The sequence below is a fragment of the Schistocerca cancellata genome, chromosome 3, assembly GCF_023864275.1.
Source record: "Schistocerca cancellata isolate TAMUIC-IGC-003103 chromosome 3, iqSchCanc2.1, whole genome shotgun sequence".
Taxonomy (NCBI): domain Eukaryota; kingdom Metazoa; phylum Arthropoda; class Insecta; order Orthoptera; family Acrididae; genus Schistocerca; species Schistocerca cancellata.
The window spans coordinates 360,832,979-360,977,157 of NC_064628.1; positions in this window are offsets into that span (position 1 = coordinate 360,832,979).

Consider the following 144,179-nt stretch of genomic DNA (forward strand, 5'->3'; position numbering starts at 1 on the left):
ATTAACGGCACGTCACTTGAAAAGATTAGAGGAGACTGGGGCGCAGTGAGCAATCGATTATATAAAATATATGACTGTCAGGATACCTTCATAGTTTTACATGTAGCCTACACTCTTTGAGCATTTAGAAGACTGTTAAAAACTGGATGACTGAATGATTTTGGAGTATTGAAATTGTGACTCTTGTGTTTTACTGTCTTCCTCTGCAAAGTTTGCCAAGCCTGCAGCAATGACTTGTACTTGCTCATTTTGTAGAAACCAAATATTGAGAAGGTAAGCAGTTATCATAGGTATTGTCTCTTCATACCATATTAAATATAGAGATATAACATCTGTAAGTGACGCAATAAAGACGTACAGTTGTGGTGATGGCATACGGGGCAGAGTCAGCAACTTTTTTTCTGGGGTACAGTGAGGATAAATACAGGAAACAAAAATGGTTCACTACATAGAGAGAAAAACTACTTTTGGCTTAACATCTGTTGAAGAAATAACGAAGGCTGTGAGTTGTGTAATTCAAGATGGCACAAAATTTCTGACAGCAGCAAAACAATAAAAATTTGCTAGACAGACCCTAGAAAGGTAAGTTACCTTTGTAATGTGACTGTAAAAAAGGTGCAGTAATTGGAAGAGTGTTTAAACCGTTCAAGACACGTGGTATCAAAGGGGAATTTCTATGTTTTCCAAAAGGAACCATCTGTAAGACAACAGCTCACAATGGAAGGAACAGAGAAATGATAAGAATTCTTACTGATACCCCGTAGAAGCAGGAGATTCTAGAATGTGAAAATGGGAAGCAAACGAAGTGGCCAAGCTCTTGAAATCAAACAACCAACAGGCCCATTTATAAAAATGTCAGAAGGCATCTTCAGGCAGAGAGCAGCATATGAAGACTCTGCTATTCTTCTGACAACTGACAGTGATGATAATTCGAGTTTTTACGTTGAAGAAAAATTTAAGAGAGAAGGTGAGCGCGAAGAAAATGACTATGTTATTGTGAAAGTGGGAGCGAAAGGAAAAGAAATACGATTTCGTGGCGTATATTAATTTAGTTAATAAAAATGAAAGCAGTGCCAGTGTGACTTACCCATAGAAGTCGGACAAGTCTGACAGACAAGTTTTGCTTGCTGCAGATGCAGAAACATGTGAAATTAGCTTCACAGATGTCATTTGTAGACTACCAAAGCCTTCCTCAGTCGACGGCACAAATCGACCTGGAGCAGTATTTGTATTTCCTATTGACATGGGTACTTACAATGTCCAGTGATTTTATTGTGTGAAGATTCAATGTATGATACAATGTTTATTAAGAAAAATAAATGTTTCCAGTCTGCCGCTGCACTCTGTGACCCAGGTTAATGCTCAGGGTTCCCCATAATAGGAGTAGAGTGGACATTTTCGCATCACTTTGCTGTCAGTTACTCTGTTTGTAAAGTTTGTATCAGAACAAAACACGTAAATAATATACTGAGTGATCAAAAAGTCAGAATAAATTTGCAAACTTAATAAACCACGGAATAATGTAGATAGAGAGGTAAAAATTGACACACATGGTTGGAATGACATGGTGTTTCATTAGAACAAAAAGAAAAAGCCACCCCATATTGCTAGACGCGTGAAAGATCTCTTGCACGCATCGTTTGGTGATAATCGTGTGCTCTGCCGCCACTTTCGTCATGCTTGGCCTCCCAGGTCCCCAGACCTCAGTCCGTGCGATTATTGGCTTTGGGGTTACCTTAAGTCGCAAATGTATCGTGATCGACCGACATCTCTAGGGATGCTGAAAGACAACATCCGACGCCAATGCCTCAGCATAACTCCGGACATGCTTTACAGTGCTGTTCACAATATTATTCCTCGACTACAGCTATTGTTGAGGAATGATGGAGGACATGTTGAGCATTTCGTGTAAAGAACATCATCTTTGCTTTGTCTTACTTTGTTATGCTAATTATTGCTATTCTGATCAGATGAAGCGCCATCTGTCGGACATTGTTTGAACTTTTGTATTTTTTTGGTTCTAATAAAACCCCATGTCATTCCAAGCATGTGTGTCAATTTGTACCTCTGTATCTACATTATTCCGTGATTTATTGAGTTTTAAAATTTATACTGACTTTTTGATCACCCAGTACATGCGAGATGGTATAGGCCACCCACGTGACACGAAATAATCCGCAAAAATTATCAAATTTCATCACAAAATATTCTAAAACAAAAAATGTGCCCACTGTCTCACAGTTTCCCCTAATTCTATTTACAAAAATGGTTCAAATGGCTCTAAACACTATGGGACTTAACATCTGAGGTCATTAGTCCTCTAGACTTAGAACTACTTAAACCTAAGTAACCTAAGGACATCACACACATCCATGCCAGAGGCACGATTCGAAACTGAGACTGTAACAACAGCGCGGTTCCGGACTGAAGCGCCTGCTACAGCTCGACCACAGCGGCCGGCAATTCTATTTATACTCGCTGGCTATCTCTGATTCACTATGATAGCCAATGGTACAGACCTCTGCCACTCTTAAAAACCCACCACTGAATTATTGGACATCCGCTGTAAGTCCTATTAGATAAGGACTCCAGATAGTCAAAAATTTCTCTGGAACTGGTCGCACTACTATTTCGCACATGCTGTTTCCTTAACATATGTGCTGCACTTATCTGACAGTCCCATTCAGCGAGTCTAATTTGTCTTACTACTGATTTTTCATGTTAACTGGTGTTCGGCACTATGACCTAGGGTGGCAACAGCCAAACTGTTATTCTGGGTTCGCCATACTTCCTGTCTACACTGCTTGTTATCTCTCTGGCAGAGAGAAGGGCCTATCTGCGCGAGCGCACCGCGGAAAGGGAGTGACAGAAGCGCCGAATTGGAATCAGTATCCCGAGTAAGCAGGAAGTTGCCGCTGACTGGGAACGTCGGACACGGACAGACGGTGTGTTTATTGGATGCGCCTAAGCGGAAGGGACTGTCGTCTGTGGATCGGAGGACTGCCACTGTGTATGCTTTTCACGAACGCACTGTGCACTTACCGAATGTGAATAAGCGGGACGCATAAAAATTGTATGTCACGACTACATCAGACACTGATTCTTCAGGTACTGTGTACTGATGGTTCTGTCGCCATTTCATGATTTTCCATTCTTATGGTGTACTGTTATTTACTCACGAAACTTTTCGTATATAAACTGACGGAAAAAAATCGCAGCACCAAGAAGGAATTGTGCGACATAAACGAAAGATCGTAGGCATGTTTCCACATCTGAAAAATGTATATTCAAATTGCGGGTCAGTCACGTAAGAGTGGTGCTAGTAGCGTCTCGCTGAGTTTGAACGAGATCGTGTAATAGGGCTACGAGAAGCTAGATGTCCCTTCTGCGATACTGCAAAAAACTTGGCAGGAATGTAGCCACTGCACATGATTTCTACATCTACATCTACATACATACTCCGCAATCCAACATACGGTGCGTGGCGGAGGGTACCTCGTACCACAAATAGCATCTTCTCTCCCTGTTCCACTCCCAAACAGAACGAGGGAAAAATGACTGCCTATATGTCTCTTATCTTATCTTTGTGGTCTTTCTGCGAAATGTAAGTTGGCGGCAGTAAAACTGTACTGCACTCAGCCTCAAATGCTGGTTCTCTAAATTTCCTCAGTAGCGATTCACGAAAAGAACGCCTCCTTTCTTCCAGAGACTCCCACCCGAGTTCCTGAAGCATTTCCGTAACAGTCGCGTGATGATCAAACCTACCAGTAACAAATCTAGCAGCCCGCCTCTGAATTGCTTCTATGTCCTCCCTCAATCCGATCTGATAGGGATCCCAAACGCTCGATCAGTACTCAAGAATAGGTCGTATTAGTGTTTTATAAGCGGTCTCCTTTACAGATGAACCCCATCTTCCCAAAATTCTATCAATGAACCGAAGACGACTATCCGCCTTCCCCACAACTGCCATGACATGCTTGTCCCACTTCATAACGCTCTGCAATGTTACGCCCAAATATTTAATCGACGTGACTGTGTCAAGTGCTACACTACTAATGGAGTATTCAAACATTACGGGATTCTTTTTCCTATTCATGTGCATTAATTTACATTTATCTATATTTAGAGTTAGCTTCCATTCTTTACACCAATCACAAATCCTGTTCAAGTCATCTTGTATCCTCCTACAGTCACTCAACGACGACACCTTCCCGTACACCACAGCATCATCAGCAAACAGCCGCACATTGCTATCCACCCTATCCAAAAGATCATTTATGTAGATAGAAAACAACAGCGGACCTACCACACTTCCCTGGGGCACTGCAGATGATACCCTCACCTCCGATGAACACTCACCATAGAGGACAACGTACTGGGTTCTATTACTTAAGACGTCTTCGAGCCACTCACATACACTCCTGGAAATTGAAATAAGAACACCGTGAATTCATTGTCCCAGGAAGGGGAAACTTTATTGACACATTCCTGGGGTCAGATACATCACATGATCACACTGACAGAATCACAGGCACATAGACACAGGCAACAGAGCATGCACAATGTCGGCACTAGTACAGTGTATATCCACCTTTCGCAGCAATGCAGGCTGCTATTCTCCCATGGAGACGATCGTAGAGATGCTGGATGTAGTCCTGTGGAACGGCTTGCCATGCCATTTCCACCTGGCGCCTCAGTTGGACCAGCGTTCGTGCTGGTCGTGCAGACCGCGTGAGACGACGCTTCATCCAGTCCCAAACATGCTCAATGGGGGACAGATCCGGAGATCTTGCTGGCCAGGGTAGTTGACTTACACCTTCTAGAACACGTTGGGTGGCACGGGATACATGCGGACGTGCATTGTCCTGTTGGAACAGCAAGTTCCCTTGCCGGTCTAGGAATGGTAGAACGATGGGTTCGATGACGGTTTGGATGTACCGTGCACTATTCAGTGTCCCCTCGACGATCACCAGTGGTGTACGGCCAGTGTAGGAGATCGCTCCCCACACCATGATGCCGGGTGTTGGCCCTGTGTGCCTCGGTCGTATGCAGTCCTGAGTGTGGCGCTCACCTGCACGGCGCCAAACACGCATACGACCATCATTGGCACCAAGGCAGAAGCGACTCTCATCGCTGAAGACGACACGTCTCCATTCGTCCCTCCATTCACGCCTGTCGAGACACCACTGGAGGCGGGCTGCACGATGTTGGGGCGTGAGCGGAAGACGGCCTAACGGTGTGCGGGACCGTAGCCCAGCTTCATGGAGACGGTTGCGAATGGTCCTCGCCGATACCCCAGGAGCAACAGTGTCCCTAATTTGCTGGGAAGTGGCGGTGCGGTCCCCTACGGCACTGCGTAGGATCCTACGGTCTTGGCGTGCATCCGTGCGTCGCTGCGGTCCGGTCCCAGGTCAACGGGCACGTGCACCTTTCGCCGACCACTGGCGACAACATCGATGTACTGTGGAGACCTCACGCCCCACGTGTTGAGCAATTCGGCGGTACGTCCACCCGGCCTCCCGCATGCCCACTATACGCCCTCGCTCAAAGTCCGTGAACTGCACATACGGTTCACGTCCACGCTGTCGCGGCATGCTACCAGTGTTAAAGACTGCGATGGAGCTCCGTATGCCACGGCAAACTGACTGACACTGACGGCGGCGGTGCACAAATGCTGCGCAGCTAGCGCCATTCGACGGCCAACACCGCGGTTCCTGGTGTGTCCGCTGTGCCGTGCGTGTGATCATTGCTTGTACAGCCCTCTCGCAGTGTCCGGAGCAAGTATGGTGGGTCTGGCACACCGGTGTCAATGTGTTCTTTTTTCCATTTCCAGGAGTGTATTTGGGAACCAATCCGATATGCTCGTACCTTAGTTAGGAGTCTGCATTGGGGTACCGAGTTAAACGCTTTCCGGAAGTCAATGAATATGGCATCCGTCTGATACCCTTCGTCCATGGTTCGCAAGATATCATGTGAAAAAAGGGCGAGTTGCGTTTCGCAGGAAAGATGCTTTCTAAAGCCGTGCTGATGCATGGACAGCAACTTCTCTGTCTCAAGGAAATTCATTATATTCGAACTGAGAATATGTTCGAGAATCCTGCAACAAACCGATGTTAAGGATATTGGTCTGTAATTTTGAGGACCCGTCCTCGCCGGCCGAGCGGTTCTAGGCGCTTCAGTCCGGAACCGTACAGCTGCTCCGGTCGCAGGTTCGGATCCTGCCTTGGGCATGGATGTGTGTGATGTAGTTAGGTTTAAGTAGTTCTAAGTCTAGGGGACTGATGCCCTCAGATGTTAGGTCCCATAGTGCTTGGAGCCATTTTTGATCCGTCCTTCTACCATTCTTATATATAGGCGTCACCTGCGCTTTTTTTCCAGTCGCTCGGGACTCTACGTTGGGCAAGAGATTCGCGATAAATGCAAGCTAAGTAAGGAGCCAATGAAGTAGAGTACTCTCTGTAAAACCGAATTGGAATCCCATCAGGACCTAGCGATTTATTTATTTATTTTCAACCCATTCAGCTGCTTCACAAGCCCAGGGATGTCTATCACTATGTCCACCATACGGGAATCTGTACGAGACTCAAGCGGCGGTATGTTTGTACGATCCTCCTGCGTGAAAGATATCTCAAATGCTAAATTTAAAATTTCAGCTTTCGTTTTGCTGTCTTCCGTTGCCAGACCAGACTGATCAGTGAGTGACTGGATGGAAGCCTTCGACCCACTTACCGATTTTACGTAAGACCAGAATTTCCTTGGGTTTTCAGCAAGATCTTTTGCTAAGGTATGACGGTGGTAGTGGTTGAATGCTTCGCACATCGCTCTTTTTACAGCAGCACGAATCTCTACTAACTTTTGCCTGTCCTCATTCTCCCGATCTTTCTTGTACCGCGAGTGCAACTGTCTTCGCTTCATGAGCATTCTCCGAATTGCGCTGTTCAACCACGGTGAGTCTTTTCCGTCCGTAACCCACTTTTTCGGCACATACTTTTCCAATGTGTGATTTACAATGTGTTTAAAATTTGCCCATAATTCTTCCACGTCAATGTTTCTGGCAGAGGTGGTCAGGAGAATGTACGATCGCAGGAAGACCAGACTCCGGACTGCCACGTGGCACTATCGAGATGGAAGACAATCGTGTTCGTCGTTTGGCTCTGGCACATCGTACTATATCCGCAGCAGCAACTCGAACAGCATCTGCCACCATAGTAATACAACGAACTGTTACAAATGGGTTAGTTCAAGGACAGATCCGAGTCATGCCCCCTGTAGAATGTATTCTCATGATCCAAAATCACAACTATTTGCGACTTCAGTTGTCAAGCGAGAGCTCACTGGAGGGCAGGGTGGAGGTCTGGAGTGTTTTCTGATGAAAGCTGGTTTTGCCTCGTTGCCAATGAGGGCCGTGTGTTGGTCAGTAGGAGGTCAGGTGAGCGCCTGCAACCGATCTGTCTGCATGCTAGACACACTGCACCTGCACCTGGAGTTACGATGTGGGATGCGGTTTCGTATGCAACTTGAATGCAGATTTGTACGTCAATCTAGAGTTTCGACCTGTTGTGCTGTCATTCACGAACAGCGTTCCAGGGGTTGTTTTCGAGCAGGATAACGCTCGCCTAAATACCGCTGTTGTAACCGAAGATGCTGTGCAAAGTGTCAATATGTTGCCTTGGCCTACTCGATCACCAGATCTGTCTCCAATCGAGCACGTATGGCACATCATCGGAGCCGCCCGCTGTGGAAGAGCTGTTCTAGGCGCTTCAGTCTGGAACCGCGCGACCACTATGGTTGCAGGTTCGAATCCTGCCTCGGGCATGGATGTGTGTGATGTCCTTAGTTAGGTGTAAGTAGTTCTAAGTTCTAGGGGACCGATGACCTCAGATGTTAAGTCCTATAGTGCTCAGAGCCATTTGATTTGGACCTCATCGGACGACAATTGTAGTGTTCTCCGTCTCTGTATTGAGGGACCTAGTGCAACAGGCATGGAACTCCGTCTCATAAACTGACATCCGGCATCCGTACAACAAAATGCATGAACCTTTGCATGCTTGCATTCAACATGCTAGCGGTTACACCGGTTATAAATGTACCATCATTTCACATTTGCAAGAGCGTATCTCACACGTTCATTAACCTGTGATCTTGGAATGTTGAACATTTAAGTATGTTACGCAGACAAATGAATTCCCGTTTTTTTTTCGTCAGCGTATTTTATGTGCTGCGTGAGCTGCAAAGATTCAACATTTTCGTGTAAACACTTATTACAGAGGCATTTAATGATTAAAACTGTTCAGTGATATCTGCCCTGTGTGTGTGGTATTACAGATGTTGTTGTTGTTGTTGTGGTCTTCAGTCCTGAGACTGCTTTGATGCAGCTCTCCATGCTACTCTATCCTGTGCAAGCCTCTTCATCTCCCAGTACCTACTGCAACCTACATCCTTCTGAATCTGCTTAGTGTATTCATCTCTTGGTCTCCCTCTACGATTTTTACCCTCCACGCTGCCCTCCAGTACTAAATTGGTGATCCCTTGATGCCTCAGAACATGTCCTACCAACCGATCCCTTCTTCTAGTCAAGTTGTGCCACAAACTCCTCTTCTCCCCAATTATATTCAATACCTCCTCATTAGTTATGTGATCTACCCATATTATCTTCAGCATTCTTCTGTAGCACCACATTTCGAAAGCTTCTATTCTCTTCTTGTCTAAACTATTTATCCTCCATGTTTCACTTCCGTACATGGCTACACTCCATACAAATACTTTAAGAAACGACTTCCTGACACTTAAATCAATACTGGATGTTAACAAATTCCTCTTCTTCAGAAACGCTTTCCTTGCCATTGCCAGTCTACATTTTATATCCTCTCTACTTCGACCATCATCCGTTATTTTGCTCCCCAAATAGCAAAACTCCTTTAATACTTTAAGTGTCTCATTTCCTAAACTAATTCCCTCAGCATCACCCGACTTAATTCGACTACATTCCATTATCCTCGTATTGCTTTCGTTGATGTTCATCTTATACCCTCCTTTCAAGACACTATCCATTCCGTTCAACTGCTCTTCCAAGTCCTTTGCTGTCACTGACAGAATTACAATGTCATCGGCGAACCTCAAAGTTTGTATTCCTTCTCGATGGATTTTAATACCTACTCCGAACTTTTCTTTCGTTTCCTTTACTGCTTGCTCAATATACAGATTGAATAGCATCGGGGAGAGGCTACAACCCTGTCTCACTCCCTTCCCAACCACTGCTTCCCTTTCATGTTCCTCGACTCTTATAACTGCCATCTGCTATCGGTACAAATTGCAAATAGCCTCTCGCTCCCTGTATTTTATTCCTACCACCTTTAGAATTTGAAAGAGAGTATTTCAGTCAACATTGTCAAAAGCTTTCTCTAAGTCTACAAATGCTAGAAACGTAGGTTTGCCTTTCCTTAATCTTTCTTCTAAGATAAGTCGTAGGGTCAGTATTGCCTCACGTGTTCCAAAATTTCTACGGAATCCAAACTGATCTTCCCCGAGGTCGGCTTCTACCAGTTTTTCCATTCGTCTGTAAGAATTCGCGTTAGTATTTTGCAGCTGTGAATTCTTAAACTGATAGTTCGGTAATTTTCACATCTGTCAACACCTGCTTTCTTTGGGATTGGAATTATTATATTCTTCTTGAAGTCGGAGGGAATTTCACCTGTCTCATACATCTTGCTCATCAGATGGTAGAGTTTTGTCAGGACTGGCTCTCCCAAGACTGTCAGTAGGTCTAATGGAATGTTGTCTACTCCTGGGGCCTTGTTTCAACTTAGATCTTTCAGTGCTCTGTCAAACTCTTCACGCAGTATCATATCTCCTATTTCATTTTCATCTACATCCTCTTCCATTTCCATAATATTGTCCTCAAGAACATCGCCCCTGTATAGACCCTCTATATACTCCTTCCACCTTTCTGCTTTCCCTTCTTTGCTTAGAACTGAGCTCTTGATATTCATGCAAATGGTTCTCCTTTCTCAAAAGGTCTCTTTAATTTTCCTGTAGACAGTATCTATCTTACCCCTCGTGAGATAAGCCTCTACATCCTTATATTTGTCCTCTAGCCATCCCTGCTTAGCCATTTTACAGTTCCTGTCGATATCATTTTTGAGACGTTTGCATTCATTTTTGCCTGCTTCATTTACTGCATTTTTGTATTTTCTCCTTTCATCAATTAAATTCAGTATCTCTTGTGTTACCCAAGGATTTCTACTAGCCGTGGTCTTTTTACCTACTTGATCTTCTGCTGCCTTCACTATTTCATTCCTCAAAGCTACCCATTCTTCTTCTACTGTATTTCTTTTTCACATTCCTGTCAATTGTTCCCTTATGCTCTCCCTGAGACACTGTACAACCTCTGGTTCTTTCAGTTTATCCAGATCCCATCTCCTTAAATTCCCACCTTTTTGCAGTTTCTTCAGTTTTAATCCACAGTTCATAACCAATAGATTGTGGTCAGAATCCACATCCGCACCTGGAAATGTCTTACAATTTAAAACCTGGTTCCTAAATCTCTATCTTACCATCATATAATCTATCTGAAACGTTTTAGTATCTCCATTGTTCTTCCATGTATACAACCTTCTTTCATGATTCTTGAACCAAGTGTTAGCTATGATTAAGTTATGCTGTGTTCAAAATTCTACCAGGCGGCTTCCTCTTTCATTTCTTAGCCCCAATCCATCTTCACCTACTACGTTTCCTTCTCTTCCTTTTCCTACTGTCGAAATCCAATCACTCATCACTATTAAATTTTCATTTCCCTTCTCTACCTGAATAATTTCTTTTGTCTCATCATACATTGCATCAATTTCTTCATCATCTGCAGAGCTACTTGGCATATAAATTTGTACTACTGTAGTAGACGTGGGCTTCGTGGCTATCTTGGTCACAATAATGTGTTCACTATGTTGTTTGTAGTAGCTTACCCGCACTCCTATTTTTTTATTCATTATAAAACCTGCTCCTGCATTACCCCTATTTGATTTTGTACTTACAACCCTGTATTCACCTGACCATAAGTCTTGTTCCTCCTGCCACCGAAATTCACAAAGTCACATTATATCTAACTTTAACTTATCCATTTCCCTTTTTAAATTTTCTAACCAACCGCCCAATTAAGAGATATGACATTCCACGCTCCGATCCGTAGAACACCAATTTTCTTTCTCCTGATAATGATGTCCTCTTGAGTAGTCCCCGCCCGGAAATCCGAATGGGGGACTATTTTACCTCCAGAATATTTTACCCAAGAGGACGCCATCATCATTTAATCTGAAACGTCCCCTTAGAAAAATTATAAATGACTGTGCTGAAACTGACACACAATATTTTTAGCGCAACGCATTCTGACTCTCAGTAATCCCAACAAAAGAATGGCCCTGACTGACAATAACCTATACCTTTCATGAATTCTTATCTCACAAAAATCTTCGCTACTCGAACTACTGCAATATAGCTAGCGCCAATACTGGCAGCTAAATAAAAGATTCTAACTACTGAAGGCACTAACTATTGATAGGCATAGTTAGCAAATGAAAGATTTTGATAGAGAACAAACAATGTATTTACCTTAATAGTGTTCAAAAGTCATAATATATATCAGTTCATGACATCCAGTCTTACAAATTTACCGTCTCTGATGGACACACGTCCAGATCATCCGCTCTCAAAACTGCGCCATTTCTCTCCCCACATCCACCACTGCTGGTGGCTGACCAACTGCGCAACGCTACGCACTGTTAACAGCCAACTGCCCAACAATACAACAGCAAATTCCAATAATGCCACCCAGCCACAGACTGCACACAGTACAGCCAGTGATTTTCATACAGAGCACTACGTGACGGTGGCGTTACCAATATGAGAACCTAAACAGCCTACTTACATAGCCCCCATGCACCCCACAAAAAATTTTACAAATTGTTTTGGGCAGTGCCCAATACATATTTGTTAAAATTTTTTCACAATTACAATAACAAAGAAATCAAATGCACACACTTATTGATACAATGTTGGTCGAAAGCTAACATTTTCTCACAGTCCATAAAGACCGTCCTGATCGTTCATCACAGTAAAATAGCAGTGTTTTTCTCAAAGTCTGAGCAGTAAAAGAAAATGCACACGGAAGTAGTGGATTTCCATGCAGTCTTGAAGAAGTAGTGTTGTCCTTCCAACGGAAAGACAGTGCTGACTCTTGACATGCAGACAGGTAATGGGCCACAACAGAGAAAGCCCACCGCAGAGTCAGTCGAAGTTTTGAAGAATATTGGTAGGTAGGTCTTCACAGAGCAGATTCACTGTAGTCCTGGTTGAGATTACGGTATTGGTGGGCTACCAGAGGTGCAGAACCACTGCAGTCCTTGTAGAAATAATGGTATTGGTGGGCCATCAAAGATGCAGACCCACTGTAGTCCTTGTAGAGACGGCCAGCAGCCATCCGTTGCGACTGTACAGGTGCACAATCACCATTGAAGAGTCTTGTGGAGAATATAGCAAGTCCATATCCACCACATGTGCCCTCACGAAATGTTTGGAATTGTCCTTAGAACCAGCAATGCTGTTAACCAGTCCCATGCTGAATTATCAACACACATCCAAACACTAACAGTCCCCTTTTTTTCACATATTGTGCATATACTATGGCCAACAGAAATATTTGCAGTGAAATGAATACTTACAAGTTACTTAATTAGATGAAATGGTGTCAATTACAATTTTATAACATGAGAATACAATAACAAAGGTACAAAATACATCATTAAAGAACATAACAATACAGATAACATTTGTAGTAGTACAGGCTTTACAAAAGAATAGAAATAAACAGATACATCAGTGTTACAGGAATATGCCAAAAGTAAATAAATAAAATAATGAGAATATTTTCGAAACATTAATTTCACACTTGAGCATTAAAACAGAACATAATAAATAATGACAACACATCTTTAAAAAGTAAATAACATAGTATTAGAAAAATTCTTCAACATGACTCTCATCAGCTAAACACTTAAAGACAGGAAAAACACAAACACACAAGGGTACACAAACACATAGCGGAACAACACAAAAGGATAGGACAGGGTTTGTTTTACGTCAGTATTTTGAAAACAAAACTTTCTTTACTTCTTGCAGATCTCCTTTCATTCATCATTATTCCCAAAAAGTCCTATCTATACCTGTTGTCCCTAAACCTTACTGTTTTGTTCATATCCTCTTTCTAAATAAGTTTTTCTCATTGTACAATACTCATTTTTGCCCAAAACTTTTTCATATAACTTCTCAATGCATTCTTTCCCTATTCTTCATAGTTAGTTTCTTATATAGTCTACCCCCTCTTAAGCTAAATTAAATCTACTGAGCTCAGATATATATACTAAGGGACGAGGCAATGCAGCAACACACAACAAATTAAGACAAACAGCAATGACAAAAAAATGCAAATTGGCAAAGCAAGCAGCAGTATATCTAAATTAGCAAAGCAAATGCAAGATTACAACTAATATAAGGCAATGTGCAGCAAATGAGAAAAATAAATCAGTAGTAAAACTGGATTAACAGAGTAATACAAAGTGAAATTCAGTAGCACTATGCCTGGCAAACACCAGCAGCAAATGCAATAAGTAATATCTAAACATGACAAAGCTCAAGCAGAAAAAATATCACAGTAAAGATGGCAACGTCTACTACCTATGTCACATCTTAACACAAGAGTGTTGCATCACCTTGACTTACTCTACGAAATAAGTTACCCAGTCATTGACAAAAATAATGTATGCGATTCCTGTGAAGGGAAATGTCTTTTTGTGCTCCCTTGTTTCTTTGGAAGTAGATCATAAAATTATTATTTACTGGATCTGTAGGCATAAAATATCTATATTAGTACATTTATTAATTTTTTTTTGTTGTGCCTCTGAAAGGCATGGCTTTCTTTTTCAGGCGACTGTCACATAGCTTGGCGCCTACAGCGCATTACGTCAAGGCCACTTAGCTTTCTTACCGAAATATTTACGACAGCAGTTTGCGCTACAGCGACAGTCTCATAAAAAAAAAATTTCACAGGTCAAGAATTTGCGTTACAAATGTGTAGAACAATATCCTACCAATATAACAGAGTCCAAAAAATTTTCGGTGGCATTGTGACACATTCACACATTCACACACATTTCATAACTCTTAAAGTACGATTCTTGGTTTACAACATCCTTTTTCACAAACCAGAGTCCCTAACCACTACTCATTATTCTTTAATTTATTACACATATACATATTCGTCGACACTTCTTCAATATTTCATCATAATAAATACGTAGCATAATCAAATTCCTCATATAGCATCAGCTCATTGATCATAAACATACCTCAACAGCATAATACACATCGTCGTCGTAATAATAACATCATAAAACCTCAGTCAAATCTCAAAATCGTCATAGCTTCCTCCAATAATTTCAAAAGCTAAAAAAAAATTCTCTGCTCATTTCAATAGTATCATCTACCTCAAACGTACCTTAAAAATCATGCTCCCATACCAAATATATCATTCAAAGCTCTCACAGTATCACAATGGTTCCAAAAAAATATTAACAGTTCACAAGATACAGACAAAATACAATTTCTTAAGTGTGAAGCTATCCAACTGTGTAATTATGTAAACATGTGTCACTGTCGTAGTAAAAAAACATGTTTGTTTCTCTCAGTTAAATGATGAGATAGCTGTGTAATTTATGTGTTAGAGAAATATCGTACCGATGTGTAAAGTTGATAAGCAAATACAATTGTGCTTGCCAAACACATGGTACACAAGCGTGTACCCCCTTGAGGATTAATGTAATTATACCCTCAGGTGTTACAGATTACAGCAATGGAATGAAATGTATCACAGTAAACCTTTGTATCATTGTAATTCAAAAATCTTTAAACATAAATGTTTTAAGTACAAAATCAATCACTCAGATACGTGTACTGTAGCGCTAAACTGTGCGTCTTGTTGTAAGACAATCTCTGTCATTACTTAAGGGTAACAAATGTGCGAAGTGTCGTAATTATCGTCGTGCGTAAGCAAAGTTCTGTAGAAGTCAATGTACTTACCTCGTAATAAACAAAGTGAATTGCTTGCGTATAGATATCGTAGTTGTTACGCTTATTGCCGTGATGAAGTAAGTACTGAACTGTAACGTATTGTTGTGCTACAGAAAAGGCTGTCTTGTAGCTATACCACAAAAGTTACTACTAAAACATGTTTTCCTTTTCAGAAGAATTCAGAAAAACTGTGCAGATATAAAACAGATACACCGCAAAAGCAACAATGTAAATTGTGTCACACATTAGTAGCGTCGTGATACAGTCGTGTAGCTATCAAAGAAACCATCTTTAATCTCACAGAAAGTACTTTAAATCCAGAATGTATTCTCAAGTAAACCAAAATGTTGCATTAAAATCTCGTTAGCAGTACTGGTATATGCTCTAAGTATGTGAGCCTTATAGTCGTTACATAATCATACATCTAACAAGCAAGAATGTACACACACAATAACACTGTGTCATCTGTTCACTATAACAATCCATTCGTAATTAATGTCTAAATATGTTCCCTAGGTTCTAGACTGGATAGTTAACTTTAAAACATAGTTGCATGTTAACAGTTTCTAAGTCTGACGAAGCGTACTAGTTACGTGAAGTCAAAAATTTTATAGCAAAGACTAAGTTAAAAAGCAGATTATCTTTCAATAAACTGTTTTACGTGTGAAATATGGTGTACACCTTTACTCTTCCTAGTACGCAGAGTTTCAACTTCAACGCAGTTATCATGTGGTATACGTCGGATTCATTAAGGTCCATTGTAAACCAGAAATAATTTGTGACTTAAGTGTTTCCTCTTATGTGACAATGAATGAGCTTTAATGAGAACTTTCTGACCAGTATATAATTTCTTTGCATTTTATTTTCTGTGTAGTTTTCTCGTTTCGTTTGAAGCAGAATTTATATTTTTAATAGCCATATCAATTATGTCTTTGTGTCGAGGTTTAGGTGTATTCGGAAAAGGTACAATCTCTCTGATTCTGTTCGGTGGTTCTTCATTCTTCAGTATAAGAATAGGTAGTAAAGCAGTGGAGTCATGAGGCATTTCATTCAACACGTTTTGAAATAAGTGTAAATATCTGTCCCAATACTGATGCTTTCTGTGACAATAAAGTCTGCAAAGCTTATTGATTTCTTTCATAATTCGTTCAGACGGGTTACAGTGTGGTGAGTACAATGAAATAAAACAGGTTTGATTTTATGACTCCGAAGCATGCGTGACCAAACAGCAGACCTGACTTGCGGTCTGTTATCTGAAATGACGTTACTAACGTGTCCAACTTCACGTAAGAAATTTTTAGCAAAGGCGTTGGATACAGACCGCCCAGTGGCTTTAAGTAACGGAGTGAAAGAAACAAATTTTGAAGTAATTTCAACAGCTACTAGAACGTACTGAAATCCATTCGATGTTCTGACAAGGGATTCCAAGAGATCAACAGCAGCAAATTCTTTTAATTTAGAAGGAATGATAGGAAACTAAGGAGCACGATTTGAGGTAGTAGATGGTTTAGCCTTTAGACAAAGTTTACAAATAGACAAGACTCTTCGAATTCTCTTTTCCACATTGTTAAAATAACAAGTCGTCTGAAGAATATGATAATATTTTCGTGGAACAAAATGTGCGTAGCTGAAATGAATGTACCAAATGAGTTTATTAACAAAATCGTCAGGAATGCAAAGTACCCATAGCTTAGGGTAACCAAACGTCCCGGTTTTCATCCCTGTGTTCCGGTGTCCCGGGATTCAGTTTTTAAATACATTTCGTGAAACTTCGTCAAATTTTTGGGATTTCGCTATATTAAAGGAAATACAACACGCGAAATTAATATATTTTAGTTTATTTGTCTAAAACTTCCATTGTCCCATACTAGTAATCACAGTATTAGTATTGATACACTCAGTCAATAATTTACTTTGAACGGTATTTTGGGCAACAAGTAGTAAGTTGTATTATTGTAACAGAGCTATGAAACCGTCCGATTGTCGCGCCACTTACACACTCATTGTCAGAACAGTGTAGTAGTTGATGTTTTGTCAGACAAACTGCAATAGCTTTTTCCTCATATTAGTGGTATTATTGCTGCAGTACTGTGAAACCCAATGCCGAAACGTGCCTGCAAGTTCAGTGACTGTTATTCCAAGGAATGGAATTTCATTAAGAAAGGTCGTTTTGATTACGAAGCAGAGTGTTCCGTAAGTAACTGTTTTATTAGTATAAGTCTTGGCGGAGGTTCCGACATAGTTGATGACATCAGGTTAAAGAAACACATTAACAGATACAGTGCACCGAGCTGCAGTACAACTCTACAAAATTATTTTGTGAAACATCAGTCAAGTGAAGAGACGAAAGTTCGAGCAGCCGAGCTTACACTAGCCTACCACACGGTAAAACATCACCAAACTTATAGATCTAGTGATTGTACTAATAAGCTTAACAGCATTATGTTTGATGATTCTTACATTGCAAAAAAGTTTAGTTCAGCAAGAACTAAAGTGTCAGCCTTAGTGAAAGGAGTTATTGCTCCCCAGAGCGTAAAGGAAAGCATTGAATACATCAAAAAGTCTTCTTTCTACGGAATATCCACTGATGCCAGCAATCATAAGGTCACTAAAATATTTCCGTTTGTTGTTCAGTTTTTCGATATTAATCAGGGAATTCAGACCAAACTTTTGAAGGTGAGTTCCCTACCTAATGAAACATCTGACGAAATTTCAAGATTTTGTATGAATACTATCGAAATGTTTGATCTTGAGAAAAATAAATGTTTGGCATTTTGTGGAGACAACAGCAACACAAACTTTGATGGTTTAAAAAGACAAGGCAAATGCAACGTATTTACCAAATTAAAGGCAACATTGCATGAAAACATTGAAGGCATAGGGTGCCCTGCACATGTTTTACACAATAGCGTGCACACATCTGCTTACAGTTTAAGCTGTGATGTTGAAACTATCGTCATGAAGGTATACTCACACTTTTACATCATCATCATCAGTTATCTGCTATATTAGCAGGTCCTTTGCCTCTCCATTTTCTGCGATCCATTGCTTCCTTCTTAAGGCTGCTGTATGTTGTACCGTCCATCATGTCATCCAGTATCTGGAATCTCTTCCTTCCTCGCTTCCTTTTCCCTTCTACATAACCTTCTAAAACTGTTTTTGTCAGTCCCTCATTCTTTCTTAATATATGCCCAATCCAGTTTCTTTTTCTTCTCTTTATTACATCTAGTAACTGTCTTTTCTCTCCCACTCTTCTCAGTACCTCTTCATTTTTTACTCTGTCCGTCCAACTTATTCTTTCCATCCTCCGCCATGTCCAGATCTCAAAAGCCTCCAGCCTTTCTGTCTTTTTTCCTCATAGTCCATGTTTCAGCGCCACATAGAAGAACACTCCATACAAGACATTTTATGAGTCTCTTTCTGAGTTCTCTGTCCAGACTGCTGCAGAAGATTCTCCTTTTCTTATAAAACGCCTCTTTTGCCATTGCTATCCTTGTTTTAATTTCTGCGGTGCACTTCCAGTCGGTGTCTATCCTGCTTCCAAGATACTTAAAATTTTGCACCTGTTTTAGTGTTTCTCCATTCAGCACAATTTTTATTTCCTTATTTCCTCCTATTTTTACATATATACTGTTAGAACAGAGAGGCTTAAGGAGTTCTGTGATTATGTGGGAACTGAATATATGAATGTAATATGTCACTCGAAAACTCGCTGGTTATCACTGTTTCCAGCAGTTGAAAGAGTAATCCGCCTGTTTGAACCGTTAAAAGATTTTTTCCTAAATGAAGACAAAGCTCCCAAAATATTGGTGCAGTTTTTGAGTAACCTTTTAAGTGAAGCCTACTTATGGTTCATTCACAGTCAGCTTAGCACTTTGCAGCATGGGATAAATAAAATTGAGGGAAGCACGAAGAGTGTAATAAAGGTAAATGATGTTTTGAAAAATACTCTGGAAACTATCACTAAGAGGCGAGAACAGAAGTTCATTTCTTTTAATGTTAAATCTGTCCTTAAAAGAGCAGGAGTGTCAGAAGCAGGGGAAAGGAGTTTTAGAGAAAAAGTTAACAAGTCTTATGACACTTGTGTAGAAATCCCAGCAAGTGGAGCGCCTCATATTTACCCTCATCGCCGGTGTTTGATTGTATGTTACTCAAGAGAGTGCTAAAATAGGAAAGTGTTGAAGAGACAGTTTCTTATTTGAAGAGTAAAGAGATTGAAATCGATGATTCCATTCTCTTTGATCAGTTCGGCACACTGACAAATTTTGTTGAAGAAAGTCTTCACAAGTGGAATGATGAAAAAAAAAACCACCATTGGAATGTCATGAGAAATGGGTGAGTTTTTTTAAAAGCTGTGACTGTCTTCAGCATTGGTCTGAGTTGGTAATAATTGAAAGGTATTTATTTGCAATCCCAGCCCATAATGCCAATGTGGAAAGATTATTTTCGTTCATGAATATCCAGTGGACTGATGAAAGAAACAGAATGGAGGTGGACTCTCTTGAAGCAATCCTGCAGATCCTGTACAACTACAAAATGGATTGTACAGAGTTTTATCACTGTGTCTCAAAGAACAAAGACATGATCAGAAAGGCTGGAGGCAGTGAAAAATACCCTTTTCTCCAAGGACAGTCAATTCCATCTACAAGTGCTCAGTAATATTGAAGCTCATGTTAATATTAATTGATTAAAAGTTGAATGGCTGTAAAATTTTGTAAAATCGTAATACATTTCTTTATTACTGTATACGTTTATTAAATTTCATTAATTATACAGATAATCTAGATTATATCAATCTTTTGTATCCTCTTATTAGTTATAATAATTGGGTTAACAAAATGTATCAACAAAACATTAATATTTAAAATTAAGAAACCTGGGTACATGTGGAATGAGGTCTCCATTGGCACCCGTGTGAATGTGTCCCGGTTTTTACCGAAAATCATTTGGTCACCCTACGGCATAGCTTGTCATGAACAGTGCAGCGTTTGAAGAGTATGTTGTTTCTAACCAGATAATAATGGCGAATCTGTGTGTGTGTATTTCCATGCCATTTACTTTTGATGTCTTTCCAAATCGGATCTTTATCTTGTTCATGAGCAATGTCCTTTAAAGATGTGGTGATGAAGTTTTCAAAAGCGACTTTCTCAATGTAAAGAATACTGAAATTTTTCTCGAGGTTGCCTTCTGTGTTACTTTTCTCAAGCCTAGCCGGTGCGCGTGACAGTGCGTCCGCAACAATGTTCTCCTTGCCGGGAATGTAGACTATTGTGAAGTAGAATTCTTGCAGAAACAATGCCCAACGTTTTAACCTGTCATGATTTAATTTTGATGACATAAGAAATTGTAATGTACGATGATCACTATACTTTCACGTGCTTACCAGAAAGAAAGAAACGGAATTTGTTAAATGCCTAAACGATAGCTAAAGCTTCTAATTCAGTAACAGAATAATTTTTTTCAGATTTTGTTAGCACTCGGCTAGCAAAAGCAATGGTTTTCTGAACAGTAGCGTAATTTTCTATGGCTTCTTGAAATAAATGGGCACCAAGACCGACTTTAGAAGAATCCGTGCTAAGGCAGAAATCTTGTGACAGATCTGGATGAGCTAATATTGGCGCGTTAAGTAGCGATTCTTTCAAAGAATTGAATTCCAACTGTGGCTGTCATCCCAGTTCCAAATAGTATTTTTTCCCGTGAGAGAACAAAATTTTGGTGTAACTAGAATCTGCATATTCAGAAATCGACGGTAAAAATTTTCGAGACCTAGAAAACTGCAGACTTGTTTTTTTGTGGGTGGAACTGGAATGGCTCTGACTGCTTCTAACTTTTCAGGATCCGGCTGAATGCCTTCAGAAGAAATAATATGTCCCAAAAACCTCACCTTTGACCTACCGAATTCAGACTTTTCCAAGTTAACTGTAATTCCAGATTCTGCAAAAATACGTAACAAACTGTTGAGGATGGGATTGTGTTGTTCCCATGAGGCTTCTGCTATCAGAATATCGTCCACATATAAGGTGATGTGACATTTTAAGAACTCAGGTACTACGGAATTTAGCCCGCGAATGAATGCTGCCGAAGAAATGTTCAAACCAAAAGGAAACGCCGAAACAAAGGAAAGCTGTGTATTTTCTACATTCTGGATGAAGTTCTATCTGATAAAAGCTGGATCTGAGATCAATAGAAGACAACACTATTACACCATTAAAATTTTGAAGAAGTTCTTCCAACGTTTGCGGCCTGTCTGTTTCAGGAATGATGATGGTATTGATTTGTCTCGAATCTAAGACAGTCCTGATCGATCCATCTTTCTTCTCAGCAACATGTAATGGATTGTTGTATGAGCTTACCGCAGGCTCAATAATGCCCTCGTGAAGCATAGATTGTATTTCTGTTCTAACACGGTCCCTATAATGTGCCGGAATTACGTATGGTCTAACACAAAGTTTACTATGCTCGCAAACACGAAATTGGTATTGAAATCCCTTGATTGTTCCTGTTTTGTGAGTAAAAACAGTGGAATGTGCTTGTAAAATCTCAAAAAGGTCCTGCCTATCAGTGTCATTACAATTCTCAATTGTTTGAATTTTATTCTGAATTAACTCATTAGTATCAAATATGCCGTCGATATCACTCCTGTCAGTACTTGCAGAGAGATTGTTAGTGTCTAATCCGTCGAAAATTCCGAACTGTTGTCTAACAGAAGGTAAAGCCGATTAATTTCCTCGTCATGGTTTGAGAGCCAATCTTCAAATTTCAAAGCTATTGACTTACCTTCTTTCTCTAAACTTATTTCAGCATTGTGAAAGTTTAAGATTGCTTTGTATTCATTCAGAAAGTCTACTCCCAATATAATTTCCGTCGACAATAATGGAACAATAAGAAGGTTCATAGGGAACCTGTGGCTTTGACAAAAGAATTCTAAGTTGGTTTGTTGGCGTACTTCTACACTTTTTCCAAAGATTGCACCTTGTAATTTAATATTTCGTAACGGAAGTGTGGGGTAATCGTTCGATTTGTTGCATTTCCTAAAGGCTGTTTCACTAATTACTGAAATGGGACTGCCAGAGTCAAGTACTGCCGTAAATTTTACGTCATTTACTGTAATGTGAATTACAGGGTATGCAATGTTGTTATGTTTTACGTCGTGTTCCTGGAGTAAGATGTCCCTAATGTCTTCCATTTTTACGTAATTACTAGCTACGGTAGCTACGTCGTCAGCTCCATAAGTACGTTTTGTGGCTGCCAGCAGTGTGAGTCATTGCCTATTGTCTCTTTGTTGGCGCGCGTTGTTATTGGAATTTGGAGATCTAACTTCTACAAATTCACCTTGTCGAGAGGGTCCTGCCCTGTTTGAATCCCGCCAGTTCTTATGAAATTCTGGTCTGTCGTTTTGTTGGTAGTTTACATAGTTTCTTTTTTGTCGGTCATGTGGTGGAGAACTTTTCCCTGAATCGTAACTGCGCGATGGACCGATGCATCTGAAGGTATTCTGTCTCCCTTGATAATAATTATTTTGGTTCCCATATTGTCTGTTTCTCTGATTGTCTCTGTGATAATCATTACCACAGAGAGGTGATCTTTCCCTGTAATTATTACTTCTCTGCCAACGGTTGTCATACGGGTGGTGACTGTTTTGGTAATGATTTACGTTGTAAGAATAGCCTTGTCATGTCCAGTTATTATTTCTGTCATCGCAGAATTGTGACGGATGTGACCTGTAATTATTGTGCTCCTGTTTTCGCGTTCCGTGATTGTCAGTGTCAATTTCCAATTCTTGTAACAGTCCCTGAAAAGCTTCAATGTCGTCTTTGCAACGTCCAGCCCAAATATTATGTCGTAAATTTTCAGGCAATTTGATTAAGCAAATGCGGATGAGTTCTGAGGGGCTGTATGGGTTTGAAAGATACTGAGTCTTATGTAACATGTCTTCGAAATATTTGACAAGACTGGAAAATTCAGATTGTTCGACATGTTTCATCATTATGATGCTATGTTTTACTCGGTCTTGTGTAGCTTGAGACCAATATGCTGAGAGGAAGGCATGATAAAATTCTCCTTCACCGATGACCGATCGCATTCTTACAGCTGGTTCATTCTCTAAGTAGCCACACATAAATTCTAACCTCTGCTCCAATGACCAGTTGAGAGGAAAACAATGAGAGAATTGATGGAGCCAAGCTTGTGGGTGAATGTCGTTGCCAGAATTCTTAAATGTTTTGAATTTACGTGTAGTAACGAACAACTTATAGTCAAAATCATCATCTCGGCGAGTCGCATATCGGTCATTGTTACTTCGTTTCGGCGGTTCCATCTCAAAATTCGGTGTACCTTGCCAATTTCTTTCACAATTTCCGAAGTGCCCTGTGTTATTATTTTGTGGCTGTTCCGTATTTCTATGTCCCTCTTCCCGTGTTGGAGTGCGTGTCTCCTCTGAAATATGTAATTCTTGTGTTATTTGTGCCAACTGATCTTGTACTTCCCGGATTTCTCTTTTGTATTAATTTGATTCTGATTTTGTCTGAATTTCCTAATTTGTTCGTATTCTTCTGTGTCATTGAAGGCTATGGGTCTTGTGTCATTCAGATCATCATCTACCTTTGTAGATAAGTTAGTGAACTTAACCGAAAGTTCGGCTACTTTCTCCGATAACGAACTGATTTCCTTAGTGTGTTGTTCAGAACCAAGTTTCAGAGTGTCCATTTGTGTTGAAATCGTATCTACTGTGTCCTTTAAGTTTTCCTGAGTTTTTTGCAAGTTGCGTAACCGAATCGGTAGATGCAACTCAGTCAATTTTGGCTTGCAAGGTGTCGTGATTTTCATGAACGATAGTTTGCAGTTCTTTTATGGCTGCTTCATGATTCTGTAATGCATTTTCATGACGCGAAAAAACAGGTTGAAAATGCTCACAAATTTGTGTTTGTACGTCATGACAGACCTTTTGACATTTAGATTCGATTTTAAGTAACTTGGCAGTTAAACCCCCACGTGTTTGTTCAAGCGTGATGTTTAACTTTTGAAGCTGTTGCTGTGACTGTTTTTGATTTTGTTCCATTGCATCTAACTTTTGAAGATTTTGTTCCATTGTGTCTAACTTTTGAAGATTTTTTTCCATTTGTTTCTGATTTTGTTCAAGTGTTGTCTCTAACTTTTGTAGCCTTTGTCCCATTTGTTGCATTAACTGTAATAACAATGTACTGGTGTCTGAAACATGTTCCTCAGTGCTATTCGGCAGTGCATTTGAACCAGCAATATTCGCATTTTGAAAAGCAGAAAATGTGCCTTGACTTATTTGAGAAAACGGTGAGGACGCAAAACCTGACTCTACAGTATTTGCAAGATTGTGTCCTGTCATTTCGGATTCCTGAGGCGAGCTGTTGCCGACCGATCGATCGATAATGCTTCCCTGTTCACTAATTGTTTCACTGGCCTCACCATTATTTGCCGCCCGCTCCATTTCCTTACGCACAATTACCAAATTACTACTTTGAATGTCTGTTAATTCATTACACTGTGGTGCTGATAAGCTACGCTCGTCATCACAATCATTTCTCAGTTTAATTGGAGCCTAGTGTTACGTTTTTCACACGCCATTATTGTTGCAATATTTCACACGATAACATAGAAAAGCACAATTTGAAGAGCAAAATAAAAAAACACATTAACATAGCACTGAAAATAATATCTCGTTAATTGCTAGTGCAGCTGCGAAATACTTGGTGCAGATCTACATGCATGCCACAACTGTTTTACTGGACAACAATGAAAAGCTACAAAGGAAATTCTCTCTATAATTGCGCACTAGCAATAAACAATAGCTACACTAATTACACAAACTACAAGAAAAATCAGAATATTTCTGGTTCGAATCCTGGCAGGGTCGCCATATGAAACGTCCCCTTAGAAAAATTATAAATGACTGTGCTTAAACTGACACACAATATTTTTAGCGCAACGCATTCTGACTATCAGTAATCCCAATAAAAGAATGGTCCTGACTAACAATAACCTATACCTTTCACAAATCACTTACCTCACAAAAATCTTCGTTACTCTAACTACTGCAATACAACGAGCGCCAATACTGCCAGCTAAATAAAAGATTCTAACTACTGAAGGCACTAACTACTGATAGGCATAGTTAGCAAATGAAAGAATTTGATAGAGAACAAACAATGTATTTACCTTAACAGTGTTCAAAAGTCATAATATATATTAGTTCATGACATCCAGTCTTACAAATTTACCGTCTCTGATGGACACACGTCCAGATCATCCGCTCTCAAAACTCCGCCATTTCACTCCCCACATCCACCACTGCTGGCGGCTCACCTCCAACTGCACAACGCTATGCGCTGTTAACAGCCAACTGCCCAACACTACAATAGCAAATTACAACAATTCCACCCAGCCACTGACTGCACACAGCACAGCCAGTGATTTTCATACAGAGCACTACGTGACGGTGGCGTTACCAATATAAGAACCGAAACAGCCTACTTACAAATCATACAGTAAAGCTGCATGCCCTCGGGAAAAATTATGGTTGTAGTTTCCCCTTGCTTTCAGCCGTTCGCAGTACCAAAACAGCAAGGCCGTTTTGGTTAGTGTTACAGGGCCAGATCAGTCAATCATCCAGACTGTTGCCCCTGCAACTACTGAAAAGTCTGCTGCTCCTCTTCAGGAACCACACGTTTGTCTGTCCTCTCAACAGATACCCCTCCGTTGTGGTTGCACCTACGGTACAGCTATCTGTATCGTTGAGGTACGCAAACCTCCCCACCAACGGCAAGGTCCATGGTTCATATTACAGATATCTCATTGAAACATGTACAGTGTTTTCTTGCTTGTTTCGTAGTTTACAACACGCTTTTGCAGGGCGCATGCATAAGTGAAACTCTGTTTCGCCTATTTATAACACTGGCCTGTTTCAGGGACACTATGAGATATGGTGTAGTATTTTTCATACGAAGGAATTTGAAGGCTGATGATATAAATACTGCATATAGCGGCACAGCGCCTCGAACCCAAGCAAGCTACGCAAAACGAGAGGGCACTGTTGCAAATATTTGTATTCTATGTTCACTATTGGATGCTATGCCAAGCCATTTCGAGTGTTTCTGTGAGTTAAGCAGAGCACAAAGAGCTCTGTACGGCTTACTGTTATCCTTGTAGTGTTTCTCTCAGATACAATCTTGCATAATATATTTTTTTAATTTCTGCGTTTTGGACTTTCAGTAAGGTTACAGGTTTGCACAGACTAAGTTATAAAAAAAAAGTCGGTAGTTTGTGCTAACAGTCTGTAATGCTATTGTAAATATAATACTGTCATTTGTATATTTTAAAACTTTTTGTTCCATAATAATTTTGAAAAATTAAGCAAATGCTATAACGAGAGTAAGCTTTTGTTAAGTGTAGTTTATCTGTTTAAAATAACCTCTTCGACGTAGGTGGAATAAATGTATTAAAAACTTTTGTAAATAATTATGTAATATTTCAAGTACAACTGTAATTAATTATGTCAGTTTTGTATGTATATGCTGTCATGCAATTGTAGATAGTTCATACTTAGGGTTTTTGTAAGCAGAAATGTAGATTGAGAAGGTGTAGGGATCATAGGTAGAACGGAACTCCGTTCTGTGGTGGAATGGAAAAGGTGGTGGGGCGGGCGAGTGAGAATTGGCGCGCAAGTGGCTCAGATAGTCGGTAGCTGCCCTGCAAGTGGTGAACACGCATTACGTTGGTCAAGCACTAGAGGCCCCGAATTTACCTGCAAGACTGGGTTTTGGCCTCGGACGTGTTCTACATGATAGGCGCAGTACGGCAATAAATTAATACCTCAGAAATTTGCAATTTTATCGTCGCCTCCAAGAGGAAGACAGAAAATCAAGAGTCGTATCTGCGCAATGTTACTACGGGGCACCGCCTCACGCCACCTTCGACATCAGTAACAGGCAAAGTACTTTATTTAGAAGTGTATCACACTATGAACCATACATCTTCAATCAGTGGAATATAAGTGTTAAATGTACCTTTGTGTTTAACCGTAATTTTCCTATTTCATTTACCTCAGTAGGGTCCTTACCTAAACGAATTTATTCCGAGTATCCTGATGTTTATTGAAGCTTGAATAATAGTAAGTTACTGGCAATAGTACTGTTTTGGTAGTAAATTCTGAAAATCATTATTAAATACTGCCGGCCGGGGTGGCCGAGCGGTTCTAGGCGCTACAGTCTGGAACCGTACGACCGCTACGGTCCTGCCTCGGGCATGGATGTGTGTGATGTCCTTAGGTTAGTTAGGTTTAAGTAGTTTTAAGTTCTGGGGGACTGATGACCTCAGCAGTTAAGTCCCATAGTGCTCAGAGCCATTTGAACCATTTTATTAAATACTAAAGTTTGCACGTATCAGTTTAAGGGCCACCGCTTTGCTTGACCATGAGGATAAGTTTTAGATAGCATTTCTGAAAGTAAAGTAACATAATTGTTTTACTGCAACAATCTAAACAGTAATTGTTCGTGTTGCTTCTCCATGTCAAAGAAAGCCAGACAAATATTGGTGTTAGTAAAACATTAACAAATAACAGTCCTAAAGATATGAAATTTAGTCGTGTTAAATAATAGTTTTGGTCATATGAATGATAGCTATAAGTTTAATATTTTTTTGTATCCTTGTTGAAACATATGTGTGTCTTCTTTAAATAATTACTGAAGTATAGTGATAAATTCTATAAGTAACAGAAAGTGGAATTAATAGTACTTACTGCCAAGTGACCGTGGTAAATGGAAATTAAGTTGTTGTGTTTAAATTACGTAGTAAGTGAAAGTAGTTATTTATTCAGTGTCGAAAATTGACTTCATCTTTTTGTGTAGACACTGTGGCCGAATTGGGCTGGCGGCCGTTTTATTAAGCGAAACAGTTTATTGTTATAACAGGCTTTGTCTGATAAAAGGTTTCCAAAAGTAATTATTCTCACTGCTTTTCCCACAAACTGTATGATTCGGAGAAAAATAGCTCGATACTTTACCATTAGGTTGAACACGGTTCAAATCCCTCTCCGAGAGTCGATGGTTTGGAGTGTTAGTGCTGCGTAATTTTTTGGTGGTGTTCCTGCCGCTTCTTACTACAGAGTTCTGACATTCCTAATCGCTGATCTTCCGTCTTTACAGTGGTAGAGCTTAAACGTTCTGGTACCGTATTGACGCGAACGCGAGAGTAGCGTTGCAAGTCGTCTCAGGGTTGGCAAGCGCATGACCTGGTGAATAATTCTTGTACCCCTTTAGGTAATTTAAGTCCATTTTACTTTTTGTAGATCTGCTAGGTTCCAGAGTAATTAATTTGCAGGTTTGGTTATTTGAGAAATATTGAAAGTTCGCTTACTTCTGGATTCTTGTACAGAATATTTATCATTGTTCAGCTTTATTAATTGGCTATTTGTTCGTATTTTAAGAGAAATAACTGTACAGACACTGGTTGCGAACTTGTTAAGAATGTGAGAATATTAACAAGTGTGCTATGTGTTAATGTAGCTGTGACACTATCAATTGTTTCTACCCTTTCAACGCTACAATGTGTTTGCTCCATTTCATGTGTTTCGCGTTAGTATTCCTGCTGTATAAACGATGTGGTTTGAACCTGATGTATAGCACTAGTGTTGAAACAAATCAGATAGGACTGAGTTATTGCCTTCATTTGTGGGTATTGGTGCATGGCTGGCAACTGATTCTGATCGTACATACAGGATGTTCCACAATTCCTGTTATATTCGTGTAGGAGTTGTAGAGGGGAAAGAACCCATGTCCATTTGGATGTAAAATAAACTTAAAGATGAGATCACTTTCGCATCTCCCGCTTCACGGTACGCACACAGTGGCGACAATGAGTTTTGAGTTGTGTGCTCTAGAGGAGTTCCCCATGGCGACCTAATGTTCGTCGCTCAGGCTGTATACGCGACGCTTTCTTCCACACGCACTGTCCAAAAACTCTCGCGCGCATCCATGGCGCACCACAGTCAACCCTCCTACAGGGTGGGGGAGCAGTAGTCGCTCCCTAGTTTTAAATGCCCATAAGATTTGTGATTGTAGCTATTTATTAATGAACGTTGTTGTGTTTTGTTACAGAATCCCTGAGAATACCATGACCGTCCATAGCGTCTTCTTAAGCAGGAAACTTGACCTTGCAAGAGCGCGCCCAGGGCGCTGCTCGTTTTTAAGTGTGGTGATCTATAGCCCTTGCTCAGCGGTGGTGGAGGGGTTTCATGGCCATCTCGCCACACTTGATGCTAAAAAGCTAGGAATTGTCACACAAAGGTAGCTAAAACTGCGTCAATTGTAGATAAACGATGAGTAGGACGACCTTCAGCGACGCGATCTCCAGAAAACGTTGCGGCACTAAGGGAAGTCTCAATGTGCAGTCCTGGTAAATCAACACGCCAGGCAACTCGCGAGAGTGGAATCAGTAGACTAACGTTGCATGTTGTGTTAGAGAAAGACCTCATCTGGAAACCATCGAAACCTCATTATGTTCAGGAGTTACCTGTGAAGGACTGTGACAGGCAGATGGAATATGGGAAAACTATGCTGTCATGGGATAACGATTGGCCCGATCTGTTCAACAACATTACTTGGTGCGATGAGGCGGTGTTACACGTGGAGGGATTCGTCAATCGACCCAACTGTCAGGTTTAGGCAGAAAAAAATCCAGGAATAACAACTGAAAAATCTCAAAGTCCACAAAAATTAACAGGTATGAGCACGGATCGTCTCATTGATGACATTCCTATACGTTTACGTCGTTTGGTCGACAACGCAGAAACATATGTAGAATTGTAGTATAGCGCACGTAGTACACATATTCCCATGGTCCTGAGAACCAACTATAGCTTGTTCCGTGTGCAAATATCAATTAAGAAAAAATTTTGGGGCATTTAAAACTAGGGAGCGACTTCTTACGCATTCTGTAGTTGCGAACATACCAGTTCCTCACTATCTTCGTTGTATCCGGACAAAACTGTACGTGACAGACTGAGGTATTCCGGGAAACACTCTCAATACTTACGTCGTGCAGGTCTGCCATTACCTACCGTACCATGATGCGGGAGTTTTTAAAGTGATCCCAACTTCAAGTTTATTTTATATCCAAACGATACATACCCGGACGTGGGTTCCGTATCGTTGCTTTATGTACTAAGTTCCCTCTGCAGCCACGAGAAGCCTGTAACATGAATTATTGTGAAGCAGCCTGTATATGCAACGAGGTTCGCATAAAAAAATGAAGAGATCCTTTAACCTTCGATCACACTATTTGTCAATAATTCGTTGGTGCGCTGAGGTTCACTGAAAGAATCTTGAGGACATGTAATTCATCCAAGAATAAAATTGCTTATGAAACACTCATTCGATCGTTTTTTTAAGTACTGCTAAATTCCCGATTATTTAAAGAATCTAACTTCCATGTATAAAATAGTTGCAAACTTCTGATAACTTTACAAATGAGTCAACCAGTTATATACACTACTGGCCATTAAAACTGCTACACCACGAAGATGACGTGCTACAGACGCGAAATTTATCCGACAGGAAGAACATGCTGTGATATGCAAATGATTAGCTTTTCAGAGCATTCACACAAGTTGGCGCCGGTGGCGACACCTACAACGCGCTGACATGAGGAAAGTTTCCAACCGATTTCTCATACACAAACAGCAATTGACCGGCGTTGCCTGCTGAAACGTTGTTGTGATGCCTCGTGTAAGGAGGAGAAATGCGTACCATCACGTTTCCGACTTTGATAAAGGTCGAATTGTAGCCTATCGCGATTGCAGTTTATCGTATCGCGACATTGCTGCTCGCGTTGGTCGAGATCCAATGACTGTTAGCAGAATACGGAATCGGTGGGTTCAGGAGGGTTATACGAAACGCCGTGCTGGATCCCAACGGCTTCGTATCACTAGCAGTCGAGATGACAAGCATCTTATCCGTATGGCTGTAACGGATCATGCAGCCACGTCTCGATCCCTAAGTCAACAGATGCGGACGTTTGCAAGATAACAATGATCTGCACTAACAGTTCGACGACGTTTGCAGCAGCATGGACTATCAGTTCGGAGACCATGGCTGCGGTTACCCTCGACGCTGCATCACAGACAGGAGCGACTGCGATGGTATACTCAACGACGAACCTGGGTGCACGAACGGCAAAACGTCATTTTTTCGGATGAATCCAGGTTTGGCGACATCGCGGTGAACGCACATTGGAAGCGTGTATTCGTCATTGCCATACTGGCATATCACCCTGCGTGATGGTATGTGGTGCCACTGGCTACACGTCTCTGTCACCTCTTGTTCGCATTGACGGCACTTTGAACAGTGGACGTTACATTTAAGATGTGGTACGACTCGTGGATCTACCCTTCATTCGATCCCTGCGAAACCGTACATTTCAGCAGGATAATGCACGTCCGCATATTGCAGGTCCTGTACGGTCCTTTCTGGATACAGAAAATGTTCGACTGCTGCCATGGCCAGCACATTCTCCTGATCTCTCACCAATTGAAAACGTCTGGTCAATGGTGGCCGAGTCACAATACGCCAGTCACTATTCTTGATGAACTGTGGTATCGTGTTGAAGCTGCATAGGCAGCTGTACCTGTACACGCCATCCAAGCTGTTTGACTCAATGCCCACGCGTATCAAGGCCGTTCTGGGTACTGATTTATCAGGATCTATGCACCCAAATTGCGTGAATATGTAATCACATGTCAGTTCTAGTATAATATATTTGTCCAGTGAATACCCGTTTACAATCTGGATTTCCTCTTGGTGTAGCAATTGTAATGGCTAGTAGTGTATTTGACGTAAACCATGTCACCGAGGAAGAGTTCAGAAAACGTTTGAAATTATGTTTGAAGTTTTTTGGAAGTCGCTAACTGCACTCGTTATCAAACATTGAGTAAGTATATTCAGGTAATATGCGTTCCGTTTGAATAAGAAAGCAGTTTTTCACGCATCTCAATATTTATGACGTCATATCACCTGAACAGTGATGTAATTTTGCAGATATAATCAGTGCCGTATGTGGCCACTGTCTGTAAAATGTGTTGCCAATACAATAGGTAGTAAAGGAAAAAATCAATAAAACGTCATGTCTGATGCGGTGGTTTTAGAGCATGAAGAGCGAAAATGTGGTAAAACATATAATTTTTGATAATTTTATGGGAGATATGAGCGAGAACAAGTTTCGTAATGGTTGGAAGTTATGTGTAAAGTCTGTTGCAAGTCACTAAGTGCTCTCACTCTCAAATGCTGGATGAATTCCAGTCTGGGTAATGTGAACGCGCTGAGTTAAGCTGCCTCAAGACATTGACTTAGATTCATAAAATTTTGACAGAAAGTATATGGTAAGAAATTATCATTATATAGCTTAATATTTTGTAACTCTGCTTTCTACATTTTACAAAGTGAAGTGACTTCCCTAGTTCATAAGTCACCATTACTAAGGAAGCAGTGACTGATTAGAAAATGTTGCTACTAACAGAAATACAAAAGTGGGTGGTAGGTAAAACTGATTGACTACCCTTGGTTTGTTGACATCCTGTAGGTGGTTGCGGTTCCGTGCCTTGAGACGGCAGCCTAGAAGGATACGGCGCCTTCTCGTCGTCAACGTGTGTGCAAGACTTGACTAGAAATGAAAGCGACGGAAGTGAGGGCACCAGATGGCCAAAATTTGGGAAGAATACCGTTTTTGCAGCCCGTCAACCGAGACATGAGCCGTTTATGTGAACATGATATCCAGGAAGCGATTAGTGCAGTGGGAAGAGTAAAGAATGGTAATCTAAGAACTTTGCGATCGAGTCCCTATGCAGAGCCTTCTTTTTAGTTTCACTTTTTGCGTTACTTACACTGTTCATTATGTAAATTGAAGGTGGAGGGGGGAGAAAGGAAAGAAGAGGGAATGAATTATTGATGCCAGCTGCATCGGAATTTTATGCGGTGTCAGCGGTGACGAGTGAAAATGTGTGCCGCAGCGGGACTCGAACCCGGTATCTCCTGCTTACTAGGCAACTGCGTCAACCAGTGCGCCATCCGGACACAGTGTTTATCGGAATTTCGTGGACTATCTTGGCACGTTCCTCGGAGACACAGACTACCACCGAGCGCCAGCTGTCTGCAGTCTACATCCATGTCCTCTATGCTCGCTAGTCTCAGACTGCCGCAGTAGGTCGAACTTCACTGTGTATCCGTACTGAAGGCGGTGGATTCATGGCCCATCGAGGCAAATCAATTATATGAGTGAGTGGTGTCTGTTCTTTCGGACATTTCTGAATGAACAAACACCACGCATTCATATAACTATTTAATACATTGTATTTATTAATATTTTCATACAAGGCATCAAAAGAAAAAGCATACGTAAATTTGGCCGGCCGTGGTGACCGAGCGGTTCTAGGCGCTTTAGTCTGGAACCGTGCGACCACTGCTGTCGCAGGTTCGAATCCTGCATCGGGCATGGATGTGTGTGATGTCCTTAGGTTACTTAGGTTTAAGTAGTTCTAAGTCTAGGGGACTGATGACCTCAGATGTTAAGTCCCATAGTGTTTAGAGCCATTTGAACCATTTTTGTAAATAGAATTAGGGGAGACTGTGAGACAGTGGGCACATTTTTTGTTTTAGAATATTTTGTGATGAAATTTGATAATTTTTTTTGGATTATTTAGCGTCACGTAGGTGGCCTATACCATCTCGCATGTATATTATTTACGTGTTTTGTTCTGATACAAACTTTACAAACAGAATAACTGACAGCAAAGTGATGCGAAAATGCCCACTCTACGCCTATTATGGGGAACCTTGAGCATTACCCTGGGGCACAGAGTGCAGCGGTAAACAAAATCCACTGGCAGACTGGAAACATTTATTTTTCTTAATAAACATTGTATGATACATTGAATCTCCACACAATAAAATCACTGGACATTGTAAGTACCTATGTCAATAGGAAATACAAATATTGCTCCAGGTCGTTTTGTGCCGTCGGCTGAGGAAGGCTTTGGTAGTCTACAAATGACATCTGTGAAGCTAGTTTCACATGTTTCTGCATCTGCGACAAGCAAAACTTGTCTGTCGGACTTGGCCCGACTTCTGTAGGTAAGTCACACTAGCACTGCTTTCATTTTTATTAACTGAATTAATATACCCCACGAAATCGTATTTGTGTTCCTTTCGCTCACACTTTCACAATATCATAATCATTTTCTTTTCGCTCACCTTCTATTTTAAATTTTTCACCTGAACAGTGATGTAATTTTGCAGATATATTCAGTGCTGTATGTGGCCACTGTCTGTAAAATGGGTGCCGGCCGGTGTGGCCGAGGGGTTCTAGGCGCTTCAGTCTGGAACAGCGCGACCGCTACGGTCGCAGGTTTGAATCCTGCCTCGGGCATGGATGTGTGTGATGTCCTTAGGTTAGTTGTTGTTGTTGTTGTGGTCTTCAGTCCTGAGACTGGTTTGATGCAGCTCTCCATGCTACTCTATCCTGTGCAAGCTTCTTCATCTCCCAGTATCTACTGCAACCTACATCCTTCTGAATCTCTTGGTCTCCCTCTACGATTTTTACCCTCCACACTGCCCTCCAATGCTAAATTTGTGATCCCTTGATGCCTCAAAACATGTCCTACCAACCGATCCCTTCTTCTAGTCAAGTTGTGCCACAAACTTGTCTTCTCCCCAATCCTATTCAGTACCTCCTCATTAGTTACGTGATCTACCCACCTTATCTTCAGCATTCTTCTGTAGCACCACATTTCGAAAGCTTCTATTCTCTTCTTGTCCAAACTAGTTATCGTCCATGTTTCACTTCCATACATGGCTACACTCCATACAAATACTTTCAGAAACGACTTCCTGACACTTAAATCTATACTCGATGTTAACAAATTCCTCTTCTTGAGAAACGCTAGGTTAGTTAGGTTTAAGTAAATCTAAGTTCTAGGGGACTGATGACCACAGATGTTTAGTCCCATAGTGCTCAGAGCCATTTGAACCATTTTGAAGGGGAAGCAGTAATTTCCTCTGTGTGCTGCACAGGTTATAAATGTCGTATTCTCGCAATTTCGTGGTTATTTTAAATTTTATATGGGAAAAGAAACTTTGTTTACATTCATGAAAGGTTCACTCTCATCACTTAGTTTGACAGCAAACCACGTGTAACGCGTCATTTCGCCAGGCACTGACGACGTCAGCTGGTGGTGATGTGCAATGGAATGTATTTTGATGCAGTCTTCTCGGGAAGTGATTTCTTTTTCTCTCTAGGTGTGACCTGTTTTGAAGATTTGTCATCAAATTATTTACCTGACGATAAAAATCAGCATCACAGCGTTGCACTAGCGAAGTGATTTTCTTTTTGGGAGGGGGGAATCACTGTAATATTGCACGATTGAAATTATTTTTGACCGTGAGAATCGTCGACATATAATTATGGATTTATTTGTGTTCCCTACGAGTCAGTCAACAGAAGAAACTTTTGCTCCTTCATGTCAGGCTTTACCACGAGAGTAAAAATTTTTTGTATAAGGCTGTTGTAATTTTTTCAGATTTTTTCGAAGTAATGACGGCATTACTATGTTTTATCAAGAATTCATCCACCGTTTTTCGAATCTTCGGTTCAAAAGGGCCATTAGAGTTGTAGGAATACGTAGACGATTGGTAATAACCTTCCAGAAAGGGTTATAACATACTGTGCTGTATAAATGTAAAGTATGTGGTTCATGCCTCATTCGATCCACTTCAAAAATGGTAGTTTTTCTTAATGCTGGGCCATCTTGAGCTCCCACTTAAGTCAATTTCATTTCTCGCCAAGGCCTGCACATAGATACACATTTGGACGAAATCGGTGATGACGACTAGGCCTGGTCCACCTGTTAGCAATATAGCTTGCTCATCTGGCTGGGAGCTTACGGAAAACAGGGAAGAACGCCAGTATAAGACTATACAAGGGAACCGTTGAGCTTCAGGCAGACGCGAGATGATGACATTCCAAGAGCGTGCGTTCCAGGAAAGGTCAGGCAATATATTACTTCCTCCCACGCACGATTCGCGAAGTACTAGTAACGCTCATACGGTGGCTTACTGACTCTCCTTCTTACACACGATTCACGAATGGAACAGGGACAAACGTAGATGTTGATTACCTCTCACGAATTCACTTACGAGAGTGGCTTTTTAAATTTTACCTGCAGCCTCTACATGACGCTATTGAAATTGGCATTACTGAATTTTAAAATTTGCAGTATATTTCTGTTAAAAATGATAGCTCAGATACTTGCCGAGTGGCTAGTTTACAGTGAGCGTTTAAAGAACAGCACTGTGAAAAAATAGAAATTACACGTGAAGATTTTTCGCCGGATGATTTTTTACGATTTTCGTAGAGGAATACTCAATAACAGTGCCTACGATGGCATTGTTCAGCTTTATGTGTCAAGTCATCTTTAGAGAAGACTTATTAAATTTGGTGGTGAGAATTTCGTTGTGGTCGTGCTTCATTTAGACATGAATTACGTCAGGATCGACCAAAGTCAGTTGTTCCTTCCAAAAACATAGATTCTCTGTTCTACATGACTCAAGGTTGGCAGCACTTAACTTACCTTGAGATAGAGACACATCGAAAGCTGCAGTACGTTAGCTTTTGCAACATCGTTTATCTGCGAAAAAAGATCCGTTCCCGATGACTTTTGTGCAGTTTGAATGAATATCGAAATAGGCTCGCTTCAACTGGCGTAAGGGAATGCTTAAAAAATCCGACCGAGGTCATGAAAAATCCCTGTAGAACGCAGTAGCAGGGAACTCTGATACATTCCTTCTGCCGAGCGGTTCTAGGCGCTTCAGTCTGGAACCGCGTTGCTACTACGGTCGCAGGTTCGAATCCTGTCTCGGGCATGGATGTCTGTGATGTCCTTAGGTTAGTTAGGTTTAGGTAGTTCTAAGTCAAGGGGACTGATAACCTCAGATGTTAAGTCCCATAGTGCTTAGAGCCATTTGAATCATTTTATATTCGTTCTAGCCGGAAACTAAGAAGCGCCGATCAACCGTTTGGGTGTTTCATAACGAGGCGAAACCAACAAACGGTTGTTCGCGAGGTACCGGTACGTCCAAGGAACTGATCGCTTGTTTCATTCTTTTCAGTGGATATTATGCTTAGTCGCACACGACAGTTTCTCTGTCAGGAGTTATCGATGAAATGAGGAGAGAAAGCCGAAAATTGGCATCATTCTTCGTCATGATACTGTCAACTGTCACACTGCACATCAAACGACCAGTTACTTGATAGATAAAAACCTCAGATTAATTCACCAACTTTCGTTTAACAACATTTTGTTCTTTGTTTTGAAAAAAATAAAATAATCGGCGGACAGAGATTTTCTTTACGTTAGGAAACGGTTGAGTCGTTCAGATACCATTTGTTTTGAAGTACCAACACCAAAGTGCAATAAATACTTCCAGGACTGGTTCAAACGACAAAACATACTCCGACTGACAAAATGCACAATAGAAAGTACACTGAAACGCCACCATGGTAGAACAAATACACAGAAGCGCGAAACAAACTGGTATCGGCATGCTTATTCCAATACAGGTATGTGTAAACAGGCAGAATACGGCGCTGCGGTCGGCAACGTCTATATAAGACAACAAGTGTCTGGCGCAGTTGTTAGACTGGTTACAGCTACTACAGTGACAGGTTATCAAGATTTAAGTGAGTTTGAACGCGGTGTTACAGTCGGCTCAAGAGCGATGGGATACAGCATCTTCGAGAGAGTGATGAAGTGGGGATTATCTCGTATGAACATTTCACGAGTGTACCTTGAATATCAGGAATACGGCAAAACATCAAATCTCCAACATCACTGCGTCCGGAGAAAGATCCTGAAAGAACTGGACCAACGACGACTGAAGAGAATCGTTCGCCGTAACAGAAGTGCAAGGCTTCCACAAGTTGCTGCATGTTGGCTCACCAACAAGTGTCAGCGTGCGAACCATTCAACGAAACATCAATATAGGTTTTCTGAGTCGAAGGCCCAGTCGTATATTCTTGATGACTGCACGACACAAAGCTTTACGCTTCGCCTACGCCTCGCCTGGGCCCGTCAACAGCGACATTGGACTGTTGATGACAGGAAACATGTTGCCTGGTCGGACGAGTCTCGTTTCAAATTGCATCGAGCGGATGGACATGTACGGGTACCGAGACAACCTAATGAATCCATGGACCCTGCATGTCAGCAGGGGGACTGATCAAGTTGGTGGAGGTTCTGTAATTGTGTCTCGCGAGTGTGCAGGTGGAATAGTATGGGACCCCTGATACCTGTAATTCGACTCTGATCACCTTCATCCATTCATGTCCATTTTGCATTACGACGGACATGGGCAATTCCAGCAGGATAATGCAACACCCGACACATCCAGAATTACTACAAAGTGGCTCCAGGAACACTCTTCCGAGTTTAAACACCTCCGATGGACCCTATCTCCAGACATGAACATTATTGAGCATATGTGGGACGCTTTGCAACATGTTGTTCAGAACAGATCTCCACACCCTCTCACTCCTACGGATTTATGGACAGCCCTGCACGATTCATGGCATCATTTCCCTCTAGCACTATTTCAGACATTAGTCGAGTCCATGCCACGTCGTGTTGCGGTACTTCTGCGTGCTCGCCGTGGCCCTACACGATGTTAGGTAGCTGTACCAGTTTCTTTGGCTCTTCAGTGTATTTCGCAAACGCTGTTTAATTCATATGCGTGAGCCATGTGTGCGGAAAGAAGCATATTAATAATATACAGATATGTAACTAAATAATAATTCGAATGAAGGCGTTACTTACAGTCAGTTGTCCGATCTTAACCCTTCCGTATCTGCAATCGAAGATTTTCGACAAGTTCGTGCGCTACGTCTGTTATTCCTTGTGAGGTGTAGCAATACACAGAGCTACTATAATTGATTCACACGTTTTAAAAAGTTCTATATTTTCCAAAGTATTGCGTACATGTACACACATGGCTGATGCATGAATTGAGTCGTGTACTCACCGACACTGCGTTGTGCCCACCAGTAGCCGCGCAGAGTGCAGTGGCTTGACAAATAGCGACAAAGCAAGTAAAGAGCTTTTGTGAGTTGGAATGTTTATCTCTTACAACAGCGCAGCTTGCATCCAGAAGGAATTGTGGAAAAGAACCGCATAGCAAAAACAACTGTGTGCGTTGCTATTGAAGCTTAGGTACACTAGTTAGCTGTAATAACAGAGAAGTACAAGTCGACCAAGTGTTCCAGACGCATCCCTGGAGAAGATGAGGGGAAGTTTCTATGCGGTGCAAAAAGTCAGCGGTTCGCGTAGGTCACGAACTTTGAATAGCATAGCAAACTGTGCGGAGCTGGGAAGCCATTATCGAGGAAACCTCGAACTTCCGTGAAGAAATGAGGTGGTGCACCGTCTTTCTGATAGTAAACCATCTCATCTCGGCCACCTTCATCGGTCTGTGTAGTTAAAAAGTTTTCAACCTTATCCAGATACACAATAGCAGTGACAGTTTTCTCCATGAAGAAGAAAGAGCCGTACACTATCAATTTGCTAAGAGCACAAAACACGTTACCTTTGGGGCTGTCACGAACGTGTTCCAGGGTTGCATGTGGATTTTCGCTGCCGTGTGTTCTGTATTTGTGGGTGTTCACCATGGCACTGATATGAAATAACGACTCATCGTTAAACATTATTGTCCTCTATCCGATGAACATTTCCGTACAGAATTTCCCCACGGGCAACTCTATCTGCATCACTAATGCGCTGTGACGTTTTGAAATCGTATAGTTTTAAGTGTAAACCACAACGCAGTATTCGCCAGATAGTCTTTTGTGGAATGCCTGTCTCTCGAGACGCACTTCCCCTTGATTTTTGTGGACTGCGAGCAAAGCTCTCCCTAACCTGTTCGACATAATCGTCAACACGCGGTCGATCTGATGATTTATCATGTTGGAGTGAACAACCCGCCTCAACAAAGTTCTTGTGCTAAGAGCAAACTGTAGGCGTGCGTGGTTGCTACAAAATGACACATCTACCGATTCTGTAAGTTATATCAATAAATTTCTAAGTCATTACAAAATTGTAAATTCCTTTTTGACTCGCTCTGCACTTTCGAAAACATAGAGCTTTGAAAACGGATGAATCATTATTGTACATCGCCCGTACTGAATTTGACGGAAGTTTTCTCGCCGCATGCAATGAGTCATGACCGCATATAGAACGGTTTTGCACGCTGAGAGTGTAATACTTCTAACGTGAATCAGCAAAGCCGTTGGCAACTGATGTAATAAATTATATCTAATAAACAGTGTAGTCAGTTTATTACAGAAGTAATTGTTTCGAGAATAATTGCAACTGTAATTAAGAATCAATGTACCGGAAACATCCATGTAGTTTTGGTTACATCGTCATAAATTGATGCTACCATGCGATATATTGCGTGGAAATTGACAGCGATGTTTTTTTTTACGGTGGTCATCATTTCTAACGAAAAGCGGCCTCAGCTACAAATCGTAAGGTGTCTGGCGAAGTATAGGTGTAGATGTACATAACCTCGCATTTATGAACTAGAAAGAGTGCAGTAAATGCTTAGCACAACAAGTACGAACAAGCATCAAAATCTTGCATAGATTTATAATTTTCTTATTGTATACACTTTGTGACCAAAAGTATCCGCTCACCCCCAAAATAATACATTTTTCATATTAGGTGCATTGTGCTGTCACGTACTGCCATGTACTCCATATTAGCGACCTCAGTAGTAATTAGACATTGTGAGAGAACAGAATGGAGGCGCTCCGCGGAACTCATGGATTTCGAACGTGGTCAAGTGATAGGGCGTCACTTGTGTCATACGTCTGTACGCGAGATTTCCACACTCTCCAACATCCCTAGGTCCGCTGTTTCCGATGTGATAGTGAAGTGGAAACGTGAAGGGACACGTACAGCACAAAAGCGTACAGGCTGACCTCGTCTGTTGATTGACAGAGACTGCCGACAGTTGAAGAGGGTCATAATGTCTATCACACAGGAATTCCAAACTGCATCAGGATCCACTGCAAGTACTATGACAGTTAGGCGGGAGGTGAGAAAACTTGGATTTCATGGTCGAGCGGCTGCTCATAAGCAACACATCACGCCGGAAAATGCCAAACGACGCCACGCTTGGTGTAAGGAGCGTAAACATTATACGATTGAACAGTGGAAAAACAGTGAGTGGAGTGACGAATCACGGTACACAATCTGCAGATCCGATGGCAGGGTGTGGGTATGGCGAAAGCCCGTGAACTTCGTCTGCGAGCGTGTGTAGTGTCAACAGTAAAATTCGGAGGCGGTGGTGTCATGGCGTGGTTATGTTTTTCATGGAGGGGGCTTGCACCCCTTGCTGTTTTGCTTGGTACTATCATAGCACAGGCCTACATTGATGTTTTAAGCACCTTCTAGCTTCGCCTTGTTGAAGAGCAATTCGGGGATGGCGATTGCATCTTTCAACACTACCGAGCACCTGTTCATATTTCACGGCCTGTGGCGGAGTGGTTACACGACAATAACATCCCTGTATGGACCGGCCTTCACAGAGTCCTCACCTGCCTCCTAAGAACACCTTTGGGATGTTTTAGAACGTCGACTTCGTGCCGGGCCTCACCGACAGACATCGATACCTCTCCGCAGTGAAGCATTCCGAAAAGAATGGGCTGCCATTCCCCAAGAAACCTTACAGCACCAGATTGAACGTATGCCTGCGAGAGTGGAAGCTGTCATCAAGGCTAAGGGTGGGCCAACACCTTATTGAATTCCAGCATTACCGATGGAGGGCGCCACGAACTTGTAAGTCATTTTCAGCAAAGTGTCCGGATACTTTCGATCACATAGTGTAGTTCAGTCTCAGGTTACACAGATGGTACTACTGGTTGTTAAAACATCGAAAATCGTACCATTTGTGTGACCTGAGGGTGAAATAGAATGTTACTCAATTCAGAACCTTATAAGTGTAATAAAATTACTAAAACTAGTTCTTATCGGCTTGACCGTTAACAGGAATTACCGGTGTGATTCAATAAATGGGAAAGGAAGCTGAATCAGTAAGAAATGGCCACACCATTGTCGACTTGCAACGCTTTTGAGCAGCGATCTATCACACTTTTTTAAGCAGTGAAGCTGCTCAAACGGTGATGCATCGCAGGGTGAAAGCGCAGTACTGTGGTTTGTGTGTGTCCTGCAACAAGTGTGCAAGTGCTCCAGGAAGTTTAAAGGAGGCTTAGCCCGCGCCATCAACACAGCGGATTGACGAACGAAAACAGTGACTTATTCAGAGAGTATGTCAAGGAACTCAGGCTATTCACTGTAAACGAAACAGCCACTGTTTTGGATATTAATGTTGGTTTGGCACAAAAAAATTGTTAATGATGTGCTGCGATTCAGCAAAGTGTCCGAAAGACAAGTGTTACGTCATCTGCTGCTGAACTGAGAGATCGTTTTTTCGATGTCGGTGAGGAACGTTTAAATCATTTCTATCATTGATGGACATATTTGTTACAGTAGATGAAACGTGGGTGCACTATCACCAACCTGAAACGATAGAACAATGAATGGCGCCATAGCTATTCGCATAGGCAAAAAAATTCCACAGTGAACCATCTAGAGAGAGAGCCATTGTAATCCTCTTTTGGGGTGGAAAAAGGGATATCTGAGCATTCGTTACATGAAAATCTGATACGAAAACACTTTCATCTTATAATAGGGAGTGGACGACGAGGACTGCTTGTAAGTAGGCTGTTTATGTTTTCTTATTGGCAACGTTACTTAGCGCTCTGTATAAAAATCACTGGCTGTGCTGTGTGCAGTCTGTGGCTAGTTTGCATTGTTGTCTGCCATTGTAGTGTTGGGCAGCTGGATGTGAACAGCGCATACCGCTGCGCAGTTGGAGGTGAGCCGCCAGCAGTGGTGGATGTGGGGAGAGAGATGGCGGAGTTTTGAAATTTGTAAGACTGGATGTCATGAACTGCTATATACATTATGAAGTTTGAACACTATTGAGGTAAATACATTGTTTGTTCTCTATCAAAATCTTTCATTTGCTAACTATGCCTATTAGTAGTTAGTGCCTTCAGTAGTTTGAATCTTTTATTTAGCTGGCAGTAGTGGCGCTCGCTGTATTGCAGTAGTTCGAGTAACGAAGATTTTTGGTGAGGTAAGTGATTTGTGAAAGGTATAGGTTAATGTTAGTCATGGCCATTCTTTTGTAGGGATTTTTGAAAGTCAGATTGCATTGCGCTAAAAATATTGTGTGTCAGTTTAAACACAGTCATGTATAATTGTTCTAAGGGGACGTTTCATATGTCGACCCTTAGCCGAGGATACCTCACTGGAATCTTCTGATTTTTTCTTGTAGTTTGTGTAATTAGTGTAGCTTTTGTTTATTGCTAGCGCGTAACTGTAGGGAGAATTTCCTTTATAGTTGTAGTTTTTCATTGTTGTACAGTAAAACAGTTGTGGCATGCATGTAGATTTGCACCAAGTATTTCGCAGCTGCGCTTGCAATTGAGATATTATTTTCTGTGCTATGTTAATGTGTTCTCTTATTTTTGCTCTTCAAATTGTGCTTTTCTATGTTATCATGTGAAATATTGTGACAATAATGGCGTGTGAAAAACGTAATGCTAGGCTCCAAAGTAAACTGAAAAATGACAGTAAAGACGAAAGCAGTGTATTAGCGCCACCGAGTAATGAATTAACTAATGTTCAAAGTAGTAATTTGGTAATTGTGCATAGGGAAATGGAGCGGGCTGCAAATAATGGTGTAGACAGTAAAACAATTAGTGAACAGGGAAGCATTATCGATCGATCGGTCGGCAACAGCTCGCCTCAGGATTCCGAAATACCAGGACACAATCTTGCAAATACTGTAGAGTCAGGTTTTGCGTCCTCACTGTTTTGTCAAATAAATCAAGACACATTTTCTGCTTTTCAAAATACGAATATTGCCGGTTCAAATGCACTGCCGAATAGCACTGAGGAACATATTTCAGACGCCAGGGCACTGTTATTACAGCTAATGCAACAAATGGGACAAAGGCTACAAAAGTTAGACACAGCGCTTGAACAAAATCAGAAACAAATGGGACAAAATCTTCAAAAGTTAGACACAATGGAACAACACCAGAGACAAACACAGCAACAGTTATACACAATGGAACAAAATCTTCAAAAGTTAGACACAATGGAACAAAATCTTCGGAAGTTAGACCCACACTTGAACAAATACGTGAAGATTTAACTGCTGAGTTACTTAAAATCGAATCGAAATGTCAAAAAGTCTGTAATGACGTAAAAACACAAATTTGTGAGCATTTCCAACCTATTTTTTCACGTCATGAAAATGTATTACAGAATCACGAAGCAGCCACAAAAGAACTGCAAACTATTGTTCATGAAAATCACGACACCTTGCATGCTAAAATTGACTCAGTTGCATCTACCGATTCGGTTACGCAACTTGCAAAAACTCAGGAAAACTTAAAGGACACAGTAGATACGATTTCAACACAAATGGACACTCTGAAACTTGGTTCAGAAAAACACACAGAGGAAATAATTTCACTATCGGATAAAGTAGCCGAACTTTCAGATCAGTTCACTAACTTATCTACAAAGGTAGATGATGATCTGAATGACAGAAGACCTGTAGCCATCACTGACACTGAGTAGTATGAACAAATTAGAAAATTCAAACAAAATCAAAATCAAATCAATACACTGTACAAAAGAGAAATCCGGGAAGTACAAGATCAGTTGGCACAAGTAATACAATAATTACATATTTCAGAGGACACTCGCGCTTCAGTACGGGAAGAGGGACATAGAAATATGGAACAACCACCAAATAATAACACAGGACACTTCGGAAATTATGAAAGATATGGCAAGGCTTATTGAATTTTGAGATGGAACCGCCGAAACGAAGTAACAATGAACGATGTACGACTCGCCGACACGGTGATTTTGACTATAAGCTGTTCATTACTACACGTAAATTCAAAACATTTAAGAATTTTGGCAACGACATTCATCTACAAGAATGGCTTCATCGATCCTCTCATTGTTTTCCTCCCAACTAGTCATTGGAGCACATGTTAGAATTTATGTGTGGCTACTTAGAGAATGAACCAGCTGAAAGAATGCGATCGGTCATTCACGATTGTCACAGTGAAGGAGAATTTTATCATGCCTTCCTCTCAGCATATTGGTCTCAAGCTACACAAGACCGAGTAAAACATAGCATCATAATGACGAAACATTTCGAACAATCTGAATTTTCCAGTCTTGTGAAATATTTTGAAGACATGTTGCACAAGAACCAGTACCTGTCAAACCCATACAGCCCCTCAGAACTCATCCGCATTTGGTTAATCAAATTACCTGAACATTTACGACATACTATTTTGGCAGGATGTTGCAAAGTCGACATTGAAGCTTTTCATGGACTCTTACAAGAATTAGAAATTGACACTGACAATCACAGAACGCGAAAACAGGAACACAACAATTACAGATCATATCTATCACAATTCCGCCATGAAAGAAATAATAGCTAGACATGACAAGGCTATTCTTACAACGCAAATCGTGAACAAAACAGACACCACCCATATGACAACCACTGGCAGAGTAATAGTTACAGAGAAAGATCGCACTTCCGTAATTATGAATATGACAGAGATAACCATAGAAACAGACAATATGGAAACCAAAACAATTATTATCAAGGGAGACAGAATAACTTCAAACACAACAGTTCAGCGCGCAGTTACGATTCCGGGAGAAATTCTCCAGCACGTGACCGACAAACAAGAAACTATGTAAACTACCGACAAAACGACAGACCTGAATTCCATCAGAACTGGCGGGATTCAAACAGAGCAGGGCACTCTCGATAAGGTGAATTTGTAGAAGTTAGGTCTCCAAATACCAATAACAACGCACGCCAATAAAGAGACAGGCAATGACTCGCAGGCAGCCACGTGCGCCAGCTGGGTCAGGGAAAAATTACATAGACGCTAACCTTGAGAAAAATTCCAGTATTCTTTACCGACGTTTACCACATGATAATTGCGTCGAAGTTGAAACACTGCGTACTAGGAAGAGTACAGGTTTACACCACATTTCACATGTAAAACCGTTTATTGAGAGATAATCTGCTTTTTAATTTTGTCTTTGCCATATAACTTTTCAATTTACATTACTGGTATGCTTTGTCAGACTTAGAATCTGTTAACATGCAACAATGTTTGAAGTTAAATATCCAGTCAAGAACCAAGAGAACTTATTTCAACAGAAATTACGAATGCATTGTTATAGTGAACAGACGACACAGTGTTGTTATTCGTACATTCTTGCTTGTTAGTTGCATGATTACGTAACGACTATAAGGCTCACATACTTAGAACATTTACCAGTACTGCTAATGAGATTTTAATGCAACATTTTGGTTTACTTGAAAATACATTCTGGATTTAAAGTACTTTCTGTGAGATACCAGATGACACAATGGTTAGTTTATGTGACAGCTACACGATTTTATCACGACACTACTAATGAGTGACAATTTACAATGTTGCTTTTGCGGTGTTTCTGTTTTATATCTGCACAGTTTTTCTGAATTCTTCCGGAAAGTAAGACATGTTTTAGTACTAACTTTTGTGGTATAGCTACAATGAGACAGCCTTTTCCGTAGCACAACAATACGTTACAGCACAGTACTTTCTTCATCACGGCAATAAGCGTAATAACCAAGATATCTATACGCAAAGCATTTCACTTTTGTTTATCATGAGGTAAGTATATTGACTTTTGCAGAACTTAGCTTTCGGAGTACGATAACTACGACACTTCCACAGAGATTATCTTACAAGACGCACAGTTTAGCGCTACAGTACACGTATTTGAGTGTATAATTTTGTACTTAAAACATTTATTTTTGAAGATTTTTGAAATACAATGATACAAAGGTTTTCCATGATACATTTCATTCCATTGTTGTAATCTGTAACACCTGAGGGTATAATTACATTAATTCTCAGGGGGTACACGCCTTCTTTGTGTACCATGTGTTTGGCAAGCACAAGGAGCCCTAGCTAATATGGTATTTTCTTATACAACTTTTCACATCGGTACCACATTTCTCTAACGCACAAATTACACAGCTATCTGATTATTTAACACAGAAACAAACATTTTTTTACTACATCAGTGACACATGTTTACACAATTACACAGATGGATAACTTCACACATATGAAATTGTATTTTGTCTGTACTTTGTGAACTGTTCGTATTTTTTCGGAACCATTGTGATACTATGAGAGCTCTGAATAATGTATTTGGTATGGGATCACGATTTTTAAAGTACGTTGGAGGTAGATGACACTGTTGAAATGAGCAGAGAATTTTCTTTTAGGTTTTGACATTATTGCAGAAAGCTACAACGATTTTGAGATTTAACTGAGGTGTTATGATGTTATTATTATGATGATGATATGTATTTTGCTGTTGAGGTATGTTTATCATTAATAAGCTGATGCTATATGAGGAATTTGATTATGCTAAGTATTTATTATGAAGAAATGTTGAAGAAGTGTCGACGAATATTTATATGTGTAATAAGGTAAGGAATAATGAGTAGTGGTTAGGGACTCTGACTTGTGAAAAAGGGTGTTGGAAACCAAGAATCGTACTTAAAGAGTTATGAAATGTGTGTAAATGTGTGAATGTACCAAAATGCCGACGAAAAGTTTTTGGACAGTGTTATATTTACAGGATTTTGTTTCTACACATTTGTAACGCAAATTCTCGACCTGTGAAATTTTTATATGAGACTCTCACTGTAGTGGAAACTGATGTAAATATTTCGGTTTAGGAAGGTAGGTCACCTTGACGTAATGCGTTTTGGGCGCCCAGCTGAGCGATAGTCGTCTGACAAAAGAAAGCCATTAGGTGTAGAAAAAAAAGAGGCCATTATCCTCGCTACTGACATTTCTTTGTCGAAGGCATCGCAAATACGACACGCTCAAACATGAAAACATATTGTAACAACAATAACACTATCCTATTGTACTTATAATAAATTTTTCCCCTGAATTTCAATGAATTAGCCTAATCGATGTTCTGATTTCATTTCTTTTTGTTTCATGCCATTATGTTGAAGAAGCTATAAACAATTTTCGATGTAAATTTTAATATTTATGTCAAATTTCAAGCAATGTTGTAATCAAAGTGAAGTGTAACTAATGTTGGAAATATTGTAAGATGTGAAAGTTGTAATTGTATGCCTGGTCCATACGTAGGCAATGTATTAGAATATGTGGAATGTAAAACCTTTGGTGAATACCCTGTCTGTAGGGGAGCGGTAAAAGGTGGAGGCAGGCGAGTGCGGGAAAACACACACGGGCGTGGTACGGCATAACGGGCTCAGCAGTAGTAGTCAGAGTTGGGCATCGATCTGAGAAACACGTGCTGGATCAAGGAGGCTCTCCTGGAAAAAGTGGTTTCGTTGAGCCTCGGATGCGCTGTTTCCGACGTCTATACAGCATGACAATATTCCATAGGCACTAAGTGGAAAAGCTTTGCGATGCCATGAAGAAGTAAAGTGCCGATATTTCATGAGCCATTGCTGTAATTGCACGTGTGCTTTGTGCCTCGCCGTCTCGCCGCCTGCCAACCGCCTCATTGATACTAACAGGTTGAAACTTTCAGTACTGTATTCGTGTGGACCAGTGTCACTTTTGCTACATACTGTTCAATAACAACTTAAATTTTACCAGAACTGTCCTATCAATTAATTATCCTCACAACTAACCTAGACAGGGTCCTTTCCATATGTTGTGCAATCCGAGTGTCCCATGATGAAGATTTAAAGTTTATGTTCATAATAATTACCTGCAGACCTATCAATGTTAGAATGATGTTTAAAGAACTTTGTTGTTAATGAGATACTGGACGAATAATATAGGTCTGACCAAGTTGGAAGATAATGTTGAAATTGGTTTAGTAATGAAGTTTATTTAAATTGAGACAAAAATAACGGTAGTTAAATGAGCAGGAAATAAGACATAAAGAGCGGTAAATCATATTTTGGAAATCTTGAATGCTTAATGCTCTCAATAATCAAACTTTCACTACAGTGATCATAATAGTTTCAGGGTCCCCCCCCCCTTTTTTCTTTTCTATTCATTTGAATTCTGAAGTGTACTGAACTGGTCTGACCAGCAAAGTTAAAGTCAATATAAAACCTAAATTTATCAGTGTTTTCCCTCCTTACAACTGACTTTGTATGTGTGTTTCAAAGGCGCTATTTCTAGGGTAACCTATGCCCGATTTCAGTTGGATCAATAGACAAAACGCAGGTTGTAGTAAACATTATAGTGTATTGTTGTGTATTTATGGTGTGTCCATTTTAGTACAGAAAGTGAGATTCTTAGTTCAGTAGATTTTTCTGGTTCTGAAATTTACCATATAATGCAGTATTACTACGTGTTGTTATGCTTGAACGTACTTCCTCTTGAACAGGGAAGAAACTCAGTTAATGCCTAATTAGGCTGGCGACCATATTATTAACAATTGGTAGCATCTGCTGTGTATGTTTCTTGTCCGTCCTAACGTTAACGTGCAGTTGCACTTTAGACTTGCTTGACGTATCATTGTTGTTACTGAGTGGGTGTAAGTCTGATTTTGCCTCCATTCAGGTACACACGGTCAACATATTTACTAAAATCCTTTCTTATAAGGTGAAGCCCGTCAACTCACTGTAATACAGGCTTTAAAGAGTTAACGTACGCCCGAGCGTAGGCGTTACAAGTGGCTTCCCGGTGACAGGACATCCAGTTGTTGTCGGTCACAAATTAACGTGAATACCGAACAGTGGATGTTCAGTGGCACGAATTGCAATATTAATTAGTAAAATAAATAACAGCGAACGTCAAGTACGGTAGTGTGGTGTAATTTGCATTCGGTACGGACAGGAAAGTAGACAGGGTAGGTGTGCCGAGTGTAATGGAAAATGTGCATGGCAATAGCAGGAGTTTAAGCGGCCAGATAACAGATGGCGTTAGCGAAAGGCAATTGGCGTATATACAGTATCACGAACATGTTAATGAACAGATTGAAATGTCGAGATTGCCTCGAACACAGCAAGGGATGAAACAAGAAGTAGGGGATGACTTTGTAGACGATAGTGGGTACGTGAACGAATCCACTGACATGTTTGATTCTCCACAGATAAAGAAAGAACCGAAAGAAACTTTTGATGTAAAATCGGAACGCACAGACTCCGTAAAACAAGACAGTGTGAAAATTTTAAGCATGAACGATTTATTTGAACAATTAACCAAACAAATTGTAGGACAGAATGAGCAGCTCTAAACACAGAATGATCAACTTCAAAAACAAGTCAGTAATCAGGTTAGTCAGCTTAAAACACACGTTGACGAGCAGCTCACAACACAGGTTGGTCAGATTAAAGTACAGGTTGAAGAACAAGGAATTAAAATTAGTAAACAAATAGAACAGGTAGAACAACAAGTGGGTAATTTAAGCTCTGTAGTAAATACTATGAAATTTGAAATTGACACAATTAACAAAAATATGGATACTATGCAGGGGGAAATTGACAACATTAACAGTAGGTTTGATGTTGAAATTCTCAACATCCAAGAGAAAGTAGAGCCTTTGGTTGAAACAAAAGTGGACGAAAAAGTTTTCGGTCTTAAAACTGAGATCGTAAACGAATGTCAACACGGAATATCACAGTTGAAAAAGGCAGTTTCAGACACTGAAAGAGATTTAGGCGAAAAATTTACCGGACATGTACAAAAGTGTGAACAAAATACATCGAAAATTCAAGGCAAAATTTTCGATCTTGAGAGTAAAATCAAAGATAGGTCTGGTGTCGTCTGTAATGGCACACCAATTACGAAGCTATTGGAAGGTGAGGAACGCTTCGATCCCGCTAAGAAACATAACGGATGGCATCCATTAGATTTCATCAAAAATTGCGAGAGAATGTTTCCTGAACACTTGTCTGATCAGGACAAGATAAACTTAGTAATTAGCGCCTTAGCAGGTGACGCTAAGCACTGGGGAATTAATTTAAATACCGAACGATTGACGTTCGAAGAATTTAAGCAAAAGTTTACAGAAGAATATTGGTCCGAACAAAAACAGGATCATTTGCGGCGCGAGTTTATCATGGCCAAACTTCATGATAACAGGGGCAGGAATTCTTTGAAAGATTTCTGCGAATATTGGTACCGGAAGTTGACGCATTTAAGAGGAAGGAGATCCAATTCTGAAATCATATGGGAGCTATATAAAAAGCTTCCAGAAGATTCAAAGAGATATGTGGGAAGCAATCATCGCAGCTTCCAAGCGTTTCTCGAGAGGGTCGAAGACGAAGACCACTGGCGCGAAAGTCGTGCCAATTACCAGAATTTTGGCAATAGAAACAATCGTAATAAGGACGAGAGAAATGACGGCGAAGGGTTTCGCGTCAACGTGATACAGAGAGGAAGAGGCAGAGGCAGAGGAAGGGGAAGTTATCTAGGTCGCGGTAGAGGGTATACCGCGTAAGATAATAATGACACGGGAAACTGATTTCTGCGAACGTTGCGGGCCAAACGGAAGCGGACAGTACGTACCGGCCCCGATTTAAGAAATATTACCGGACTGACAGTAAAGTAACGAGACAGGCTAGAGACAGGCGTGGAATGACGCAATGTGTTGTTGCGAAACAAGCGTCAGGTGCGGGCATAAATGAGTCATCGTTGCTGCGCAGAGCGCTACATGTTAACAGGCGAATGGAGCATCAGAGGGCAATGGCCCAGCCTGGCAAAACAGCTGTTCAGAGAGAAACCGATAGCAATGCGGCAGCATTAGATACGAACACTGCCGTAAGAACTGGTGCATACATTGCGAGAGGTAATTTCGTGGCGAAGGAAATAGTAGATGAAACAGTAGATACACAGAGAGGTGCGGTTAGCAGTGTTAGCAATAATGTAAATGGCGAGAAAGAACTAACAGAAATAACGGATTGGTGTGTGCAGATCGACGATCTGTACAAGGGCCTCAAGCAATGTGAGTGGGAAGATTTTAAGAAGGAGTATGAGGCAAGGAGGTTAATTAGTGGAAATGGAGATAGTAGGGACGTCGATAAGGTGACGTGGCCCAAATTGGAAGAGGAGAGATTAAATAGCGCCGCGCAAAGTACGCGTGCTGCCGATGGGACAATGATTAAAGATAGGAAGGAATTGGAGGATGAAATCCTAAGTATTGACGAGGAAGTAACTTCTGTTAACGATCCGCCAACGGTACGAGCTGCTACCGAAAGGCACCGTGAGGAAGAGGCAGGTAATTACCTGGAAGTAATTGAAGTCCACAAGGATTACACTAAGTATGAAGTAACAGTAGATGTGAGTAAAGCTGATAATGAGGACGTATTGCCGAAAGAGGATACTGAGTTAAAATCTAAATCTGACGAAAACGCAGAGGAAGAACTTAGTGCCTGTCTCAGAAAAGCTTTTATGTTAGAACCTGAAAGCGATCCAGAATGGTCGGATTCTGACGATAGTTCAGATGACGAATATTTCTGTAATAGTGGAAATAATGGAAATATAGTTAATTGCGATATTATACCTAATGATGACGAAGTTTCAAAACAAAATCCAGATGTTGAGACTGAACAAAGAAAGAAGGAACCACCTGATGATGCAGTGTTTATTTTGCAACGAGTTCAAGTAAGTAAAGACTTTGAACCCCAGAAACCGAAAAAACCACCAGATATAAATGATTCACAGGTCAGGAACGTATCTTGGGACGATGTCACAGTCGACCAAGATGCGTTGTGGAAAAGAGAGGGAGGGGCATGATTTAGAGTCTGGGGCAGATTTATATCGCACTTTGAGAATGTCATGAACATCTTACATCATGAATCTACTGGGTTCCCACTGGAAGAAATTTTGTTAGGCAGCAGAATTAAAAGTTTAATTGAAGAAAAACTAGAGTTTCCGCCTTGTACAAGCTTGGGATTGAATCAAAAGAAAGAATTAGTCAAAAAAGGGCAAAGAAAAAAGCTGAATCGAGATTTAAAAGACATGATAAAAATCTGAAAGTTTCAAAATTTAAAATTGGAGATTATGTTCTTTTAAAAACCCACGAAAAATCTAGTGAACTGAACCATGAAATTTCCAAATTTAAATATATTTATAATGGACCGTATATAATACAGAACATTCCACACGATAATGCTTACTACCTGATCTACCCAAAATCCAAAAGACCTTTAGGTGTAAGAAATGTTGTGGACCTGAAACTGTATGTTCCTAGAAGTGAGTGAACTAAGTACAATCAGAAAACAATTTACAGTAATTATGCTGTATATTATGCTGAAGCTAATTTATGCCAAATGTAACAAACCTTTGTAACATAGGTAGACCAATATCAGTGTACTAATGTAATTATGTGAGTTTCAGATTACCAATTGTACTATAAATGTAAAGAGATATGGAGAAAAAGGCTGAAAAGAAAGGATGAATGCTGTCAGCCAGATAAAAGATGGGACTGTCAAAAATGAAAATGGGCAGTGTATGAGTCATAATATAAAGGACTGCCAAACACCAAAGAGGACAGATAAACAGTCAAAGGAGAATTGTAAGTGTGATGCAGGAGATGTGACAATATGAGGTGAAAAGGACTGCCCAGTCTGAATAATAGTCAGCAAATGTGTGTAATAATTTTCTAAATATTATTGTGTGTTTTTTTTAGTAAATAAGGAAATGGACTGCCATTCAATCCAAGCAGCAACAAATTGTTTTATAGTGTATATAGATATTTGTATTTGATTTTGTAAATAAGTGTTTGTGTTCCAAATTTGGTTTTTATCTGTCTGAGAAATTGAACAATGATGAGTAGTTTGCTACTTAAATAATGTTGTGATTGGAGGTTGGACACTGTGCCAAAGCCACTTAAGCAAACGATAGGTAAATGTTCTTGATATATTAAAAAATTATAGACTTATGTAAAGTGAGTGAAAGTAATCAGTTGACCGGCGTTGCCTGCTAAACGTTGTTGTGATGCTTCGTGTAAGGAGAAGAAACGCGTACCATCACGTTTACGACTTTGATAAAGGTCGGATTGTAGCCTATCGCGATTGCGGTTTATCGTATCACCACATTGCTGCTCGCGTTGGTCGAGATCCAATGACTGTTAGCAGAATATGGAATCGGTTGGTTCAGGAGGGTAATACGGAACGCCGTGCTGGATCCCAACGGCCTCGTATCACTAGCAGTCGAGATGACAGGCATCATATACGCATGGCTGTAACGGATCGTGCAGCCACGTCTCGATCCCTGAGTCAACAGATGGGAACGTTTGCAAGACAACAACCATCTGTACCAACAGTTCGACGACGTTTGCAGCAGCATGGACTATCAGCTCAGAGACCATGGCTGCAGTTACCCTTGGGATAATCACACAAAGATTCAGAACCACTGTATAAATATAAAGTTCAGTGTTCCCATCAAATTTACACTTAGTGAAATTTACTGGAAACAGGGGCATGTGTAACAACAATAACACTATACTATTGTACTTATAATAAATTTTTCCCCTGAATTTCAATGAATTAGCCTAATCGATGTTCTGATTTCATTTCTTTTTGTTTCATGCCATTATGTTGAAGAAGCTATAAACAATTTTCGATGTAAATTTTAATATTTATGTCAAATTTCAAGCAATGTTGTAATCAAAGTGAAGTGTAACTAATGTTGGAAATATTGTAAGATGTGAAAGTTGTAATTGTATGCCTGGTCCATACGTAGGCAATGTATTAGAATATGTGGAATGTAAAACCTTTGGTGAATACCCTGTCTGTAGGGGAGCGGTAAAAGGTGGAGGCAGGCGAGTGCGGGAAAACACACACGGGCGCGGTACGGCATAACGAGCTCAGCAGTAGTAGTCGGAGTTGGGCATCGATCTGAGAAACATGTGCTGGATCAAGGAGGCTCTCCTGGAAAAAGTGGTTTCGTTGAGCCTCGGATGCGCTGTTTCCGACGTCTATACAGCATGACAATATTCCATAGGCACTAAGTGGAAAAGCATTGCGACGCCATGAAGAAGTAAAGTGCCGATATTTCATGAGCCATTGCTGTAATTACACGTGTGCTTTGTGCCTTGCCGTCTCGCCGCCTGCCGACCGCCTCATCGATACGAACAGGTTGAAACTTTCAGTACTGTATTCGTGTGGACCAGTGTCACTTTTGCTACATACTGTTCAATAACAACTTAAATTTTACCAGAACTGTCCTATCAATTAATTATCCTCACAACTAACCTAGACAGGGTCCTTTCTATATGTTGTGCAATCCGAGTGTCCCATGATGAAGATTTAAAGTTTATGTTCATAATAATTACCTGCAGACCTATCAATGTTAGAATGATGTTTAAAGAACTTTGTTGTTAATGAGATACTGGACGAATAATATAGGTCTGACCAAGTTGGAAGATAATGTTGAAATTGGTTTAGTAATGAAGTTTATTTAAATTGAGACAAAAATAACGGTAGTTAAATGAGCAGGAAATAAGACAAAAAGAATGGTAAATCATATTTTGGAAATCTTGAATGCTTAATGCTCTCAATAATCAAACTTTCACTACAGTGATCATAATAGTTTCAGGGTCCCCCCCCCCCTTTTTTCTTTTCTATTCATTTGAATTCTGAAGTGTACTGAACTGATCTGACCAGCAAAGTTAAAGTCAATATAAAACCTAAATTTATCAGTGTTTTCCCTCCTTACAACTGACTTTGTATGTGTGTTTCAAAAGCGCTATTTCTAGGGTAACCTATGCCCGATTTCAGTTGGATCAATAGACAAAACGCAGGTTGTAGTAAACATTATAGTGTATTGTTGTGTATTTATGGTGTGTCCATTTTAGTACAGAAAGTGAGATTCTTAGTTCAGTAGATTTTTCTGGTTCTGAAATTTACCATATAATGCAGTATTACTACGTGTTGTTATGCTTGAATGTACTTCCTCTTGTACAGGGAAGAAACTCAGTTAATGCCTAATTAGGCTGGCGACCGTATTATTAACAATTGGTAGCATCTGCTGTGTATGTTTCTTGTCCGTCCTAACGTTAACGTGCAGTTGCACTTTAGACTTGCTTGACGTATCATTGTTGTTACTGAGTGGGTGTAAGTCTGATTTTGCCTCCATTCAGGTACACACGGTCAACATATTTACTAAAATCCTTTCTTATAAGGTGAAGCCCGTCAACTTACCATAGTACAGGCTTTAAAGAGTTAACATACGCCCGAGCGTAGACGTTACAATATGATTACACTGTGGAGCTCGTAATTTATGATGTTTACTAAAATGCCTAATGAAATGATGAGAAACGTTTCACATCTATTTAGATTTACTGCTGTTAGCTTTGCCAATTACCATTTTTTTGTCATTGCTGTTTGTGTTAATTGTTTTGTGCTACTGCATTGCCTCGTCCCTAGGTTTAGCATCTGAGCTCAGTAGATTTAAGTTAGCTTAAGATGGGGTAGGCTATATAAGAGAACGAGCTATGATGAATTGGAAGAAATGCATTGAGAAGCTATAAGAAAATGGTTTGGCCAAAAAAAAAAGTATTTTGAAAGAAGATATGAACAAAATAGTAGGGTTACGGACAACAGGTTTAGGTAGGATTTTCTTGGAAATAAATGATGAGGTAAGATAATGGAAAATAAATAATGAGGTAAGAAATGTGTGAACATATAAATACAGAAAGCATGCTAGGATAGAATTTTTTTTGGTGGAAACAAATGTTGAAATAAGAGTAAAGATATATGTAATGAAGTTTTGGGGTGAACTGCAGTACCAAATGTCACACTGAAAACACACCCTGTCCTGTATTTTTATGTTATTACACTATGTGAATTTGTGTTTTTCGTGTCTTAATGTGTTTAGCTAATAAGAGTTATGTTGTAGAATTTCTCTGATAATATGTTATTTTCTTTGTAAAGATGTTTAGACATTATTTATTCTCTTCTGTTTTCATGCTCATTTGTGAAGTTGATGTTTCGAAAGTTATTCTGATCTTTTATGTATGTATTCGTGTCATAATTCCTGTAACACTGATGTATATGTTATTTCCATTCTTTTCTAAAGCCTGTACTACAAATGTTATCTGTATTGTTATGTTCTTTAATGATGTATTTTGTACCTTAGTAATTGTATTCTTACGTTATAAAATTGTAATTGACACCAGTTCATCATATTATTAACTTGTAAGTACCATTTCACTGCACATGTTTCTGTTGGTCATAGTACACTCCTGGAAATTGAAATAAGAACACCGTGAATTCATTGTCCCAGGAAGGGGATACTTTATTGACACATTCCTGGGGTCAGATACATCACGTGATCACACTGACAGAACCACAGGCACATAGACACAGGCAACAGAGCATGCACAATGTCGGCACTAGTACAGTGTATATCTACCTTTCGCAGCAATGCAGGCTGCTATTCTCCCATGGAGACTATCGTAGGGATGCTGGATGTAGTCCTGTGGAACGGCTTGCCATGCCATTTCCACCTGGCGCCTCAGTTGGACCAGCGTTCGTGCTGGACGTGCAGACCGCGTGAGACGACGCTTCATCCAGTCCCAAACATGCTCAATGGGGGACAGATCCGGAGATCTTGCTGGCCAGGGTAGTTGACTTACACCTTCTAGAGCACGTTGGGTGGCACGGGATACATGCGGACGTGCATTGTCCTGTTGGAACAGCAAGTTCCCTTGCCGGTCTAGGAATGGTAGAACGATGGGTTCGATGACGGTTTGGATGTACCGTGCACTATTCAGTGTCCCCTCGACGATCACCAGTGGTGTACGGCCAGTGTAGGAGATCGCTCCCCACACCATGATGCCGGGTGTGGGCCCTGTGTGCCTCGGTCGTATGCAGTCCTGATTGTGGCGCTCACCTGCATGGCGCCAAACTCGCATACGACCATTATTGGCACCAAGGCAGAAGCGACTCTCATCGCTGAAGACGACACGTCTCCATTCGTCCCTCCATTCACGCCTGTCGCGACACCACTGGAGGCGGGCTGCGCGATGTTGGGGCGTGAGCGGAAGACGGCCTAACGGTGTGCGGGACTGTAGCCCAGCTTCATGGAGACGTTTGCGAATGGTCCTCGCCGATACCCCAGGAGCAACAGTGTCCCTAATTTGCTGGGAAGTGGCGGTGCGGTCCCCTACGGCACTGCGTAGGATCCTACGGTCTTGGCGTGCATCCGTGCGTCGCTGCGGTCCGGTCCCAGGTCGACGGGCACGTGCACCTTCCGCCGACCACTGGCGACAACATCGATGTACTGTGGAGACCTCACGCCCCACGTGTTGAGCAATTCGGCGGTACGTCCACCCGGCCTCCCGCATGCCCACTATACGCCCTCGGTCAAAGTCCGTCAACTGCACATACGGTTCACGTCCACGCTGTCGCGGCATGCTACCAGTGTTAAAGACTGCGATGGAGCTCCGTATGTCACGGCAAACTGGCTGACACTGACGGCGGCGGTGCACAAATGCTGCGCAGCTAGCGCCATTCGACGGCCAACACCGCGGTTCCTGGTGTGTCCGCTGTGCCGTGCGTGTGATCATTGCTTGTACAGCCCTCTCGCAGTGTCCGGAGCAAGTATGGTGGGTCTGACACACTGGTGTCAATGTGTTCTTTTTTCCATTTCCAGGAGTGTATATGGACAATATGTGAGAAGTAGGGACTGTTAGTGTTTGCACATGCGTTAATAATTCCGCAAGGGACTGGATAACAGCATTGCTGGTTCTAAGGACAATTCCAAAAACTTTGTGAGTGCACAAGTGGTGGTTATAGACTTGCTATATTATCCGCAAGACTCTTCAATGGTGATTGTGCACCTGCACAGTCACAACAGATGGCTGCTGACCATCTCTACAAGGACTACAGTGGGTCTGCATCTTTGATGACCCACCAATACCATTACTTCTACAAGGACTGCAGTGGATCTACACCTTTGCTGACTCACCAGTACCATTATTTCTACAAAGACTGCAGTGGGTCTGCACCTCTGGTGGCGCACCAATACCACAATCTCTACCAGGACTACAGTGGGTCTACTCTGTGATGACCTACCTACCAATATTCTTCAAAACTTCGAATGTCTCTGCTGTGGGTTTGCTCTGTTGTGGCCCATTACCGTCTGCATGTCGAGAGTCAGCACTGTCTTTCTGTTGGAAGGACAACACTACTTCTTGAAGACTGTATGGAAATCCACTACTTCCGTGTGCATTTTCTTTTACTGCTCAGACTTTGAGAAAAACACTGCAATTTTACTGTGATGAATGATCAGGACTGTATTTATGGACTGTGAGAAAATTTTAGCTTTTGACCAACATTGTATCAATAAGTGTGTGCATTTGATATCTTTGTTATTGTAATTATGAAAAATTTTATCAAATCATTATTGGCCACGGCCCAAAACAATTTGTAAAATTTTTTGTGGGGAGCATGGGGGCTATGTAAGAAGCTGTTTATGTTTTCTTATTGGCAACGTTACGTAGCGCACTGTATGAAAATCACTGGCTGTGCTGTGTGCAGTCTGTGGCTAGTTTGCATTGTTGTCTGCCATTGTAGTGTTGGGCAGCTGGATGTGAACAGCGCATACCGTTGCGCAGTTGGAGGTGAGCCGCCAGTAATGGTGGATGTGGGGAGAGAGATGGCGGAGTTTTGAAATTTGTGAGACTGGATGTCATGAACTGCTGTATACATTATGACTTTTGAACACTATTGAGGTAAATGCATTGTTTGTTCTCTATCAAAATCTTTCATTTGCTAACTATGCCTATTAGTAGTTAGTGCCTTCAGTAGTTTGAATCTTTTATTTAGCTGGCAGTAGTGGCGCTCGCTGTATTGCAGTAGTTCGAGTAACGAAGATTTTTGGTGAGGTAAGTGATTTGTGAAAGGTATAGGTTAATATTAGTCAGGGCCATTCTTTTGTAGGGATTTTTGAAAGTCAGATTGCGTTGTGCTAAAAATATTGTGTGTCAGCTTAAACACAGTCATGTATAATTTTTCTATGGGGACGTTTCATGCTGACTCCAGATATTTTGTTGTAACATAACACTGGAAGTCCCAATACCACAGTGCATTATACACAAGGTTGTTGTTAATTTAACCCAACCAAAACTACACATGTGGTTAAAAATAAAATATTTAAAAAATCCTCAAAAAATCAATCAAATCCATCTATATATTCACTACTGGCCATTAAAATTGCTACACCAAGAAGATATGCGGATGATAAACGGTTATTCATTGGACAAATATATTATACTAGAACTGACATGGGATTACATTTTCACGCAATTTGGGTGCATAGATCCTGAGAAATCAGTACCCAGAACAACCACCTCTGGCCGTAATAACGGCCTTGATACGCCTGGGCATTGAGTCAAACAGAGATTGGATGGCGGGTACAAATACAGCTGCCCATGCAGCTTCAACACGATACCACATTTCATCAAGAGTATTGACTGGAGTATAGTGACGAGCCAGTTCCTCGGCCACCATTGACCAGACATTTTCAGTTGGTGAGAGATCTGGAGAATATTCTGGCCAGGGCAGCAATCGAACATTTTCTTTATCCAGAAAGGCCCGTACATTACCTGCAACATGCGGTCGTGCATTATCCTGCTGAAATGTAGGGTTTCGCAGGGAGCGAATCAAGGGTAGAGCCACGGGTCGTAACACATCTGAAATGTAACGTCCACTGTTCAAAGTGCAGTCAATGCGGACAAGAGGTAACCAATGGCACCCCATACCAACACGCCGGGTGGTACGCCAGTATGGCGATGACGAATACACGCTTCCAATGTGCGTTCACCGCGATGTCGCCAAAGACGGATGCGACCATCATGATGCTGTAAAGAGAACGTGGATTCAGACGAAAAAAATGACGTTTTGCCATTCGTGCACCCAGATTCGTCGTTGAGTACACCATCGCAGGCGCTCCTGTCTGTGATACAGCGTCAAGGGTAACCGCAGCCATGGTCTCCGAGCTGATAGTCCATGCTGCTGCAAACGTCGTCGAACTGTTGGTACAGATGATTGTTGTCTTGCAAACGTTCCCATCTGTTGACTCAGGGATCGAGACGCGGCTGCACGATCCGTTACAGCCATGCGGATATGATGCCTGTCATCTCGACCGCTAGTGATACGAGGCCGTTGGGATCCAGCACTGCGTTCCGTATTACCCTCCTGAACCAACCGATTCCATATTCTGCTAACAGTCATTGGATCTCGACCAACGCGAGCAGCAATGTGGCGATACGATAAACCGCAATCGCGATAGGCTACAATCCGACCTTTATCAAAGTCGTAAACGTGATGGTACGCGTTTCTTCTCCTTACACGAAGCATCACAACAACTTTTAGCAGGCAACGCCGGACAACTGCTGTTTGTGTATGAGAAATCGGTTGGAAACTTTCCTCGCGTCAGCGAGTTGTAGGTGTCGCCACCGGCACCAACCTTGTGTGAATGCTCTGAAAAGCTAATCACTTGCATATCACAGCATCTTCTTCCTGTCGGTTAAATTTCGCGTCTGTAGCACGTCAGCTTCGTAGTGTAGCAATTTTAATGGCCAGCCGTGTAATTATGAAAATTTAATTAACATACAGAATGTTAAATCATTAGACTTATACAGTTTGAAAGAGCCATCATATTTATTGGCCGCAGCTACTCTGAGCGACAAAAATCGCAGCACTAAGGAGGAGTCGTGCGACATAAACGAAAGTTGGTAGGCGTGATTCTACATCTGGAAGATGATGTCTATTCATGTTTCGCGCCAGTCGTATAAGAGTTGCGCAAGTGGTGCCACTGTAATGATGCAAATCAGTGCAGGTTTGCTTTAAGTACATACTGCAACGTTCGTGGGCATTAGTTAACTTTGAGACTGGACTTCGTGTGATGTTATTAGTTAATAACTCCTTAAAGGCGACAAAGACGCTATTACCAGCCACTCACTGAGTTAGAATGGAGTCGTGTAACAGGGTTACTAGAGGCTGAAAGTTTTTTATGCAATACTACAAAAATACTTGGCAGGAATGTAGCCACTGAACATGATTGCTGGGAGCGGTGGTCACGTGAGAATACGGTCGCAAGAAGACCGGGCTCGGGACGGCCGTGTGACACTACCGTGAGGGAAGACCATCGAGTTCTGCAGATGGGTCTGGCGCATCGTACTTACTGCATCTGGAGCAGCAATCTGAGCAGCAGTTGGCACCACAGTAACACAAAGAACTGTTACAAATCGGTTACTTCTACGACAGCTCCGAGCTAGACGCCCTGTTGCGCGCATTCCACTGACCCCATACCAACGCCATTTGCGACTTCAGTAGAGTTAAGCGAGAGCTCATTGGAGGGCACGGTGGGTGCCTGTAGCGTATTCTGATAAGAGCTGGTTCTGCACGGTACCAGTGTGTTGATTACAAGGAGGCCGGTTGAAGGCCTGCAACCAATCTGACTGCGTGCTTCACACACTGGACTTACACCCGGAGTTATGGTCTGGGGTGCGATTTCGTGTAACAGCAGGAGTACTCTCGGGGGTATCCCACGCACCCTGACTGCAAATTTGTAGGTCATTATGTTGATCTGAACTGCTGGTCTGCGATCCGCGAATAGCATTCCAGGAGTTGGCGGCCAGCAGAATAACTCTCGTCCACATACCGCTGTTGCAACCTAACGTGTTCTACAGAGTGTGGACATGCCGTCTTGGCCTGCTCGACCGCCAGATCTGCCTCCAATCGAGCACATATGGGAAATCATCGGACGGCAACTCCAGCGTCATGTACGAACAGCATCGACCGTCACTGTACTGACCGGCCAAGTGCAACAGACATGGAGCTCCATTACACAAACTGACATCTGGCACCTGTAAAACACAATCCAGGCACGTTTGCGTGGTTGCATTCAGAATTCTGGCAGTTAAATTGGTTATTAATGTACCAGCATTTCACATTTGCAACGGCGTATCTCGCCCTCACATTAATCTGTGATCTTGCAGTGTTAATCAATTAAATACGTTGCCTAGACAAATGATTCCCGAAACTTCATTACTCTACATCAATTATTTTTGGATGTTGTGATTTTTTTCCTCCAGTGAATTTATTTTATTAATATTGTGTTTTAACTTTTCTTGACTAAAGTAATCATGGCTAAATCACACTTCCAGAAAAGAAATGACTATGTAGAATCGTAATGACTGAAAAGTACAGATTACTACTTTTTTGGAAGAAAAGTCTCTGTTGCAAAATTGTTATTATTATTAAATGGTTCAAATCGCTCTGAGAACTATGAGACTTAACTTCTGAGGTCATCAGTCGCCTAGAACTTAGAACTAATTAAACCTAATTAACCTAAGGACATCACACACATCCATGCCCGAGGCTGGATTCGAACCTGCGACCATAGCGGTCGCTCGGTTCCAGACTGGAGCGCCTAGAACCGTACGGCCACTCGGGCCGGCTATTATTGTTATTTACTGCTATTCGAAAGCATGCATAAATTCATAGATCTTAACTAATTTCTCAGTCCTTTTTTCTCCCAAACTATTCCTTAATTTTCTCTTCCAAACTATTCCTTAATTCTGATCAAACAAGCCCTCAGGTGGAGAAGATTCGCTTAATGGATGCAGTATTGGCAGGGCAACAAAAGAGCCACTAACAAAGTAACTGTAACAATGGGTTAGTGTTTTGAATGAGTGATTCATAGTATTTGAAACTGTACTGTCTAATCGTCAATACGAAAGAAATTTAAAAAATCTAATAAAACCTATGAAACTCAATTTTACCCACAAAGTTTTTTTTTTTTTTAAATACCAGGGTTTCTCCAACTCCAATTACACATGATGAGTATTTCATCAAAGACGATATATCTGTAATTTTTATGTATTATATAACTTTAATGATAATAAATTATTAATGTTTTCATTTGAGTCGCCACCACATTATGCTTAGCAAGTCGATATTGCGTTCAACGATATTACTAGGATCATCTCAGGATGCTTGAAGCCAACACCAGTGTAGAAATTATATTCGATTGTTGGAATAGCCCCACCCAATATCCGGAGGGCCACTGCTGCAGACAATGAGAGAACAAAGCAGGAGAATGACCGCCGACATCCTCTGTATGGCCCTCAGGCAGCAAGTTCCCGCCTTAAAACGCGCAAGAGTTTCCCTGCTAGGACCGCGTCACTGGAGGGAACGCCGGAGGCAATTCGTCTTGCAACATGGAAGAGCTCCCTGCCCGTAGACGTCTCACTAAAAGAAAAACTACCTCCTGGCGCAAACCTGCAACCGCCTAAGAGTGGGTGTCCCTCAATGCAAGACAAACCAGAAGAAATGGGGAATCCTTCCAGCGAGCGCAGACACCTCTTGCGACTGCGGGTCTGAAGAAGATCCAAGCCACCTACCTGCATCCCGCTCCTGGACAACCCGTGCACAATAGAAGATGTTTACAAAGGAAATGACAAAGCTATCGCAGCTGCTATTTTTTGGAAATGCAGACCGGACACTGAAATGAATGAATGACCGTCATTTCTGTAACAAAAACTATCTAAGACTTTTGAGGGACATTACTTAATTACAATGAGAAAAACGCTGCTAAGTCAGATCACTATATTTGTTACAATGGGCCTAGCCATCGTCAGCTTATCTATTATTAAATGGTTCAGAATTTTGCTACAATATTTCTAACATTATAAGTAATTACTAACTACAAAACATTACTATAAAATCTGTTACATACGTCAGATAGGTTGACATCAATCTGTTATCGTGGTTCTGTCGTCTGTTCCAGTTGCACTCCATTAGTGTTCTTGGAGTAATAACGGTTTGTTATACTAGAAATGAATTCTTAGGCGATATAATTTTCACATTGTCTCCCTTTCCGGTAGAGCAATAATTTTATGAGTGCTTATGTGACAGATGTACCAAAGATACTGTATGGTTACAGTAAGTGTTGTTTATTGAGTTGTATTTTCGGTAAACTTTGCTAATGTCTGGTTGCTTCGTAATATTTTGTGTTTTTATCCCTTTTTTAATTAGAATTTCAATAAAGTTTGCGATGTATTTTTTGTGTTTTTTTTTATCGATTTACTCATTAAGTAGTTTTAGTGGATAGTTGTGTGTAGGTAAATAGATTTCCATCTCTTCCAAAAAATTCATTAGTGGTCTTTTGGACTTTACGTGTAGAATATGGGTAGCTTATTCTAAATTACCTGCTGTGCGTTGTTCGGTTTTTAAGAGGTGGATAAAAGTAGACGGATTGTAGTCGCTGTACCTAACGTGTGGTAAAGTTCTTTTAAAAATTATAACTTTGGTGATTGTGCACATAACAAATAAATTAAATTGTCTTACCTCTAGAACAGCAACGATGGAACGCGATATATTCTGGTCTCTCACAAAAAATACGTTAGCTACAGGCTCAACGGTGTGCAATGCTGGCCGTAATTCCTTGAAATGATCAAGAAATTGTTTTGGCCGATAAATGAAAACATTTATGAAAAATCCAACTTCTTTGAAAAACATATGTCCTGGATAGGGAGGCGGTACTGATTGTGGTGAATTACTAACACTGACTTTATTAGCAAAATTGTACTGCAAGTTAAGTTTGGCTTTTCAAAAACATCTGCAACTGAAGTTACATTGCTTAGAATAATATACACTCCTGGAAATGGAAAAAAGAACACATTGACACCGGTGTGTCAGACCCACCATACTTGCTTCGGACACTGCGAGAGGGCTGTACAAGCAATGATCACACGCACGGCACAGCGGACACACCAGGAACCGCGGTGTTGGCCGTCGAATGGCGCTAGCTGCGCAGCATTTGTGCACCGCCGCCGTCAGTGTCAGCCAGTTTGCCCTGGCATACAGAGCTCCATCGCAGTCTTTAACACTGGTAGCATGCCGCGACAGCGTGGACGTGAACCGTATGTGCAGTTGACGGACTTTGAGCGAGGGCGTATAGTGGGCATGCGGGAGGCCGGGTGGACGTACCGCCGAATTGCTCAACACGTGGGGCGTGAGGTCTCCACAGTACATCGATGTTGTCGCCAGTGGTCGGCGGAAGGTGCACGTGCCCGTCGACCTGGGACCGGACCGCAGCGACGCACGGATGCACGCCAAGACCGTAGGATCCTACGCAGTGCCGTAGGGGACCGCACCGCCACTTCCCAGCAAATTAGGGACACTGTTGCTCCTGGGGTATCGGCGAGGACCATTCGCAACCATCTCCATGAAGCTGAGCTACGCTCCCGCACACCGTTAGGCCGTCTTCCGCTCACGCCCCAACATCGTGCAGCCCGCCTCCAGTGGTGTCGTGACAGGCGTGAATGGAGGGACGAATGGAGACGTGTCGTCTTCAGCGATGAGAGTCGCTTCTGCCTTGGTGCCAATGATGGTCGTATGCGTGTTTGGCGCCATGCAGGTGAGCGCCACAATCAGGACTGCGTACGACCGAGGCACACAGGGCCAACACCTGGCATCATGGCGTGGGGAGCGATCTCCTACACTGGCCGTACACCACTGGTGATCGTCGAGGGGACACTGAATAGTGCACGGTACATCCAAACCGTCATCGAACCCATCGTTCTACCATTCCTAGACCGGCAAGGGAACTTGCTGTTCCAACAGGACAATGCACGTCCGCATGTATCCCGTGCCACCCAACGTGCTCTAGAAGGTGTAAGTCAACTACCCTGGCCAGCAAGATCTCCGGATCTGTCCCCCATTGAGCATGTTTGGGACTGGATGAAGCGTCGTCTCACGCGGTCTGCACGTCCAGCACGAACGCTGGTCCAACTGAGGCGCCAGGTGGAAATGGCATGGCAAGCCGTTCCACAGGACTACATCCAGCATCTCTACGATCGTCTCCATGGGAGAATAGCAGCCTGCATTGCTGCGAAAGGTGGATATACACTGTACTAGTGCCGACATTGTGCATGCTCTGTTGCCTGTGTCTATGTGCCTGTGGTTCTGTCAGTGTGATCATGTGATGTATCTGACCCCAGGAATGTGTCAATAAAGTTTCCCCTTCCTGGGACAATGGATTCACGGTGTTCTTATTTCAATTTCCAGGAGTGTATATTTACTAACTGATTCACAATCAATGAGATTTATACAGCAAATATTACCTTTACTCACTAATCCAGTATAAATGCAAGTCATTACATATAGTTCTGTTAACAAATCTTAGAAGCATTATAAAAGTGAAATTCCTAAATAGCCTGTTTTATCAAGTTAGTTTACGTACATTCTGGAGTAACTTAACAATTGATAATTATCAGCCCACTCATCTATACTAACTCGCTCGCAGAACGAAAATCGTAATTATTTAACATCTTTACCTTGCTTGCATGACGACTTCTGCTTAGATGTTCTCGTAATTCCTACATTAATCTAGCAATTGGTGGATTCACACAGCACACCATAGAAACTGCCTACTCCAATGTCTTTCGCTCACAGACAGCAATCTGCAACTGTGCTCCAAACGTTCTCTTACTGCAACACTAACAATCTCAGACCAGAAGCAGTATCTCTGAGTCTGATTTTATAAACGATGTATGTCTTTGATAGGCCTTATATCGCTGACTTTGTAAGACCATAGACACAGAGATACTGCTTCTGGTCTGAGATTATTGTAGTGTTGGAGTAAGAGAGAGCTGGGCGCACAGTTGTAGGTAGCTGTCTGTGAGCTAAAGACGTTGGAGTAGGCAGTTTTTGTGGTGTGCTGTGTGAAGCCACCAAGTGTTAGATTAATGTAGGTATGTCAATATTGTTGAACATGGAAGCAGAAGTCTTTATGAAAGCAAGGTAAAGATGTTAAATAATTATGACCTTTTTTGTTTTGCCAGTGCTTTAGTATAGATGAGTTGGTTGATAATTTGTAATTGTTGAGTAACCCCAGAATGTACGTAAGCCATTTTGATAAAAAGGCTAGTTAGATATTTCACTTTTGTAATGTTTTTAAGATTTGTTAACAGAGCTATATGTAATTTGATGATTTGCGTTTATACTGGATTAGTAAGGTTAGTTAATACTAGCTTTTTGAATCTCATTGTTTGTGAATCAATTGTGTGTAATGTAATTTCAGTTGTCAGTGTTTTTGAAAAGACAAACTTAACTTGCAATATAATTTTGCTATAAAAAGACTCACTGTTAGTAATTCATATTTTTAAAGAAGTTGGATTTTCTTAAATGTTCTCATTTATCAGCCAAAAGAATTTCAAAGTCTTATGGGCAGCATTGCCCACTGCTGTGCCTGTAGCTAGTATTTATTTGTTGTTTAAGAGAGACCAGAATATATCGCGTTACTCCGTTGCTGCTTTAGAGGTAAGAGAAGTTAATGTATTTGTTATGTTCACAGGGACCAAAGCTATCAGTATTGAACAGGGCCAGTTGATTCACTGTCTAAGGGGCTGTATGTATTAATCAGGGACTGAATTTCTTTATTAGTGTTGGGACTTGCATTGCCCAATCGGTTCGTATAAAATTTTACTAACAACAACACAGAGTAAGCACACCACTTGCACTTACAACACGCTACACGACATTTTGTGTTTTGTATCCATTCCACAGTTCATACATTCATTCAACGTAGTCGTAAATTTTTCATTTTTCAAAGAACGTTGTACTTGGCAACAGCTCTGCCACTCGTTCTCTTGGAGAAATCTTTGATATTAAAATAGTCAGGAGTATATTTTCTGTTCTCTCAACCACCCTTTTTTTTCTTTGGCTCAATGCAGTTTACTTATACAAAAATTTTCCACCGTTCATCGGCATTCTTATGCTCCGCCTTTTTTTTTTTTTTTTGTTGTTCAATATTTGTTGACTTTGGATTGGCACCCTGGATGTGATTTACGATGCCGCGCAAAAATGTTAAGGGTCCTGCGAGTAATCTCACAATCAAAGATACCGAAACGGACGATCCTCTGATTTTATATAGCAATATTGAGAATGATAGTGACCACTCTGCGGTGCAACAGTTGCAAGGCACCCCACTAATTTGACTAGTAATCAGATCAGTGATATACCTACTTTTCATAAAATCAATTAGATTGCCAATAGTATGTCAGAGGAAACAATAGTGTAAAGTACTCAGTCTGTTTTTAAAAATCCGTCTGATTTCAACAACGGTATTTGTGCAGATAATGCAAAAATCGAGTCGTCCATGGTTGTAGGTGATGTCACCACACCACAAAAACTGCCTGCTCCATTGTCTTTTGCTCACAGACAGCAACTTACAACGGTGCGCCAAGCGCTCTCTTTCTCCGACACTATAGTAATCTCAGACCAGAAGCATTCATCTCTGGGTATGAGGTCTTACACAGTCAGCCTATCAAAAACATACGTCGTTTATAAAATCATATTCGGGTGCTACACACAAATTTGCCCCAGTAGACTCCTTTCAGTGTTCGCAGTATCTAGTACTGAAGTTTCCACCTCTCTGACCTATGTGGAACTTATCGCAGTCTTGGCATTGAATATTGTATTTGTTTGGGTTTCAGTAAATTGGTAATTTCGTTTTATCCGATTCATTTAGTGAATTATGATTGTTTCGTATTTGGTAAGCAAATCTTATATTGGTATTTTTAGTTGCTACTAAAACACGACGAAATCTTAGTTTACAAAATGAATCGGATAAAACGAAATTACCAATTTACTCAAATCCAGGCATACACATAATTCAATACAAAGACTGCAGTAAATTCTGCTTAGGTGAGAGGGATGAAACTTCAGTATTACATACCGCTTAACACATTAGATACAGCTAAATCAATTCATCTACTTTTTCTCACTACTTAAAAACTGAACAACACAGCAGACAATTTACAACAAGCTACCCGGATTCTGCGCGTAACGTACAGAGGACCACCAATGAAAATTTTGAGAGGTGGAAATCTATTTACATACACACAACTACCCACTAAAAATAATGAGAAAATCGATCTAAAACACGAATAATAAAGCGAAAAATTTATTGAAATTATAATTAAAAAAGGGATAAAGACACAAATAATACGAAACAACCAGAGATTACGCAAGACCACAAACGATACCACTAGCAAAGATTACCGAAATTACAGAATAATGAACGAAACTGTATCGCTGGTACGTCTTTCAAATAAACAGTCATATAATTATTGCTCTACAGAAGAGGGAGGCAATCTGAAAATTATACCGCATAAGAAGTCATATCCAGTATAAATAAACCGTTATTATTCCAAGAACGCTAATGGAGTGCAGTTAAAACCGACGACAGAACCACGATAAGGTATTGATGTCAGACCCATCTGACTATTAACAAATCTTAGAATAATGTTTTGTAGTTAACATTTACTTATAATATTAGAAATATTGTAGCGAAACTGTGTACGATTAACGGTTCAATTGGCTCTGAGCACCGTGGGACTTAACATCTGAGGTAATCAGTCTCCTAGACTTAGAACTACTTAAACCTAACTAACCCATATGGACATCAAACACATCCATGTCCGATGCAGGATTCGAACCTGCGACCGTAGCAGCAGCGCGGTTCCGGACTGAAGCGCCTAGAACCGCTCGGCCACAGCGGCCGGCCTACGATTAATGACAGATAGTCTGACGATGGCCTGTTTTAACGAATATAGCGATCTGACTTAACAGCGTTTTTCGACTCGTAATTACGTAATGTTCTCAAAAGTGTTAGAGAGTTTTTGTTACAGATATGACAGTGATTCAAATGAAATCTTTAATAATTTATTATGATACAAGTTATATAATACAGATAAATTACAGATATATCGTCTTTGACGAAATACCCGTTATATGTAATTGGGATTGGGAAAACTCTGCTATTTAAAAAAAAAATACCAATGTAGTGGGTAAAATTGGGTTTTATAGGTTTTATTGTTTTTTAAAAAAATTTCTTTCGCATTGACGATTAAATAGTTCATTTTCAAATACTATAATTCAGCTACTTAAAACACTACCTCATTGTTACAGTTACTGTGCTAGCGATTCATTGGTTGCCCTGTCAATACTGCATCCACTGAGAGAATTTTCTACAGATAGGGGCTTGTTTGGTTAAAATTAAGGAGAAAACAGCTGGGCAATTAGTTAAGATCTATAAATTTCAGCAAGCTCCCGAGTAGCAGTAAATAATAATAATAATAATAATAATAATAATAATAATAATAACGATTTTGCAACAGAGACTTTTCTTTCATAAAAGTTAGAAATATTGTAGCGAAATTATGTACTATTAGTAACAGATTAATAAGTCACGGCTGCAAAATACTAACGCGAGTTCTTTACAGACGAATAGAAAAACTGGTAGAAGCCGACCTCGGGGAAGATCAGTTTGGATTCCGTAGAAATATCGGAACACGTGACGCAATACTGACCCTACGACTTACGTTAGAAGCTAGATTAAGAAAAGGCAAACCTACATTTCTAGCATTGGTAGACTTAGAGAAAGCTTAATGTTGACTGGAATACTCTCTTTCAAATTCTGAAGGTGGCAGGTGTAAAATACAGGGAGCGAAAGGCCATTTACAATTTGTACAGAAACCAGATGGCAGTTATAAGAGTCGAGGGACATGAAAGAGATGCAGTGGTTGGGAAGGGAGTGAGACAGGGTTGTAGCCTCTCCCCGATGCTGTTCAATCTGTATATTGAGCAAGCAGTAAAAGAAACAAAAGAAAAATTCGCAGTAGGTATTAAAATCCATGGGGAAGAAATAAAAACTTTAAGGTTCGCCGATGACATTGTAATTCTGTCAGAGACAGCAAAGGACTTGGAAGAGCAGTTGAATGGAATGGACAGTGTCTTGAAAGGAAGGTATAAAATGAACATAACCAAAAGCAAAACGAGGATAATGGAATGTAGTCGAATTAAATCGGGTGATGCTGAGGGAATTAGATTGGGAAATGAGACACTTAAAGTAGTAAAGGAGTTTTGCTATTTGGGGAGCAAAATAACTGATGATGGTCGAAGTAGAGAGGATATAAAATGTAGACTGGCAATGGCAAGGAAAGCGTTTCTGAAGAAGAGAAATTTGTTAACGTCAAGTATAGATTTAAGTGTCAGGAAGTCATTTCTGAAAGTATTTGTATGGAGTGTAGCCATGTATGGAAGTGAAACAGGGACGATAAATAGTTTGGACAAGAAGAGAATAGAAGCTTCCGAAATGTGGTGCTACAGAAGAATGCTGAAGATTAGATGGGTAGATCATGTAACTAATAAGGAGGTATTCAATAGGATTGAATGCTGAAGATTAGATGGGTAGATCATGTAACTAATAAGGAGGTATTCAATAGGATTGGGGAGAAGAGAAGTTTGTGGCTCAACTTAACTAGAAGAAGGGATCGGTTGGTAGGACATGTTCTGAGGCATCAAGGGATCACCAATTTAGTATTGGAGGGCAGAGTGTAGGGTAAAAATCGTAGAGGGAGACCAAGCGATGAATACACTAAGCAGATTCAGAAGGATGTAGGCTGCAGTTCGTACTGGGAGATGAAGAAGCTTGTACAGGATAGAGTAGCATGGAGAGCTGCATCAAACCAGTCTCAGGACTGAAGACCACAACTACAACAACAGTAACAGATAATCTGACGATGACTTAGAAGGCCTGTTGTACCGAATAAAACGATCTGACTTAGCAACGTTTATCGAATCGTAATTACATAATGTCCTTAAAATACATATATAATGCAGCGGGCCAAAAAACTACGAATTGTTGCAGTGCTTCCAATCATCTTGTACCTCTGAACTCCATTCACGTGCCGACAAGTGCTGCCGGGATGCTGAGCACGTGCGGAAGGAGGACAAAGGAGGGGCGAGATGTGGTAGAGGGAGGTCGCCGTCCACTGGCTGGTGACATCACGTGACGCGACGTGCGACGCGATGACAATAGAAGCCGCCTCACCGCCCGGCTGTGTGGATGCGCGTGGCGTGTGGCATGTGGCCGGCGGCGCTGCCCGGATTCGCGGACACGCCGACGTCGCGTGGGGACCTCTGACCTTTAGCCACAGCTGGCCCGACGCCGGCTCTGAGCAGATAACAGCCCGGCCACCGCCAGCGCCGCCGCCTCAGGAAGCTCAATATCCTGTTGTCACGGCAACGGCTGGCTCTGCCGCGCCAGATCGACGCCCGCGCTGGATAATATATCACGGAGTATGACGTCAGCCGCTCCCCCGCTGGGACGGCGCAGAGCCGTTCAAAACAAAGGATCGAACGGACTGACTGACGTAACAGTTCGGACACCGAAAACGTTTTCGCCAGCAATGCTTTTCCCAGTACCACTACATGCAAGGGCCAGGGGTTGTTTGAGAAACAAACAAGTGTTCACGGCCACTTCCGTGCTCGGACTTACCTGTTCTGTTGTAGTAGCAAAGTTTATTTTACCGTTTAGTCGCAGCGATAGCCGCAATGAATGGCCTCTTGTGAATATAAGCATTTCTGTTGATTGTTGTGCGTTAACTTTTAAATTACTGCATTGCATTTTCTTACTTTCCACATTAAATACACATGTAACAAAGGAGAGTACAAGTTACTTCTCCATTTCGAAAAGGAACGTACAGCTATGATCAATAATAAAAATGCTTTTCCATATCCTGAGCCTGTAGAGGGTGTCCCAGGAGGAATGGACAGTATTCAGAAATATGACGGGAACAATTTTTAGAAGCAGAAAATAAATAAATAAGTAAAAAATAAAAATTTAGTAAACATGGCTTATCAAAAATACACATCTGAAGAGCAGGAACACTACATCTTCAATATTGCGAGACGAATCTCTTCTACTGCAAGCTCTTTGGTTTCCATATTTTAGAAGGAGGTAGTAAGAACTAAAATAAGAAAAAATTGTCTTGTAACATGAGCTCTAACATGCATACCTTAGGAGCTATGAGCACTTGTTCAGTGTATGAGATGTGTGTCACAGTAGTGAAGATGAACAAGTGCTTACAGCCATTAAAGTATGCATTTTAGAGTCCATATTTACTAGACTTTACTATTTATATATTTACTTTTCGTTCCTGTCATATCTCTGAATATTGACCATTCCTCCTGGAACACCTTGCATTTCATGAGTGAAAAGTTTATATTGGTGGTCAGAGCATTATTATGGGATAGGATATGACTAAAATGCAAAATTTAAAGGGAGTATGCACATCCTATATGTACAGTGTTAAATTTGCAATATTGATGACCCATTATCTCAGAACCTTGGACAAATAGAGATCTGAAAATTTTGGGAAGTATAGTTTCACTCCTTTTCTGATTACTGAGCCAGAATCGTAAATAACAGACAAATAATTAGTTAGTTATGATTTTTTAAAAAATTATGTTCAGTATTTTTTTACTCCACTTTTGCGTCTGTAAGTAAAAAACAGTTGTAAGTAGAAATGTTTTAGTGGTTCAGCAGCAGCAGCAGCAGCAGCAGTATACTAAGAGGTAACATAGTGTGAAACTAAATATACCTACCTGTAATAGTCCTCAAATAATGGGTAAAAGTTTAAAAAGAAAGTAATTTTCAGCAAATCAAGTTTAAACGTTTCATTTGTTATTAACTCACATATGGAGGTACGCCAGCTCCTAGAAACAGCCAGGCCCGTAATCAGCATTATCTGGACCCTGTTCTTGATCATCCTGCTTTCTTTTCCTAGCTCTTGCCTCTTTAGTCATTTTCTCTACTGAACGCTGGGCATTCACGGTCCTAAGTCGATCCATTCACTGGAAGGTTATTTCCTCCGCTGCACATTGGGCATTCGTGACCCTAAGTCGATCCACTGGCTGGAATGTTTGCAATGTGTTGTCTCCTGGAGTGATACCAGGTTGCTCTTGTGTCCTAATTTTTCCCGTATTACCATCATTGAACATCCAACAAGAGTTTTCATTCCTACAAAGACATTTTTTTGGTATGTTGGTCCAAATGACATTATCCAAAGACTCATTCGGGTTTTGTGTTCGACCGTGGAGATATTTGGAAAGAAGGTCAGGATGAGCTAACTGTCTATATATTGGTTGAATACCTTCCATCATTACAGTTGGTTTGTACCTAAATTGTTCTTCTGTACCCGCTCCCTGAGCTCTGCTGTACTTGCGCTATGAGTCAGCATCAGGTGGGCAAAGGCCATGTACAAGTGTATCATCAGTCGATAATCTGTGGAAGAATGTAGCTCACACTGCTCTTTTCATCGCTTGTAGGTCATGTATATTGTTCCTTATTGCCATTCCGTAATATTGTTGGAGTTCGTCAATGTTTTTGTCTGTAAGTCATCATTTACCAATTGAAGTCTCCGCAAAATGGTTGTGCAACACCGCCGCTTCTGTTTACACAGTGCATCCGACCTCTTAACACGCACATTAACTTGAATTCGAGGAATAAATAGCTGAAAACCACCCCCTTCTAGACTGAATAGTTCTGAAGATGGAGGTACTAAAGGAAGTCAGTGCAGAATGACTTGATTTTTTTACACTTGCACTATTAACTTTGAAACAATAAAAGCTACATTAGCAATTGGAATTAATCGACAAATGATGGATCAAATTATTCAGGAGCTCGGTAAATTGCTTATTTGGGAATGAAATAAAAAAATAATGTACACTTAGAAACTTTCATTTGTATTTTTCTCAAATTCGACAATAACGGAAGTTTATAATTACATGGTTTAAAGAGTATATCTTGCAAATGTCTATCTTCACAATCCACACAACGCCGCAGTCGTTTTCTGAAATTCTCTTACCCTCTTTCAAGCATATCTTCTGGTATCTTGCAATTTCAGACTCAGTATCGTTCTGTAGGTCTTCCAGGATGTTGGAACGGTTGCAGTAAACCTTTGACTTCACGTAACCCCAAATAAAAAAATCCCTAAGTACGGTGATCGTGCGGGCCAGCTGACATACACTATCCGAGAGATAAGCCTCCGAGGAAACGTTTGCCTCAAAAAATTCATGGTAATGCCCTCTGTGTGTGCAGTGGCACCATCTTGTTGAATCCAGGTATCTTGAAATTGCGTTGCCTCGAAAGCCGGCGGGAAAAACTCTTGCAGCGTAGTTGAGTAACGATCCGAATTCACAGTCACAGCACGACGATTTCCCTGGAAAAAGTAAGGGCCTATGATGCCTACTCGTGGTATGGCGCACCACACAGTGACGCGGTCTGAGTGCAGGGGTCTCTGGTGAGTTTGGCTGGGGTTCATGTCGCTCCAGTACCGCAATTTTGTTTCTTTACACACCTACTGAGGTGAAAATGTGCCTAATTTGAAAAGAACCCATTCGCGTCACGGGGTATGGTCGCAAACATGTCTTCACAAGATGTTCTTCGTGTTACATAATGCCGTACTGCCAATTTCTGGACCACACATATTCTATATAGGTGAAAATTCAGTGCATTATGAAGAAACTGGCGGAGAGAACGTCTTGAAATGCCAAAAACAAGTGCGTCTTCCCGAAATGAGCGTTTCGAAGGTTGCTGTACTGGTGCTCTAACACGTTCGACATTTTGCGGTGTTGTTACGCTTCTCTCAGGTCCTCTTCGTACAGATGATACATCCCCTGTTGTCCTGGATGCATTTACCCAATTTAAAATTGATTGCCGTCCAGGAACACGTCCGCGTGGGGGTACTGCAAATCGGAAACGAAAAGCACCCTGTACTGCAATGATCGAGTGGGAATTCTAAAGGTACACTTCAGTACGCTGCACTGCAATGATCGAGTGGGAATTCGAGAGATACACTTCAGCACGCTGCACTGCAATGATCGAGTGGGAATTCGAGAGATACACTTCAGCACAAAATGAGCGCTCTTCAGGTGTCCACTGCATTATCACAATTGAACAACAATTTAGTACAAACCTCCCATCGATCACTGTAAACCACGCCCACTCTCCCCTCTATTAGACCGACAGTGCTGCCACAACGTGAATTCTAAACACACAATTTACCGTGCCCCACCCTGTATTATTAACAATCAATAATCATAAAATCTCACTTTTTGACGAATTTCAGCATACGTACTCCACTTAAAATCTTGGCGTCACTCACCAAAATATTAGAACTTGCTCAAAGTTAATACTATTTATCTTGGAAAATAACTGAAATGTATGTAATACTGAGAGTATTAAACACCTAAAAATTATGAAATTAGTGACACTGGAATATTAATGTATAGATGGTTGTCGAATGCAGACCCAGTGTTGCAGGTAAGAAGCACTGCCTTGCTGTGATGAAATAAACAATCACTTATTGGATAGTGTAGGGAATATTAGCATGTCGCACCTTAAAGTAACAAATTCTAGTTCAAAATTGCTAAAAACCAACAGAAATTGCCTGTATCGCTCGAAGCTATGCTGACCCCGTTAAACAGCTTTCTTCTAACAGATGCTTCCATCTTCTGGGAACATGCAGGAACGTAAACAAGTGATACACAGAAAGCACATGTTGTAAAGCATACGCCACAATCAGGCACAGAAAATTCAGTTTATTCTCTGATCTAGAAAAAATAAACATTGGTTTCAGCATAAGGACTGAAGAGTTGGTCAGTTAGTTACATGTTTCATAGATCATTTGAACGTTTGGATTATTGAAATTATGTGGAAAGAGTTTGTCGAATATATATATAAATAAAAATTCGTCAATGGAATAGAAGGAGTTATCCAGGAGAAATGATTTTAAATTAGATTTAAAGCTTGCTTTGGTAGCTATGAGTCATTTTATGTTGTTGGGCAAACCATCAAACTTTTTTGGGCTGCATACTCCTTTGTGAGCCACTGATAGCTTAAACAATGGGTAATGATGATCATTTTTCCCTCTAGTGTTGTAGATATGTACATCACTGCTCTTCTCAAATTGTGATGGATTATTTATGAAGAATTTAATTTGAAAACATATGTGTTGTGATGACGCAGTTAAAATGCCTAGCTACTTGAAGCTGTATATACATGACACCTGTAAGTGAACACCCCGTATTATTCTTACTACTCGCTTTTGTGCAATCAATACCTCTTCCTAAGTGACGAGTTACCCCAGAAAATTATTCCGTAGGGAATTATTTAGTGTAACCATCCATAATATCTCAGAAGATTGATACATTTGTTTCCAAGATTAGCAGTTATGTGATGAGCAAAAGTAGCCGAACTTAATTGTTTGAAAAGCTCATTAATATGCTTCTTCGCGTTAAGGATTTCATCAATATGCACACTCAAAAATTTGGTGCCTTCCACCCTATCTACTGACACCTACTCAAATGCTGCATCAGTTGTTGGTGTCACTGTTTGTCATACAGAACAATCAAAATTTACGGAGAGTCCATTTTCCGAGAACCATTTAATAATTCTTTGAAAAATATAATTTGGCGACTATGTAACAAGCGATTTATAACTGCTATAGTTTTATTTCATTATCGATAGACATACTAGAAACAGAAACTAAATCAACAGATATATGAACAGAATTGATAATTTCAAACATGGTGAATTTATAGATACATTATTTCACACAAAGCACACTACCACACTTTCATTGGTCAGTTATATGATGGGACTCATAATAAGGCCACACTTCCATTAGACTTTCATATAACACGTCTCGTAGTGAGGGCAAGCTTTCATCAGGCCGTCGTAACAGGCGTTGTACCGGGTTCATGTTCTCGTTTGTCTGTCGTATGATGGCTTTCGACATTAAAGGTTTAACAGCGACAAGAAGAACAAAGCTATACTACAAAGGGCAGCTAATCAGAACTGTCTGAGCACTGAGTAAGACACAGTCTCCAGTGAAAGAACCAAATATCGATAGCTATCTTCGGAATACACCGTCAGTTCGCCGAAAGGAGAAGTAACTTCCACTAGCACAGAAAACAGTGTTCATAAGACTAACACACGGTGTAGACCAGAGACGCAGCACACTTGTAATACAAGCAGTCACAGTCAGCAAGTTCTGTTGATGCCACTAGATAAGAACCTTAACAACAAAGTGCCATCTTTAGACTGGTCTTGCTCATTTAAAATTGTCCCTCTGGTTACTTAGAGCGATGACGATGAGCGACGGCGGCTGGTGGTGGCGTTGAAGCATTTCATCCGGAGAGGTCGCCACCTGCAGATCATGCGCCACAGATGAGGCGCTGCCGTCACAACTATCATGGCGGTGTTAGTGCATTAGTTACTCATCTAAATGATCCATATGAGCATGCAGAAATTTTCTCACGTGGTCGCGGGCGTAGAATATTTTTCACACTGGGTTCAGCGAACTTCTAATTTGCACCACTCAATGCTGGTAGGATTATTGATTATTACACGGCGAGCCACGGGTGGTGATAATTTATTTTAGAAAGTAAGTCGATTTGAAGTTGTACCACCTCTACAGCAAACTGGAGCAGTGTTCTTCCTCAGTGGATGAAATGGAAGGAGGAGGAGCTGTGAAGGAGCTACAATTTGTCACGCCGACTTCGAGGTCATTAGAGGCAGAGGAGATGGTCATATTAAAAATACACGGATATATATCCGTGTATTTTTAATATGTATGGATTTCATTTTTTGCTGAGAAGTGTGGGCCACTCATATTAATAGGATTCGCACGCAACGTTAATGTGTTAAAACCAATGTACCTGTAATATTGAATTTAGCTCGTTGTAGTCACACTGCCTTTCTTCAGAGAAACGGACTAAATACAAAAGTTTGTACTTAAATGGGTAATATAATCCCATGTGTCTCTGTAACTCTTCTAGTCTCTTCTGACGTTTTTCGGATCTGCAGTTCCAGCAGGACTTTCGTGAAGCATGCAGAAAAACTTGCAAGTGCTGACTCTGGGAAGAAGAGAGAGAGAGAGAATGCTATATTACAGCCATATGAATTCGACAGTTTTCACCGAACGATGAATCAAAAGACAAAGATATCGGCAGGGTAGTCATTGCAGAGCAGAACGATTTTCGAAAACCGATAACGGTGCTCCATACATTATCTGTTAGCATACTTCCGCAACGCACGAACGTAAGTCGTCATTCAAAGACCAGTCTTTAGGCATGCTTTCGAATTTATGTGAAGCATCTTTTCTAATAAAGACGAGAAATAGTGAAAACATTAAAATGTAGATCTCTGTTGATCACTGTTGAAGCGCCTGACAATGAATTTCAGTTTTGTAGCGAAGTGTTCTCTGATTCCATTTGTGAATTAGGAAGGACGTAAAATCAGTGTTGCACTTTTTTTCCGAAGGGCCTAAGGATAGAGTCGGGATTCATGACCTCAGATTACGAACTGTTGAGTGCTGCTTGGGACTTGGAAAAATTTCGTGGAGTGTTACAAGCTTTTAGAATTTTGAAAATTTTCTCACGTGGTCGCGGGCGTAGAATATTTTTCACACTGGGTTCAGCGAACTTCTAATTTGCACCACTCAATCCGTGTATTTTTAATATGTATATATGAGTGGGTGCGTGTGTGTGTACCACGGTTAACTTAGAATGGATATCTCTTAATGTCAGGCAACAATAATTTCTGTATGGGGGGTAAGATCCATCTCTACATCTATATCTACGTGGTTTACAGCTACGTGATTACTCTGTTATTCACATACAGTGCCTGGCTGAGTGTTCAATGAATCATCTTCACGCTGTCTGTCTACTGTTCCAATCTCGAATGGCGCGCGGGAAAAACATGCACTTAAATTTTTCTGTGCGAGCCGTGATTTCTCTTATTTTATCGTGATGATCATTTCTCCCTATGTAGGTGGGTGCCAATAGAATGTTTTCGCAATCGGACGAGAAATATGGTGATTGTAATTTCATGAGAAGATCCCGTCGCAACGAAAAACGCCTTTGTTTTAATGATTGCCACTCCTCTTCACGTATCACGTCTGTGGCACTATCTCCCATATTTAGCGATAATACAAAACGAGTTGCCCTTCTTTGAACTTTTTCGATGTCATCCGTCAGTCCCACCTTATACAGATCCCACACCCTACAGCAATACTCCAGGATAGGGGGGACAAGAGTAGTGCAAGTAGTCTCTTTAGTAGATCGGTTGCACCTTCTAAGTGTTCTGCCAATGAATCGCAGTCTTTGGTTTGCTCTACCCAGAACATTATATGTGTGATCGTTCCATATTAAGTTATTTGTAATTGTACCCCTAAGTATTTCGTTGAATATACAGAATCAAGTTTGTGTGACATGTCGCGTAATCGAAATTTAGCGGATTTCTTTTACTACTCATGTGAATAACTTCATACTTTTCTTTATTCAGGGTCAACTGTCACTTTCCGCACCAGACAGATATCTTATCTAAATCAATTCTCAATTCGCTTTGGTGATCCGATGACTTTGCAAGACGGTAAATGACAGCATCAACTGCAAAAAATCTAAGACGGCTATTGAGATTGTCTCGTATGTCGTAAATATAGTTCAGGAACAATAGAGGGCCTATAACATTTCCTTGGGGAACGCCGGATATTACTTCTGTTTTACTCTATGACTTTCCGTCTGCTACTACGAACTGTGACCTTTCTGACAGGAAAACACGAATCCAGTCGCACAACTGAGGCGATATTCCGTAGGCACGCAGTTTGGTTAGAAGACGCTTGTGAGGAACGGTGTCGAAAGCCTTCTGGAAATCTAAAAACATGGAATCACTTTGACTTCCCCTGTCGATAGCACTCATTACTTCATGAGTATAAAGAGCTAGTTGTATTTCACAAGAACGATATTTTCTGAATCCGTGCTGACTATGTGTCAAGAAACCGTTTTCTTGGAGGTAATTCATAATGTTCGAACACAGTATATGTTCCAAAACCCTATTGCAAATCGACGTTAGCGAAATGTGCCTCTAATTCAGCGGATTACTCCTATTTACCTTTTTGGATATTGGTGTGACTTGAGCAATTTCCAGTCTTTAGGTACGGATCTTTCTATGAGCGAGCGATTGTACATAGTTGCTAAACATGGAGCCATTGTATTAGCATAATATGAAAGGAACCTAACTGGTATACAATCTGGAACGGAGGCCTTGCCATTCGCAAGTGATTTAAGCTGCTTTGGTACATCGAGGATATCTACTTCTATGTTTCTCATCTTGGCAGTTGTTCTTGATTTAAATTCAGGAATATTTACTTCGTCTTCTTTGATGAACGAGTTTCGGAAAATCGTGTTTAATAACACTGCAATAGCGGCACTGTCATCAGCGACTTCGCCAATGTTATCGTGCAGTGAAGGTATTGATTGCGTCTTGCCATTGGTGTGCTTTATATATGACCAGAATCTCTTAGTGTTTTCTGCCAAATTACGAGGCAGAGTTTCATCGTGGAAATTATTAAAAGCATCTTGCATTGAAGCACGCGCTATATTTCGAACTTCTACAAAACTTTGCTAATCTTGGGGATTTTGCGTCCTTTTAAATTTGGCGTGCTTTTTTCGTTGTTTCTGCAACAGCGATCTGTCCTGTTTTGTGTACCATGGGGAATCAGTACCATCACTTATCAATTTATGTGGTATATATCTCTCAATTTCTTTCGATACTAACGCTCTGAAATCATTCCACATCTTTTCTACGCTTAAGTGATCAGACTGTCTCTTAAAAAGGCATTAAGAGCATTTTTATCAGCTTTTTAAAATAGATGTGCTTTGCGTTTCTTTTCAATGTTTGTGGGTGTTACGGTATTTAGCCTAGCAACAACTGCCTTGTGGTCGCTAATCCGTGCATTCGTCATGATACTCCCTGTTTGTTCGCAACCATGTACGCTTCGGGTGGGCTCATGAATTAATTGTTCAAAAGAATTTTCTGAGATAGCATTCAGTACAATTTCGGATGACGTTTTATGCCTGCCGCCTCCTTTAAACGTATAATTTTCCCAGTACATCGAGGGCAGATTGAAGTCACCACCGACTATAATTGTATGAGCGGTACCTATCTGAAGTGAGACTCAAGTTTTCTTTGAACTGTTCAGAATCTATATTTTCCGGTTTGAGGGAGGGGGGGTCTGTAAAACGATAAAACGATCCAATTTGTAGTTTAGTTTGATTGTCAAGTATAACTTCTACCCATACTATTTCGCAGGAACTATCTACTTTAATTTCACTACGAGGTAAACTACTAACAGTAATAAATACTTCACCACCAACTGTATTTTATCTGTCCTTTCTGAAAACTGTTAGGTGGTTTGAATAAAACTCGGCTGAACTTATTTCTGGCTTTAGCCAGCTTTCTGTACCTGTAACTATTTTAGCTTCAGTGCATTGGAGCTCTGGTTCTTTCCCAACACAGCTACGACAATTTACAGGTACAATACCGATTGTTGCTACAACTACCTTACTGTGCTTTACCAGCCCCCTTTTAGACAGACGCCCTTTCTATGGTTTCCTGAGATCCTCTAACCTAAAAAACCGTCCAGTCCCTTTCACACAGTCCACGCTACCCGTGTAGCCGCCTCCTGTGTGTAGTGGACTCCTGACCTATTAATTGGAACCTGGAAACCCACCACCTGATGGCACAAGTCAAGGAATCTGCAGCCTACATGGTCACAGAACCGCCTGAGTCTCTGATTCAGACCCTCCACTCGGCTCTGCAACAAAGGATCACAGTCGGTTCTATCGACGATGCTGCAGATGGTGAGCTCCGCTTTAATCTCCGAAGCAAGACCGCAGTCTTTACCATTTCCGCTAGCCGCCCGAAACCAGACAGAATCTGCTCCGATCCAAACCGAAACACGTCATGGTACCTACATGAGCCACCATTGGCACTTGGCTGCACCCTGTACTCTTCATGGCATCCAGAAGCACCCTTTCCACATCCGGAATGACTCCTCCCGTCCTGCACATGGAGTGTTCATTGGCTTCATTCCCCTACTTGGTGGACATGTTCCTAAGGGGCCCCATTACCTGCCTAACTTTGGAGCTCCCAGCTACCATCAAACCCACCCTCTGTGAATGCCCAGACTTTGCGGGCCGAGAAGCTTCCTCTGGAACAGGGTGGACGACTGCATCCGGCTTAGAGACTTTGTCAGCCACAGATAACGCCCGAAACCTGTAGGTCAAACGAACTGGGGAGGCCCTACGATCGGACACTCAGAAACTCTTTCACTGCCTGCCAGACATTGGAATGATCTCCCACTCGACCACGGGTGTGGGATCAACCTCAGTGCAGGCAGTACCTGGGGCGGCCACAGCAGTGGAGTGATCAGGGGACATGTGGGACGTGCTCAACGGACCTAGCATCCCCGCGTCCGACACCCCACAGTGATGCTCCTTGGCAGCAGCCACAGGCTGTGCGATGAATGTCAACACCACCTGGAGCTGTGAGTGAAGGGTCAACAACTCAGCTCGCATCTGTACACAGCAATCACAGTTTCTATCCACTACTGAAGTCGCTCCTGTTTGAAGCTCATGAAAATATTTAACAAACGAATGGTGTACTCGCCTTATTAGCAGCAGGAACTCGAGGTGCTCTCTCACTGACAGTCTAACCGAAACTGAGCTATACCAACCAAAATAAACAAAAGCCTGTACGATACGAGGGCAGATACAAGCTTCGATAACAACGGCGGTACTGTTCGCTGTAATGTTATTAAAATAAAAGGTAGTGCCTAGTAAGCACTTAATCACGAAAGAAATTACAAAAATAAATTAGTAACTACACAGATAACTGAAAATAAGTACTCCTGTTGGCAGCTTCTAAAAATATATAACAAACGAACAATGTACTCGCTGAATCACCAGCAGAAACTCGATGTGCCCTCCCCTTGTTTATCATAGTTCAGAAGATATGACATCATAATCAATGAGATGCTTAAAGAACTGCCACATCATACATGACTTTTTACTTTATTACTTCTGTGCTACTGACTCTGTTCGCAATATATTTCGCACACAGTATCCACATATGCCGCTAAACTCACCTAAAAATTAACTCATTCTACCACACATAGTTCTGGAGATCATAAACACTGATATGTGTAAAAATCCGCCGCATTGTGCTTTACTTTTAAATTTGCTGTTTCTTTGCTAATAACTCCATGCGCAACATATTTTGCAGATGGTATCCACGTACGCCGGTGAACGTGCGAACAAATTTATATCACTGTATGACACAAAGATCAGGAGATATGACTGAGATACCTGGAAAAATGCCGCATCGTGCATGAAGTTTTAATACATTTGTTCTTTATTACTAACGAGGAAACATTCCAAAATACCAATAAATGATCTTGATGAAACTTGGCGGGTGAGTAGAGGGGGCAAATTAATGCAACACGAAATTTTTGTTTGTGCTCAGTTTCATTTTTAAGGGGTAAAACACATCCTGAAAGGTAATTTGACATATTACGTTTGGATGGAATGTATTATAAACAATGATATATAAATCTTTTTTTCATATAGAAGTTGATATGTAATTAATCTTGAAAACTGTATAATCAAATTTAATAATAATTTGAAAGTTTGCTAAGTACGCCACCAACATTAATTAAAGTTAATAAATGAAAACTTTTGATAGAACATAAGTTAAGAAACTTTCAAGCTATACAGGGTGAGCCATTGATAGTGACTGGGCCAAATATCTCACGAAATAAACATCAAAAGAAAAACTACAAAGAATGTTTAATATTTTTGTGGGATCTAAAATTTAAAAACCTCTCTCACACCGGCCTGATTTAGCTTCACTGATCAGGATAGTAAAAATCATTTCTATATTAACGGAATTTTCATTCACAAAGCAGGCTTATCACATTCACACAGTTCAATGCAGTTCTATTCTGATTAAATTGAGCTTAACGTAAATTCCATAAGGCAGTGAAGCAATTTCGAAGTCTCGGTGCGACGAAAATTGTTAGTCGATCTCCTAAAAACATTTGTAATAATTATTAACTTTCGGTGATCACATGGGGAAGACCGGAGATCTGCTGATAAGACCGTGTTAGCCTATTTATTGGAAATAATAAACTGGATATCTTGAGCATACAAAACGGCAGGTTCGTCCAGTGAAAATCAGACGTTCCCCACTGATCCCGTGCAACACAGATTAGTAAGCAGACACTGTCAATAATAATCAGTTAAATAATACGCGAACACACTTACTTTAGTTTAGTTCATGTATTAAATTCCTTCTCATACAGAATCTCATCAAGATGGCGACTAGCTCAACAATACATACATATACATCTTCGTTCTTTCACGGCTAATCCGCAAGCACTCCTTCATTCTTGTCATAAGAGAAAACAGATAGCAGAGAAGCTATTCCATGGAGTAAATGGACGCTCCAAGGAATAATAGGGCTTGAAACTACTTTGCATTGATAATCATCGTGTATTAAAGTTTAGGAATCGTTAAGATAAGAAGAGATATTTCGAGATATGTACTGAGTTATATAATTTATAAAATTTCTGAAAATTTCGCGGAGAGACCGCTGCAAGAGACATTACATCACCCCTCGCAGCGAGCAAAGTTGATATGTATCCACATTACAAACGAAACTCGTCTAGCTTGAAGAGGTAATCCAGATGGCGCTATGGTTGGCCCGCTAGATGGCGGTGCCATAGGTCAAACAGATATCAACTGTTTTTTTTTTAAATAGGAACCCCTATATTCCTGTAGTACGTAAAGAAATATGAATGTTTTAGTTGGACCACTTTTTTCGCTTTGTGGTAGATGACGCTGTAATAGTCACAAACGTGTAAGTCCGTGGTATCACGTAACATTCCGCCAGTGCGGACGGTATTTGTTTCTTGATACATTACCCGTGTTAAAATGGACCGTTAACCAATTGCGGTAAAGATCGATATCGTGTTGATGTATTGCTATTGTGATCAAAATGTCCAAGGGGCGTGTGCTATATATGCTGCTCGGTATCCTGGACTACATCATCCAAGTGTCCGGACCGTTCGCCGGATAGTTACGTTATTTAAGGAAACAGGCAGTGTTCAGCTACATGTGAAACGTCAACCACGACCTGCAACAAATGATGATGCACAAGTAGGTGTTTTAGCTGCTGTCGCGGCTAATCCGCACATCAGTAGCAGACAAATTGCACGAGAATCGGGAAAACGTTGGCGTTGAGGAAGCTACATCAATATCGCTTGCACCCGTACCATATTCTTATGCACCAGGAATTGAACGTCGAGTACAGTTCTGCCACTGGACACAAGAGAAATTACGGGACGATGACAGATTATTTGCACGCGTTTTATTTAGTGACGAAGCGTCATTCAGCAACAGCGGTAACGTAAACCGGCAGAATATGCACTATTGGACAACGGAAAATCCACGATGGCTGCGACAAGTGGAACATCAGCGACCTGGTGGGTTAATGTATGGTGCGGCATTATGGGAGGAAGGATAATTGGCCCCCATTTTATCGATGGCAATCTAAATGGTGCAATGTATGCTTATTTCCTACGTAATGTTCTACCGATGTTACTACAAGATATTTCACTGCATGACAGAATGGCGATGTATTTCCAACATGATGGATGTCCGGCACATAGCTCGCGTCCGGTTGAAGCGGTATTGAATTGCATATTTCATGACAGGTGGATTGGTCATCGAATATGACGTCCCCGGATTTCTTTCTGTGGGGAAAGTTGAAGGATATTTGGTATCGTGATCCACCGACAGCGCCTGATAACATGCGTCAGCGCGTTGTCAATGCAAGTGCGAACATTACGGAAGGCGAACTACTCGCTGTCGAGAGGAATGTCTTTACACGTATTGCCAAATGCATTGAGGTTGACGGACATCATTTTGAACATTTTTTGCATTAATATGGTATTTACAGGTAATCACGCTGTAACAGCATGCGTTCTCAGAAATGAAAAGTTCATAAATATACATGTATCACATTCGAACAACCGAAGTAAAATGTTCAAACGTACCTACGTTCTGTATTTTAATTTATAAAACCTACCTGTTACCAACTGTTCGTCTAAAATCGTGAGCCATATGTTTGTGACTATTACAGCGCCATCTATCACAAAGCGAAAAAAGTGGTCCATCTAAAACATTCATATTTCTTTACGTATTACACGAATATGTAATAAAAAATGGGGGTTCCTATTTAAAAAAACGCAGTTGATATCCGTTTAAGCTATGGCAGCGCCATCTAGCGGGCCAACCAAGCGCCACCTGGTTTCCCCCTTCAAGCTAGACGAGTTTCGTTCTTTGTAGTTTTTTCGTTTGACGCTTATTTCGTGAGATATTTGGCCCGGTCACGATTAATGGACCACTCTGTATACGTATATGTCTAATAGTGGACCACAGTGTGCTGTCGGAGTATTTTCAACAGGTCTAATAAAATATTTAAACATGCAGTATTAGTCTAATCATTTTACTTATATTTGTTTTATGTTTTAAATTGTTATTTTAAGTTGTACATAAATTTTTTGTTTTTTTCGTTTACCATTTCACATATGCGTATTTTCTTAACTGAAAATAGTAAGTAATTCATTATTAGGATAAAAATCATTACAGTAATGATTATCTACGAATAAATGCTTAAAAGATAACGTTTTCGCACACCATGTACATAAAATTAACGAAATTTTTTCACAGAATATATATGACAGAACACATTTCAGCAGAATTTCAAATTGCCACAGGTGATTCTCTAAATATCCAGATCATCATCAGGCATATTAAAGTACGCTGGTAAGCCTTGACTAAGGGAACTACTTATGCACTAATGACGACAGCTTGATTATGTTGTTTCTGAAGTGAAGAGTACGTCATAATCATCAACAGGACAATATCTGAAGATCTCACAAAGTTCTTCCAGCATCAAAAGCTGTATACATCTCACAGCTGTACCTGTGCCATCGAGCCCTTTGGGATCACCACGCGAACAAGTTTCTTGTCCTCAGGTACGATGCCATATGCGTTACTGTCACACTGGCTGCTCCGAGAATCTAATAATAACAGAGTGCCTATCTGCGAGTCAGCATCTTCGCTATACGGTGAGTAGCTAGTTCCCTTCTCATAATAATGTTACATTCGTTCCTGGATTTTCCATTGTTTGATTTTAACAATAGCTCAGACTTTTCTCCCACACTGGGAAAGAAAACATCTTTCAAATATCTTTTGACCTAATCAGACGTTTCTTTTCCAGATTTCGCTGCTGTCACAAGGACAGTTGGGGGCTTTAAAGAGAGATTTTCGAATTCTTGGTCCAAACTCACCATTAGTTCCTTTTTAAAACTATAATACGGCGGACAGTCAGTGTGAAAAAAACCCGTTTTGACCATCATACCTCAGGACAAGGAACTTGTTCATTTGGTGATCCACAAGGGATCGACAGTACATTTGCAGTCGTGAGATGTATATTGTTTTCGATGTTGGAAGAACTTAGTGAGAAAATTTTCAGATCTCGTTCTGTTTAATGACTATGATGTCACTCTCCAACTTGAAAAACAATGTAATCAAGCTTCAGTCACCAGTGCATTATCAGTTCTCTTCGCCAAGGATTACCAGTGTACTGAAATATGCTTGATAGGGGTCAGGATATACAGAAAGTCAGCCATGACTATTTGAAATCCGGTTGGCTTTGTACTGTGTTCTCTGTTGTGTACGCCCTGTGAAAAAATTTTGTTGATATTATGTGCATAGTTTAATAAAACGTTATGTTTTAAGCATTTATTTACATATTATCATTACGGTTATGATAATCTTTAATGATTTTGTACCATAATAATGAGTTACTTATTATTTTCAGTTAATAAAGTACATGTATGTGAAATGGTGAACTAAAAAACAAAAAGAAAAATGAATGTAAAGAGTAAAATAACACTTTCAAACATAAAAGAAATAAGTAAAATAAATAACTAGACTAATTATGAATTTTTAGATATTTTAATTAGGTATGTTGAAAATACTCTGGCAGCACAGTTTGTCCATCTTATTTTCCAAAAATGGCATTTCAGAAGCCAGATTTATTATACATCGGATGTGTGTAGCTTGAAAGCATCTTTATTTTATGTCGTAACAAAAGTTTATATTTTTCAAAATTAATTAATGCTGGTGGGGTATTTTGCAAACTTTCAAATTATTACAAAATTCGATTATGCAGTTTTGAAGAACGGTAATTACACATCGACTTTCATATGAGAAACATTTTCTGCATCATCGTTTAGAAGATTCCCTGCAATCCTAATATGCCCAACAACATTTCAGAGTGTATTTTACCCCTTAAAAGCGAAACTGCAGACAAAAAAAAATTACATTATTTTGCTCCCTCTACCACCCAAAAAGTTTCATCAAGGCCGTTTGCTGACACTTGGGAATGTCCCCTTGTAAAACACTCCAACAGTCGAGTCAAGGATAGCAGTTGTAAAGACACATTCTGACGCAGAGACATACAATACCTTAAAGGCTGCACCAAAGAGGCATGTAGAATATAATCTTTGTAATGTTCATATTGGATTCCCTTTTGTTTCATACTCCAAGGAGGAGTTAAGATACACTTTCGATTGTTACCTTGTAGGGGACGGACGTAATTTTTGATGTGTGCGGAAAGCAGCCATCTTGTTAGTATTTATGGTTTGTGCGGCGAGCAGAGCAAGTCTTATTGTCTTGTGATTAAAAAATAGTGAGAAGTTTTACGATAATTATTTAAAGCGACGTAGCATTGTATTCCTTGGTTTCCACCGTCTTCGTGAAGTAAACCGATGCCGACTCAGGAAGATACACACGGTCAACAAAGAGAAGAACATCGATGGCGACTAACGAATTAGTATCGTGGCAGAAGGACTAATTCTACGTCCAAGGTGAGAAGTCTGAATAAATCAACAATGACGTAGAATTCAAAAATGTAATTAATCGGAATTGTAAATTATATTACAGGCAAATTTCACGCAGCACTGAATTTGTCCGCATTCAAGCCGGTCAATACAGTCCTTAAAAAAGCCTTTCAAAAATTCTATAGTTACAGTTCCATATTCATAATTTATTCCTCTTTTGAAAACATCAATAAATTTAATTTTTTTGTATTTATTTCGCCTCACTGGCAACCGCTGACAGAGACAGTGCTGGTGGAACAAAGAGTAAGTACTTTATTGTTGTACTACAAATGTACTTCTACTAATTACTGTTTCTCTGTTACATGACGCACATGGAAAATGACGAATAAGGTGAACCAATATTAATTGTATAAACGGATGGCACAATAACCAGAAGGAACAAGAACAAGGACTTACAAAACTAACGTAATCGTGAGTGACGCAGCTCAGCAGGAATTAAGGTAGGAAAGCGCAAATGCGTGCAGCGGTTGCACCTTGGCTTAGCTCCACTTAAAGCAGAACCTTTTCCTATCCATATTAAAATCCTGGTAGTGTTTGTGGTAACACACAATTACACTTTAATAATTACTTTTTTATTTTCAACAATCGCAGAATTAGAAGACGTAGTGCGCCATCTTGTAAATTTCCGACGCGCACCAAATAATTATCGCGAGACATTTTTATTAATTCAACTGCGAAAGAATTTAAAGATTTAGATTAACAGAAAAGTCCAGATAAAAATAATACCTTCACAGTGGAATCAGAGAATTTGAATTTGACAAATGTTCATGGACGCGTTACCGCTTCTGACAATAGTAACGTAAATGATGATGCAATTAGTTTTTCAGCACAACATAATGTAGAAGTAAATACAATTCAATTGCACTCCACTGGGACTAACAATAACGAACCACTTGCAAATGAAACCTTGTACACAATCGGTGAAGCATATATTACCAGATCAGATGTAAATAATTCGCGAGAAAAGTAGTGAACCTAGCCCCGTTGCGATTCAATCAGACTGTGGTAGAGAAACAATGGTTACAAATAATGGCATGAATACAAGCACAGAAGCTTCGACAGTTACGCTTGAGGATTTATAGTCTGGTGTCAAATGTGAGCACGCAATTATCTGATTTAAAGATCAGTCACAACACAACGAACACAAAACTGTCGAATCTAGAAATCAGCCACAACATGACAAACACAAAATTGTCAAGCATGGTAACTGGATTCCAACAGCAGTTTTCAAGTGTAAACACGCAATTAAAAATATGCACAAACATTTCGATCAACGATTAAATAAACTCACCAATGAAATCAATCAAAAGATCGAAGACAAAGTCATCAAAACAGTCAATAGTGTATACAATGTATTGGCAAATGATTTAGAAAAGAAATTGTCACAGCTTACAAACAAACAGGAACTGTCAGAAATCGTAGAAACACACAATCAAACACAAACGGTACAAAAAGAAATAGATGAAAACGTAGAGGCTGTCCAATTAAATTTAACCAGAGTACAGTCCGCATGTGAAGAAATACCTGATCAAGTTAATAAAGTTAACGAAGAAGTCGGTCTTCTGAAACAGGAGACTCGACGTATCAACGCAGACATTATCAAAATAAATGAAACTTTAGAAACCGGTAATGTACATGAATCAATAACTGACCGGGAAACAAAACCTTTTGAAAAAGTAAGTAACGAAATCAAAGTAGCCGAGGACAGAATACGTAAGGAAATTGTGGGTAGGCTGAATGTTTCAATTGATTTGCCTACGTCAAGCAACAGGCAGCGTGACACTTATTCGCCCGTGACAGATTACGATGTCAATAACCAGAACATCACGCGCCCAGTCCGGCGTATGTGCACGCACCGGCGCAGGCAAACAATGGCTATTTGCCAAACGCGGTGCTGCAACAGGCAGTAGGCATGCCGCCTTGCATCTCGACGATTCTAGTCGATGAGAGCCCGTTGAAACATAGTTTCCAATTTTCTCCACAGAATTCAGAAAAACCCATCCAGTCGTATTCGCAAGAGCATTCAAAAATGTCTTACCAAGAAACTGGACTGAGGCACAGAAGATTAGATATGTAGTAGGCTACACACAAGACGATGCACTTTTGTGGGCCACAGACATGGCTGAACAGTGCTTCATCTACGAACATTTGAACGGGCTTTCTTGGAGAAATATTGGTCGACTGGGGTCCAAGAAAGACTGCGACGTGAGGTATTCAACCTACAACCGTTCAACCTAAAAAACGACGGGTTGAAAAAGTATTTCGAAAAGTATTTGAATAAGACGCGCTATTGGAACAAACCAATACCGCACGTAGATGTTCTCAAAATTCTGAAAAACAGACTATCCGCGAACTTACGCGAAAAATTGGTAACCATACCGGAGAACGACCTTGAATATTTTCTTTCTGTGCTGTACTCAATTGATCTAATATATGAAGAGGAACTGAGCACAAGTAATCGGAATGAAAACTCCGTAACCAATCAAAACAACGGTATCGGAAATCATTTTAATGGCAGTGGACAAAACCAACACAGTTGGCATCCGTATGCGACAAGGCCAAATAATGGAAACTGGAATTACGGAAATCGGAGGGATTCGGCGCCACAGAGACGTGAAGACCGAAGATATAATACAGATTACGGTCCACGCCGGAATGGAAATGATAGAAATCACGTGAATGATTGGTCAGGCCCGCGTGATGAAAGGCGGCACACAAATGAAAAATGGTTCAAATGGCTCTGAGCACTATGGGACTTAACATCTGTGGTCATCAGTCCCCTATAACTTAGAACTACTTAAGCCCAACTAACCTAAGGACATCACACACATCCATGCCGAGGCATGATTCGAACCTGCAACCGTAGCGACAAATGAAAATTACAGTAGTTACAGTAATAGGAATGACCGACCAAGGAGAAATAGCGACGGCCGGCCGCAAGAAAATGTTGCACGCAGCGGTCCGGAAACTAATTGGCGATAGAATAACCACATAGTACACTTCGTAGAGGTAAGGGACAGTAATCAACCAACACCGTTGTCCCCTCCGGTTAAAAACAAACGGTCGCAATGAGCCCCCACCGGCCGACCGATTTGACAACATGGGGTACAAACAAGCACACATTACATCTTAAACAATTATTTTTAAGATATGATCAGGATGCTACCGTAGAAGAAGATCTGTGTGAAGAAGAGATGAAAGCACCGAACAAGGTAAGTGACCTCGTGTAGGCTGTAAAACAGCAAAGATAGAGACTACAATTACCAACGTAATTTTAGATACAGGCACATCTACGAATATTATTTATAATTGTTTATTTAAAGAAGTTTAGAAAGCAGTGTTGCCAACGGAAAATTGTAAAATCTTGACAGTTGTAGGTAACAAGTCAAAAAGTATTAAGTGGCAGACGCAAATACCTGTTATCATTAGCGGTGTCGCAATAATCTGTACATTCTTAATCGTTGGCAAGTTAATCGTCAGTTGTTTTTTAGGCATGGAAATTTTCCGGCAGTATAAAGTAAACATCGACATAGGCAGTGGACTTTGCTATTTCCGAGTGGGCAGTCGTAGTGTGAAGGTCAACCATGTAAAGTCAACAATAGAGCTTAATGGCCAATTACAGAAACTAGCTGAAGTAAAATTAGTTTATCCACAAGTGTTACTGCTAGATATTCCTTTCCCCGAACAATTAGACACGGAAATAATTAACGAACAGGCCACCCACGAGAAGCTAGGAAAATCCACTTGTCTTTCAGAAACTCAACAAAATAAACTAGCAGATCATATTTATGAATACCGAGACATTTTTAGAAAACAGCCGACAATAATAAAAAATTATGAATACAAAATGGAAGTCTATCCCCATGAAACGTACTACTATAAATAATATGCGATACCATGGGCAAAGAAGGAAGCGGTTTGCAAAGAAATAGGTAGAATGATTCTGTGATAGAACCTTCGCATTCACCGTACTGCAGTCCCATCCTAGCTGTCAGCAAACCTGACGGGTCAGTCAGATTAGTACCTTAAGCGCGGGAAATTAATAAGATCATCGTACCAATACGCACTAGGCCGGAAAACTTAGATGAGCAATTGCTTAAATTTCATGAAGTGAAGTATTTAATAACCATTCACGTGAAGACTTCGTATTGGCAAATAGCCCTACATATTGGTAGCAGAAATTATACTGCGTTCATTCATGCTGGCAGAAGCTAACAGTTCCAAGTACTGCCATTTGGACTCAACGTGAGCGTTGGGGTGTTTATAGAGGCTTTAGACAGATTATTGGGTCCAGAACTGATTAGCAAAGTGGCGTTGTATGTAGACGATCTCTTGATAGCCACGGAGACCTGGCAAGAGCATGTAGAATTGGTACACAAGGTGTTCCAAAAGTTCCGAGAATATGGCGTCAAAGCAAATTTTAAGAAGTCCGAATTCGGAAGATACCGAATAAAATTTTTAGGCCACATTATTTCACCAGGCAGAATTTTACCAGATCCATAAAAGCTTGATGCCATAAAATATTTCCCCTCACCACAAACACGTAAACAATTGAAAGCTTTTCTGGGAGTGACGTCATTTTTTCGAAAATTCGTGCCCAAACAGTTACTGAATGTGATTCCCTACTCAACTTTTTAAGGAAAAACCACATATGGTTGTGGACAGAAAAATGTGAGGAAGATTTCGTAACAATCAAACAGGCACTCATAAACACACCCATTTTGAAGTATCCTAACATGAACTACAACTTTTGTTTGAGCACAGACGCCTCATGTGAGGGATTAGGCTCTTGTCTCTTCCAATTAGTAAATGATAATGGAGAACAGAAAGTAAACATAATTAGTTTTGCCAGTAGAACGTTAACGGAATGTGAAAGAACCTATTCGGCAACTGAACTTTAAGCATTAGCTGTAGGGTGGGCTTCCCACAAGTTCCAATATTATCTCTGGGGAAGGAGGCATACACGAGTGTTTTGTGACCATCAAGCATTATCGTTTTTACTCACATGTAAATTGCTGCACAAACGGCTTTCACTTTGGTGTTTATTCCTCAAGGAATTTGATTTCGAGATAGTTTATATCTATGGTGAACAGAATGTAGTTGCCGACGCATTACCGCGCTTGCCATAAGGCTTGAGCGACTTCAATGAATTGATCGAGCAGACTTCCGATTTTTGAGTTTTTCTGATGCATGATGACACATTTCAACCATATTACAGAAACATGTGTAAAGACATGAGCAAACTACAAAAGGAAGACAACAGATGGAGACAAGTTATACAAAAGCTGCAGGCAGATGCCAATAGTACATTGAAACAATATTACACACTGTCAAACGATGTTATTTTCTACAGGCGCAATCCACAATCCAGCACCTGGTGTGTATGCATCCCGGAAGAATACATAGACAATTTGAGAAGACGCACACATAGAGTCTGGGGCCACTATACGGTATCAAAATGTACAGCGAAAATATCAACGTATTGCTACTTCGCGAATCTCAGACGCAGGATTGAAGAAATAATAAAAAAGTGTACAATATGACAGAAGGTTAAACATCTTAATAGATCCTGTTTGGACGTTTTACACCCCATCATTCCAACTAGACCAAGAGAACTAGTTTCCGTGGACGCAGCAGGACCATATCCACGGGCTAGGGGAGGAGTTAGATAGTGATCGCATTTTATGATGTCTTCACAAAGTACTTAAAAATGTATGTTATAAAATCAGTACTGTCGGGATCAATAATCAAACGCATGATGGAAGATTACGTACCACTAGTGGGAAAACCGAAAATTATATTAACTGATAATGCAACAAACTTCACTGGTAATAAATGGAAAACATTTCTCGAATCTCAAAACATAAAACATATATTGGTGTCCAAATATCACCCAGAATCGAGCCCAATTGAGACAAATTTTAAAGAATTTAATCGCTTTATAAGAACTTATATACCAAATAAACACACAAAATGGTTAGAATACATAGCCCCATTTCAGCATATTGTAAATAATTTAATTCATACTTCAACAGGCTTTACACCTACAGAGTTAATGTTTCAAGGCACAGAACTTGACGAATGGGCTAAAACATTACCTAAATTAGCCACAAAAGAAATAACACTAGACGAAAAGGTACGTCAAGCATTACTACAGATGGAAGAACAAGCAGAAATAAGGAGAAAACAGTTCAACAATAAGATAAGAAATGTTACAGAATTTAACATTTGACAGGAAGTACTATTACGTACCCACCCAAAAATCCTCTAAAATTAAGGCAGTAAACAAAACGTGGCAGTTGTTGTATGACCGCCCTTCCATTATAATAGAAATACCTCACCCAGGATGTTATCTGTTAGGTAACGTACGAACGGGCAAGGTAAAAGGGTTATACCCCCACAAGGATATCAAGGAATTTTTCCATTAAAGGTTATATGTTATTTTAACAAAATTGAAATTATACAACCTTGGTCCACATAGTAAATGTTGTGGATTGCCGGCCGCGGTGGTCTAGCGGTTCTGGCGCTGCAGTCCGGAACCGCGGGACTGCTACGGTCGCAGGTTCGAATCCTGCCTCGGGCATGGGTGTGTGTGATGTCCTTAGGTTAGTTAGGTTTAAGTAGTTCTAAGTTCTAGGGGACTTATGACCTAAGATGTTGAGTCCCATAGTGCTCAGAGCCATTTTTTTTGTTGTGGATTGGCAAGACAGCCAACCCACTATGACAGGAAGCCGAAAGGCACGCGTTTAAGCTCACGCAGGCTGGCGTGAGGTCTGGAACAGGACACGGAATGACACTAGTAAAAAACGTACTTAGCTTCTGGAATACTTAACTTTAATCCATAATTGGTGAACATCGCTCTTGACGGTACATGTTTTACAGCATCAATAGTAACTGGTAATGGCGCCTTGCTAGGTCGTAGCAAATGACGTAGCTGAAGGCTATGCTAACTATCGTCTCGGCAAATGAGAGCGTAATTTGTCAGCGAACCATCGCTAGTAAAGTCGGCTGTACAACTGGGGCGAGTGCTAGGAACTCTCTCTAGACCTGCCGTGTGGCGGCGCTCCGTCTGCAATCACTGATAGTGGCGACACGCGGGTCCGACGTATACTAACGGACCGCGGTCGATTTAAAGGCTGTGGTGTCTGACGGTGACACCACATTCCTCCCCCGCAAATCGGCGGACGGTTGTGGCATAAGGCTTCCGCCCGCCGTGGAGAGGACCTCATGTTGGCGTATGCGACGAGGTGGGGAGCCTAACAACAGGCGAGGCTGTGCCACCTGCACCCTGCCATTCGGCCCGAGGGGAGCTAGGAAACGCCTGAAAACCTGCTTCAGGGTGCACGCCAACATGCGGTGTATGCGCCCGTAGAGAGACAGGAGGGGCCGAGGAGTCGACCTCCATCGGGCCGGGGCACCCGACGGGCGAAGACGACATATGGTCCGGAGCGGGCAAGAGTTCCATGGCGGAGGACAACTGGTCACGGGAAGCGATCGGCGGCGCGTGACCCAGGGAGGCGCCCGGCGGTTGCAGCGACGCGTCCACTGCGGGCGTCGCCGGCGGGAGAACAGGCGGCGGCGGCGGCGGCGGCGGCGGCGCGTCGCCATGGGGCAAAATGGAAGGCAGCGTCGGTAACACCTGGGGCTGAGGCGAGCCAGTAGATGGGTCCCCAGGGCGCTGACCGGACGGCACCGTCGCTGAAAGCAGACGGGGAGCGGCAGATCCCGTGCGACGACAGAGGCGCAGCTGATTAAGATGTCGACGCACCTCACCAGAGGCCCCCAAAACCAGATACATCGCGCGGCCGAGGCAGCGAAGAATGCGCCCTGCAAGACTACGCCGTGAACCTCGATAGTTGCGGTAGTAGACAACGTCGCCTGGGGCAAAAGCAGGTGTCTGCCGCTGCACAGGAACCTGATGCAGCGGATGTAGCAAAGACATCAAGGTGCGATGAGGGCGACCGTGAAGCAACTCAGCCGGCGTGCGACCATCGCGAGGCTGAGAGCGATACGAGGACAAAAAGAGCAATAACGCGTCCTCCCGAGAATGCGACTCTTTCAGCTTCAACATCTGTGACTTGAAAGTCCTGACAAAACGTTCAGATGTTGAATACCATTGGCCTTGCAGAATGACTGAAATTCTGCGGACATGAATTGTGGGTCATTGTCGGAAACAATAGTCTGTGGAAGACCGTCAATGCAAAAGATAGCAGATAACGCTTGGATGGTGGCAGATGACGTCATGGAAGACATCCGGACAACAAAAGGAAAATTACAGAATGAATCTACAACAACCAACCATCGAGCATTCCAGAACGGACCAGCAAAATCGATGTGTAAGCGTTGCCAAGGGTAAGTGGCTTTTGGCCATGCAAAGAACTTCCGCGGTGGTGCTGATTGTTGTTCGGCACACACCATGCAAGAAGAGCACAGATTCGTAATCGCGGCATCTATTCCGAACCAAGTACAGTGCTGACGAGCAAGTTGTTTCGTTCTCACTATACCCCAACGTCCCTGGTGGAGAAGCCGTAAGACAGAGGACTGTAACGAACGTGGGACCACGACCCTGGACTGGTCATTATCCGAACGCAACAGCAAAACACCACGTCGTACAAAAAGTCTCTCCTTGTGAGCAAAAAATCCGCGAACCAACGGATCCCCGATCCGTGACTTTGACAAGGGCCATTGCGTAGCAACAAAACGCAGAACGGTAGCAAGGACAGGGTCGGCAGCTGTGGCTGTAGCTACACGACGAAAATCAATCGGAAACGATTCGACCACATCATCGGTTTCCGAATCAATGAACATGCAAGCAAGTTCGGAGGAATCGAATGCTCTATCCTCAGCAACAGGCAAACGGGACAACGCATCGGCGTTTCCGTGCTTAGCAGTGGACCGATACAAGATATTGTAGCGTTACTGCGAGAGGAAAATAGACCAGCGAATGAATTTCTGCGCTGTACGTGGAGGTACAGGTTTGGTCGGATGAAAAAGCGATGTCAAAGGTTTGTGGTCGGTGATGATGGTAAAGTGACGACCATACAAGGAATCATGAAACTTTGTAACACCAAATATGAGAGCCAGTGCTTCTTTCTCGATCTGTGAATAATTTCTTTGTGCAGACGAGAGCAATTTGGATGCAAAGGCAATAGGGCGATCGTGCGAACCATCTTTGTGCGCAAGCGCAGCACCGATCCCGAAATCCGATACATCCACCATCAACAAAAGGGGCTTCCGGGGATCGAATGGCGTAAAGCAAGTATTGGAAAGCAACGCCGATGTCAACTGGCGAAAGGCGCGTTCGCATTCCGTCGTCCAGACGAACGGAACACCTTCACGGCGTAAGCGATGAAGCGGAGCTGAAATGGAAGAGGCGTGGCGCACATAGCGATGATAACAATTTTTCCCAGAACACTCTGTAGCTGCTTCAAATTCTGCGGCGAAGGCAAGTCTTGTATGGCACGGAGGTGCTCGGGACTGGGATGTATGCCTTGGGCATTGAGTACATGTCCCAGATAGGGTAAGTCACAAGCAAAAAACACACATTTGTCCTTCCGCAAGCGAAGACCATTTTGTCGCAAGACCTGAAATAATGTTCTGAGATTGGCTAAATGTTCTTCTTCCGTCTTTCCGGAGATCACAATATCGTCCAGATAGTTTTCTGCAGTAGGGACCGACGCACAAACAGTTTGTAGATATTGCTGAAACAATGCAGGGGCGGATGCACACCCGAATGGCAATCGTTTGAATCGGTACAAACCAAGATGCGTGTTAACCACCAAAACGTGCTGGGATTTTTCGTCCACCGTTATTTGCAAGTACGCATCTGCTAGGTCCAACTTCGAAAAATATTTACCCAGGCACAGTTTGTCAAAAAGATCTTCCGGGCGGGGTAAAGGAAAAGTTGCAGTCACTAGTTGTGGATTCACTGTTGCCTTGAAGTCCACTCAAAGTCTCAATTTTCTGGAAGGTTTTGGCAAAATTACTAAGGGTGATGCCCAGAGAGAAGCCTGCACACGTTCAATTACACCTTGTGATTCCAAATCGTGTAATGTTTTTGCGACCTCATCACGCAATGCGTGGGTAACATCGTGCACTCTGAAAAATTATGGTTGCGCGTTTACTTTCAGTTCCAAATGTGCTTTATAATTCTTAGCGCAACCGAGGCCCGGTGCAAAAATGTCTGCAAATTATTCACATAGACGAGAAACACTGGCTGAAGGCACAGTCTGGTTCACTCAGTGGACCTGATTTACTATAGACAAGTTAAACAACTGAAATAAATCGAAACCAAACAAGTTCACTGCAGCAGAAGAACGAAGGACGTAAAATGACACAAGTTTTGTTTGTCCCTTGTATGTTGCAAGAAGGCTGCACTGTCCTAACGCAGGGATCGCTTGTCCTGAATAACTACTTAACATTTGCGGCACGCAATGGAGGTGTGCCCAGCTGTTTGTATGTGACGTGATTGATCAGTGAAACTGCAGCTCCGGTATCGAGTTGGAACGGTATCACTTTGCCGTTAATGTCCAAATCTACAAAAAGTTTATTGTCCTGTTGACGACAAGAGCGACTGTCTCGTGCATTGTGAAGTGACATGGGTACAAAATCACTCACGACTTGACGGGAGTTCGGGCGATGTCAATGCACACTATTTGTGGGACGAACACAGTCACTGTGAGAGAGAGTAGCACTGGGCGGAGTGGAATGAACTACATGAATTTCCATGGGCGAAGTGTCACGAGCCTGAATATCCTTGGTTCGATTCCGATTCCGGCGCGAAGCAAAGGGCTTGGAATGGTTGTGAGTGTCCGATCTCAGCTTTTTCTGGCAAACACTCTGAACATGGCCTTTTTTATTACAGAAAAAGCAAATAGCCTGGCGTGATGGGCAATTCTCACGCGAATGTCTACTAGCACACCGCGGGCATGATACCACTGCATTTGCTTGCTGGCGTGGTACACGTGGCTGAGAGCCAGGCGGCTTTGGCGCGGCCGGGCGTGAGGACTGTTTACTGTTCCGTGCAGCTCGCCCGGCGGGCCGGTTAACCTGACACACGGGTGGCGAAGTTTCAAATGATTCCTGAGCAAAGTCAAGTGTGTCCTGCCGATCCAATATGTCCATCACTTGTTGAAGGGAGGGATTGACTAGTTTCAAAATCTGTTCCCGTCGACGAACATCAGAAACGTTCTGTGCAATTGCATCACATACCATAGTATCTGAATAAGGGAGTCCACATTGACACTCAAAAGCACAATCCCTAGTAAGGCCTTGCAAGGTTGCAGCCCACTCCCTATAAGTCTGACCTGCCGTACGTTTTGTACGAAAGAAGGTATACCGTTTGGCAACGACATTGACTGATTCTTTGAATTATGCGTCTAATGTAGACAAAATTTCGTCGTAGGACAGAGTTGCTACGTCGCGTCGGGGAAATAATTTGACTATCACATGGTACGTGGACACTCCGACGTACGATAATAAGAAAGGCTGCTGCTCGTTACCTTGGATTCTGTAGGCGGCGAGATGGAATCCAAATTGGCGTGACCACTCCGTCCAGCTTTCCAGTGCCGCATCAAAAGGTGGTGCATCTGCGTGTTGTGGCTGCGTGAGCGGTGGAGCGGCAGCTGCCGCATCGTTTTGCATTGCACGGTGACCCTGGACGAGCTGTCCAAGGGCATCCAGTAAGGCCTGCGTCTGCTGATTCTGTAAGCGATAAAATTCGGACAGTACATCTGGAAATTGTGTCGAAGCCATTACACAAGTAAATCAGGGCAGTATAGTTACGAACGCGAATTGGCCTCGTCGCCAACTATTGTGGATTGGCAAGACATCCAACCCACTATGACAGAAATCCGAAAGGCACGCGTTTAAGCTCACGCAGGCTGGCGTGAGGTCTGGAACAGGACACGGAATGACACTAGTAAAAAACGTACGTAGCTTCTGGAATACTTAACTTTAATCCATAATTGGTGAACATCGCTCTTGACGGTACATGTTTTACAGCATCAATAGTAACTGGTAATGGCGCCTTGCTAGGTCGTAGCAAATGACGTAGCTGAAGGCTATGCTAACTACCGTCTCGGCAAATGAGAGCGTAGTTGTCAGTGTAGCATCACTAGCAAAGTCTGCTGTACAACTGGGGCGAGTGCTAGGAAGTCTCTCTAGACCTGCCGTGTGGCGGCGCTCGGTCTGCAATCACTGATAGTGGCGACACGCGGGTCCGACGTATACTAACGGACCGCGGCCGATTTAAAGGCTACCATCTAGCAAGTGTGGTGTCTGGCGGTGACACCACAGTAAATATGCTGTCATTAACATAAACTTGCGGACACGAAAAAATTCTAAGTCCGGTGTTCGTAGTTTAAGAAGTACATTCAAAGTTGGTGAAAAACGTGCATTAAACTAGAAAACATAACTGAAGCTTCAATTAAACATCGAAGCTAGTAACCAACTGGGGGCATATGCCAGCTTTAAAACGCATAGTTAACCACACCTAATGAAACATCTATTACTGTGAGTCTTAACACTATAAAATAAACCATACGGTACTTTTGTGGTCTAACTCAGTTATTTAAGAGCGAGGAAAAATGACAAATTAGCGCGAAGGTCAGAGTTTGTTCGCTTGAGACGAGCAACAAACCACGCGTCAAAGTTGCAATCCTACGCTCAGATGATGAGCACGCGTTAGCTGCATGGCCGCGCTGTAGGCAGCGAACAGGGGAGAAATCATACAATGTAAGCTTTCACGGCCGGTATTGTCTTCACTTAAAACTTCCGGGCTGATAGGCCGTGGTCGAAGTATAAAACACTCTCCTGACGTTTCGTCTCCTACTGCGGGAGACATCCTCGGAGGTAAAGCGGCGAACTGCGAAGAGAACTCGACGAAGCGCTGATTATATACAGAGGGCGCCACAGTCGATCACGTGGCGTCGGCTATGAGATTGTCTCTGGTAATGCCAACATTCTCGATTGAAAGCAATCGATCGTCACACTTGCGGTGCAACGCTGACATCCAAATTTTATCCAGTTTAACACCTTCGTCTTTCCTATTAAAATTATTACGATGTTTATCAATCTCGATAGCCTCTCTATACAAGCGTGCATAATAATGCGAGGTTTTTGATATGACGCTCGTCTCGCTGAATTTTATTTCATGATCACCTTCCTGGTAAACGTGTTCCGCTACGGCCGATTTATCCGTGTGACCCAGGCGGCAATTCCTCTTATGTTCAACAAGACGGGTGTTCTCACTTCTCTTTGTGGTACCGATGTAAACCTGTCCACAACTACAAGGAATTTTATATACCCCCGGTGTAGCCAAAGGGTCTCGTGCATCTTTTGCCAACCTTAAAAATTCTTTTATTTTTCTGGTGGGTCTGAAAATAGTTTCCACCCCATACTTGCCTAAAACTGTCCCAATGCGGTCTGTGACCTTGCTAATGAACGGAAGAAAAACTTTGCCCTTGGACGACTGTTGTTCGTCGATACTCCCGATTCTCTGCCTAGAGCGAAGTGCTCGATCTATATCCTTGCTAGAATAGCCATTCTTCACGAACGTTGACCGTAGTTGTTCAATCTCATCTTTTAAATAAACAGGTTCACAAAGTTTGTACGCCCTGTCTACCAAAGTTTTCATTACACCTCTTTTTTGTCTAGGGTGGTGGTTTGATTCTTTGTGTAGATAACGATCAGTATGTGTGGGCTTACTATGCACCTTATGGCCCAACGTTCCGTCCCGTCGTTTAATCACAGACACATCCAGGAAGTTCAATTGCCCATTCCTTTCCGTCTACATAGTGAATTGGATTTTCGGATTAATGCTGTTTAAATGTGTCAGGAAGGCATCCAACTCCTCTGCTCCGTGTGTCCATACTACGAACGTGTCATCGACGTAGCGATACCATCTGGCTGGTCTCTTACTGGCAGTCTGCAACGCCCGTTGTTCAAAAGTCTCCATAAATAAGTTAGCCACAGCAGGACTGAGAGGACTGCCCATAGCCACCCCGTCAATCTGTTTATAAAAGTCATTATTGTATTGAAACCTGTTTATTTAAAAGATGAGATTGAACATCCACGGTCAACGTTAGTGAAGAATGGCTATTCTAGCAAGGATATAGATCGAGTACTTCGCTCTAGGCAGAGAATCGGGAGTAACGACGAACAACAGTCGTCCAAGGGCAAAGTTTTTCTTCCGTTCATTAGCAAGGTCACAGACCGCTTTGGGACAGTTTTAGGCAAGTATGGGGTGGAAACTATTTTCAGACCCACCAGAAAAATAAAAGAATTTTTAAGGTTGGCAAAAGATGCACGAGACCCTTTGGCTACACCGGGGGTATATAAAATTCCTTGTAGTTGTGGACAGGTTTACATCGGTACCACAAAGAGAAGTGTGAACACCCGTCTTGTTGAACATAAGAGGAATTGCCGCCTGGGTCACACGGATAAATCGGCCGTAGCGGAACACGTTTACCAGGAAGGTGATCATGAAATAAAATTCAGCGAGACGAGCGTCATATCAAAAACCTCGCATTATTATGCACGCTTGTATAGAGAGGCTATCGAGATTGATAAACATCGTAATAATTTTAATAGGAAAGACGAAGGTGGTAAACTGGATAAAATTTGGATGTCAGCGTTGCACCGCAAGCGTGACGATCGATTACTTTCAATCGAGAATGTTGGCATTACCAGAGACAATCTCATAGCCGACGCCACGTGATCGACTGTGGCGCCCTCTGTACTGCCTATATAATCAGCGCTTCGTCGAGTTCTCTTCGCAGTTCGCCGCTTTACCTACGAGGATGTCTCCCGCAGTAGGAGACGAAACGTCAGGAGAGTGTTTTATACTTCGACCACGGCCTATCAGCCCGGAAGTTTTAAGTGAAGAGGGGAGAAATCTTCCCCCTCCCATGTCCGATCAGCTGAGTGTATACAAAGCGCGAAGGCGCATGCGCGGTCGAGTCCAGACGACACGTGACTCATATTACACGATGGTGGCTATCACGAGTAATATTCACAAACAATGCAGAGTTTTCTTCGCATCTGCAGTCCAGTCATGGAACATAAGCGCGCATGCGCGGAACGTTTAAAAGTTTTGAGACCAGTGACGAAAGTCATTGAAAAACAAGAAAGAAAAGGTACACAAGTCTTGTAAATAATAGCTTAGAAAATTTAATTATAAGCTAGTACTACGTAGTATTAAGTGAACATACAAGTACATACTGGTCATGGACGGTATTGTAATATTATATTATATTGAGTAAAATCTTAGCTTAAACGGAAGGAGAAAGAAAATAGCACAAAAAAGTAAATAATGCAGCTATATAACCGGAAGAAACGCTATGTACACGAGAACAACACACAATTACATATAGCGAGAAGCTAGCAGCAAAGAGGAAAGCAAAAAGATAACGCATACATTTACATCACACAGCAGCGAGTGATTTTCAGAATGAACAACAAGATAAACACGTGAATTTTTGTGACTAAGGAAGCGAATGACAGAAGCTTTAAAATAGGAAAATAATAAACAGATCTATGCAACGTGAGTAATGAACTGAATCGCCCTCAAAACACATACCTAGGCTTTATAGAGAGAGAAACACATTAACTCTAGGAAACACCTGAAGCACTCAGCAAACACAACTTTGTAGAGTATATAAGCTATACACGAGGGTACATGTACGAAAGCTAAAGTGTAAAGGAGGAAAATATGGAATGATTGCGCATTAACGGACCATAACGCAGTTATGTACGTAAGAAGAAATATTTAGCTGTAAGTATTATTAGTATGAGGGGACGATGCTCAGCACACTCTGAATTATTTTGGAATATTGAGGGAATGGTGCAGGGTACCGATAAAGGGCCCCACCAGCAAAGTGTATATTATAGTGGTAGATATTTTTGTGTGTATAAATGTATGTATGAATATGTGAAAGGCGAAAGAAGCACTGTACATGTACGAAACCTAAACAACATAGAAGTGTATTAGGAAAATTAAACTCTAAGACAACCTCGTATAAACATCTATACCTAACGTCGAGAAACAACATAATTAAAACTGTAAGACTCGACGAGTTTAAGAGAATTACTTCACACGCTTGAAACATTAAATGATAAATCATGTCAAAATTATATCTTTCATACATATCACGAATTACAGTCATAAAGAATGAAAATGATGTCGCCGCTATATGAGAAACAGGTAAGTAGTGTGATCGACGAGCTGTAAGCAAAAGGAATCGCCTATGAAATAAACTATGAAAAAAACGTCATACAGAATTTTATGCTGCACTGAAGCTATGAAAATTGGATTATTCGTGCACATAGCTTTTCATGACAACCGATGCATTAAAATGTCTATTTTTTTTCTCATGATAACACAACACGCCTATAAGCGCACTTTAATTGAAGATGATACACGCACACAAAGGCATGCCACTATTATGAAACCCTGTACATAGTAATAGTAGTTACACCCTGAACTTCATGATTTTATGTTTATATGTCCTTGCTAATGTAGGAAGTTTTATTATGGTTAATGATTTACAAGCACACCAGAACGTGCTTATGCACAAAACACTGTACATATTAGGGTTATGCTACATATAAATGATTATTTCGTGCATTTTCAGATTTTATACGAAAAAAACCGTAGAATACACGTAGTCGTTGCCATTGCCCTAATTAGAAGGTAGAAAATTCCCTTCCCAAGCTTCAGAGGAGCGGCTACAGGTGTATTCTCTGCACGCTGATGCATGTCCTTGCGTATGAAGAATACGTAACGTAAGGTAAACCTTAACTTACACACGAGTTCAACAATGAAAACAAAGGACTTGTTCCTTCTAACTGATTAATGGAAAAAAGTGTGTGTCAGTAAAATCCAAGACGAAGCAGCCACTATGAGTGATCAAAAAATTTTTCAATTTTCGTCGATAGTTTTTTTCCTGTAATTAATGTAAACAATGTATTGTATCTGTTATATGTTTTTCCATTGTATGTGATGTATTTTGTATTTCATGCCAAGTCCTGTGACTTACAAATTTGTTAATACTTATGTGCATTGACCAGAAGTATCGAGGGGAATTAATCTCGGTGCAATTGGTAAAAGGAGTTAATGCGAAGAAAAATGTGTAGTGAAAAAGAAAGTTTCGATCGCAATACTCGCGGTTAAAGTGGTGTGTGTAGAAATTAAAATTGTGCTACGTTGCAAGTGTCAGCGAACCTAAACAAGTGACATCGAAAATTGAAGCTTGTATCGTCAAACGACCATGGCGACACAATAAAAGAAGACAATGCCGAACAAGTTTGATATGGTACGCTTCTTACCTGGAGATGCATCGACGGGATCGTCTTCCGCATATTGTGGTGTGTTCTTCGTGGCACATATTCCAATGTCCCTCGTCGTATCCGGTCTAAAGTACTGGAAGGAACTACAAAAAGCACACGCATACTGAGGTTCGGAAGTCTAGACGGTACCCGCTCGTTGGTGTATGATGCACTTGGGCGCGCATTCAACCAACTTCGCCCACTAACGGACGATTAAACAATCAGGCGCGCGTATCGCCCGCCCATATTCAAACTGGGGCCAGCGAACAAAACTCGTCGCCCCAGAATAAATACAGAAAGCAATACAAGGACTTAATTTTCACCTCTGATGAGGAAGGAAACATTTGTAAGTAACGTTGTATTCATTGTATATTTTATTATACAAACTTTACTACATGATGTCGTTTTCTCAGTTTTAATCAAAACTTTGCATATTAGCTTTAAGGTTTATAAATATTAGCTTCAGTATGACAAAAAACTGACACACATTCAGTAATACGAAAGAATTCACAGTGCCATGAAAATGAGACACTAAAAATAAAGTTTGTAAACAAAAGACCCCCCAACCTATCAATTGCAAGTTTTCTAGTGACAGTATACAGAGTATACAGTAGGGGGACAATTGTAATGACACATTCCGACGCAGAGACATACAATACCCAAAAGGCTGTGCCAAAGATTAAATTGAGAGGCATGTAGAATATAATCTTTGTAATGTTCATATTGGATTCTCTTTTGTTTCATACTCCAAGGAGGAGTTAAGATACACTTTCGATTGTTACTTTGTAGGGGACGGACGTAATTTTTGATGTGTGCGGAAAGCAGCCATCTTGTTAGTATTTATGGTTTGTGCGGCGAGCAGAGCAAGTCTTATTGTCTTGTGAATAAAAAATAGTGAGAAGTTTTACGATAATTATTTAAAGCGACGTAGCATTGTATTCATTGGTTTCCACTGTCTTCGTGAAGTAAACCGATGCCGACTCAGGAAGATACAAACGGTCAACAAAGAGAAGAACATCGATGGCGACTAATGAATTAATATCGTGGCATAAGAACTAATTCTACGTTTAAGGTGAGAGCTCTAGTTAAATCAACAATGACGTAGAATTCAAAAATGTAATTAATCGGAATTGTAAATTATATTACAGGCAAATTTCACGCAGCACTGAATTTGTCCGCATTCAAGCCGGTCAATACAGTCCGTAAAAAAGCCTTTCAAAAATTCTAGAGTTACAGTTCCATATCCATAATTTTTTCCTCTTTTCAAAACATCAATAAATTCAATTTTTTTATTTATTTCGCCACACAGTGACACTTGTCAGCGCTTTTGACGGCTTTTGACTGCGAAGTGCAAACAGCTGTAAGCGAAAACAACATCCGTCTATAAAGCTATGAAGAGACGTTGCCATAAAGGTGTTTGCAAAATCGCGTTGTAGACACGCTAAGTAACTGCGCTAGCGTATAGAAACTGTCCGGGATACTGTACGTACACGTTCGTGCATTATGCATTTTTCTTTGTAGGACTGCTTCATAATTTCAAAGGAGTTTTGACGAATACATGGAAATGAAACTTTTTGATATTACCCTACAAACACGATTCATTTTTTTTTCGTTTCTAATAGAAAACCGGCAAAAAGAATGCCTGGGCAATGCCGGATTTGTCAGCTAGAAGGTTATAAAATTTTTTACTGTTGTACACTATGATCACTGTTAAGAGACATGTTTTGGGATGTCTGAAATTTCTAAGGAAGCATTCAAGGAGGAAAATTAGCCTTCTATGTGGCTAAAATAGTACAGAGTGTTTGAAAAAAGTCAATCCAATTGTATAAGACTGTTTCTCCTACATGAATGTAAACAGACGCTTAGGAGAATTTAACTCTCTCGTCAAAACAAAAAGATTACTTTATCGCCTCTGGTAAGTTGCCGGTTCTTGTGGTTCGCAGTACTGGTCTGCCACCTAGCCCTCCAGCGCGCTCGCTTATTACCCAGAATGCATCAAACTGTAACCTCGATATCATAGAAATAAAAGGCGTTTTATTCCCCATTTCAACACGTGTAATCTACTTACGGCTGTGTGGCGTTATTTTCGGCGAGAACACGGCACTGCACCTCTTACGGCTAGTGGCGTACGGATCTCGCATTGCAGCTTTGTCCTCCAAAATGTCGCCTGATATCATGGTATTTGGTTTCCTTTTTCTTGTCCTTTGTGAAGGGTCGCGGAAGATTACGTTTATGTGCCTTACCCTCCAACAAGTTGATGTGAACTGAGACTCGTTGTAGCAACACCAGTGAGAGTTGTAACTCCATACATGCTCACAAAAGTATGGAAAGAGTTTCTAGTGAAACTTCTGTATGTTTGTCGTGGATCTGGTGGAGGGCACACTGAAAATCTGTGGACGTTAAATGGAAAGTTTGACCTTAAGCGTAATTGTAAAAAGTATCCCAAGGTTGTATGTGCATGCACGTAAAACAGATAACCTTTCAAAATCGAATCGTTCTTTAGAAAATGAATTCTTTGAAGGTGTATTCGTAAGTTAAATGTTACTGCGAGTTTATATATTCATTTAAGTAGAAGACATAGTCTTATGAAGCCGGATGAATCTTTTTGAACCACCCTCTTTTAGTGGTACAGTCACCTCCTTCATGACCACATGCAAAACAGCGAATAACGTGATTCATAACAGCTGTAAATGTGTGACTTGCTTCCTTCCTGACGCAGTTTAATTCCATATTCTTCAACCAAGTTCAAAATAATGAGGTATATATTCTTCGTTTGCAAACATGATATAAATTACCCTTAAACAGTCGTGATTATACAGTTTATTTAGGGTATGACTAGCTTCGAGAGTTCATTTGTCATTTGCAGACCTGTTGGTTAAGCAAAAAAGCTTATAACCTAAAGGTAACAAATATCTATAATTACACTAGTGTCGAAAATGAAAACAACAAACTGCTATTTCACCGTCCTGTGTCTAATTCACGACATAATCATACAGACTATCAACAGACGTCCCTAAAACCATCTTGTGTACGGAAGATGGCAATCCAGTCAACGGACAACCACGCCAACGATGATGTCAGGGCACATACCAAACGGGATGGTGTTTGCCGGGTAGTTCCACATCCACAATCGCTGAGTACACAGTCGAAGACGGTGCAACATGGCACAGGGAGGACGCTTACCAGACTCTCTGCGGTGGAGGGCCGTGGGAAGAATGGAAGCAGAACAGACGAAAACTGATGTGTAGGCCACGGATTTTTAGGTCGTAAAAAAGTGTGTTTTAGGCACCTAAAATAGACTCCTTCAGTGGTTCATTTAGGCTATATAAAACCTAAAATAGGCTCTAATAAAAGTGATGCAGAGAAAATAAAAATAAATTAAAATACACCGTGTTGACAGTATGAACACCTTATTAGTCATTAAAACAAGGAGAATGAATATTTACACAGTTACAGAGCACAGCAATCTACAACAATAATGTTGAACATAACTCCAAATATTTTTGAGTTCCTGCAAGATAAAGATCTCCGTAAAAAATATGTGGCAATGGTTTAATTAATACATTCGTAGTTTCACATATTCTGACCATAGTTGGCTTCACAATAAATAACCAAAATCTTTTCTAGGTTCTCTAGTGAAAAACTGTGGCGCTTGTCGGTCGGAATCAATTTATACGCTGAAAAAGAACGTTCAACATCAACAGATGTGGCAGGGGCGTACTTCATTTTCGGCACATGTTGGACAGGAATGCTGCAGTCAGGAGTGCTGGATTTTCCACTAAGTATGTCGGCAGCTGCACACAGCTCATTCAGGCCAGTGTTCTTCTGCAAAACCATTTGCATTTTTGCCCGTACTTTTTCCCCTAGTTCACCTGGCGCTTCATTAATTTTCATTTTGACTTCTTCAAGCAAAGAAATATTGTCGTAGATAGGTCTCCCTGAGCCGTCTAATTGTAAAATTATTCTTGCCATAAATGTGTAGTGGGCCCTAATATAAGATAAGTCCCGTTTTAAAGAAGAATCTTTGAGTAACTCCATTGCTGCAGTTACGGATGCAGCATCCTCCGGTATATTTTCAAGCACCTTCTGGACAGCTGAGAGATGCGTACTATAGTATTCTGCTGCTATTAGCCACGTGCCCCAGCGGGTGACAACAGGCTCTGGCGGCAATGGGACATCTGGAAGCTGTTCTTTGAATGCCTGTATTCTTGATGGTGCCGTAACAAAAATTTTCTTCGCCATAGATATTACTTTATTTACTTTAGGAAATTGTAGCCTTACTTGGTCTGCTATGCGGTTGATCCCATGCACTACACAAGTTACGTGCAGCATCAATGGGTAGAATACTTCTAATAGTTGAAACGCTGCTATCATAAATGCAGCAGCATCAGTGACGGCCAGAAGCACCTTATTCTCATCCACTCCGTTTGGTTACAGCACCTCAAGCCCATTGCTCACAAACTGTGCTATTGTTTGTTGGTTAGTTTTTGGAAGCTGTTTTGAGTAAATCAAATGAGCCCTGGATGGAGCTTCGGGATCTAGCTTGTCAATAATCAGGTTTTCAATGTAACGGCCAAGACTGTCTGTAGTTTCATCCACAGAAATCCATATACAAGATTCTCCAACATCATCTCGGATTCGGTGCAATGCAGCATTGTAAGCTGAATCCACATAATTCTTACGTAAAGTTGACTCTGCAGGAATAGACTGATGGCAGTACTTCTCAAGAAAACCTCTGAAAATAGGGTTTTCTAGTTTCCGAAAGGGGATGTTTGCTGCCACAAGTGCATGACATAAATCACTGCGGAACTTGTTTTTTTCCTTTTTTCCGGAGGATTCATCAGATTTATTGGTTAAAAGAGTTTGCTTCCATTTTGACTTTCGTTCAACATTAGCTTTATGTGCGATTCCATCTGCATGCTGAGTTAAGTGAGATTTCTTAACACTCGAAACCTAGTACGAGAGAAAAGGGAAATGCAGTTTAGAATCGCATATAAAGAGTATTTCGTATTACTAAAGGATAGCGATAAAAAAGAATCCTAAGTGACAGGAAAATAAGAAGTCTAAGAAGAACATCAACCAACCTCCTTGTTGCATGCTTGGCAGAAAATAATTTTCCCATCTGTTGTATAATGCGGAAAATCTTGCAGCCACTGCCTTATATGAGTAGACTTTGAACTAGCTGTTTTCGGCATGGCGTAGTATTCTCAAACAGAAACTAGAATTTATTTTGCACTTAGAACGTCAGTAACACTTAACACGTCGGTCGCTACACAATGTACTGATTTGTTTTCGCTGGGATAAGTGAACGATGACTTTTTTTTTCCCTGCGGTGCATGGGAGCGGTAGGGGAAGTACCGTACTTGTTACTGGACATATGGCACATGACAGATGGCCGCCCCTTCTGAACAAGCGAGTGGAATCTACCGGTGCTTCAGATGAAAACATCTCAGTACTGGCAAATTATTTTTCGAACCGGAAAATTCACGTATAATACCTTTCACGAAACAGAGTAGTTTGATAGGACTGCCTGTAGACAGCAGCGAGAAAATGCGCGAAGGGCAGTAATTTAGCTATAGAGAGCGTCTACGATTAACAATGTGATTTTTTAATCCGTGCTCAGCCTAAGGCCTATGAAACCGTTTCTTTGCGAAAATACACAGCTGGCCAGAATCCTACGAACGAAATATTTTAAAATATAACATTTAGTACTCCCACGTTCGATTCTAATGTGTAACTCAAATCTTTCACCGGTTCCAATTCTCTCACCCAAGTTAAGCACTGTCGCGCTCGGCGCGTACTTGGATGGATGACCATTCAACCGTGCCGAGTGCTGTTGGTAGTAAGGCAAGCAAAGGAATTGTAAACAGTCTCTAACGACCTTCGCCTTCGACAAGGCATCAAGCCCTAAGTTTACTTCCTTTTTCGAATCTTTGAAAACACAAGAACTCTATGTCAGATTAACGAAATAGGCACTTTTTAGGATTTTGATGCCGAAATAGGCGAAATTCGGTGTCAACGTCGAAATACGCAATTTTAGGTCCTATAAAACTAACGGTATTCAGTTTAGTTAGTCATGAAACGCATAAATACCAACTTATATGCAAATTGGAGCTTAGGAAAAAAGTAGGTTTTAGCCTAAAGATCCGTGATCATATTTTTTACATATGAATAACGAAACACCTGTAAAGAGTATTTGGTATTAACAGGGATAGCGATATAAAAAAATAAAGACTGAAATGTTAGGCAAATACGAAACATGAGGGCATATCAACTAGCCACCTTGCTGCACGCTGGGCAGAAAATATTTTTTTCCATCCGTCGTATAGTGTGGAAAAACTTGGAGCCACTGTCTTATATGATGAAATAGGCTCTTTTTAGGATATTAAAGCCGAAATAGACAAAAATAGGCACTAACGTCGAAATAGGCTTTTTTAGGTCCTATAGAATTAACGCTATGAAGTGTAAATAGTCATGAAACGCATAAGTACAATTTTTTATGCAAATAGGAACTCAGGAACAAAATAGGTTTTTACCTAAAATCCGCGGTCTACTGATGTGGCTCGAAGGCTTAATGTGAATCGTTCCGTTGTTTCTCTAATGTGACGAAAGTTTATAGAGACCGAAACTGTATCCCGAAAACCAGTGCAGGGCCGACCACATCTCACATCAGAAAGAGAGGACCGTTATTTGGCTGTAAGAGCACGACGGTACCGCTTTAGTACTGCACGGCAACTGGCATTCACTGAACGAGTTGTACCGAGGTAAACGGTGTACAAATAGCTTCGGCAGAGTGACCTTTATTGTCGGAGAGCTACTGTATGTGTACCTCTGACGCGTCTTCACAGGAGGGAACGTCTAGAGTGGAGTCGTCAACACACCGTCTGACGGTCGAACAATGGACCAAGGTTCTTTTCACACACGAGTCCCGATTTGGTCTGGAGAGTGATTCTCCACGTATTCGCTTCTGGATGGAACGTGGAACACGATTTCGGGACCCAAACAATGTGGAAAGAGATCGATATCAAGGAGTATCCCTAATGGTGTGGGCAGGGATTATGTTGACCACTCGAATACCTCTTCATGAAATTCTACGGGTGAGTCGCCAAGGTTTAACTGCTGACGATATCTTGAGACGTGATTTGCAGTTGGTGCGAGATGGTGTGGGTCCAGACTTAATAAATGGACGATAATGCTCAACCTCATGGAGCAAGAGTGGTTGATGTTTTCTTGTAAATGGAAGATAATGCACACATGGAGTGGCCTGCTCGCTCTCCCTCTTTGAATATTATAGAGTATGTCCGCGATGTAGTTGGGAGACGGGATATGGCTCTGAGCACTATGGGACTCAACAGCTGAGATCATCAGTCCCCTAGAACTTAGAACTACTTAAACCTAACTAACCTAAGGACATGACACACATCCATGCCCGAGGCAGGGTTCGAACCTGCGACCGTAGCAGCAGCGCGGCTCCGGACTGGAGCGCCTAGAACCGCACGACCACCGTGGCCGGCGAGACGGCTTGCATCACGTCAGCATCCACCAACCACTCTCCAAGACTTGCTTGCAACTCTGCAAGAAGAATGGGCGTTATTGCCTCAACAAGAGATTGATGACGTCATCGGGCATGCCCCGTCGTTGTCAGGCATGTATTGCTGCCAGAGGTGATCACACCCCATACTGAGTACATTAATCAGTTGTCTGAATGTGCGTGCAAGTCCGTTAAGTTTGAGAAACAGCAGAACATTTTTGTCTACAGTCATACTTACTGCAGCTGTTTACGTTCTATATTCCTTATATTGTTTCTACGTTACTGTCTCCCATTCATATTGTTTATGGCAAAATAAGCGCAAACTTGCCACATTTCCATTTGTTGCTTTAATTTTGGACACCAATGTACATACATCGACAAAATGTAGTATTTACAATAATTTGCTGAGACTCTTCTTAAGAAAAAATCATTAAAACTTCTGATTTTCTAATTTATATTATGTTCTAAAATTTATTCACCTACTTGCGCACTAAGAAGTTCAACTTCAGGAATAATTTCATATTTTCCTCAGTGTTAGATCCCCCACTCGAGGCCCCTTCCACCCCACACCCCTCTTTTCAAGGAAGAAATATTACGTAGCTGGGAGATCCGACGTCTGTGACAGGCATGGGAAATCTATTTAATCTGAATAGATCCTGGACTGTTCCTTAAGTAAATTAATACCTTGTCGTATCATGTCGCTCATCGTCTTGGAAATACAGAGAGCTTAGAGACCTTTTCAGTATCCGCAGCACAGACTCAGGCAGGTATTTTCAGAACAAAACACACTATTATCAAAGATTGCAATAAACTTACGGCAAAATTGAAACCAGGTTTCCATACGGATTAACCCAGATTGCTGGAAATTGATCTGACTCAGCAAAACACTTTATGTGCTGATGAATACCTCGCATCTGCTGAAATAACCAAATGGTTAATCGATTTGTGTGCAATTCTTTTGACTGCCCTGGCAGTTCTTGAGGTTATATACCCAGTACGAATTCGGGGTATCGCATTGTATCGCTTATCTGTCTCCAGATGAACCCGCATAGCATTTCGCATTCCAATAAACTGTGCTTTATGGCCGGCCGCGGTGGTCTAGCGGCTCTGGCGCTGCAGTTCGGAACCGCGGGACTGCTACGGTCGCAGGTTCGAATCCTACCTCGGGCATGGGTGTGTGTGATGTCCTTAGGTTAGTTAGGTTTAAGTAGTTCTAAGTTCTAGGGACTTATGACCTAAGATGTTGAGTCCCATAGTGCTCAGAGCCATTTTTGTGCTTTATGAGAGCGTAGCCTGTTTCCTAATTTCTTCCGCAGTCTGACTGATCGTTTGCACGTTACAAAAAACGAGGCGTGCATGTCCAACATCTAGTTGTCTACTCGTTATTTCACCGTCCCTCAAACATTTTCCATAGATGCTAACGACAGTAATGCGCAAACAGTGGACCAGTTTCCTCATTTCCGAAATGTTCGTTCCCAGGCACCAGGCCATAACAATATGCCCTTTGTCAAATGGTTCAAATGACTCTGAGCACTATGGGACTTAACATCTGAGGTCATCAGTCCCCTAGAACTTGGAACTACTTAAGCCTAACTAACCTAAGGACAACACATATATCCATGCCCGAGGAAGGATTAGAACCTGCGACCGATGCGGTCGCGCGGTTCCAGACTGAAGTCCTTAGAACCGCTCGGCCACACCGGCCGGCTGCCCTTTGCCAAAGTCACTTATGTGGGCAGATATCCCAAAGAGATAGAATACATATAGAGGCTGTAGCATGTTATTTGCCGTCCCCTGGGGTACAACGCTGTAGGTTACTATCAGGCGCCATATTTTCAGAAGTCAGTCTGTGGTTGCTCTAAAGATGAAATACACTCCTGGAAATTGAAATAAGAACACCGTGAATTCATTGTCCCAGGAAGGGGAAACTTTATTGACACATTCCTGGGGTCAGATACATCACATGATCACACTGACAGAACCACAGGCACATAGACACAGGCAACAGAGCATGCACAATGTCGGCACTAGTACAGTGTATATCCACCTTTCGCAGCAATGCAGGCTGCTATTCTCCCATGGATACGATCGTAGAGATGCTGGATGTAGTCCTGTGGAACGGCTTGCCATGCCATTTCCACCTGGCGCCTCAGTTGGACCAGCGTTCGTGCTGGACGTGCAGACCGCGTGAGACGACGCTTCATCCAGTCCCAAACATGCTCAATTGGGGACAGATCCGGAGATCTTGCTGGCCAGGGTAGTTGACTTACACCTTCTAGAGCACGTTGGGTGGCACGGGATACATGCGGACGTCCATTGTCCTGTTGGAACAGCAAGTTCCCTTGCCGGTCTAGGAATGGTAGAACGATGGGTTCGATGACGGTTTGGATGTACCGTGCACTATTCAGTGTCCCCTCGACGATCACCAGTGGTGTACGGCCAGTGTAGGAGATCGCTCCCCACACCATGATGCCGGGTGTTGGCCCTGTGTGCCTCGGTCGTATGCAGTTCTGATTGTGGCGCTCACCTGCACGGCGCCAAACACGCATACGACCATCATTGGCACCAAGGCAGAAGCGACTCTCATCGCTGAAGACGACACGTCTCCATTCGTCCCTCCATTCACGCCTGTCGCGACGCCACTGGAGGCGGGCTGCACGATGTTGGGGCGTGAGCGGAAGACGGCATAACGGTGGGCGGGACCGTAGCCCAGCTTCATGGAGACGGTTGCGAATGGTCCTCGCCGATACCCCAGGAGCAACAGTGTCCCTAATTTGCTGGGAAGTGGCGGTGCGGTCCCCTACGGCACTGCGTAGGATCCTACGGTCTTGGCGTGCATCCGTGCGTCGCTGCGGTCCGGTCCCAGGTCGACGGGCACGTGCACCTTCCGCCGACCACTGGCGACAACATCGATGTACTGTGGAGACCTCACGCCCCACGTGTTGAGCAATTCGGCGGTACGTCCACCCGGCCTCCCGCATGCCCACTATACGCCCTCGCTCAAAGTCCGTCAACTGCACATACGGTTCACGTCCACGCTGCCGCGGCATGCTACCAGTGTTAAAGACTGCGATGGAGCTCCGTATGCCACGGCAAACTGGCTGACACTGACGGCGGCGGTGCACAAATGCTGCGCAGCTAGCGCCATTTGACGGCCAACACCGCGGTTCCTGGTGTGTCCGCTGTGCCGTGCGTGTGATCATTGCTTGTACAGCCCTCTCGCAGTGTCCGGAGCAAGTATGGTGGGTCTGACACACCGGTGTCAATGTGTTCTTTTTTCCATTTCCAGGAGTGTAGTACGTGTGGAAACTTGTAAGGTAAGCAATTGCAGAATTTCTTTTTGAAATCATGCCTAATGCTTGTGCAGCGTATAACTGAAAGCACATAAGCAGTAGAACTGCGAATATTTTTATTTCAAGTGGGTTCTTTTTTACTGATCGTCTGGGGTGGCAGTATTTATGTGAAAGCTACTGCCACTGTTGAGAGACGATGTATATGAAGCGTTAGTGTGCTATGATATGAGATAAAAACTGTTTCTGGCTGTAACTGCCAAGCGCTAACAGTTATAATTTCGTATTTTCCTTACACAATATCATGTACCACGCCCCTTCTCGACTTTCGAAAACATGGCGGACAGCTGTTCCGTTTGCTTCATCCCCTCACGGTATTTGGTCTCTGTAATACTTTATCTCTTTGGGATATCTGTATTTGCTGAGCTCATCGTCCCTAGACTGATTCATCATTCACCACTGTTCTGCTAATACAGGGTGAAAATAATTTAAAGAGACAAACTCTAGGAGGTCGGACGGGATACCAAAACAAATATTTTCCTCTGCTGTCATATTTTACTATGAGGATTTTTTAAAGCAGCAGAATGAGTTTTCTCTGAATGAAAATTAATCAAACCAACAAACTCTCGGAGGTTGGGCGGGGTACTGAAAACACTTTTTCTTATGTGTTTTCCCTGAGGCACTAGCTTACGAAGATATCAGATTTTACTAACTGTAGACAGAAAGCAACACAAAGGATTTTTAATTATTTATTACCAAGAGACAACAACATTAACAGCACAATTACTTCAGTTAGAGTAGAGGCTCAAAAATGCCTCCTTTGGATTGTAAACAAAGGCTACACCGGCGAGTCATGTTCTGCCTAACACGGTCAAAAACTGCAGGAGTGTACTTAATTTCTCCTGCTTCTGCTGCTGCTGTGCTGGTGCTATTATCCAGGCAACCAGATCCTCTTCTTACTCAACAGGGGTTTTGTAAACAAGGCTGCGCATCTCTTCCTATGAAAAAACTCTGAATGGGTCAAATGAGGGTATTGAGTAGGCCATACTAGAGGACCACCACTGCCAGTCTCCTTTTCTGAGAAGTGTTGGTTCAAGAATCAATGCACAGGATGACTGAAATATGCCGGCGACTCCGTCATGCCGGCCGGAGTGGTCGAGCGATTCCAGGCGTTACAGTCTGGAACCGCGCGACCGCTACGGTCGCAGGTTAGAATCCTGCCTCGGGCATGGATGTGTGTGATGTCCTTAGGTTAGTTAAGTTTAAGTAGTTCTAAGTTCTAGGGGACTGATGACCTCAGAAGTTAAGTCCCATAGTGCTCGGAGCCATTTGAATTTGACTCCGTCATGCTGGAATCAGATGCACTGTCTTGTAGCTAGCGGCACGGCATCCAGCAACTCTGGCAATGCTCTGGCGAGGAAATTGCAATAACACCAGACATTTAATGCCCTAGATAGGAGATACAGTCCAATTAAACAAAAAAACACGTGCCCTCACGTTGACGTAGGTCGGAACTTCATGAGCGAAGTAGAAGTGGCTTGTGGATTAAAATCACTCCAAACATGGGTATTGTGGATGTTGAGGAGCCCATCACGCCATAACGTTTCCGCATCTGGAAACAGCACAGAGAATGAGAATTTAGGATGCATTTGACACTGTTCCCGGTAACACTGCCGAAAGTGTGTTCTCAGTGGGTAATTATCCCGTTCCAGGTTGTCCATACGCTGAAAGTGAAATGGATGTTACACTTGCTAATTAAGGACGTATCTTACATTCGTCTGAATCGTACCAAATTTACGCAAAATTGTACCAGTGTTGATGGAAGGGTCTTGCTCTATTCTATCCTCTTCTGGAGGAGCGAGACTCACTGAAATGGGACACACACTTCGCAATAACTCCTGTTTGTTACAAGAACTAAGCCAAACATAAGCTCTGAGAATAATATCTACGAAACCTGAGAACAGTAACGTAGTGAGGAGCAGGGATAGTTAACAACGATACAATTCCTGGATGCTTGTTGCAGCCATTCTCCTGATGAGCAGCAGGTGCTGTCACGATACGGTCCTTTGAGGCAGTCTACTGGTAACGGTATGGTACCACGAGGCGATGAGCTTGTGGTAAATCACAATAAATACTGCAAAGTGGTGCCCTCGGAGATGCCAGCGGAGGTGGCCCAGTACGAGGGCGACACGGCACCTTGGCAAGCAGCGAAATGGCGGCAGCCGCATGCGGCGTCGGTAGCGGAGACTCGGGGGCGGCTGTTGGTTGCTCGGAAGTCGGTATGCAACTGGCTCCTCATGGCCTGAGAGCCGACATCAGTACATGGCTGCGAAAGGATACGTGCATGATATCTTGTGAGCATGTGGACCACGCGGACGTAAATTAGTGCATGCGACTACAGTGCTGCGTGCTGCAACTTGCACGCCACGTAGCGGCCAGGCTGTCCCCGCTCCACGGGTGCTGTGGCAACTGCTGGCGGCTTCACTGTACGCAGTACCTTAAGTAAATGCGGTGGCCGAAATGTGCACGCAACGTATCGGCGGCGAAGCTGCCCCCACTTCCCCCACCCCTCCTTCCCCCTGGCAGGGATGCTGTGGCAACTGCCGGCGGCTTCACTATATGCAGTACCTTAAGTAAATGCGGTGTCCGAAATATGCAGGAGGCAACTCAACATACTCAACCTGCTAGAGGACAACTTCCTCAAATTGCTGAGATCGCATCGTACGACTTCTTTCCTTTCCAGATATTCTGCTAAATGGCCCGGTCTCACGCAGGAGTTGATACACAGCAGTACGCTTCAAATAATGTGGGATGCTGCGTTTGGAATATTGTTGCTGATAAAGCCGCTGTGGTTTGCTATGTAGTTAAGCACCAACCATATCAGTATACTTACTCCAGGTGTATCGTCCCATTAGTAAATAAGTATTCTGAATCTGAAACAGCTATTGCAACTGAAGAGTGAAGTATGCCCTCTACCGGCTTAACAGGAACTGTCACAACAGATCAGTCATTACAACTGAAGGGCGAATACGTCCTCTACCGGATCAAATAATGCCCACAAGAAATTATGACATTAGCGGAGAATATTTGTTTTGGTGTCCTGTGCACCTTCCCAGAGCTTGTCAGTTAAAATAATTTTCACCCTGTGTACTTTGCTTACCACGACACGTGCCCATAATTCCACAACGTTTCTAGGCGCTTCAGTCCGGAACCGCGCGACTGCTACGGTCGCAGGTTCGAATCCTGCCTCGGGCATGGAGGTGTGTGATGTCCTTAGGTTAGTTTGGTTTAATTAGTTCGAAGTTCTAGGGGACTCATGACCTCAGGTGTTAAGTCCCATAGTGCTCAGAGCCATTTGAACCATTTTTTCCACAAGATTGGATTCTGCCTCGCAATGGGCATTGTTCATAATATTTTGGCTTATAGCTGTACCGACGTTCTTCAGCACGCTAACATAGGCCGAAGCAGTGACTCGTTTCTCAGTGTCTGTCAGTACACACTTTCTTGAGCCTGAGTCAAGTGCATTCTCAAAATCTGTGAATCCAAGATAAACTGTAATTTATACTTACTGCTCAAGTCTACGATTCTGTTCATGACTTTCAAATGATTCACTGTGCTATCTCCAAGGTCAACGTTTTGTTTGGTTGACTAAAATTTAAAGTATTCTTAATGAAGTTGGTGATAATTTTCGTGGATATCTCCTACATTATGTATACGATGCTGACAGAGCACATAATGTGATCACCTGTAAAAAGTCTGAATAGCCAACTTTTGCAGCACAGACCGTTGGGTGACGTGCTGAAAGAGAATCAGTGACGTCCTGTAAGGTACCGACAAGGATGTAGGGCGATACCGACTCCAGCGCCGTGACCAGCTGCGCTTGGTCTCCCAGTTGAGGATCCAAGGCGCGAAAACCCAGATTGAGGTGGTCCCACAGAGTGTAGATTGGGTTTAAATGGTTCAAATGGCTCTAAGCACTATGGGACTTAACATCTGAGGTCATCAGTCCACTAGACTTAGAACTTCTTGAACCTAACTAACCTAAGGACATTACACACATCCATGCACGAGGAAGGATTCGAACCTGCGACTGTAGCAACAGTGCGGTTCCAGACTGAAGTGCCTAGAACCGCTCGGCCATGCGTTTAAATCCGGGGACTTTGGATGCCATGGCAGTACAGTTTACTCATCATGACGCTCTTAGAACCACATATATACGTACACTGCGAGCTGTGTGGCTCGTTGCATTGTACTGCTGGTAGATGACGCCGTGCCAGGGAAAAATAAACTGCACGTAGGGATAGGCATGGTTCCCAAGGACGAATGCATACTCATGTTGATCAGGTGAGCCTTCCAGGATGACAAGATAACCCAAGGAATGCCACGAAAACATTCCCCACACCATTACGCTCTCTCCTCCTGCCTAGATGCTTCTGATGATTGTTGCAAGATGTTTGCTTTCAGACGTTCCACGCCGTACACGCCAACCACCATTTTGTCCAATGGAATTCATCCGAAAAGGTCACCTGTTGCCACTCAGTGACGTCTAGTTGCCGTACTGGCCTGCAAATCTCAGCCTTCATCAGCATAGGTACATTAACCAGGCGTCTGTTGCGGAGGCTCATGCGCAGCAACGTTTGCTGAACAGTTGTTGAGGAGACACTGTTGATAGCTCCTTGATTCATCTGGGCCATCAATTACTCAACAGCTGCACGGTTGTGCACCTGTACATATCTCCGCAGCTATCGTTCACTGACGTAATCTACGGCCCATGGTGCAACACAGTTGCCTCTGCGCCAGTTTTGGATAGCGCCATTTTGCGATGCATGGTATACTCGAACCGCGGCGGCACGTGAATATTTCACGAACCTAGCCGTTTCGGAAATGTTCCATACTTAGCCCGAAAGCCAATGACCATACCCTCGTCAGAAAAATTGTTCTATTTCCGCGATAAGACGATGACTGCGCTGTCTCCCGCGTTCCCCCCACATGATTTATATACTCTCCAATGCTTGTGTTTCCATCTGCCATTCCTGAGTGGTTATTACAAGCTGAAGTCGAACATAGGCGATGGTCACTTTAATGTGACCAGATATCACACAGTTGTGATACGCCTAGTATTTTCCTGTTTGCGTGAGTTCGTTTCGTAAATAATATCTCCTTTCGTTATGTCTTTGTAACCTTCAGGTTCTAAGACGCTGAAGATATACCTGCGGTATAACATCTACTCGTAAACAACTACTTGTGGTTTTAGTAGTTCAGTGATTGCAACAATTAGCCGTGCAACATCTCCAGCACTACCTCAAAAGAGTACCGCCCTTCGATAATGGCACTTATCGAAGTGTTAGATGTTCCAGGACCAACCAGCCAGCCAGCGATCCAACCAGCCAGGGTCCCAGCCAGCGTTCCAGCCAGCCAGCCAACCAGCATTCCATCCAGCCAACCAGCATTCCAGCCAGCCAGCCAGCGTTCCAGCCAGCCAGCCAGCGTTCCAGCCAGCGTTCCAGCCAGCCAGCATTCTGGCCAGCCAGCCAGTGTTACAGCCAGCCATCGATCCAGCCCAGCAGCCTCTGCGGACGCCTCCCACCAGTGGCAGCGGAGTGGGGCTTTGGCCCCAGTCAGTGTTTCGTCCATCTTCGTCCGTCTTTGTGAGTTCCTTGTTTTCTTCTTTAGTTTTGTCCTGTCCTGTCCTGTCCTGTTCTTTTCCTCCTTTTCCCATTGTAATCATGACAACCCCCACCACCACTTCCACTACTACCACTACTGCCATTGTATACACCTCTCCCTCTGCTGCCACCACCACAATTATGTGATGTGCCCAATTATGTGGTGTGCCCAATCGCCCCCCCCCCTCATTCCATCCCCCCACTTCTCACCCTCCCTTCTCCTTCGCTCTTTGTAGCCCTGTCCCCTGCTCCTTCCTCCTGCGCCCCCTCCTCTGATCCCTTCCCTCCACTCCCTCATACTGTTCCCTCTGCCTCTGCAGCTCCTGCCAGGGAGCCCTGCTATTGCCGTCACCATCGCCATCGTCTTTGCCATCACCATCGCCTTCACCATCACTATCCCTGTTTTCGGCACCAGCTCCAGCATGCACGCCAGGATCTGCCACCTCCCGCCATCTCCCAGTTGCTCCTGTCCCACACGCCTCCTCTCAGCCTTCAGTTGCTATTAAGCACCCCAGCTGCACCCCTGCCTCCTCTGCTCCCAAAAAGTCCCAGCCTCGTCCTCCTCCCCCCCCCTCAGGATGCCATGGATGTGTCCCCACCTGTCCCTTCTGCCACCTCCGCTACCTCCTCTTCCTCCTCTTCCTCCTCCTCCTCCTCCCCCTCCTCCTACATATACCTCCTCTCCCGTCCTGATCCCTCCCTCCTTGAGGCCCAGAACCTTACACTACTCCTCCGCCAACACTATCCCGGAGCTCCCATCTCCCTCCTCACTACCCATTGAGACACTGTTCTCATTACTTCCCCTTGCCCCACCCTTCACTCAGACATCCTCTCCCGACTCCCCATCACCTGCTTTGCCCCCAATGCCTCCCTCTCCCCTGCTCCTTCTCCTTCCCCCTCCCACCAAACCCAAGCCCCATGTCGCCTACCGACCCTCACCGCCATGATCTCACGGCTTAGTCCGACGATCACGAAGGAGGAGGTGCTAGCGGGGCTTAAGGCGCATCCCTACCTAGATGTCCGTGCGGTGTGCCAGATCTTCAATCCTGCCAGACCCACCCGCCGTATGCAGGTGTTTTCTGAGCACACCCTGTTGATTGACCTTCTCCTGATGGAGGGTGCCCTTCTGTTCCATCGCCAGTACAAGGTCGACCCCTCCCATTCCCCTCCTCAATCCATCTGCTGCCAGAGGTACCTGCACTACAACGCACACCCAAAATCAAAGTGCCGCGAGGTCTCCATCTGCCTGCACTACAAACAGGCGTACTTCCTCAGGCAGTGTCCCAACCTCCAGTCCCCTCCTCCTGCAACACCTGCATCCCACCCACTCCCAGAAATGCAAGGCCCGACCCCCCCACAACTCCTGAACTCACTGTCCCTGTCCACCCTCTGGACGCCCCCACCCCTCTAGCAACTCCCTCTGTCTCCCCCCCCCCCCTTCACTGCCGAGGACATCATCAGGTTTGTTACCATTGTCCTCCTGAACATTCACCCATTCCAGCGCCCTCACACCCTCCAGCAGTTATCCCTTACCACCCGATCCGTCTTCCACCTTAACACTTATGCCACCTATTCCCACAACCAGGCCCACTTCACCTTCTCCCATCTCAACACTCTTGTCTAAATTCCTGTCATGGTGCGACAGCACCGTATCTTGTTTAACAACATCCGCTCCCTACCTACCAACAAGAATTTCTTCTTCCACACGCTCACGACCCACCATGTGGATGCCTTCCTCTTAAACGAAACCTTTCTACAGCCCCAGCATACTGCCCACACTTCGCCCTACCTCCTCTACCACTCAGATAGTCCCCTCCCAATAGCGCGTGGCAGAGTGGCCATCGCGCACCGCCGCCAGATCCCTGTTCGTCTCCAACCCCTCCTTCCTGACCCCACAGAATACTTGATCCTTAGTCTCTTCTTCCCCAGCCTCACTATTACCTGCACCACCATCTATGTCCGCCCTAACACCCCTATTCCTTTTGACTTTCTTTCCCACATCGACCGCACCTTCTCCTCCTATGTGATCGCCGCCGACCTTAACATCCATAGTCGTTCCACCAACCATTTATGGCGGTGGCATCAGTTCCTCTCCTCGCTAAGAGGCGACGTCGTTCCCATTCACCAGCACACCTGCCCTGAATCCAATACCACTCCGGATGTCGTTCTCTTCTCACCCAACCTCCTTGGCCACATAGCGGTGGATGTCCTTGACCCTATTGGTAGTGACCATCTCCCTGTCCTCGTCACCATTTCAGATGGTCGACGCCCCTATCGAGATCCTTGCATCGACCCTCCCCCAAAATACGTCCATGTTTATTCCTGTGTCGATTGGGATGCCTACAGGGATACCCTCTCTATCCTGGTCGATAGCCACCCCCTCACCTACCACCACCCTAATGATGTGACCCATGCTGCCTCCTTTCTCCAGCAGACCTTGTCTGAGACCATAGAGGCCCACGTCCCTACCATCGCCATCCACCTGCACCGTCCCACTTTACCCCCATAGGCCATCCTCCTCCTCCGTGAAACCAGCTGTCTCTACCGTGCCTTCCTTCACACGCATGACCCAGACACACTATGAGCCACTAGCAACTATAAAGACATGTCCGGTACTTGCTCGCAGCTAAGAAACTCCGGGACTGGCGACAGACATGCACCCGTCTTAATGTTACACTTCCTATCAACTCGTCAAAGTGCTGGTCTGCCTTCTGCCACCTTACCGGATCTAACCCATTCCCCCTACTACTCTCTCCTTCATGATGACCAACCCTTCCCTGACAACCTTAGTAAGGCCAATCACTTTGCCTCCTACCTGTCTGATATCTTTACCCTCCCTGACGACCCCCAGTTTGATTACTCACTCTTCCCAGATGTCCAAGATCAAACTGACACCTCCCCTCGCCCCTGGCTTCCAGTACTTGGATAACATTACACCCAATGAACTCAATGCCCCCATCACTACTCAGGATATCATCAATACACTCTGCACGAAACGCAACACTGCTCCTGGTCACGATTGTGTTACCTATTGCCACCTCTGTGAAGTTCCTGCTTCCTTCCTCTCCATCCTGGCCAAACTATATAATGTGGTCTTGTCCACCAGCTGCTACCCCAGCCTGTGTAAAACCTCCCGTATCCTGATGTTCCTCAAACCTGACAAACCGCATCTGCTGTCTTCTGCTACTGTCCCATCAGCCTTACCTCAGTCTTCAGCAAGGTCCTGGAATCCATCCTTACCCAACGCATCTACCAGCATCTCCACCAGCGCTGCCTCCTTCCCGTTACCAAGTGTGGCTTTCGACCATACTTCTGTACTGATGACCTGCTCCTTCACCTCACTCATCTCTTCTCCGATCAGCTCAACTCCCGTTGCTCTGCCATCTTCCTTTCTCTCGACCTTGAACTTGCCTATGACCGTGTGTGGCATTCCAGTCTCCTCTTCAATTTCCAAACCTTTGCCCTTTCTATCAACTGCGTCCATCTGATCGGGTCCTTTCTTTCCCAACGTCCTTCCTATGTCACCATCCATAACATGGATTCCTACACCTTCTACCCCTCCACTGGTGTGCCCCAAGGTTCTGTCCTCTCCCCTCTTCTATACCTTTTGTATACAGTGGACATGCCGCTGCCTTCACCCCCCATCCACCTTCTCCAGTATGCCAATGACACCACCTTCCTTGCCCTCACCCCCACTCTGCAACGCTCCCAACACCTTCTCCAATCCCATCTTGACTGGTTCACCGCTTGGTGTAACCAGTTGTTGCTCAAGGTCAATCCTTCCAAGACCCAGGCGATCACTGTAGGCAAAACCACCCCTACCTTCTGTCTCCTCGACTTCTATCACACCATTTATGGCCATCCTATCGACCTCACCCCCACCCTTAAGTACCTTGGCGTCACCCTTCACCGCTGCCTTTCCTGGACCCCCATCTCCGGACAATGCAAGCCAAGACATGCTCCCGACTCTGTCTCCTCAAGCTCCTTTCTGGCCGCACATGGGGTATGGACCCTTCCACCATCCTCCACATCTATAAATCCCTTATCCACCCTATCCTCTGCTACGCTCATCCTTCCCGGATCTCCACCCCCTCCTACCTTTTACAAGCCCCTTCAAATCCAAGAATGCCATGCACTCCGCCTCACCTATTGCATCCATCTCCCCTCCCCCATGCGGATCCTCTATGACCTTATTCCATTCCTGCATCTCCTTCTTTTCCTTGAACAGATAGTGATCCCTCACCCGCTTGTCTCTCCCATCCTCTCCCACCCCATCCACTGCTGCGCCTGCATTCCCACATCCCACCTGCTCTCCAGCTCTCCACTCTCCATACCCTCACACAAGGTGGCTTCCAGTAACTCCCCCTCCTACCAACTTTGATCATCCTATACCGCACCTTGTGTTTTCTCCCGAGGGCACCCTCTCTCCCTTCTCTCCCTCCTCCCTGCCTCCTTCCTGCCTCCTCCCCCTGGCTTCCACAACCCACCCTACCTTCTTTCCTCCCCCTCCCATCTCCTCTGCCACTGGCATCTACACACTACCCTCCCCCTCATCCCCCATTTTTTCCCCTTTTGGCAGGTCCCCGCACTCGCACACTATAGTGAACTTTTGCGTGCCGGAGATCATTGCCTAGTGTTTGTGTGTCTCGTCGTGTTTGTTTTCAAGTGTTCCAATGTTCGCGTGTGCCATCTGTCATCTCTGTGCGTGTCCACATGTCTGAGCATTTTTATTTTGGCCTCTGCGCCCGTGAACGGCTCCGTGTGTTTTAATTTTGTATGTCTACATGTATATCCACCCTGTCTGTTCTGCGATTGTCTTCTTTTGTATAATTAGTTTTATCTGGGGCCGAAGAGTGGTGTAATGTGCTGCTGCTGGCCTACCTGTATCAGGTGTGAAATTAACAATAAAGAAAAAAAATGTTTGCCGTGCGAGCCCGCCCCCCCCCCCCCACCCATCTGCCCTTGGCTGTGGTGTGTCATCTTCGTGCCGAATTTTTAATGCTGTGTTTCCAGTGAGTGTTCCGTGTTGTGCGTCTTTTCCAAAGTGTTGCGAACGGAAATCATACTGTTGCTGGGTGTGATTTGTGTATCTCTTGCGAACAGAAACCAGACTGTGGCCGTGTTTTTTTAGTTGTCTATCTACTATTTTACCCGTCCGCGTCCTGTGTATTTTACTAGCATCGCCAATCCTTTGTTTTATCTTTCAATTTTCCATAACTTTCCTCCGTTTTACAAGTTAAGTCACCGTTTTATTGCCTGCTTTTATTGTTTCTTACCTTCTTCTTATGTTTTAAAAATTCTGTAGGCTGAAGAGCAGCATACTAAGCTGCTGCCAGCCCGCTCCCTTCGGGGGGAATCGAATTCAATAAAGGAAAAAAAAAATTGCTGTGCGTTTGTGGCTTCCTGCGTCGTTTGCAGTAGTTTGGAGAAAATGTTTAACCTTTTCTGCATAGTTTATCACGCAGTCTTTGTTGACAACTGTAGTGCACCTATACTTATTGTCCAAGAGGTACTACAGACAAATAGTGATCGAAATATTAAACTCATACAAGACGACCATACGGCAAACAGACTTTTGTATTTTATATTTATGGTATGTAACGTTCAAAATTCAAATGTCAGCACACTGGACTCACATTCGGGAGGACGACGGTTCAATCCTGTGTCTGGCCATCCAGATTTATGTTTTTCGTGATTTACCTAAATTGCTCCAGGCAAATGCCGGGATGGTTCTTCGAAAGGGCACGACCGACTTCCTTCCCCGTCCTTCCCTAATCTGATGAGACCGATGATATCGCTGTTTCGTCTCTTCCCCCAAATAACCCAACCCAACCCAACCCTCAAATGTCAATCGCCCAAAGCCGTTTGATGCAACACTTAAATTTTCTCGAGAAAATCCACTTTGAAGTTTTGAGACAATCTGTAATACTGTAAACTGGCAGCGTAGATCTGTGGCAGAACGCTCGCTTGCCCTGTAGGAGTTATGAGTTTGTTTACTGCCCAGCGTAAATTTTTGAACAAAGGTGTATGTTCTATGAGCATTTATGTGAAGCGTAAAATACATAAGGACGAAAAATATAATTTCTAATTTTTTTGAAAACCAAACGGTTGTTATCAAAAATCTTTTAGAAAAGATCGGTAACTAAGCATTTATACCTGAAATGAAGGCTGGATTTTTGTGCACTATGTTTAATTTGAAATAAGAATACATCTGTTTTTAAAAAAATGAGAAATATGTGTGTTAATTAATATGAGGAATTTTATACTTAAATTCGAGTTGAATGGAAAACAAACTAAAAAAATAATGACCAAAATAGGACTCGAACTAGCGATCCAGCAATTACCAGTCACTGGCACTACTGTTTTTTTTTTCATATTTATCCGTTTTGTGCTTCGTTTCGTGGAAATGCTTGTAGAACATGAACCTTTGTTTAAAAATTTCCATCTGGTAATCGAAAGAGAGACCCCCTACATGGTTAGCAAGCATTCTACCCCAGAGCCACTCTGTTTGTCTGAAACACTGATCTCAATGTAGGGTATTAACAATACTCCCAGAACTTTAAAGTCGGTTTTCTCGAGAATTTTTCAGAATTGCCTCTAATAACTTTGGCTGTTTGACATCTGAGTTCTCAACTTCACGTTCCATAAATATAAAAAAATTACAAAGCTCCGAATCCCATCTGGACTCCTCATTAATCGAATCTGTGTGTTGTTTCCCAGATTTCCAAAAAAACGGACTATCCAAATGCAGTAGAGTAAATTATTTACCCCTTAATTTTTTGAGGTTCGACTTGGCAGATAATTACAAGCCTCTTCATCTCTGCATTACTGCTGCAATCTAAATCTATTTGCCCCAGTTTTCCGTACCCATGTCTTGGTCCTCTCTACGATTTTTTACCCCACGTAGCCGCGCGTAGTGGCCGCGCGGTTTGAGGCTCCATGTCACGGTTTGCGCGGCCCCTCCCGCCGGAGGTTCGAGTCCTCCCTCGGGAATGGGTGTGTGTGTATTCTTAGCATAAGGTAGTTTAAATTAGTTTAAGTAAGACCTCAGCAGTTTGGTCCCTGCCAGTCTACATTTTACATCCTCTTCACTTAGACGGTCACCAGTCATTCTGCCGCTAAAGTAACAAAACTCATCTACTACTTTAAGCGGCTCGTTTCCTAATCTAATTCCTTCAGCATCACTTGATTTAATTCGATTACATTCCATTATCCTTGTTTTGCTTTTGTTGATGTTCGAACATTCTTTTACCGCACGCTACCTACCAACACTAAGCTGACGATCCTCAGGATGTCATCTACCAACAACTCTCTTATTTTAGTAAGTTGTGCCACAATTTGTTTTCTCCTCAATTCCATCCAGCACCTCATCAATTAAGTGGTCTTCAACATTATTCCGCAGCACAACAATTCAATGTTTCAATTCTGTTCTTGTCTCAACTGTTTATCACCCACATTTCACTTCCATATGAAGTTACAGTCCGGACAAATCCCTTCAGAGAAGACTTCCTGTCATTTAAAGTTATATATGTGGTGTCTATTCTTTCTGACATATCCAAGCCGGCCGCAGTGGCCTAGCAGTTCTAGACGCTTCAGTCTGGAAGCGCGCGACCGTTACTGTCGCGGGTTCGACTCGTGCCTCGGTCATGTATGTGTGTGATGTCCTTAGGTTAGGTTAGGTTTAAGTAGTTCTAAGTTCTAGGGTACTGATGACCTCAGATGTTAATTCCCATAGTCCTCAGAGCCATTTGAACCATCTGAGATATCCAAAAGAACAGAAACCATTTTGCTCCTGCAGCCACTATGAAGCGAAACACAGAGGAATTAAAGACATTATTGACAGTGGACATTGATTTATATTAACGGGGCAAGTTGAAAATTTGTGCCATACTGGGATTCGAACCTGGGTCTCTTCCTTATTAGGCGGATCCGGTGACCACTAGGCCATCCGGACACACTGGTCAACACACCTGCACGGACTATGTAGCACGCCTCCCGCCAGACTGAAACTGTCACCATACACCACACACTACTGATGTAGTGCCCCTGTTCATTAGCCTCGTTACTAGCGGCATCTTGCCGATTCTTTCGGACATGTCCTAAAACACAGATACAGCATATATATAATGAAGGCGAGGACGGCCAATGATCCCTTCAGTACAGATGCACAGCAAGCTGAAACTCTTATGGCAATCGGCGATATGCCTCGAGCAATTAAACCAATGAGTGGGGGTTCTACATCAATAGTGCGTGATATAAGTTGAGAATTTGGGCCTGGCACGAAGCGTGCTATGAGAGTCTGTGCCGTTGTCCTGACTACTGGGTGTCTGGGTAGCGTAGTGGTCGGCACGTCTCCCTAGTAATTGAGAGAACCAGGTTCGAGTCGAGGTCCAGCACAAATTTTCAACTTGCCTCATTGATATAAATCAGTGCCCCTGATAGCTAATGTCTTAAAATCTTTTGTGACTTAAATTTATGTTGGATGTTAACACATGTCACTCCTCTAGACATACTTGTATGACTGTTGCTAGTCTGTATTTTATAACTTTTCTACTTCGGCCATTAGCAAAACTCAGTCCTTTTAGTGTCTTATTCTCTTACCTAATTCTGTCAGAAACACTTGATTTAATTAGATGACATTCTAGGGTTGTATCCTATCCCCTATGTCATTTAATTTGTATCTTGAGGAAGGGAGAAGAAATAAAACTTCGAGGTTTGCTTATAACAATCTATTTCTGTCAGAGACAGCAAAGTAGTTAGAAGAGCGGTTGAATGGAATGAACAGTGTTCTAAAAGGAGGATGTAAGATGAACATCAACAAAAGCAAAACAAGGATAATGGAATGTAATCGAATTAAATCAAGTGATGCTGAAGGAATTAGATTAGGAAACGAGCCGCTTAAAGTAGTAGATGAGTTTTGTTACTTTAGCGGCAGAATGACTGGTGACCGTCTAAGTGAAGAGGATGTAAAATGTAGACTGGCAGTGACAAGAAAAGCGTTTCCCAAGAAGAGAAATTCGTTAACATCAAATATGGATTTAAGTATTAGGAAGTCTTTTCTTAAGATATTTATATGGAGTTTAGCCATGTATGGAAGTGAAAAACTGTCTATAAACAGTGTAGACAATAAGAGAACAAACCTTTTGAAATGTGGTGCTACAGAAGAATGCTAAAAAGTAAATTGGTGTATCGCATAACTAATGAGGAGGTAGTGAGCAGAATTGAGAAAACAAGAAATCTGTGGGACAACGTGACTAAAAGAAGGGATAGGTTGACAGGACACATTCTGAGACATCAAGGAATCGCCAGTTTAGTACTGGAGGAAAGTGTGAAGATAAAAAGTAGTTGAGGGACACCAACAGATAAATACAGTAAACAGATTCAGAAGGATGCGGTAGTTATTCGGCGATGAAGACGCTTAGACAGGATGGATGCAATAACTTGGAGAACTGCACCAAACCAGTCTTCGGACGGAAGAGCAGAGCAGCAACAGCAGCAGTAGCAGCAACGACAACAATCCATTATCCGTGGCCTACTTTGAAAGATGATTGCAGAGCACACAGGATGCTGGAGTGATAGGAGTAAGCACAATTGAGGATGCAAAATGTATTTGAAACTTTATTTTTAAAATCCCAGCACCGAACACGAACACTAGTGACAAAATGTGTCAATTTCATTAAGATAAATTTATAATAACTGGCACTTAGTCGAGGATTCTGACCTCAAAAAATTTAACACGAAGATAAATATTCCGAAAATTTAAAAAACGGCAAACTGTTGGACAGACATTACAACAATGTCGAAGAAAACAAAAGCGGAATTAATGTGAAAACCCATGGACGATCAGTCTGACATGTCATACTTGTAAATTGTAGACCTGGGTAATATCCAAAAGAGGAGAAGAAAAAATGAAGAGGTGCTCCTCAAACGTCAGTTTCGTTTTAGGAAAACATACCTGAGAACAATTCTGATTCTGCTCGCATTAATTGAAAGAACAGACGGGGGAAAGCGCATTAACTTTCTAATATTTGTGGGTATAGAGGAAGCTTTCGACAATTTAACCTCGAATAAGATGTTTTCAGCCTTGAGCACAGAGACAGACATCTACAATAACAATGTGGGACTGTAGATCTAGATATAAGTGGAGAAAGCATGGAACACAATGAGGCAAAACAAGCACTGCACCATTGTGCAGAGGCGAGCGAGTCTGTCGGGACTTAACCACAGTTCACTACTACCAGCGCTACATCACAACCCGCCTTTGCTCAACATACAAAGGATTGCACCATAATCTAGGAGTGAATTTAAAAACGAAAATAACTTTTCCAAACTTCGTTAGTGCATGCTGTAGCATATTGATCTTAACATTGTTAAGTCTCAGAATGATCAAATGAGTATGTTAGGTAAAATGTACGATCTTAAGAAAAAAAATAAGTGGCCATAAATAATAAAACTAGTGGCCGAGCGATTCTAGGCGCTAAAGTCCGTAACCGCGCTGCTGCTACGGTCGCATGTTTGAATCCTGCCTCGGGCATGGGTGTGTGTGATGTCCTTAGGAGGTTAGGTTTCAGTAGTTCTAAATCTAGGGGACTGATGACGTCAGACGGTAAGTCCCACAGTGGTTAGAGCCATTTGAACCTTTTTAATATAACTAGAAAGGAAAAAAAAATTGGTCAGAATATACTGATGTATGTCATAACTAAAAGTTACGAGTTTGAACTTGATCAGGCACCATGATGCCGGCTCAAGCAAGAATGAAACATTGAGAAAAGAAGCCATGTAACACCAGCAAATGCACAACAGCATTGTCAGTTGCAATTGGCATTGGTGCTGTGCACTTCCTGTGTTACTGATATTATGGTGGTTGCAAGTCAGCTAAGGTGTGTTTTCCGGTTAAACATCAGGTATGACATGTGAAGTTGTCATAATAATTTTTGGCTGTGAAGATGATCAGTGATCGAAACCGGTTGTGAATAAATATATTGTAAGGCAGCACAGTGTCTACCTTGCATTTGTCCAAGTACACCGATGCTGTTGACAGTCGCCTGAAACAAATTCTTGAAAATTCACAACCTAGGAGGGTAAAGTCAGACGGACAGAGGCAGGCCATCAGCCACCGCATGAAGAAGTTCTGGGAATGTAAGGAAAAAAAATGTTTTAGGCTCTAAGCAGTCTATAATTGGCCAAATACTGTAGTAAAAAATTTCTTGCAAATAATTTATTTGAAAGTATTGTGAGAACCTAATCAAAACGTTTTTAAATTCCTTAACGCCTACCGCCCGCCATGAATTCTGGAACGTCAATTAATGGGCGATAGGGACCAGGTTGTGTACAACTCTGTTAGGGCGACCCTTCCATGCCGTCTAACGTTTTGGCAATCATTCGTAGTATGTGAACTTGTCCTGGTGTACTACAAGTGTGTTCCAATAGTTAATCGCGTCTTCAGACATAAAGATCATTTGCAACTTATACAAATCTCCCATCACTGATGGAGAAGCAAACCGTATCCCACAGATCACCTCCCGCCACCATTGCGCAACGTTAGATTTAATCGTTCCTCATATTTACCACAGCAACAGGCAAACAAGCTGATGTGCAGAAGAATTCACAAGGAATGAACAAATTCTCAGATTAATTTCAATGTCTATTCGGCTCCTCTTTTCTTAGTAACGAGATCAGATTCAAACGGAACAAGATCAATATTAGATCAAACAGTGCGTTTTCACGTAGCTTATCCCGCTGGAAGCTATTTTGAACATATTAGGTAATCGACAGGTACACTTTTAGTTAACGACTTTCGTTCCAGGAAGTGTATTAAAGACCTAACAGTACACTTTAAAAATCAAAATAAAAAAAATCTATGGAGAGAGGAAGATAGCAGAGGTAGATATACCAAAACGTTTCACCTTTTCCTTAGTAGCCTGTTGGTACATCAGGAGGTCGACGATCTGTCGCCGGCCGCTGTGGTCGAGTGGTTCTAGGCGCTTCAGTCCGGAACCGCGCTGCTGCTACGGTCGCAGGTTCGAATCCTGCCTCGGGCATGGACGTGTGTGGTGTCCTTAGGTTAGTTAGGTTTAAGTAGTTCTAAGTCTAGGGGACTGACGACCTCAGATGTTAAGTTTCATAATGCTTAGAACCATTTATGACAGTCTGTCATCCTATAATGTCTCAAATCTATTCTACTGGGTTAAGATCAGGTGAACTGCAGTCGTTGATGACGATGACATTTGATCAACATGGGAACACGTACGAGTTGTCTACTGCAGGCCCCTATATTGAACAATGTGCGCTGAGCGGCGTGCTCCGAAACCTTAGATTTGCCGCAGCTCGTTTACATGGATGATGTAATATTAACCTAATATAAAATAAATTACTGGAATACTGTACAATGATACATGGCTCTAAAGAACTGTTTCATGTCTACCTGTAGTATAGTTTCTTCTTAGTTATCTTTTTTAAGACTACTAACAATTACTAGAAAATTACTGCGAATTTTGAATGTAATAAATATCCTTGTTAAAAAGCATGCTCGCTACTGCTGCTATATACGAGGGCTATTCGGAAAATAAGGTCCGATGGGGTGCGAAATGGAAACCACAGTGAAAATCCGATGAAGCTTTGCACAGATACAGGGTGTTTCAAAAATGACCGGTATATTTGAAACGGCAATAAAAACTAAACGAGCAACGATAGAAATACACCGTTTGTTGCAATATGCTTGGGACAACAGTACATTTTCAGGCGGACAAACTTTCGAAATTACAGTAGTTACAATTTTCAACAACAGATGGCGCTGCAAGTGATGTGAAAGATATAGAAGACAACGCAGTCTGTGGGTGCGTCATTCTGTACGTCGTCTTTCTGCTGTAAGCGTGTGCTGTTCACAACGTGCAAGTGTGCTGTAGACAACATGGTTTATTCCTCAGAACAGAGGATTTTTCTGGTGTTGGAATTCCACCGCCTAGAACACAGTGTTGTTGCAACAAGACGAATTTTTCAACGGAGGTTTAATGTAACCAAAGGACCGAAAAGCGATACAATAAAGGATCTGTTTGAATAATTTCAACGGACTGGGAACGTGACGGATGAACGTGCTGGAAAGGTAGGGCGACCGCGTATGGCAACCACAGAGGGCAACGCGCAGCTAGTGCAGCAGGTGATCCAACAGCGGCCTCGGGTTTCCGTTCGCCGTGTTGCAGCTGCGGTCCAAATGACGCCAACGTCCATGTATCGTCTCATGCGCCAGAGTTTACACCTCTATCCATACAAAATCCAAACGCGGCAACCCCTCAGCGCCGCTACCATTGCTGCACGAGAGACATTCGCTAACGATATAGTGCACAGGATTGATGACGGCGATATGCATGTGGGCAGCATTTGGTTTACTGACGAAGCTTATTTTTACCTGGACGGCTTCGTCAATAAACAGAACCGGCGCATATGGGGAACCGAAAAGCCCCATGTTGCAGTCCCATCGTCCCTGCATCCTCAAAAAGTGCTGGTCTGGGCCGCCATTTCTTCGAAAGGAATCATTGGCCCATTTTTCAGATCCGAAACGATTACTGCATCACGCTATCTGGACATTCTTCGTGAATTTGTGGCGGTACAAACTGCCTTAGACGACACTGCGAACACCTCGTGGTTTATGCAAGATGGTGCCCGGCCACATCGCACGGCCGACGTCTTTAATTTCCTGAATGAATATTTCGATGATCGTGTGATTGCTTTGGGCTATCCGAAACATACAGGAGGCGGCGTGGAGTGGCCTCCCTATTCGCCAGACATGAACCCCTGTGACTTCTTTCTGTGGGGACACTTGAAAGACCAGGTGTACCGCCAGAATCCAGAAACAATTGAACAGCTGAAGCAGTACATCTCATCTGCATGTGAAGCCATTCCGCCAGACACGTTGTCAAAGGTTTCGGGTAATTTCATTCAGAGACTACGCCATATTATTGCTACGCATGGTGGATATGTGGAAAATATCGTACTATAGAGTTTCCCAGACCGCAGTGCCATCTGTTGTTGAAAATTGTAACTACTGTAATTTCGAAAGTTTGTCTGCCTGAAAATGTACTGTTGTCCCAAGCATATTGCAACAAACGGTGTATTTCTATCGCTGCTCGTTTAGTTTTTATTGCCGTTTCAAATATACCGGTCATTTTTGAAACACCCTGTATGTTGGGCAGTGTCTCTAGTATTGCCGTCGATTGCGTCACGTCCCTCTTTTCAGTCCTGAGCGTACAGTGATGCCTGGAACAATAGTGTCTCCCACCAAGTACGAGAGAGCCTGGAGTGACATTTCGCCTGATGCCACGAAGTCAACATAACATAACTGTCATACGGTTCCTTCTGCAGGACAATTCCCGGCCGCACTCTGAAGGGGCAGTGAAGATGCTCCTGCAGAGTTTTCGATGGGAAGTGTCTAATCACCCACAATAGAGCCTGTAACTAGCTCTCCCTGAGTTTCATCTCTGCTCACATGAACCGTTAGTTACGAAACCAATGTTCTGGCACAGACAACGAGCTGTAGACCAGCGTGGAGAATTGGCAGGAGGCACAGGGGGGTTCTTCTACGACGAGGATATTGGAAAGTTGATACAACACTATGACAAATGTGTAAATAGGAGTGGCGACTGTATAGAGAAGTAGGTGGAAGGTGTAGCTAACTGTTGCAAATAAAACATTTTTGATTTTCACGGTGGTTTCCATTTTGCGACCGATCGGACCTTACTTTGCGAAAAGCCTCACACGTAACATGGCAAACATGAACAAAATAATGTGAAGTTAATTTCATTTTCTGCTGAAGCAGTCGATAAAGATGTGCGCTGTCATGGCAGATGGTGTCTGAAGATGGAATTGTGTTTCGAAACACATCATATAACGAATTTACTGTCACCCGTAAAGTGTAAGTCAATGGAGAGGAACATGATACACGGAGCAATGGGAGCTATTTCTGACGTCGCCAACATCATTCCATGCTCCCCCAACAAATAATTAAAATCAGTTGTGTAAGTAGGCTGTTTAGGATTTTATATTGGTAACGCCACGTAGCGCTCTGTATGAAAATCACTGACTGTGCTGTGTGCAGTCTGTGGCTGGTTGGAGCCATTGTTGGAATATTCGCTTGTGTAGTGTTGGGCAGTTGGATGTGAACAGCGCGTAGCGTTGTGCAGTTGGAGGTGAGCCGCCAGCAGTGGTGGATGTGGAGAGAGGGAAGCCAGAGTTTTGAGAGGTTGCTATAAGCGGGCGATCTGGACGTGTGTCCACCAGGAAAACGAAATTTGTTAAGATGGATGTCATGAATTGATAGATATATATACGATGACTTTTGAACACTATTAAGCTAAATACATTGTTTGTTCTCTATCAAAATCTTTCATTTGCTAACTATGCTTATCTATGTAGTTAGTGCCTTCAGTAGTTAGAAGCTTTTATTTAGCTGGTAGTATTGGCGCTCGCTGTATTGCAGTAGTTTGAGTAATGAAGATTTTTGTGAGGTAAGTGATTCATGAAAGGTATAGGTTATTGTTAATCAGGGCCATTCTTTTGTAGGGGTTATGGTAAGTCAGATTGCGTTGCGCTAAAAATATTGTGTGTCAGTTTAGTGATGATCAGAATAAGTAAAGAGACAACTGTTTGAGTACGTTGAAATTTGCTCAGCTGTTTGAAAATCAAATAACGTAGAAGTTTCCAGCACAGAAATTATAATTTTCCAAAGGGGTTGTTTCAGTTGATCTCCCCATGTTGACCGGTAACTTAAGCTTATGTCAGCGATTCCCACCCCTTGTTTGCCAGTACGGGTGAAATGTCAACGAAACTGTCACAAATCAAGTGGCGTCCCGAAACACCTTGGGGTGTATCACTAATATCAAGCATTTTCGAATTTTACCATGCCACTATATCCAAACCCTGTCTCTAATCCCAGGAGTACTAGGAAAACCTTAACCACTCCGTTTTTCCAAAAAATTTGCAATCTGTATATTACATTTGGGCGAAATTCCAATCCCTTCTCCATTCCACACTAACGCTTTAAATGTCGTCCTGTTCCCACTTCCACGTTCACGTCAACAATCGGTCAGTTATCGTCATATCATCAGCATAGTTCCCAGACACCCCAGAAACCGCAAATAATATTGTTTCGATATTAATACTGGTTGACTTCGTTTATTTTTACGTCAGCCATTTTCCAGTTTCATCCTCATCAAACCTCTCCAGATGAAATGTATTCGACACTGTCATCAAGCACTTTAGCAACACTTAGCAACACTTTTCGATTATTTTTACGTGCCACATTCTTCCCACTCTCACTTCCATCACACTCTTAGCGGTGCTGGAGTGACTTATCCGCCGTCCCCTTCCGCGTTTTTACCAACAGTAAGTAATTTCGTAATTAGCTGCGAATTTTAGAAAAATCCTTGATAATGGAGATCGCAATTTTACTTTATTTGGTAACTAGTTTCGGATTATAGACGAAGGTTATTCGGAAAGTAAGGTCCAATCGATGGCGAAATGAAAACCACAGTGAAAATCAAAAATATTTTATTTGGAATAGTTAGCTACATCTTCCAGCTACTTCTCTACATAGTCATCGATCCGACTTAGACCTTTGTGGTAGCGTTATACGAACTTCCATATACCCTCGTCATAGAATGCAGCCGCCTGGTACTTTCCGCCATATCTCTACGCTGGTCTGCAGCTCGTATTCTGTGTTATTTTGATAGCCAGCGGTTTATGTGAGTAGGAATGAAAAGCAGAGGGAGCCAAGTCCGAGCTCTATGGTGGGTGATCAAACAACCCATCGAAAACCCTGCAGTTTGTGGCAGAAAATTGTCACGAAGAAGGTAATGCATGGCAGTTATGTTATGTGGGCTGCATGGAATCAGGCGAAACTTCTCAGCAGATACCCGTAAATTATCAGGAGACACTATTTTCTGGGAATCTTTACGGGCTTACCTTGCGCTCAGAACCGAAAAGAGCGATTTGACGCTATCAACGGGCATATTAGAGATACTGCCGAACATATCTGTGCAAAGCTTCATCAGATTTCTCACTGTGGCTTACATTTCACGACTGATCACACCTTACTTTTCGAATGACCGTTGTGCAAGCAAAAAATGGTTCAAATGGCTCTGAGCACTATGCGGCTTAACGTCTGAGGACATCAGTCGCCTAGAACTTAGAACTAATTAAACCTAACTAACCTAAGGACATCACACACATCCATGCCCGAGGCAGGATTCGAACCTGCGACCGTAGTAGTCGCTCGGCTCCAGACTGTAGCGCCTAGAACCGCACGGCCACTCCGGCCGGCGTTGTGCAAGCCCTCTTCAGATCAAAACAAAATACATTCATCAGTGTACATCTGCCAAACGGTGGGATACGTCTGCATAATTTGTGTGAGCTGGATCGTTTGCTGTACAATGCAATTTAACAATGATGTAAATTATCCCTAAATAACAAATCGTCATATGTAATGCACACAGACAAAATCAGGCAGTTTACATATATCATGTATACACCACCACTTTCCGATCTACTCACCCTCACAAAAGCGTCACTATGTGGGCCTTACCCTTACAGAATCATTTCTCGTATGACATTCCCCTTCCTACGAGAGCTCGGAGTTCTCTAGCACCACTAATACAGATGGCAACTAAGACTGGATGAAAAATTTTCCAGATTTCCAGAATCATCCGTTACCTCTCGATCTCCGTACCACCATTCACACTTCTGGGGGTTGTACGTCTTCAAGACTTTGATTAATTCACTCTGTGACCTCAAAAGCTATCAATACGACGCTAATATATTGCGTTTTCGACTCTTTTCACGCCATCTCTTTAGTCACCCACTTCACTTACAGCGATGAAAACGTGCGAGTGTTGATATTGCCCAGAAATAAACCACAGACGCAAAATATTCACATGTTCAGAAGTCGGCAAATAAGGCCAAGATCTTCACATTCTTCGATTACAAAGGCGTGGCGTACACTCGAAGAGGTGCTGCAGTCACTGCAGCATAGTATCTGCATCTACATCTACATCTAGATCTACACTCTGCAAACCACCGTGAAGTGCATGACAGAGAATACATCCCATTGTAGCAGATATAAGGAAGAATGTGTGTTTAAATGCGTCTGTGCATGCACTGATTATTCTACGGGCAGGTTCTGAACCAACTGGTGAGAGATCACATTCCAAAGAAGGACGAATTCTCTCGGCGATGGACGCTTCATCAGGATGATGGCAGACCTCACATTACGCAAAAAATGGTTAGAATGGCTCTGAGCACTATGGGACTTCTGAGGTCATCAGTCCCCTAGAATTTAGAACTACTTAAACCTAACCAACCTAAGGACATCACACACACCCATGCCCGAGGCAGGATTCGAACCTGCGGCCGTAGCGGTCGCGCGGTTCCAGGCTGTAGCGCCTAGAACCGCTCGGCCGCTCCGGCCGGCCACATTATGCAAACTGTGATAATGTTTGACGCTGGTAAGACCTATCTATCTTACAAAACAGATATGGCACCATACGACTGTTTTTCCTACCCGTTGCCAAAGAGTAACACGTTGAGTGCCAGTCTTCACTGAACATCCTTCGTACGTCTATTCTTATATATGTACATGGTGTTGGTAATGACACAGTTAATCAAGACTCTGACATACATTTAAGGCATACACTTTCAAACCATAAAGGCACAACATAATTTATTGTTAAAAGGGTAGAGCAGTGGCTGACGATAGGTTAGTGTGTGAGTGAAGCAGTGTGCATGAAAGCCCTGAATACGGTTACATACGTTATGGTGTTTGAAGGGAAGCACGTGAATTAATACGTCTGTCGGAGCAGTCTGTTGGGACGCTGGAGGAAGAGAATTATCGCAATGGAATGTTTAACACAAAAACTGCCACGGTCAGAATGATGGAGTACATGTCAACCTGCCACTGAATTCAAGACGTCCACCGCAACATTTTAGGTAAGTACAACAACAGTTGTTCGACTTTGCGAAAATAACAGTCAATGTAACAAACTTTTTTTTGTGCATCACTTTAATCTACAGTCTATCATCGCCAAGCGGCAGTAGTCAGTACTTGAAATGAAATGATAATGTTGAGATAACTCGTTTGTATAATACCTCAAAAACTTTTGTAGTGAGATGGGGGTTTCATTAACTGGATGACATTCATTTTCACTGATATCAATTTTGCTTGGTGAATGATTAGTACGATAGTTTGTATGAATTAATTTGTGAGCGTTTGATTATTATTATTTTGCCTTATTGTTGTTACATATTTCACGGCTACA